We start from the raw sequence: 101,495 nt of genomic DNA, 5'->3' as shown, positions 1-101,495 counted from the left end.
AGAGTACTAGTATCTGTGATCCTCAAAAGTCACTGAGTCAGCCACCTGGAAAGCTTGTTGGGACAGACCGCTGGCCCAACACCCAGGGGCGCTGCCTTAGGTGGGGCTTGCTCCTTTTTCACTTTAATGCAGTGGCTTCTTTTGATTTCTACCATTGTGGTTCCTGGGAGGGGGTGGCGGGGCTTATGCTGCCATCTGCGAGAGGACCACTAGGTCACATCAAGGCATTCTACTGACCAACACAGGCAGTGTGCAAAGGATTATCCTAAAGCCCATCCTTGGTTTTTGCCCCCCTGGTGCTAACTCTTTGCCCTTGTAATTGAATCTTCCCCCTTGGGCTTTCTAACCCCACAGCAAATCCCCAATCAGCTGTCCTGGGCTCTAAAAATACCCTGCCTTCCCCCAGGACAGCTGAGGGGCTTGGGCTATTTTCCGTGGGTGAGCCATTGCTTTGGAGTCACCCTTCTGGAAAGGGTCAATAGGCAACCCCCACCCCCACCCCCGCAGGAACACTCCGCTTGGTTGCTGGAGCTCCCGTGCGTACAGCAATTTCAGCGTGGAATGTTTCAATTGTCTAATTCATGAAAAGCCAGTAGTTAGGTATGTGCCTGTCTGGGCTGGAAAGTAACTTACCTTTTTTGGTATTGTTGTAGAGTGTATACTGGTTAAAATTACCCTGGGAAGTTTTGGCCCGGTTCCAGACACATGGAAAATACACTCCATGTGCCAGCTCATGCTTTAGCAGCCACGTCTGCAGGGCTTGCTTGTCTCTAAGGGCCCCACAGATGCTCTCTGGGTCTGTGTGTGTCCCTAAATGCGGGATATCAAACCCAGGCTTTATTCACATCAAGTATGTGGGCTACCACTGAGCTGCCCATCCCCCAAGCCCTGGGTGACAGGCGTTCATAATGGGCACACCTCCCAAGGCTTTCCTGGAAGTCACCGTAGGAGAAGTTGAGCACACAGGGAAGACACAGGTGATCAATGGTGGGAGGGAAGCCCTCTTCGGCAAGAAGGGGCCATCCTTAGAGAGGGAGTGTTAGAAATCTAAAGATGCTTAGTGTACACTTGATATACCAGGATGAGTGGGGGCTTTCCCTATTGCTGGGTCCTCATCTATAAAACGAGTAGATGAAATCTACAAGCTCTTTCCCAGTCTTTACAATCCCGTAACTTAAAGGTACAGCCTCTTTTAAAAAACTGTTATTTATTTTTTGTTTTAATGTTTAGTGATGGGAGAGAGGATGTGTGCATGAATGCATACCAAATGCAGTTGTGAAATTCACAGGATACCTTTTCCTTCCACCCTGTGGGTCCTGGGATTGAACCGAGGTCTTCAGGCTTGGCTGCAAGTGTCGTAACCCACCATGTAGCCAAAGATGACTTTGAACTTCTGATCCTCCTGAATGCTGGGATTACAGGCAGGGATGACCTTGACTCAAGGCTCTGTGTGTCCTGGGCAAGGGCTCTATTGCCTAAGCTGCATTCTTAGCCTCTGTGGAGGGTTTTTTTAGTGCTCACTATACTGCACTAAGGACCATGGACAGTCAGGGTGGTGCCTTTTCTCATTTGCTGGCCAGTTTCACAGGCCTCTCTCAGCCTGGGGAGGGAATGTTGGCTCTGGCACAAGAAAGCTAAAGCAGGTCCTGGGACAAAGCATTTGCCTTGTGTTCTCTTTTCTGGAATCTGTCCTGCACGTCCTAATACCATGAGATGAACTTGAAGGCTTGGGCAAGCAGGCCTCAGGGCATTCATCAGGAGTAGCAGCTCTGGATTGGAGCTGTTTAGGCCTGCCTGCTCAGGCAAAGGAGGGTTCTGAAGCTGCCAGCTCAGCCTTATCCTGAAGGCCCAGCCCAGCGGAGGACCTGCTCTGGGGTCTAAGCCATACCCTGCCTAGGGACTCAAGGCAGGGGTGGCTAGGAGAGTATGCTTTGCATTGTCTTTGGTTCTCTGGCATTTGACAGCCTGTGCTGTTTGCACTTCGAAGTCCACTGAAAGACACCATCATGAGCTGGGTGTGGTGGCGCATGCCTTTAATCCTAGCACTTGGGAGGCAGAGGCAGGTGGATCACTGTGAGTTCGAGGCCAGCCTGGTCTACAAAGCGAGTCTACAAAGGACAGCTAACACAAAGAGATACTATCTCGAAAAAACAAAAAAGAAAACAAAAACAAAAAACAACAACAACAAAAACAAAAAACAAAAAAGACGTCAGGCTAGAGAGATGGTTCAGAGGTGAAGAACACTGACTGCCCTTCTGAAGGTCCTGAGTTCAATTCCCAGCAACCACATGGTGGCTCACAGCCATCTATAATGAGATCTGGTGCCCTCTTCTGGTGGGCAGGCCCACATGCAGGCAGGATGTTGTATACATAATAAATAAATAAATCTTAAAAAAAAAAAAGGGACCATCACACACTTTGATGTCACTGAACTTGGGGGTTAGGGAGGGACGCACAGGTCCCTCCATGGCCTTGACATTTGGATAAGACCTCTGTTCCAGGGATTATATTATCAGAAGGTGTCATTCTAAGAAAATCTGTGTCCCCATTGCTGTCTGGTGTCTAAAGCCAAACCAGTCAGCACTTGGCCCTTTCCTGGCCACAGGTGCTGGTGCAGGGCTGGTCTATGTGGCCTACGTTAAAAGGGGCCTGTTGGCTATGAAAGAAGGATCTAGGAATTGCCTTGTGCTCTGCACATGGCCCCACGTTGTCTTAGCCAGTGATGTCTCCATTGTTCAGAGAAGTTTGGTTGTTCTTCTTCTTCAACCAGAACTTGTCTTACTGGTGTGCCAGTCTTTTTTATTTTTTTGGCATTAGAAGTTTTATTTGGTAGCGTAAGATGTCCCGTTTGGACATTATGCATATATATTTTAGGAAGAATCCATAGTAGTAAGTTTCAATATGGCTGTTTAAATGTCTTTATTATTAGTTGTTTCTCCCCACTGCCCCTTGTTCATCCTGTCATCTCTTCTGTTTTCCCATCTAAGCCTTTCATCCAACTTTCCCCTCTGTCTCTTTATGATACTATATTCTTTTCTCTTTCACCAAAAATAGATTCTTTTCTTAAGTAACATATCTTTTTTTTATTAATTTATTCTTGTTACATCTCAATGGTTAGTTATCCCATCCCTTGTATCCTCCCATTCTTCCCTCCCTCCCATTTTCCCCTTATTCCCCTCCCCTATGACTGTGACTGAGGGGGATTACCTCCCCTTGTATATGCTCATAGGGTATCAAGTCTCTTCTCGGTAACCTGCTGTCCTTCTTCTGAGTGCCACCAGGTCTCTCCCTCCAGGGGACATGGTCAAATATGAGGCACCAGAGTACGTGTGAAAGTCAGACCCCACTCTCCACTCTACTGTGGAGTATGTTCTGACCATTGGCTAGATCTGGGTAGGGGTTTAAAGTTTACGGTCTGTATTGTCCTTGGCTGGTGCCTTAGTTTGAGCAGGACCCCTGGGCCCTGGTGTGCCAGTCTTATGGCTTCTGTAACACCCACCACATATAGATCACATGTGCCCTAAAGATCACCTTGTCACTGCCATTGCTGTCACCTGGTAGAGCATAAACCTGTGTTCCAGTGTGACTCACTGCATGGAAGGGGCTTTTGTCCTTATGCTGAGCTCAATTAAGGTGAAGCTCTAGATCTGGGTTATTCTATAAAACTTAGCCGGGACCTCAGACAAGTTACGTTCTCACTGTGGCCTCTTGTTTTCTGCACAGAGGAAAGCAGCCAGATCACTCTCGGGACTTGTCTGTTGGGCAAGCTTCTGTGCTAGGATCTTCTCGTGGCCATGTTTCCTGTGTGCATCCAAGCACCTCTCTCAAAGCCCAGCTTAACAAAATGAGTGTTGTCTGTCTGTCTGTCTGTGTGTCTGTGGGGTGGCCCATACTGGCTCCACTCCTCCAGGTGCCCCCCTCTGCAGAAAGGCACAGGTCCAAAGGAATGAAGACAAGTTTCAATCTATTGTTAAAAACTGATATTTTAGGAGGTGCTGAGACTTGAACCAGGGGCGTCACACATCCAAACATATGCTCTTCATCTGTAATCCTCGATATTTATTTTATCTATTTATTTAATGGTTGGGGGGGGGGAGTCAAAGCAGAGGCCTCACAAATGCTAGGCAAGCACTCTACTACAGAACAGAACTCCGTCTCCCACCCCAACCGTTGTCGTCGTAGGACACAGGGAAAGCAAAGCTTACTTCTTTCACATGGAAGCTAGTGCCCGAGAGAGCACAGGTTGAGCCCCAAAGAACTCCATCCCACATCTCCCTCTTCCCAGTTAGGGGAGGTGCCGGGGGTGTGAGGTAGGACCACCCTCTACCATCTGAGGACTTGCGCAAGACAGATCCATCACATGACTCCTGTGCCTTTACATAAAGAGAATGGCCAATCCCTCCACGGGGATGTCAAAAACGTTTCTTCCTATAGCCCAGTTTGCTTCCATTTTTCTACTGACAGGCAGCCCAGAGCTCTGCAGATGGCAACATCCCAGTAAACATCTCTCCCCCAGGTCGTATCAGTCACACACAGTGCTGCTGGGAGGCTCTAAGCCCACTCCCAACAGCCTATCCAAATGCGTACATTTTCCGATCTTGCCTTCTGCTTTTAGTAACTGGTTGTAACTGTTCTGCTGCAGGCTCTGCATTTTGGGGAGTTGTAATGGAAAACAGAAACGAAGGAAGACTGAGCTCTCTGCTTTGTATGCCTTCTCACGGGCATCTTGGCTTCCAGTGAGAAAACGAAGCCAGAAGTGGCTTAGAGGATGAATTTTTATTTCTTCTTGAAAAATAGTAACAACAAGAAAAAAAATGCCCCCTACACCAAGAACCCCAAATACTGACTTGAATTTCCATCCCTTTTCTTAATCTTTCCTTTAAACAAATAAGGAGCTGGGCGTGGTGACGGATGCCTGTGATCCTATCCCAGCACTCGGGAGGCAGAGGCAGGTCGATCTCTGTGAGTTCAGGGCTAACCTAGTCTACAAAGGCAGTCCAGGACAGTCAAGGCTACACAGAGAAACTCTGTCTCAAAAAAACATTAAAAAAAAAAAAAAAAAAAGAAGGCAGCCTCTAAGGTCCTTAGATAGGCGGACAGTAGGTCACCGGGACCCACATGGGGAACTTGCTCATTACCAAAACATGAGGGCAAAGAGAGCGTTGCCCTAGTGCGTCCTGTGCTGCTGGAGTGGGCTCCGTCTTCAGGGTGGGACAGAGTTCCTGGGCTCTCTCTCTCCCTGGAGCCCTCACAGTTCAGTCTTGACCTTATGGATTAAGTCCTTTTGGTCAATCTTGTCCAGATCCTGGTACCAGCGGTTATAAGCCAACAAGGCCACATTCTTAGCAGCTACGGCCATCACCTCCACCGAGCTGGCCGCCCACTCTAAGGCATTGAGGTAGAAGAGCTGGTCATGGAGTACGAATTTTGGGAGGCTGCGGCGGGAGCCGTAGAGGGGGTGGGCCTGCCACTCCGCTGTCTGGACTGAGTAATAGGAACGGAAGAGGGTCTTCAGCTCAGTCCGGAAGAGGGGTTTCGGGGACTGCACCCGCCACACAGCTGCCTCCTGGGGCTGTTTCCGCCGGAAGCTGGCTGAGATGTTGACGGGACAGATGTTGTCCAGAGTGCAGAAGAAACTGGGGAAATCTGTGGTGAGTATGTTGGCGAAGGGGAAAAGCTTAGGGTCGGGGAAACCAAAGAAGGAAGAGTTGAGGTAGCCATGGACCAGGGAGACCACAGTGGGCTGGAAAGAGCCCTGAATGTCATCGATGGGTGGAGTAAAGCCTTCAAAGGTGATGTTGTTGCTGCTGCTGTTGTCCAGGTGCAGGGGCGTGGCGATGACCACGATGTCGTAGAAGTCAGAGCTGTTGCCCTTGTCACTCTCATAGCCCACTTGGTACAGGGCTTTCCCTTCTAACAGGAGAGAGAACGTTAGCGTCTACTTATTTCCTGGCTTCTACCCACTGACCTTGCATTTGGTGTCAGGGGCAGCGGGGCGGTGCAGTGAGAGCCTGGTGTCAGGGGCAGCGGGGTGATCTCTTTTCATATTGATACGGCTTCTGGGAGTGTTAGAAGGTGCTGGTCTGGCTGATAGAAGGCCCAAGCCCTTACTCTTGTTCTGCTGCCTAGGTAAAGATGTCACTCAAATTCTCAATGGTCAGAGGAATACTTTATTTACTGAAGGAGGCATCCTAGTTCTAACATTTGAACCAAAACAGCGCCCTCTAGTGTTGGTGAGCCTTCCACTGATTTTTTTTGTTTGTTTTTTTTTGTTTTTTTTTTCCCTGCAGGCCCACTAGGATTGAGGTTCAGAAGAGAAAGGAAGGTTGTCTAGAAACGGGATGGGCATAACTACTTTGTTCACTTACCTGTAGTGTGCAGGGTCACAGAGGTCACTGTGGCACGGATCACTGTAGCCTTGGCGAGCTTCAGCAAACCAGAACAAACCAGCTTGTTGCCTCCTTCCACGGACCACAGGTTGCCCTGAGCCCCAGCTAGTGACATGGCTCCTGGGAAAGAGAGGAAAGATCTTGGGCCTTCCTGCCAGAACAAGACTCTTCTCAACTGTGAGCACGGACAACAAGGAAAATGCAATGTAATTTTAAAATAAATAAATAAATAAAAAGGGAAAATAAAGAATGGGGGCAAAAAGACAGCAGGCCTTTACTGGTCCAGCTTGTCCTGAGCGTATGAGCAGAGAGGACAGGCAGGGTGACAGCGGCACACTTACCAGCAAAGGCAGGCATTGATGCTGACTGGCCATAGCTGGCCCGTAGGACAGCAGAGACAACATCATCAATAAAGCGCTGTGTGACGCCCACCTGGAGCAGGGACTCGGCCACTGAACGCTGAGTCATGTTGACAAAGGTGGCCTCGCCCAGGGAGTGTAGCAGTTCTTCTACGCCCGAGAAGGCGTAACCGTGAGCCTGGTACTTGTAGATCCTAAGAGACACACGGGACTGGAGTTTGTTGCAGAAAGGCTTTTGAGCTGACCACCCATCATGAAGCCCTGAGGGCCTGCCACTCCATCCCTGTGGCCTGTTCTATGGCTATAGTGGGCTGGCTTGTCTGTACCTCACCACAGGTGGCCAGGGACAGTGCAGAGACAAACAGGCAATCCAGGATTCCACCTGGCTTCTCAGTGTGGCTCTGCTAGATGACAAGTATATCACATTTCTTGCCCCAGGTGCTGATATGTCCCTGGACATGAGTGGATTTTGCCGACCCCCCCCCCCCCCAGCCTCTGATCTGTCTAGGTGTCAAGGACCAAGCTGAGGCTGATGGCAACAGCCTAGCCTCATCCCACGCACGTCCTCCCCTCTTGCCTGATCTGGCAGGGTTCACACTTGCTCAGAGCTCCTGTCTTACTCCTATTCCATTCATCTGGGCCCCTGAACTAGCACAGATGGGAACCACCTCACCTGGCTACACAGTTCTGGACTAGCTTGTTTTTGAATGGCTGCCTTTTCTGGCCTTGGTTTTCAATCGGACCACTAGATGGCTAGGAAGGTGGGATTAGGTAGACTGTTTCCACAATAGGGACCAGTCAGCAAGGCAGGGAAAGCTGACAAAAGCAAAAAGTATATGGAAGAAAAGAAGGGGCTGAATAGGATTGTGTGTGTGACGGAAGTAATGCAATCCCAGGACTTAGGAGGGTGAGTCTGAGGCCAGTCTGGACTACATAGCGAGGACTCTAAGTCAAATAAAGGCAGAAAGAAGGTTAAAAAAAAAAAATGCTGAGTTCAAGGCCAGCCTGGTCTATAAAGTGAGTCCAGGACAACCAAGGCTACACAGAGAAACCCTGTCTCGAAAAACAAACAAAACAAAACAAAGCAAAAAGGTGGGTGGTGGGGAGGAGGGTTGTGAAATAGTCTTATGGGCGTGACACGGCTATGACACTCACAAACTCAGAGCAACTGTGGTTGCCTGCGTGGAGCCTGCACAAGACAGAGCCCTATACATATTCAGTCGTGGATGGGGAGGAGCTCGAGGGACCCTAGCCCACCTAAGGATGCTAAAGGCTGTCAGGGCTGCTAGGGAAGAGGATGTCAATGTCTTCAGTGGCGAGGTTCCCATGCTTGCCCATAGTAGCAGCCCTGGTTAAGCCCAGTGGATGGCAAAGGGAACGCAAAACCAAAAGACACAAAAGTGGGATGGGGTTGTCGGGGAGTGTAAGGCGTAATCGAGGGAGGAGGGGGTGGCCGTGACCAGAATGCATTATATACGGGCATACAATTATCAGAGAGTAAGCTAAAGAGAAGAAGGAGAAAGTACAGCAGCCCCGAGGGACATCTGGAAGGCGTAAGGAAGAAGTGTCATCTTGTATGGCCTGATCATAGAGTGTGAAGGGGGCGGAGACTAGCAGAAAGCGGGGAAGGGTGCCAGGGGACCACACCTGGGCGTCTGACACTAGGAGGCTCAGTGATGGGGTCAGAGGGGCAGCCCAGGGCTGCTCAGGGCTCTGGGAAACAGGGCCAACAGAAGAGGAGTGGCGGGCGGGCGGGCGGGCGGGCATGTGAGCACACAGCCGGTGATAGGGAGGGGCTGGCGCTCAAGAGGAAGGAAGAGTGTCGAGTGCTGTTTCTCAACCTGTGGGGCACGACCCCTTTGAGGGTCAACAGACCCTTTCACAAGTGTCACATATCAGACATCCTGCAAATCAGATACTGACAGCAACAAATCCTAACAGGAGCAAAACTGCAGTGGCAACAAAAATAATTTTATGGCTGGGGGTGGTCACCACAACAGGAGGAAAATTGTAGTAAAGGGTTGTGGCATTAGGAAGGTTGAGAACCACAGCTCTAGTGGGACAAAGTGGGGACAGCAAAGCTTGTACGTGGGTGACCCCGGGCTGCATACAGCCTACATGAGTGTCTCAACTGGCTCTCAAAATCAATTGGAGCTAAACACTGAAAAGCTGGGGAAAATCTCAGGACACGATTTCTTGCAGCTGGCTACAGTGTGCTGCAGCAGGCTGCCTCTCTCAGATGGCCTTACTCTTCAGGCTACCCCACCTCCCTGTTCCCTCCCACCCACGGGCCTCCCACCCACCACACTTCAGCAGCCTTTGTAAAGCGGGAGGAAAGAATGCAGATCAGTGTGACAAGGCCAGGGGCCCTGTCCCACACACTGCTCAGGCTGGGGCTTGCTGAGCCTGCACTGTATCAGGCAGGGTCCTTGTAGTCACCTTCAACTCCCCTTTCACACTTCCCGACCAATCAATTCCTTCCTAAGATCTTTCCCCGGTTCCCTGACCTCGCATTTTGCAGCTCCACCCGGCCCTACCTCATGAACTTTTCCATGACTTCCTCCACCCACATCTGCAGCCTCAGGAAGCTGATGCCGTAGTACCACCAGAGGCGGAAGAGGTTCAGCAGGTACCAGTCCGTTTCCTCCAGCACGAAATGCTCCCCGCCGAAGATGGCGCTCCTGCCCACCACCTCGCGCCGCTGTCTCAGCCCTGCGGAGACCAGCAGCCCCTCAGCTCCCCTTCATGGCCCCCCAGGAGGCCCAAGCAGTGCCTTGCGCTTTTGCACTGGGGCCTTCCTGATGCAAACGGCTGGAAGTGTCTATTTTGTTCCTTTGTGCTTCTCTGTCTATAAGCAGCATGCTAAAGAACACACTGAGAAAAATGTTTGCACTTCCTACTGAGTAAGAAAACGAGCCGGGCGTGGTGGCGCATGCCTTTAATCCCAGCACTTGGGAGGCAGAGGCAGGCGGATCGCTGTGAGTTCGAGGCCAGCCTGGTCTACAGTGAGTCCAGGACAGCCACGGCTAACCCAGAGAGACCCTGTCTCAAAAAAACAAAAAACAAAACAAACAAACAAACAAAAAAAAACAAAAAACAAAAAAAAAGAAAAGAAAAAAAAGAAAAAAGAAAATGAGAGTGAAAACAATGTACCATTTTGTATTTCTTTCAACAGTGATCTGCTCAGCCAAGAGTGAGGGAAATGCTACTGTTGCAGAAATGTCTAAAGGCTGACCGGCCAGGGCTAGCTTTGACAAGGAGCCCTGAACCCAATGGAGCTCCTTCTAGCTCCTGAGCATTCCACAACTCAAAAACCACTTCATTCATGAATATGTATGTATATGGCCATGATTTAACCCCGCCCCTCAAACATAACATATACATTATCCTGCTCTGTGGATAGTCTACTGGGTACTTACATGACATTGTGTTTCACCTCAAGTACAGAGAGGGTGAACCAAGAGGCCATTTCCACTTTTTTTCTTTCTTTCTTTCTGTTTTTTAAAGATTTATTTATTTATTATTATGTATACAGTGTTTTGCCTACATGTATACCTACATACCAGAAGAGGGCACCAGGTCTCATTGTAGATGGTTGTGAGCCACCATGTGGTTGCTGGGAATTGAACTCAGGACCTTTGAAAGAACAGCCAGTGCTCTTAACCTCTGAGCCATCTCTCCAGCCTGCCATTTCCACTTTCTGCTATGGCAGACCCTGCTGTAGTGAATGAGCTTGCATGTTTGTACTTTGCACATCTACAAGCTGTGATCTTGCAGGACTGTTTCCGATAACTGGGGCTTCTTCAGCAAACAGCATGTGTTGTCTCAGCTGATGTATGTTAATGATTCGAGCTCCAGCCTCTTTAGAGGGGAATCTGTCTCTCATCCTGAAGGCTGGTGGGGTCTGAGGTAATAATATCTACATACTCCCTAGTATGTACCAGGTTATCTGGTGGGCAAGAGGGTGTGGACATTGATATTTTAGCAATAATTAAGAGGCAGCAAGCTGAAAAGGAGAGACAGGTCTGGGAGTCAAATCTGAGTTCTAATCCCAGCTCTGCAACTAACTCACTGTGTACCTCAGGCAAGTTCTTTCCCCTCTCTGGTCTCAGCTGCTCCATCTGTAAAATGAGGAGATTGGGCTAAATGACTATCTGACCTTAAGGGTCTGGGGGATTCTGGGAAGGAAGGGCCTGAGGCCTGGGGCACTGGAGCCCCAGTGCCGGCCACTCACCCAGTAGCTTGACGAAGTCCTGCATGTGGAGGCTCAGAGAGTGGAAGGAGGCCGCCCCGCTCTCGTAGTTCTGCTTGTTGACGGAGATGGTGGCCAGGCGGCCGCCCACGGTCCCTTTCTCATAGACAACAATTTGCACTCGGGGTCCAAAGTGTTGTTGAAGGAAATGGGCCACAGCCGAGCCCCCGATCCCAGCTCCAATGACAGCTGTCAGCAAGTCCAAACAAGGCAGGGAAGAAGAAACGGCACAGAAGAGAGAGGCTGGTTACTTTTGCACTACCCTGTGCAGAGCTGACCTCCAGGCACTTGTACTAAGTATGTGTATGGAGTTTCTTTTTTTTAAAAATATATTTTATTTAATTTTAATTCATGTGCATTGGTGTAGGGATGTCAGATCTTGGAGTTACAGACAGTTGCAAGCTGCCATGTGGGTGCTGGGAATTGAACCCGGGTCCTTTGGAAGAGCAGGCAATGCTCTTAACCACTGAGCCATCTCTCCAGCCCCCACGTGTATGGAATTTCAAAGGGAGAAATTCACGGTCTGAGTTTTCAGATGCTCTGAGCCTAACAATCAAAAGCCCACCCCTCCCCCAACTGCACCTACTACCATCCTCAATAGGCAAAGGAAGACCCTAGCCGCAGGAGAGAAGGAAACAATCTCAAAATTCAGAATGCTTCTAAAAGAGAATAAATTGAGCCCTGGGAGGTGGTGGCGTACGCCTCTAACACTCGGGAGGCAGAAGCAGAGGCAGATGGATCTCTGAGTTCGAGGGCAGCCTGGTCTACAGGACAGTCAGGGCTATACAGAGATACCTTGTTTCAAATAAACTGAGAGAGAGAGGGGGCGGAGGAGGGGGGGCAGGGGGGAGGAGTGAATATAAACTGGGCTAATTAGATGGCTTCCTGCCGAGGCTCTCACTGCCCCTGAGTTTGATCCCTGGAATCTATGTAGTGGAATGAGAGAATTAACTTCTGTAAGTTGTTCCCCCCGAGTCTCACACGAGTGCTATGGCAGGCATGCACTCCCTCTCCATATATCAATTAACCAATGTTTTTTTAAAAAAAAAAGAATACAATTAGGTTTTTATAAAATTCCCCATCCCCTCCATTTTGCTTTTTTCAAGATTAATTGGTGAAAACAGTTACTGACCAAACACTTCCTTAGTTGGAAGGTTGGAAACCATTCCTTAATTTTAGGATCAATAAACTACAGGCTTATTTTAGAAGGCATAAGTTTTCCTTCCTGCACCCACCCCCATTTATTTTATTTATTTATTTTTGACAAGGTCTCCCTATGTAGATCAGGCTGGCCTTGAACTCATAGAGATAGACCAGCTTCTGCCTCCCATCTCTGGCATCAAAGGCATGAACCACTATGCCCAGTGGGTTTGTTTGTTTATTTGTTGTTGTTCTTTTCTGAGATAGGGTTTCTCCATGCTGCTTAGGCTAGCCTTGAACCCCTGGGCTGAGTGAGTGTCCCTCTCAGCCTCCTCACGATGTTAATATCTGCCAATAAAGTCACACCATTTTTTTTTTTAATTTCCTGTCAATAGGAAAATACAGTGGAACTGCCTGCAAAGCCAAAAATATTTACTTCCTGGCCCTTTACAGGCAAAGTTTGTCAACCTCTGGGCGAAGTCCAACCTACCACATGATGCTGCCGGGAACCACTGTCTAGACAGATGGTAGTCAACAAACAGCCCCGAGGGAGGACGGAGAACTAGTTATGAAACCCTTGGGTCAGGCTACTGCCTGCCCTGCAATCCTGTCTGCCCTATATCTGAAACACTGCTTTCCTCTCACTGACAGCCCAGTATTCCCATCCAGCCAGGCAAGAAGATAAAGACATCTCCACTCCCCAGCCATTGCCTTTCCCTCAGCTTGTCAGAGCCACCTTCGGAGGAGAGGCAGATGTCTCTCATGCCTCCCCCAGCAGCACACTTGCCCTGTCACACCTATTCCACTGGTTTATTTGAGGACAGAGAGGAAGCCGGGTTAATTCTATTCCCAGGCCCTGGCAGGTAGCAAAGCCCATGAAATATCTGTTGCATGTTGAAATAACCAACTCCTTTTTCAGTACTTAGTGACTCACTTCCAGCAATACCCTCAACTTTCTCTTAACCACTCTGCTCTCTTCCCTTCCTCTTCCTCTGGAGAGCCTCAGATTACCCATTTTCTCCAAAGAAATGGACATTTGAAGGTCTGGAGGTACCATTCAACTCCCCACTCCCCCAGGCGGGAGGTAAGATGTCGGGTCACTGTGAACAGGCTTAGGGAACATACATATTAGACACCGCTTTGTCCTACTGCTCTATCTTTGTGCCAAGGCTCAAAGATGAACCAAAGAGGGTTTTGGTTCCCAGGAGCCTAAGCAGGCAATGGGCAGAGATGATCCAAAACCAAGTAGGAGAACAGGCTTTCAGGGAGTCCTGAGAAGGAAGCAGCAGATGCTGGCATCACATAGAGAAAGCATCTGAGCAGGACCCAGAGGGGGTTTAAAAAAAAAAAAAAACAACAACAACAAACAAAACCCTGCACGCTGGCGAGAGCAGAAAGAACAGTGTTGAGCAGGGCATCGAGGGGACTCCGAAGGGTCCTAGGGCCACTCGGAAGCACTGAGATAGGGATCTTGCTAGAGCCCAAGGATTATGCCTTCAAACAGGAAGCACTTTGTGTTCTTTTTTCTAGGTCTAGTCCAAACCACCAAGGGGTTGAAGGCATTCAGGCGAACTAAAGGGCAGCTTGTCATGGATAGGGAAGCCTTGGGGAGGTGTGTCTGGGAACGAACAGGAAGGAAGCAGGCTGCAAGCTACGTAATCAGTGTTTGGTTCTGTTGGGAGGGTTCCCTGCTGCCCATCCCCAGGCATAAAAGCACTGCATAGCTCTGCATAGCCCTGGTCCCCGCCTGCCTAACTCTTCATTATCTTGCCATGTCTGCCCCAAAGTCAACCTCCATTAGGCCTTCTTTTAATACCCTAGCCTGTTTTTGGTTGAGTCACAGACCAATGTCCAGTATGCTTTGGTCAGCCTTAACCCTCCGTGGCCTGCTGGAGTTTTCTTACACCATTAAGCTTTAGTATTGTACTGGCCCAGGCAAGCCTATGCCGTCCCAGATGCCGCAAGGCACTCCTGTCAATTGGGGTTCCTGGGGGCAGCACACGGGAATTATTACTCTGTCCTCCCACAGCCAGGAGCTCAGCGTTTCTGGCCGGAGCAATTCATAAGCAAGGAGATCTGAGAATCTCTTAGTCATGCAGAGTGAAAACAAAAGAAAGAAAACCAGTGGTGAACACGGAACTAGTGACAAAACCTACCCAATGGTCTATTTAGTGAGGTGTCCTGGTGCCTGCGGTTTATTTTGAAATGTTAGCAGCAAATGGCAGAGTGGGTGGTGGGTACGTGGATGAGACTGTAAAATACTTTAAACTTTGCTGTATGCCTGAAGAACTTCGAAATGAAATGCTTGGGGAAAACCACATAAATAATAATAAAAAATAAATGACTGTCGTTAAAGAGTTCTTCATACTGGGCGAGGAGCTGTGCAGTAGAGCGCTTGTCTAGCTTGCCTGAAGGGAAAAAAAAATCCCCACTCTGTCACTCAGCAGATCCACCCCCAGCCATCGATTGTTCTGACCCGTGAAAGGAACTGCCTTCTACAGACCGGAAGTTCTGGTTAGATGTTCCTCCTAGGAAGCCTTCTTCAAGCCGGCAACCTGCCAAGCGTCTTCCAGACATGGAACTTTCTCGTACTAAGGAAAGGTCTCTTTTCCTACAGGAATCACAGGCTTAGCCGCTGCAACACACAGGGCTCTCAGCCGACCCCTGCGAGCGCCACCAACAGGCTCCTGCCTTGCTACCCGCGAGCTTTTCAAGAAGCACATGTTTAGTGACCATGCGCCCTGCGGACAGCTGGCTGTCAGTGGCTATTCCTGTCCAGGCCTCCTCCTTCCCAGTTGGCCCTCTCCTCGAGCCCACGCCACCCTTCCCATCACCGCCTCCCCAATGCACTCTTCTTCTGCGCCCACCAGCCCCTAGCCTCTCCTGTACCCAGCTCCTCTCCGGAGCAGCCCTCCCCTGCCCTGGGTCAGCTGCAAACCCTCTTCCCACCCGTCCTTCTCAGTGAGCACCCCACCGCATCCTTCCCGCACCGATTTTTCCGGGCGGGGCATCTCCGCCTGCAGCGGCGGCGGTGAGAAGTGTGGTCAGCACGGCGAGCAGAGGGGCAGCGCGGGCCATGGCGGGTGGTGACCGGGTAGCACGCTGCGGATCGGCCGCTAGCGGTTGGCGCTTGGCTGTGCGCCCCGCCCAGGCGCCCCACTGGCGGTCCGGCCTTGCATCCTGGTTAGTCCTAGCCTTTCATTGGTCGAGCAACCGTCCCTCTGCAGTAAGAGGTCTCCATTAGCTACATCTGTCTCAGGGAGAGCTCAGTCATTGGCAGCGTCCCTGTCCCTCCTCCTTGGATGCGGTTGCTTCATTGGCTGGCGCATTTTGCTCAGGCGCAGGTGTGAGCGTCTTTGGATCTCAACATCAGGACCAGGCCCCAGCAGCTGGGAGACACACAGAAGGGAGTCCAACCACAGTCCAACACAGACTAGCTTTGTAGTGGGCCATCTCCGTGTCTGTTTCCAGGGGGCAGAATAATCGACGCTCTATCTTTCTAGGTTGTGATGATCACATGAGAGAATGTAGGAGGAAACCCTTTGGGGGCTTGATAGTCTCTCAAGTGCTGTAAATTGCTGACCAAGCTGGCGACCTGCTTGACTGGACGCGCCAGCAAGTGCTAAAACAAGCTTGTCTACCTACATTGGATCTTGGATTTTTGATGGTTTTGATTTTTTTTTAATTTGCTTTCTTCCAGTTTCTACATTTTACACTTGCCTTCCTCATCCCCCTTTATTTTTATTTAGCTATTATTTAGATACAGGATCTTCTGTAGCTTTGGCTAGCCTGAACTTCACTCTGTAGTGAAGAATGAGCTTGACCTCCCGATCCTCCCGCCTCCGCCTCTCAAACGCTGGATTTGTGGGCATACTCTTCCCTACTTTTGGAGACAGGGTCTCACTTGGTAACCTAGGCTGGCTACTCTCCCTTGGGTTCTCAGCTGCTTGGGTTACAGGCCTGAACCACCATGCTTATTTTAAAATTTATTTTATGTGTGTGAGTGTTTGCCCGCACGTCTGCATGCACACTATGTGCGGCCTGCTGTTTCCAGGTCAGAAGAGGGCATCGGATCCCATGGAGCCATAGTTATTAAACATGGATGTGAACCACTATATTGATGCTGGGAACTGAACCTGGGTCCCAGCTGTGCAAGAGCAACACGTGCTCTTAACAACCGAACCATCTCTTCAGCCTCTAATCCATTATTATTATTATTATTATTATTATTATTATTATTATTATTATTATTTTGGTTTTTCTTTTTTTTTTAATATTTTATTTAATTTTAGTTTATGTGCACAGGTGTGGGAGTGTCAGATCTTGGAGTTACAGACAGTTGTGAGCCGCTTATGGGTGCTGGTAATTGAACCCGGGTCCTTTGGAAGAGCAGGCAGTGCTTTTAACCACTGAGCCATCTCTCCAGCCCTATTATTTTGGTTTTTCAAGACAGGGTTTCTTTGTTTAGCTGTGGCTGTCCTGGATTTGTTTTGTAGACAAGGCTGGCCTTGAACTCAGAGACCCACCTGCCTCTACCTCCCTTAGTGCTGGGATGAGAGGCATGCACCACTGTGCTGTTTTTGTTTTTTTAAATCGTATTGACTTTAAAATTCATATTTGGCTCATTACCTTGTTCTTTTTTATTGTTGTTTATTATTATGTATACATTGCACATCCGATCATATTATAGATGGTTGTGAGCCACAATGTGGTTGCTAAGAATTGAACTCTGGACCTCTGGAAGAGCTGTCTGTGTAACCACTGAGCCATCTCTCTAGCCTGGCTCTCTACCTTGTGACTAGGATCTTGTGACTACTGAATCTAGAGATGTGTTTTCTCCATGTGTGTGTGTGTTTTGACTCTTTACATACATTACATCCTGACTAAAGTTTCCCCACTTCCACTCCTCTAAGCTCTCCCTGCCCTTCCCCTCCCCCGTAGATCCACTCTTCCTGTTTCCCTTTAATTTAAAAAAAAAAAAAAAGAGTAGACCTCCCAAGGATATCAACCAAACATAGCATAACAAATTATGGTAAGACTAGGCACAAACCTTCATATCAAGGCTGGATGAGGTGACCCTGTAGAAGGGTCCCAATTGCAGGCAAGAGAGTCACAGATACCCTCAACTCCCACTGTTAGAAGTCCCATAAGAACACCAACTAGGAAACTGGAGAGATGGCTCAGAGATTAAGAGTGCAGTCTGCTCTTCCAGAGGTCCTGAGTTCAAATCCCAGCAATCACATGGTGGCTTACAACACAACTGGTAACACTTGATGCCCTCTTCTGTCATGCAGGTGTCACGTAAATAGAATGCTTGTATACATAAAATAAATAAATCTTAAAAAAAAAACAAAACACCAAGCTCAGCCCTATACTGGGTTGGTGATTGTTGCTTCGGTCTCAGTGAGGCCGGCTTAGTTGATTCTGTGGGTCATGTTCTCAATTCCTCTGGCTCCTACAGCCTTTCCTTCTCTTCTTTGGGGTTCCTCTGGCTTGGCTAGTGTTTGGCCATCTTCCCTAGTTCTTATAACTCTACCAGCTTATTGCTAATGCATGAGTCCATCAGATTCAAAATAGCTGGTAAGAGGGAAAGCAAGCAAACAAGCAAACAAAGCCACACAGTTGGGTGGTACAGAGGTGCAAAATAATTAGCTGAGACTGGGAATGAGGTGAGGAAACCATACCAGCTATTGCTGCTATGTAAAACAAAAACAAAAACAAAAACCACTCCAAACCAAAGCAACAATCTTTAAATTTGTCTACAAATGTACAGAGTAGTCCCACTTGCATGAGGAAGCCACTGGTGGACATGTGGGACTGGCTCAGCCAAGTTTTAAGGGTTGGTCCAGAAGCCCAACAAAGTGCCACTTTCATTATACACATGGGTCAAACAATTGCAAAGCAATGAGACCCAGGAAGGAACTAACCATCAATGTGTTGGGGGTGGGGGGGAAAGCCAGGTGTGCTGGTACACGCCTTTAATTTCAGCACTTGGGAGGCAGAGGCAGGTAGATCTCTGTGAGTCTGAGGCCAGTCTGGTCTACAAAGAGAGTTTGGTGTCCAGGACAGCCAGGGCTACAACACAGAGAAACCCCGTCTCAAACAAAACAAAACAAAAACAAAAAACGGGCTGGAGAGATGGCTCAGAAGTTAAGAGCACTGTCTGCTCTTCCAAAGGTCCTGAGTTTAATTCCCAGCAACCACATGGTGGCTCACAACCATCTATAATGTGATCTGATGCCCTCTTCTAGTATGCGGGTGTACATGTACGCAGAGCACTGTATACATAATAAACAAATCTTTAAAAAACAAACAAAACACCAAAAAACAAACAAACAAACAAAAAAACCAAAACAAAAAATCCCCACTAGGGTCATTTTAAAGATTTGTTCATGTGTATGTGTGTGCAGTGCCCTTGGAAGCCAGGGGCAGGCAACAGATGTACACTGGAGATACTGGCAGTTGTGATACCACAGTGAATCTGGTTTCAGGGACTTCCTGAAGTTATTTTGAATTTTTTACTTCCTGTACTAATATCAGGATGGAATGCAGCCATGTCCATAGGGCATTTTCTTAATGATTGATGGGGGAGGGTCCAGTTCATTCTGGGTGGAAATACCCCTGGCCTGATGGTCCTGGATTCTGTAAGAAAGCAGACTGAGCAAGCCAGCAAGCAGCACTCCTCTGTGGCTTCTGCCATAGCTCTTGCCTCCAGGTTCCTGCCCTGACTTCCTTCAATAATAGTGATATGGGAACATAAGAAAAATAAATCCTTTCCTCCCCAACTTACTTTAGGTTGTGGTGCTTCATCATAGCAATAGTAACCCCAAGTCAGTCAGTGAGGAGGTGGAGAAGCCTGAGTGAGTGAAGGTAGGTCTAAGTGAATGTGTGTGTTAACATGGGGACAGCCTGCTGAGGACCCCAAGACCAATTTAGTTGGCCCATGGAAAACTGGCAAAACTTATCTCCAGAGTCTGAGTCTCTATGGAAAACTGATCAGTATGTGTGTGTGTGTGTGTGTCTTCCTCCTCCTGGATGTTTACAGCCTGAGGTTGCTGGCCTCCAGAGATCTCCTTTGAGACTAGCTAGCCCCCCCCCCCCCATGCTGGACCTAATAAATATCCAGTGGGAGTGGCCTCACTAGAGAGCCCCACCTGATCCCAGTTTCACTGTATCTGTTTGTGTGCTCTTTCTTCATTCCCTCACCATCCCTAGCCAGGGTTTCAGGATTCAAGCCACACAGGTCATGGAAGGTTAGCTGACTATTATTTTTAATACAATCACCCAAACAGTCTTCCCTTTCCCCTAGGCTTTAGGCAACCATAAAAATGCAAGACAGACAATATGATAACTTAAGTAAAACAGGAGAGCTTACTGGAGTTTTATGTAATCCTCACAGGACCACAAATTAGAAGCATTTTATAAACATGGAATGACTGGCCCCAGAAGTCACAGGTGCCAGAGCTGTGCTCAAAGTCTATGCCTACCAAGCCTGAATTCTACTCCCCTGTTCTGGCTCCCTTGTCCCTCCTTTGAGCTTTTTGCTATTATGGCTTCATGTCATTCTGAATTCACGATTTAAGTATGCCAAAACCACAGAACAATAAAATAACCCAATGTTAATCTACTTGCAAAAACATATGGAAAGATCAGAACACTCTTGAGACGACAGACAGTTCGGCCTAGTTCTCTGTCAAGGACAGCTAGTAACTCCAATATGCATGGCTTATTTTCTCATTCTTTCCATCTGTCAATCTTTCTGTCAATCTTGTAGAAAGGTTGGCAGGGAGGGGAAGAGAGCAAAATATATTGTATTATTTCACAGCTCCTTAAATTTACAGTGTGCACCCAGTGGGATAGTAAAATAATGCCCTGCCAAGAGAATCTTTGGACCGCAGAGGGTGCTGGGGGATAAAACCTAGGTTTTCTGGAAGAGTGGCCAGAGTGCTCTTCCACTTGACCCCGCCCTCCCCCCCATACAGGGTTTCTCTGTGTTATCTTGGGCTTTGTAGACCAGGCTGGCCCGAACTTACAGCGATCCACCTGCTCTTAACCACTGAGGCACATCCCAGCTTCCAGTAAATAGTGCTTTTTAAATGGGCCCACATTGTGGGTTAAAACTTCTAACTCCAGTTCCAGGGGCTCTGGCGCTCTCTTGTGGCCTCCACAGGTACCAGGCATGCACATGGCAGAGAATTAGATGGAGACAAAGCATCCACATAAAGAGTCATAATTTTTAAGTGATTATTTACTATACACTTTATACCATCTCTAAGCTCTACTTTTGTCCAAGTGTTTACATCTGGTGGAGATGGTGGGGACCAAAGGATGGCTTCGTTGACACATGTCTGTGTGGTGTCCTGCTCTTGAGGGTCCCACCTGAAAATGACTAGAAGTCTGAGACTAAAATATGCCACCTCAAAACTCTCTGGCATATAGTGGGCTGGCTATTTTGGGAAACTGCAGTGATGAGTAGTCAAGAGGCTGACTTTTCCTTTTTTAATACACAAGTGAAAAGAAAGCTACACTGGCCAAGTTTTCTGTATCCAAGCACCCCAGACAATGTCTAGCAGACCCTTTACTCCTCAGTTTCCTCCACACTCCGTCTTCTAGACCGAAGCCCTGTTGTGTAGAACAGGCTGTGATCTAAGGACCAATTTTCTGACACCGAGACCCAGATTTTAAGGACTCTTGTGCTTATGTATACAACAGATTTTTTGTTTTTGTTTGTTTTTTTCCCCACCTGAGACAAGGTTTCTCTGTGTAATAGCCCTGGCTGTGCTGGATTTGTTTTGTAGACAAGGCTGGCCTTGAATGTGCAGAGAACGACTCATGAGTGCCTCCCGAGTGCTGGGATTAAAAGTATACCCCACCATGCCCAGCTTGTGCCAGTTTACTGTGTAGTCCAGACAATGATTCTGGAAGGGTTAGCTCTTGAGGTTAGTCTTAGAACAGACTTTATTTTTAAGCTTCAGAAGCAGCCGAAAGGGTGAGGGAAGGCTATAGAATTAACATGCCTTCTCAGGGAGAAGTCTCTCCTCCTTATAGAGATTACTAAAGGAGAAGCTCAGCCAGGTGCAGTGGAGCACACCTGCGATCCCAGCACTCGGGAGGCAGAGGCAGGTGGATCGCTGTGAGTTCAAGGCCAGCCTGGTCTACAAAGTGAGTCCAGGACAGCCAAGGCTACAGAGAAACACTGACTTGAAAAACAAAAGGAAAAGCTCTTCTAGTATTAAGACATGACTGCTCCTAGCTAATGCACAAGGGGGAATCAGCCCTGAACAGAAATCCCTGTCAGCCTAGTTTCCTGGCTCCAAGTTACACTTTTGAGTCATTAACCACATTTCAGAGGCAGAAATCAAGTTGTTTGGACAACTGGGGGAAATTAAAAGTGTAAACACAGTTATATCAAGACAGACCTGCACCGCTTTCCCCAGGCAGCTGTTAACCTAGGCCATCCTGTCTGCCTGGCAGAAGCATGCTAAGAGCCAGAGTGCTAAATTTTGCTTGTGCAACTTAGTATTTCCTAAGTAAGTTTATAACACCAACTTCTCATTCTCATCTTCTCTTTTGCTTTTGTTTTTAAAGTTTTTCAAGATAGGGTTTCTCTGTGTATCCCTGGCTTTCTTGGACTCTTTTTTGTAGACCAGGCTGGCCTCAAACTCAGAGATCCGCCTGCCTCTCCCTCCCAGAGTGTTGGGATTACAGGCGTGTGCCATTGTGCCCAGCAGTAAGCTTTCTTATAGTAAACCTTTATAAAGTTTACCTTGTGTATTATTCACTCATTAAATTATTTACTGGACAAGTAATTTATACACCATCAGTTATTAAGACAAAAATATACAGGCTCATAAAATTTACAAGGTTAATACATAGAAGAGTAGATGTTCATACAATATGGCTTTAGGTGGATACAAAAACTAGGAAGCAAAGCCTATCGGGGCTGGGAGTGTAGCTCAGTTGCAGTGCTTACCCAGTATTCATGACACCCTGCAGTCCATCCTCAGTGCTCTAAAAAGACAAATCTTAATGCTCTGGGAGGTAACTTGTCTGTCCCCACTATGGAGGTGGGGCCACATCTCAAGCATTATTAAACAGGAAAGTAATGGCAGCCTGGCATTTTTGTCATTCTTCGCCCATATAATCTAATATAGAACTTCAGGGCAAATCTGACAAAGGCCATGAGTCAAGGTTGGTGGAACTAGCCATTGTAGGTAATTACCTGTATTTGGGTCATTTGCTGTTGGTGTTGTCTGCCTGTCTAAAATTACCTCATACCCAAGAGGCTGAAAAATATCTCCTTGCTTACAAGGGTAGAAGCTCGGCAGTATCCATGTTCACCTGGTGAGCACAAGCCTCTTTCAGCTCCTTCACCACTGGGTCCCCACCTGCCACCATTTGCCATGGAAGCAGATATTGCTGCACTGGCCCCAACAAGGCTGACATCACAGGTGTGGATGCTTCCGAGGCCATCTCCTGCTTCCATGGTGGGTTGTCCAACACACTGGGGTGTAATGGTGGGCACTGGCCAGGTCTCCTACATGGGTGACAAGGTCTAGAGCAAGAGAAACATCCTGACCCATGGAGGATGGTATGACCACCAACTTGGATGATAGAGACAATACCACACCTTACACAAATGGCCAAGTGTGGCCCTCGAGGCGCACTTAGTGCAGCTTACTAAGGCTCCCTGAGCCCCAGGCCAATCATGACAAGATGACCCAGCTGGTGTTCCAGACCATCAGCACCCAGCCACCAAGGCTGCACTGCTTGTACAACTCTGATGGTATTACCTGCATCATGATGGACTCTGGAGATGGGGTTACCCACACTGTGCCCATGTTCAGGGACTATGTTCTCTCCTATACGCTCCTGACTCTGGACCCAACTGGACAAGACCTTACAGATGACTCGTGAACCTCCTGAGCAAGTGTAGCTACAGCTTCACCATAGCCAAGTGGGAAATCAATCATAACATCAAGGAGATGTGTTATGATGTCCTGGACTTCAAGTAAGATGTGCCTGCTGCTGCACGCTTCTCCCTGGAGAAGAGCTACCTGATGGTCAGGTCATCGCTACTGGCAAGGACCAATCCTGCTGCCCCAGGTGCTCTCCCAGCCTTCCTTTCTAGTTGTGGAATACTACGGCATTCATGAACTTACCTTCAATTCCACCAAGTGCAATAGACCTCTATGCTAACACAGGCTGTCTGGTGGTACTACCATGTACCCAGGCAACTAACAGGATGCAGATCACTGCTCCGGTTCCCAGTACCATGAAGATCAACCTGAGTTCAAGTACTCTGTGTGGATGGGAAGCTGCATCCTGGCCTTGCTGTCCACCTTCCAGCAGATGCAGCTCAGCAAGGAGGAACACAAAGAATAGAGCCCCTATGTCATGTATTGCAAGGTGGACAGTGAGAGAGCGGTGTTACACTCTTTCTTGACAAAACATGTACAGAAAAAGGGAAAAAAAAAGACAACTTTGTTCTTTATGTCAATTATAAATATAATTTCCTTTTGGGTGCTTTTGACTCAGGATGTAAAAAATATAATGGTGAAGCTGACAGCAGCTGCTTGGGGTAAGCCTCCCTGAATTTTTACGATGTGTCTGAGGACTTTGATTGTATTGGTGCTAAAGGAAGTTCCTTGTCTTCTCCAAAGCTGCTCCACATCCCGATCCAGAAAGGAGGCTGGCCCAGTTCATTCCGAGTCCACACAAGGGAGGCAACAGCATTACTTTTGTATAAATTATATGTTGCAAAAAAATCATCCACCTTAACACTCTGTTTCAGCCATCATGCCTGGCATTCTATGTCTGTCTCTCGAACTTGAGATGTATGGAGGCTCTGGTCTCCCTGGGAGTGGGTTGTGTTGTCGAGGAAGCCAGGGCTTGCCTGTTCATAGACTTGAGACCAGTTTAATAAACATATACCCCTTACCAACAACAAAAAAGGAAGACTGGCCTGACCCTTTAGTCCTTCCGAACCAGGACCAGAAAGGGGCAGCCATGAAACGATGCAAGTGTGATCCCTAGGAGGGAATACAAGCACAATAAAAAGACTAAATGAAAAGTAAAATAAAAAAAGAGCCTTGAAAACCCTCTCTGTATATATGTCAACCCAAATGCTCTAAATTTATACAAGGGTAAAGCATCGTTACCTAAGTACCTAATGTCAAACCAATCCTTACCATCTCTTTTCCCCATAAAATACAAGATATAAGATGCTGTATTAATTCTAGTAATTAGATGAAAACAGTTAAGAAAATTTTGGATTCAGTCATCAGAGTACCAATTTAAATGATTTTTGTAAACATTTTGATGAAGGCCATAGGACACTTGTCACATTGTTCAAATGCCTAGTGGCAGGCTCCTGATGGGACCAAAACAGGTCACTTAACCCCAATAAGACACTGTAGAGATAAAGCCAATATGACTAAATCCAAAGCAGAGCACATGAAGGACCTCATGTATAATACAAACCAGCGTAATAAATAAAGGAGACATAGGCGCCTGCACTCTGGGAGAGTAACTAGTTCCTGGCGGCCTGTTCATAGCCTTCTCTGAGACTCCACTGCCACTTCCACTTGTGCAAGTCTAATGGTGCGGCCATGAAGTTTGTAGCCATCCTGACGGACTAATGCCACGGTACCAGGCTGCACCCCAACACCTGCTGGCATGTGACAGATGAGTTCATGCTCATGAGGGTCGTATTTGTCACCAATGGGTGCCATCTTCTCTAGGCCATGCTTGGCAAACACGCTTTTTAGCTTCGCTTCTAAAAGGGACAGCCCTTGGAAGACTTTTTCCAGAGTAAGCTTGTGGTCCTCGGGTTCGGCTCCTTCTGAGAAGCACTCGGCAGTCTTCTCCAAAATGTCTGCCACCTCCACCAAGTCCTTACAGAAGCTCTGGATCCCTGCAGAGAAACCCGATGCATGTGTGAGAACAGTGCTGTCCCTAGGGGTAGGGTCTGAGTGGGCCCAGAGAGGCACACTTTACACTTGTTTTTCTGAAGAGGGAGGGTCGCCATGCAGGACCTGGGATCAGCAGAACTAACAAGTCAGTGGCTTTTTTTGCAAAGTGTGTCTGTTTGGACACAGCTATCTCTGGGAATCCTGTGAAACTGGTAAGAGTTACAACTTGGGCTAAGTAAGTCTACATAAAACAGACTAAACAGTTTTCTATCAGCTGTGCAGCGGGCATTCTCAAGAGGTAAGATAGGAATACTTTATTGGGAGGGTAGGGGTCGGGAGCACAAGGTAAGAAAACCCAACACTATGCCAAGGCTGCCAAGAGCCACCTGTCCCTGAGCCTGGCTAGATAGGAAGGTGCTGGAAAGTCCACAGGAACCTTTTAAAGCGATGTGAACTGCTACAAGATGAAAATAAAACTAAGCCGCTGAGAGAACCCATGTTCCCACTGTGACTGGGATACGGGCTGGTCACCGCTAGCCTTCTATGGCATGATGCCCAGCAAAGGCTGCTGAAGAGTAAAGACCCGTGGGCAGGGTTACAGCCAAATGGGCAGCCACAGGTAAGCACAAGAAACACCCACAGAGAGAGCCAAGTAAACTGACCAGTTGCAGCGGATGAGAGGAGGAAGGAATGCTCCCTTTAACTTCCAGGGTATGAGACCCAGATGAGCTTTTTGAGGAGAAGAGAGGGAACCTGACTCAAGTTAGTCCAACAGCAGCAAAACTAGCAGCTGCCCAGTCATTTCCAGGTGTGCAGATGGGGTCACAAGCAAAGAATAAACTCGAGTGTCCTGTGAAGTAATGTGGTATCCTGTAGTTTAGTAGGAGAGAGTGGTGAGCAGAGGCCCAAGCCTGTGGCTCTGCACATGCTCTGTGAGTGCTCTGCCACTGAGCTGTCTTCAGCCCTTAGGTAGACAATTCAGAGCACCAAGCTTTGGTGTTGACCTGTGAACTGCCAGGGGGGACCTTGCTTCTAAGTCAGTGAAATAAATAGTGGAAATTCGACTGAACAGAAGTCCAAGTTCTCGTTGGCACACGGAGACCCTGACTGCATTCTTGTTACTGTATTAGCGTTATTTTGTGTGTGACATGTGTGTGTGTTTATCTGTATCTGTATGTGCACACAGGGAGGACTCATCATAGGATGTTTTGCTCTAGGTGTTTTAGACAGAGTCCTTTATTGGACACAGAGTGAACATTTCCTCTAAACTGAGGGCCCGTGAGCTCCCAGGATCTGCCTGTTTCCTCCCCACCAGCACTGGGGTTAGTCACACCTGACTCTCCCCCACCGCCCCATGAGTTCTGGGTATCCCAAGTCAGGACTTCATGCTTGCCAAGTAATTACTTACCCACTGAACCATCTCCCCAGTCCCAATTTATTGTGTTATTTTAATAAGTAGTAATCTCTTGGAGAAAAAAATGCATCTTTGTAACCAAGAAGATACTACTATTTAGCTAAAACTATGTTTGCAAGGAGGCCATGTAGTTGTCATGACATATCTGTTAAAAATGTAGTATTTTCTGCTAGGTGTGGTAGCTCACACCTCTAATTTCAGCACCGGGAGGCAGAGACAGGAATCTCTGTGAGTTTGAGGCCAGCCCGGTCTACATAGCGACCCTGTCTCAAAAGACGAAAACAAAAATAAAAAACCTACTTCTCCCCCAAACTCTTCAGTTTCCTAAGTATCCCTGGCCACTAGGAGGAAATCTCTTGGTCAATGACTTCTATGACATCTTTGTCTAGATACATTTTGCTGTCAAGTAATAAACTGGGTAGCAGTTAGCTAACATGAGTTTGTTCCCATATATCTTACCATTTCTTGAGTAACTAATGATACACTAGTTCTAATCAAAGCATGACTTCTGGTGTCCATCCGTCTTGCTCATCAAGCAGGTGGGACATCAGAAGTTCCCCCATTGCTAAAACCGTGCTATCTGCACCAGACATTTCCATAGCGCAGCAGCCAACAACTGTCTTCTGTAAAAGGCCACACAGGAAGCATTTTAGGCTTTGTGGGACAAGAGGCAAAAGCCAAGGATTTTATGTTCTGTAGGTAAAGAGAAAATTGGATTTAAAAAAAAAATCATGGAATTAAAAACTGTATATACTAACTAGCAGCTGGCCTAGTTATAAACTTGGACACATACACACACACACACACACACGCACACACACGCACACACACACACACACACACACACACACGCACACACACGCAGAGTACTGACAGCAACCAAGAGTTCTTGTCCCTGCGGCTCCAGCCCAATACTTCTTACACTAAGCACACTTCAGCACTCCTGGGTAGGCACTGTTGTTGGATTCTCCTCTGGGTGTCTTAATGATTCATTGGCTCATTAATGACTGAAAAGATTATTTGTGCATGGACTAGGATATTGGAAATGTACTAGCTGTACATGCTTAGGAAAATAAAGGCCAGCATTATTACCGCAGTGGTTAGCACGCCACCCTTCCTATGTGCAGCAGACAAAGCCTGTGCAGACAGTGGGGGGAGGAAGAAGAGACCAGTCAGGGGCCTCACAGGTATTTCTACTACGCTCAGTTTACAAAGGTGCCTGCCATTCAGCTACGTTTATTCTTTTGTGAATCATCTCTCACCAAATATCTTGGCGTCTTCTACACATCTCTGGGTTCGTCTCCTTATGTTTTCACAATCAGCGACAGCTCTCTGGTATCTCAGCTAAACAGCAAAAGCAAAAGCAAAGGATGAGAATCAGCGGGAAAGAATGCTCTTACTTTATAAATTTCACCCTTGTAACAGAGTCGGGGATACATCTCAGTGACAAGGCTCTTTCTCAGCATGCACAAGGCCTGGGGTTCAGTCTCCACTAAAATTAGCAGTTGTTGGGGCTGGAGAGATGGCTCAGAGGTTAAGAGCACTGGCTGTTCTTCCAAAGGTCCAAGTACAATTCCCAGCAACCATATGGTGGCTCACAGCCATCTATAATGACATCTGCTTCCCTCTTCTGGATGGTTGCATAGATGCAGGCAGAATACTGTATGCATAATAAATAAATCATTAAAACAAAAACAAAACTATAGTTGTTCAAAAACAAACAAACAGTTCGAAGCTGGCTGCTCTCACATTCTGAAGTAACCTACTTCCCTTCAGTAGCTTCTACGTAATTCTGACCAGCTTTATCACATCAGGTCTCAAGTTCCTTACTCAGAGAGAACAGTTTCATACTTAGGTAACTAACACTGCCAAGCTTTCTTTCATTGACTCCAACTCAAATATGACAAAGAACACATCTTAAAAACCTATTCTCTTTCGAGGCAGTTAGCCTCTTTAGTCCTCTTCTCTCTTTTACTTTCTGGCCTCTTTACTTGCTCTCATACGACATGCTTCCCAGCACCCAGCAGCCCCGAATGGCTCTGCTCTACTCTGTAATAATGACTCTGCTTTATCTATCTCTTCTCCAAGTGCTCAAACACAACGATGTCCAGTAGGCCACGTGTTCTCTGACTAGCACAGTACAAAGACCTCACACACCCAACAAATATTTATTCTCCATCATCTGACAGGCACTGTATCACCTTTGCCCTGCCAAGCCATCAGCTAACTAATGCTATGACACAAGAGGAAATCAAAGGAAGCACTATCCTTAGCCAAGTGACATTTTAAAACACACAAACTTTCTTTTTTCATTCCTTCCTTCTGTCTTTTCTTTCTTTTTGCCTAATAGTACTAGCAAGAGAGCAGTAGATGAAAGAGCCATTTTAGAGGAAAATTTATTTTAAAAAAAGAAACAAACAAACAAAAAACTTTACTTCAACATTTAAACCAGAGAAGAGACATAAACAAGTAATATAAAATCTACTACTCACTGTTAAATCCTGGACTTCTTTTTCCAGTTTAACAGCTTTTAGCCTTAAGGCCTGTTCAGCAAGGGAGGGACCAAGTCCATCAGGAGGGTCCTCAGAACTGCAGTCTTCCCCAGCAGTTCTTTGGGTAGCAGTGCTGAATGGGTGTAGCCATCCCCTAAGAGGGTAGGGCAGTGGCACATAATGAAAAAATGCCACCAGACAAATGCAAAACCACAACAGTTACAGCCCCCAAACACCACACACAGAAACCCTCCAGTTTTCAGTCTTGGTGACAACGATGACCTCCTTCCTAAGCACCTCATGTTTTCACAAGTAAATTTTAAAGTGCTCTTAAAAGTATAGCTTTAGGGAGAGAGAAACGGCTCAGAGGTTAAGAGTACTGGCTGCTCTTCCAGAAGACATGGATTACATTCCGAGCATCCATATGGCAGTTCACAACCACCTGTAACTTGAGGTCTAGAGCATCTGATGCCTTCTGGCTTCTATGGGCAGCAGGCACACAGGTAGTGCACAGACATCACGCATGCAAAACTTCCCATACACCTTACATTTTATTGATATGTAGTTGTCATGCCATACAATTTACCATTTAAAGTATAAAAGTTAAACATTTTTACCATGTCTAGAGTCAATCAAATTCTGAAATCACAACTTCAGAACATCTTTGTCATCATAAAATGAAGGCTTTACTGATTACATCACTTACCATTTCCTCTTATATCATTTGCTCCAGATAAGCCTGACAATATTTCATTTTCTCCAGGCATGCCTTTTATGGATGCTTAACATCAACAAAACCATAATAAATGGCCACTCAGAAGCAGTTTTTCACTTAGAATGTGTTTCAGGCTCACTTAGGTAATTATGATAAGGGGGGGAAAACCACTAACAAGTTTTTTAATTAAAAAGAATAGGAATAGAACGAATTTACTGACAAGTAGGAGATACTAGGTTATAAAGGAATAAAAAAAATAGAAGAAGAAAGTTGCCACTGCTCTGAAACTAAACTGGGGGCTTCTGCTTCTCCACCCCACCCAGGGTCACCTGCTCTTCTCTGAGAACCGACCACACCCAGTATCTGATTAGACAACATGTTCTATTTGCTAAAGATGAACCTGTCTTAACTAGAAACCTGCAAATTTCAGCTTCGGTAACACCTGCTCAGCTCTGGGAAATCTCCTTTGGGGTAAGGATAAAAAGGCCCCCTAAGGTGGTCAGGAGATTATGACAATGTCTAACCTTACACAGAACATGAAACCGTTCAGATCAGGGCTGGACCTCTCTAAAACAATAGCATGCTAATTAAACAAGTTTTTCCTTTTCCCTGAGTGCTGAGAAATTCTCACTAGGGAAATTCTCACTAGGCGCCTCCTCAACTGCATCTACCAGTAATTGGTTACTTTTTATTGCTAAGTAATAGCTCACTGTGCACACATGCCACACTTGTTTATCCATTTATCAACTGATGAACACCGGGTTTCTTATTTTCTGCCAGAATGAATAATGCTGCTAATACAAAATAAATGCTATTATAATCTGTAATGTCCAGCCTCACTCCACCAATGGACCTGACTGGGGCAGTGAGGGAAAGAAGAAAAGGCAGACAGGAAGCTGGGGTCAGGTGGTCTGGGCTCACTATGGGAGAAACCACAGATCCCTGGAAGCTCAGCAAGCTTATTATACAGTTGTTTAACATCTGGGAAGGTGGGGTGGGTTATCAGATACAGATAAACCCAGAGGCAGGGCTTATGGCATACAGCTGGATCAAGGGGGCAGGTTTAGTTAACCTCAGTGGGAGGAGTCTCTGTAGGGGAGCAGTCTTGGGCTGTAAATCTCCAGAGGGGAGAAAGCTACAGGGACCCTTTCCTGAACACAGTGTTAACACTCCCACTCTGTCCTGAGGAAGGCTTTGTAATGTCTCCAAATGTCACTCCAGGAGGAAGGTTTTGCCATTCTTCCATGGGTCTGAGGCACTGGAGTTTTTGGTATGGCTGGCTCATGTCAACACACGCATTTATTCAGGACTTCACTCACTCAGGACTTTCTCCACTCGCCACAATAAACCCTACTTTACCAATGAAAAAACTCAAGATGAGAAGCCTGAGGTTTATGCCTTGTTCAAGACCACAAAGTTAAGCTGGGCATAGTGGCATGAGACTACCTGTAGTCTCAGGTACTGGGAGGCCGATATGAGCAGATCTTTCTGGTAGCATATTAGGAACCGCACCCCCCCCCCAAACAAAATCAAAACAAAAGAAACACACATACAGAGCTGGTGTTCTGTTGAGCCAGGACAGTTAGCACCATGAAGCCACGCAAAGTTACACAGCTCTCTCTGGTTTAACTCTATCATACAGAAGCGGAGAATGGGTAAAAGGAATTGAGTTAGGCTTGGCTAAGACTTCGTGACCATAAGCTGTAAGGCTTTCAGGGAGGGAAGATGATTTGTGCTGTGGAAAGAGAAATTCTGACTGGTACAGCTTATGGACTAAACAGGTCACTAAAACAGCACCTTGTTTTAGCCAACTAGGTTTTGTTCAACTAGTTATGTAGCCTACAATTTTGCACAGCTAATAAAATGGACATAAATCCCTAAACTAACAAAGCATTTGAAGTTGTTTTTCAGGAATTGCTTATTGGATCCATTGGGGGCAGTTTCAAACAGGCTTTTTAAGAATGGGCATTCCCAACCAAAACAAACAAACAAACAAACAACTGGAAAAGGCCGGCGTGGTGACGCATGCCTTGAATCCCAGCACTCGGGAGGTAGAGGCAGGCAGATTGCCGTGAGTTCGGCCAGCCTGGTCTACAGAGGGAGTCTAGGACAGCCATGACTACAGAGAAACCCTGTCTCAAAAAACCAAGAAACAAAATAAAACAAAACAAAACAAAGAATGGGCGTACACACAAGCCAGTGTGCCTTGTCAATGACATTTGATATCACAAGCCCCAAATCCTAAGCACAAAACATAATCACCCCCTAAAAAGAAACACATGACTTGTGAAAGGGCATGACGGCATTCACGATGGCACAAAAGAACCCTAGATCTTTCTCATTCTCACCACCCAAATGAAAACCAACCCCTGTCCCTATAAAGTCCCCTATCAATTGACCAGGGAAAGAGGCAACCTTTCTGCTCTTGACTTCCTTGCCAGTAGACCTTGCAATAAAACTGTGTGTGTGTGTGTGTGTGTGTGTGTGTGTACCTACCTGTCCATGGCTACTATGGACATAGGGTGTGAACCCTTGCTTTTAGTATCACTAAAATATCTGTTGTTTAGTTCAGCTTACATAGAAATGTAGGCTGGGATCTAGTTAGAGCAGATCTTGCACTGTGGCAGTTCTGACCTCTAATTTAAGGAAGTTTCATCACCTCCTAGATCCCAGTAATTATTCCAAGTGAAAAGCTACCAACTTGATTGATCTGTGGGTCCAAGAGCCCAAGAGCTCTTTAAAGCAAGCAGTTCATCATTTACATGAACAGGGATACATCGGACAATGGTCTCTGGGATGGAAGAAATCTAAAGGAAGGCTTAAGGAGGTGGGGGTAAAAGTTTGCTTTACAGAAAGACCACTCTAGGCAGAGTGATGAGCAAGCTTTAAGACACAGGTGAGAGAACTGTTCTCTTCCAGCCTTTTCAGGCTCGTCTTGAATTTTATTATGGCTTGATATTCAATTCTACATGTTTCCAAATATTTGGTTCAGAAAATAAAGTTATCATAGATACGCATGTCTGGGCAAATTACACATGGTCAAAGACCATCTCTCTTAGAAAACCACATTTATCCTAGTTAAGCAGAAAGCTGTCCCAGATAGGGCCAGTTTAAAGAGAAAGGGTCAGTGCTCATAATAGTTACTTCTTCGGAAGAAATTCTTCTTTACTATTTCCTTATCTTACCCAACAAACTGTCAAAGGTTTAAAAGCAAATCACCCCGCCCTAAGCATTAAATCCAACTGACTCATAGCTCTGGTAGTGCAGGTGTTAGGTCAGGCATTATGATTAAAAAAAAAAAAGAGTGACAAATGGACATGCAAATTTCCTGGGTTTCCCCGAAGCTAATTTACAAGTCAGAGATCTCTAACTCAAAGACAGCCTTTATATTCATTCGCAGGAATATCCCCTGAGAATAATCAACCGTGTCCACTAACACAAAACCACCAGTTCAAGAACCGCAACAGGGTTAACTGCACTAAGACTTAAGTTTGGAAATTTCAGCAAATTTTCTTAAACTCCAGTTTCCTCAGTTACTAAATATGAAGTAACAAAAATAACTAGGCATAGTTCTGTAGTCCGCTGACGGCGACTGTAAGTTGAAAGTATTCCTAAGACTGATGGGGAGGCCTTTAGGAGAAACCAGGTCAAACGCCCTCTTTTTATACACAGGTAAAGCGACGTTCCTGGTGGGAGAGACTGACTCCCCTAAGACCACATGGAGTCTGGCTAAGAAACTTAATACATCCATCCCTGGAAGAAACAGGTGAGCGGGGGCTGGGAAAGAGTTCTTCTCGGATTCAGTCATGTTTGGGGTTCTACCTCCCGGGACGTGGCCTCGGATCCACTTATCTCCTTTGACTGGGAAAAAGCGCGCCTCTGGGCCTCAGCCACCCTCGCAAGAGATGCGGCGTGAATGCCGGGTCATGGGACCTGAGGCCGGTCCTCGGCGGCACCGGGTTAGCCCTCGCCATCCTCCCCACAGTTGCCCAACGCTGCGTCCACGCTACTGCTTGCAGGCCCCGCCGGCCCTCTTACCTGCTCTCTGACACGGTCCCCGAGGCCAGGAGGCGCTGCAGCCGCTGCACCGCCCACAGCGACCGCGCCGCCATGTTCCAGACAGAGCGTCTACACTACGCACGCGCACTCGAGCCAAGTGGAGAGTCGCGCTCATCGGAAAACCACGCCCCCTCACCCCACCCCCCGGTGTAGGCGCGGGACTTCCGGTTTCCTGTGCGTGTCCCTCCCCCCCCCCCCCCCCCCGTTCTTCCCGGGCTGGAGCCACATTCCGGGCTCGCAGAATTGAACTTGTCCTGTGGATGTTTGTCCCAAGAGTCTCATAGTAGGTGCGAGGTTCATGGTGAATGCAGTGGGTCCTCACCTCATCCTCGAGAAGCGAACATGACATTTCAAGCGTAAAATGTGACCCAGTGCTTAAACGCGAGGGGCGCGGCGCTGTGAAAGCTTAGAATACAGGGCTGACGAGATGGCTCAGCGGAAGGAGGCGCTCGCTAGCCGCCAAGCCTCAATCATGTGAGTTCGATCCTGTGACCCACTTGGACAGAGCGGGTCCTCTGACTTCACAAGGGCATCAGTCATGTACGCGACTTAACAAGTACACGGCCACACAAAACTGCAAAGGAAAGACTAGAATACAAGCCGAACAACTAGATGAAAAGAGGTGAAAAGTAGCCACGGGAATGACCGCCGTTGTAAAGAGCGAGCCAGTGAAGAGGGAAAGGATTAAAATACGGGGAAGGGGTATGGTAACGTGAGGCTGGAGAATTAGTGTGTACGGGTCATGTGAATGGTTAAATACCGCACCTTGGTTGCACCCAGTCCCTCCCACAATTTTTTCTTCCATGACTTGTTCTCCTGCTTCACAATGGTTCATGTTGTTTCCTCAAAATCTAAACCCTACTGTACGTGGTGTCTAATTATGATTGCAGTACCTTGACAACAGGTATGGTGACTCAGGCTTGTAATCCCAGCTACTCCGCACTAAGGCAAGAAGATCACGAGATCGAGTCCAACCCGAATAATTTACTGAGACGGTCTCAAAGTTCGGGAGAGCTGGGGGCTACGGCTACCAGTGGTCGAGTGCTTGCCTAGCACATGCCAGACTTTTCCTCAGTACTAGAAAAAAGTCACTTTGCTGTTAAGAGGAAACTGATGGATGTGAAAAGAGTCAGGGAAGACAGGCTGTTGGAAGAGCCCAGGCAAGAGAGGATGGAATGCTTTTATTCTGGTTCTTGTCAAAGGGTCTTACTATGTAGCCCTGAACTCGGGTGCCACTCTCTTCAGCGCTGGGATTGCAGTGCAGACCATTTCACTCCCATCACTTTAGGTAGTATACAGAGAAACCCAACTACGTGATGCAAGTTGTTGTGCTTACATCCTTTTTTTTTTTTTTTTTCTTTTTTGGTTTTTCCAGACAGGGTCTCTCTGTGTTAGCCTTGGCTGTCCTGGTCTTGCTTTGTAGACCAGCCTGGCCTGGAACTCACAGCGATCCGCCTGCCTCTGCCTCCCAAATGCTGGGATTAAAGGCGTGTGCCACCATGCCTGGCCATCCTATTTTCTTAATATTGTGTCTTGCTTCTTTTCTGCAATTTACTGTACTTTTCGGACGATCAGTTTTTAGAGCAGTAAAACGAGAACAGAAACAGCAATCAGACCATAAGGTGCACTCTGATTTCCCACCTCCCTACTTTTTTGGGGGGGGGAGGTGCATCTTGTGGTCCAAAAAATAAAGTAGAATTTGAGTTTTGTGGTGTCTCTTGATCGCTGATTTTTTCCCTCGTGCCCAATAAATACTACTTAAATGAATTAATGAAGTTGGATGGTGCTAGTAAAGATATACATTTTAGTTTTTGTACATGTGTAAATGTATGTATATGGGCACATGCATGAATGCATGTAATCATGGGACCATTTGCAGTAGTCAGTTCTACACACAACTGTAAGTCCTGGGGATTGAATTTGGATCATCAGGCTTGGTGGCAAGCATCTTTTATCTACTGAGCCATCTTACCAGCCCAAGATGTAGATGCTAGGTGTAGTGTTGTATGACTTTAATCCCAACACTTGGGAGGAAGATCTCTGCCAGTTTGAGGCCAGCCAGGTCTACACATCAAATTCTAGACCAGCCAGAGCTACATGAGACACTCACACACTTTTCTTCTCCCTCTCTTGTTTTTTTTTTTTAAGACAAGGTTTCTCTTGTCTTTTTTGTTGTTGTTGTTGTTTTGTTTTGTTTTGTTTTTGTTTTTCGAGACAGGGTCTCTCTGTGTAGCCTTGGCTGTCCTGGACTCGCTCTGTAGACCAGGCTGGCCTCGAACTCACAGCGATCCGCCTGCCTCTGCCTCCCAAATGCTGGGATTAAAGGTGTGCCCCACCACGCCCAGCTCCTCTCTTGTTTTTTTGAGACAGGGTTTCCCCTCTGTAGTTCTGGCTTTCCTGGAACTTGCTTTGTAGACCAGGCTAGCCTTGAACTCAGAGATTTGCCTGTCTCTGCTTCCCAAGTATGGGGTTTAATATGACTCTTCTTTAAGAAAAAAAAATGAGGCGATTTGATGAAAGGATGTCAGAGGGTGAAAATGAACTAGTGTGAGGTTTCCATCTTAGTTACTAGGTATACCCTGAGGCCAAAATGAATAAGAATCATTAAAAAAAAAGGGTGTGTGGGGGGGGAAGGTCTCTGAATCCTCACCAAAATACAGCTTACTCCTGCTATCACAACTTAGTCACTTTGTCCTCTGCCTGTTCCTGAGTTTCACGAGGACAGAGGCAGTCTTCTGTATCTTTGATCTCATCTTAAGGTCCAGCTTTGATGTGACAGCCGACACACCATCATGCTCATGTGGTGCTCTATGAGATGCAGTTTAAGTGGGGGTTATTAACTCTTCCTGATAAGAAACCTGAGGCTCTGATCAGTGGTGTAAGGTTCCCTATCGAGGACAGGTGACACTAGGAATCTTAACATGTCAGTGTTGGGAAGGCTGGGACTTATGTCCCTCTCAGACCTGTGGCCTATCATTGAAAAAACAGAATCAAAGAAGGCATTTTAACAAGCGAGTACAGGAGCTGGTGCTTGCTTTGGTGATTGTGCTTACAGTTCTTTTAGCTACACAGCTTAGACCAAGTCCCTACATACATGCATCCATTCATAAAAATGCACATGCATATGTGGGCTTTGAGATAGTCTGTGTAGCCCTGGTTGGCCTAAACTTGCTATATAGACCAGGCTGACCTTGAATTTAGCTTTTACTTGTATGTTTATTAGGTGCAAGTGTGCTACTGCATGAAGATCCACAGAAATGGAAATTTGGAGTTAATAATGGTTCTAGAATCATACTGAACTGCAAGAAAATAAATGATTTAACTGATCTTACAGAATCTTAGTGTAAAATACAGGCATAATGCTTAGAAAGGCAATAAATATCACGGCTGGCTACTATTTAATTTTTTCTTTTATACATTTATTTAGAGTGTGTGCGAGTGCATGTTTAGGGTTAGGTGGGTATGAGTGCCACAGCGTGGAGATGAGAGGGCAACTTAAGGGAATTGGTTCTTTCCACCCTTTAACCATGTGGGTCCTCAGGCTTGGCAGCAAGCCCCCTTACAACCGCTGGGTCAGCTTGCTGGATTCGGGTGGCACTATTTAAGAGACAAGAGCAGAGACAGGTGGATCGCTGTGAGTTCGAGGCCAGCCTGGTCTACAAAGTGAGTCCAGGACAGCCAGGGCTACACAGAGAAACCCTGTCTCAAAAACCAAAACAACCAACCAAACCAAACCAAACCAAACCAAACCAAACAACAACAACAACAAAAACAAAACAAAACCAAAAATGATTAAGGAGAAATGTCTTCTAGAAGGTGAACTCTAGGTGTGCTCTGAAATGGGCCTTGGGTGACACAGGCTTAGTGACTGGCAGGTGGCATGTCCTTGTGTTAATGATTAATGATGCAGAGTACTTCCTCCTTTGAGCTCAGGATCTACTTGTGGAAAAGGCATTTAACCCTAAAATCACTGCCTAAGAAAGAACGTGACGGATACGTAAGACACAGTAGTGGGCACCACTGCAGAATATACATTTTTTAAAGAAAGTACTGGCAGCCCAAATGTTGGCTCTTTGACACTGAAGACACACAGGTGGAATCTGGAATGAAAACCCTCCCTTTGGACTGAATGCCTTTTGATAGCTGTTATTATTTAAATAACTTTTCCCCTTTACAAAACAAAGGTTTTTGATTCAGACCTTTCTCATCTGATACTAAAATCCACTTGTGACTTGAGCATTTCCAACTTTAAACAACATAGAGGATGTTTCCCATGAATGATCTCATTAAAAACCCACCAGGAGGGGAGGACAATCACTTTGCCTGTTCTCACAGTGAGAGCCAGAGGGGTTAAGTGACTTTGCTGAGATCATCCTGTCAGTTAGCAGCAGACAGCCCTATCTGGACCCAGGACCATGACCCGTAATGTGCCCTACCAGCGTCAGGTGACTTTCTGCTTTGGTGTCCAGCTACTTCAAAGGCTGGCAAGGTTTCAGAGAGGCTGAGGTATGACACGCCTTAGGTCAGTGACTATCAAGGCTAGCAAACCACTGGGTATTGGGACATACAACGCCCCCACCCCCACAAGTGCCAGCTACCCTTTGACCTCTCAGAGTTGAACAGTTTCATCTTTATTGGAGATGAATATGTTAAGAACAGACCTAAAAGCCCAGTGTTGAAACAGTCTTAAGTGGCATAGATAACAGATTGCCGCCAGGCATGGTGGTACACTCCTGTAATCCTAGCACTTGGGGAGGCAATGGCAGGCGGATCTCTCTGAGTTCGAGGCCAGCCTGGTCTACAAAGTGAGTCCAGGACAACCAAGGCTACACAGAGAAACCCTGTCTCGAAAAAACAAAACAAAAACAAACAAACAAACAAACAAAAAAAAGAAGAAGAAAGAAAAGAACTAGAAGTTCTATTAAAAAAAAAATCAAGTGTTTGGAAAAGGCTTAGCACCCTTGTGGCAGAAGTGAGCCACCATCCTGTTGGTTTTCCTTAATAGTCTCATTTTTGTAGCAGATAAGGAAATAGGCTTGTGTGCCTCCTAGTACAATATGAAGGCCTCCTTAGGCTAAAGACTTAAGTCTTCCAACCACAGTCCCAGGAGCCTCAGTGTCACATTAAATAGGTAAGGACTTGACTGACAGCAAATGACTCTCCTCCAATGCATGCGACAGTGTGTTGGCATTAGAACTCCACACTTCCGCCACCGTTCATTTAAAATGAGCCAGCTGGTCAACTCTCTTTACCCTTTGAATTACCAGATAATCTGATTTAAAAATACTGAAACCTGGAAGGTTCTAGTGGCTGTAGTCTGCCTGGCTTGAAAACAGATGAAGAACGACTGGGATTTTTACGTTTTCAATAGCTTTTGTTCACTGTTGTGCAGGCAGGAATACATTGAGTGTCCAGTCCATTACCCATGCCCAGAGGTGGTCTGTAATGCCCAATAGGAATGCAGCCTGCCTGCGTGTGACCAGGCGATGGAGTGGGTTCTTTCATCAGACGCTAGCAGCGCTTCAACACTGTCTTCCTTTGCTTTAAGGACTGGGACTGGGGTGCAGAGAAAGGATGGAATGACTTATGTGCTTCATTGCTTGGGAAGGAAAAAGATACCTAACAAAATCTTTACAACTGTGCACACTTCTATTTCCTGCCACTCCCACCTCCACCCTTTGTAAAGCTAGAAGGACGTCTCCTCTTCTCCTATCCCACAGCCCCTAACATCATGCAGACAATCGAGCTGGTCTTTTGGGTGCTCCAGTCTTTTCCTGATGTCTCTGTGAAGAAAATATTTCCTCCTTTGATGGACAAGCTGATGATACTCCTTTAGGATGGAATTCTCATACTTTTCTAGGTCTTCTTCATTTCCCATTCCTAAAGCATAGAAAGATGAGAAAAATCAGTTTGTTGAGGGTTCTAGTGGGACTGTAGGTTAGAACTCTAACGGCACTCTTGGGTGACTAGCTCCACTGGCCAGGCTAGCTCCTCAGTCTCTGTGACCTTAAGTCCCTTTCTCTATTCTCAGCAGAGTAGTCAGGATAGCTTTTTGCTGTGTGATGGTGAGAAGGTTTCACTATGTAGATCAGGTTGGCCTCCAACTCACGGTGATGCTCCTGCCTCAGCCTCAGTCTCCAAAGTGCTTGGAATACATATCTAACCAGGACTTTTGTTGTTGTTGTTTGTTTTATGTGTATGAGTGTTTTGCTTGCATGTCGGTCTGTGCACCATGTGTGTGCCTGGTAGGTACTGAGAACTGAATCCAGGTCCTCTGCAAAGATAACTGTTCTTAACCACGGAGCCATCTCTTCAAATAACAGAACAGCCTTTGAAAAATGTACTTGGTATTTAAAAAAATCTTCTCAAGCCTGGCAGTGGTGGCACACGCCTTTAATCCCAGAACTTGGGAGGCAGAGGTAGGTATATCTTGAGTTTGATGCTAGCCTGGTCTACAGAGCAAGTTCCAGAGGAGCCAGGACTACATAGAGAAGCCCTGTCTTGAAAAACAAACAAACAAATCCAAAAGTCTGTTCCAATCTGCCCAGTATGTTAAAACCAACAGTTTCTCCCCTGGTCTGAAGTCTATAGATGACGACCTGGCTGTAGCTTTTTGACTCAGTCTGGCTTACTTGCTTTCATACAACCTGCCAGCTAAGAATGTTTGTCACATTTCTAAGTGTTTGGAAAAAATACTGAAAGAATCACAGTATCTTGTGACAGGTAAAAGTGATACAGAATTGAAACTTCAGTGCCTGTAAGTAAAGTTTTATGGAGAGACAGTCATACTTTTCACATGTTAGCTAGTGTCTGTGGCTGCTTTCCAACCACAGTGGCAGATGGGAAACAGACCGTATAGCCTACAGTATGTAAAATATTTCTTGCCCTCTACAGGAGGAGTTCGCTGGCTCTTGGGCCTGGCTGCCCTGGCCTGGTCATTCCTTCTTCTGTCTCACTCTTAGTGCTCACCCTTGCCTCTCCATTGTCCACAAACATGTAACTCAGCACATGCTTTCAACCCTATTTTATTCCCTTACACTTTACTCAGGTCTCTGCTTATTAATGACCCACTGCAAAAAAAGGGGAGGGGGACATTTGCTATCAATGAGTAATACCCACCCCAATCACTAGTCACCTTTCCTCCTCTGCCTCTGCTTATTTTACTCCAAAGTACGTACTATGACCTGGCATCATAGTCTTCATTTCTGAATGCATGTGAGCTGTTATCTTCCCCAGCCCATCAGCGAAAGAAGGCCTTGTGTGGGTCCCTTGCTATGCAAGGTTTCTTTTTTGTTTTTTTGAGACAGGGTTTCTCTGTGTAGCCTTGGCTGTCCCAGACTAACTTTGTAGACCAGGCTGGCCTCAAACTCACAGAGATCTGCCTGTCTCGGCCTCTTGAGTGCTGCTGGGACTATAGGCATGAGCTACCACACCCAGCTGTAGCTTTCATCTTAAAGAAGAGAAAACCTATTGATCTCCACACCTCTTAGGCAGTAAGGTTGGTTACTTCTAGATCAAAGTACCCAAGAAAATGTCAGTGTTAGTTTCCCCTGAGGCTTACTGGGCACACTGGCTGAGCTTGCTTGCTTCTCCTTCTCATATTCTCTGTCTCTTTCTTTCTCTGTCTCTGTCTCTCTCTGTCTGTCTGTCTGTCTGTCTGTCTTTCTGTCTGTCTCGGGTCTTACTACATAGTCCAGGCTGGTCTAGAAATCATGCTCCCTCTGCCTCAGATTCAGGTGCTAGGATTGTAGGCATGTGCCACTGTGCTCCGTGTTGAACATTTGTTTTTCATTGTACCTATATCTTCTGAAATCCATAAAATCCTGAAACAGGCACAATTTCTATGTGTTTCAACAAACTCATTTCATCGCAAAACCTGATCTGGCCTGACATAAGGTGTTTTCTGTTCTATAGTGTATGTGTTCTTATAACCTACTATATTTGTATCTTGAGAAATGTGTTGGTGTGTTTGATAGATAATACATAGGCTTTTCTAAAGCCCCCAAATGGCCTAACAGCTGTCCCCAACAATCACACAGGGGAGGTTGAGGACCAGCTTCATAAAGTGATCCCTGAGTCTCTCTGCCCTTGTGTTGGCTCCTTGCCTAGCCTTGGGCCAGCTCCATTACCCCCGATCTTGTCTCCTTACTACCTTGAAATGCTGTTAGGCTCAGAAACTAGCTGACAGCTTGGTAGAACCATGTTAGTGAAGGGTGAAAATTCTGGCTTTACTGTATGGCTATCCAGCAGTCCCTCGCCTTTCTCCCTAGGTGGTGTTCTGGGTTTGGAGGATGTGTCCTGTATAAAAAGACCCAGATGTATGACTTGCCATTTAGCTGAGCTCCTGGCTTACCTTGGCCTTCTGTAGCACCCTTCCTTGGTTGGAGGTTATAATGGATGGACTCCTCTTTCTCAGCTCAGAGACACAGTTGACAGGGAGAGGCTGCTCTGGGACACTGCTTTGGGGTTTACTTGTAGTTTCCTGCTAATGGCAAACAAAACCATTAATTAAGTAGGTGAGATATATAACCTACACTTAGAAGCTACATTAGAAAGCACTGGGCAAACCTGCCAGTACCAAGCAGGGCACGGGATGGGCAGAAGATGCTGGGAGCTTTGGAGTAAAGACAGTGACAGGCCAAAAAAAAAAAAAAAATCACAGAGCCCTTTATGCACCAGGCAGGCATCATATGAGTGGGTTTTCACACAAGCCTGTGAAGTAGCTTCTCTTACTTAATCACCCCATTTTATGGATGAAATCAGGAAGGTCAAGTGTCTGAGTGAGACTACTTGGTTGCTTAGTATGAGAGCTGGCATTCAAATCCCATAGCCGCATGGTTTCTTTTGGGTGGTGCTGCTGGCTTCATTTAATAAACACAAGTTTCATGTATTAAATACAGAGCTTCATGTGTATGCACTTAACTTCTCCCTGTTGTCATGTCCTATTGTCTACACTAGCTTCGCTGTTAAATCTGCTTAGTATGCTGCTTAATATTCGGATTAATATTCAACTCCATAAGTGTGTGTGCTGTCTACTTTGATGTCAACTCAACACAAGCTTCTGAGAGGAGGATGCCTCAACCCAATAAGATCAGGCTGCAGCCAAGCAGGTAGGGCATTTTCTTAGTTAGTGATTGATGTGGGAGGGCCCAGCCCATTGTGGGTGGGGCCATCCCTGGGCTGGTGGTGCTGAGTTCTAAAAAAAAGCAAGCTAAGCAACCCATGGGGAGCAAACCAGTTAGCAGCACCCCTCCATGGTCTCTGCATCAGCTCCTGCCTCCTGGTTCCTGCCCTGTTTGAGTTCCTGTCCTAGCTTCCTTCAGTGATGGACTAGGATGTGGAAGTATAAGCTGAATAAACCCTTTCCTCCCCAATTTTCTTTTTGGTCATGGTGTTTCATCACAGCAATAGTGCCTTAACTAAGGCAGTGTGAAATCCTAACAGCTAACACTGCAAGGCATTTAGAAAAGACTATTATTTTTGTCTATCTTCAGAGGTGTGGGAGAGCACTGGGTGTGATGCTGAGAAGCAGCAGCTGGGATGGAGGAAAGTCTTCTTGATGCTCCCCGAGCCCTTTGTGAATCAGGCTTTCTGTCTGTAAAATGATGCTAATAATGGCCCCAAAGAGAGGAGTGTCAGGTGGCTTCAGATCATGGGGTGTGGTCTGCCCAGACAGAGTGGCTTGGAACAGAGCTCCCAAGGACAGCCCATACTTATCAGACAAGTCAGTGTCGTGTGAGAGCAGGGAAGGCGTCTCATCATTCAGCAAACACTTGCTATCCTCCGGTTATACAGACTCTATGAGGCTAGGGATAAGACAGACGCAGTCTAACTCCCATGGATTGTTTTTGGTGCTGATGATCTAATGCTTCATACATGCCAGGCATGTGCTTTATTATTACACTACACCCCTGTCCCTTAATTCTTAATAGAAATACAAAATTACTTGGGGCAGGAGACAGACATTGTACAAATAAGGACCCACACACATGCATGTTCTGTCTCTGTCTCGCTCTTATGTGTGCATGCGCGGTTCAGTGGTATGCAGATGAAGAATGGATATGACCCTTGGCAATTCACAGTAATGCATCCTTCTTTTTTTTTTAAACGTTTATTTATTTATTTATTTTTTATTATGTATACAGTGCTCTGTCTGCATGTACACCTGCAGGCCAGAAGAGGGCATCAGATCACATTATAGATGGTTGTGAGCCACCATGTGGTTGCTGTGAATTGAACTCAGCCCTCTCTCCATCTCTCCAGCCCCCACAGTGATGCATCCTAATGGGTAACCCTGCTCTCCTGGGACAGCTGTCGTTTTCTGGAGACACTTGTGACTGTCACAGCTGGGAGTGAGAACAAACATGGGTGTGCACACAGTGTCTGAGGGGCTCAGAAGTGGCTGCCCTGTGGGGGAGGCACCGCACTCACTCACCTGGCTCTTGCTCTTGCTGCTCACGGACAGCCCCAGGGCGGGCCCTCCTGCCAGGGACTGCTGCAAGCGTTCCTTTACAGCAACCAGCTTCAGCTCCAGGTCGATCCTCTGCTCTTCCTTGGCACGACACTGTGCTTCCACAGTGGCCACAGCCTCCTCCAAGGCCTTCAGCTTTGCTCCTGAGTCCAAAGACACTGATGAGAAAGTCTGTGGGGCCTCAGAGCCCGTCTGTCTCTCCTGCAGGGTCTTACCAGCACTATGGGTCCAAGTCAAAGACAGACTTTGAGGTGGCTTACCAGCCACGCTCTGTGGTGTGGTCTTTATTGGTTCAGCCTCTGTCTTCAGCAAATAGCACCCTAATATTCCAGCTGTAGAACCATCACTGCCCTCTCATTCCCTTTGCACTGAGTGGGTTGGTCCCATCGACTCCAGCCTGGCTTAATCCCCTCTATCATCCATGCACAGTGATCGGTTTAGAGTTGGTTTATAAGGAGCAAATCCTGAGGTTTTGGTCGTGGTCACTGGGAAGAGACACCCCTCGCCTCTTGCTGCAGTGTCCGGGAGGACTGGTTGAAGGCTTGTCATACACAGCCACTATGTCACCACAAAGGGGAAGAGAATTAAACTGTCTGTTTCCCTGTACTTCACCACACATACCTGACCTCTCTCAGTCTTCAGCTTGCACATGCCAGTGTGATTTTGGTTTCTGTGACTTGTTTACTAGAGTCATAGTACAGAGCTTTCCACAGACCAGATTTTCCAGGAGGACCTTGGTGCTTATTTAGTTTAAGCTGACAAATCTTCATTAATACTTTTGTCATGTTAAGGAGCTCCATTTGTGTGTTTGTCTGCAGGGAGGGGATATGGGGGGTGCAGTGGAGGTTGAACATAAGTGCTTGCACACTAGAAAAGGCTCTGCTACAGACCTACGCCCACAGCTCCACAGTTAAAAAAAAAAAAAACTTAAAAGAAACAGGGTCTCACGTAGCCTAGGCTTGCCTCAAACTATGCAGTGTAAAATGACCCTGAATTCTGATCTCCCTGCCTCCAAAGCACTGAGATTATGGCGTGTGCTGCCACACCTGGTTTATGTGGTTCTGGGGACTGAGCCCAGGGCTTTGTGACTGCCAGGCAAGCACTGCACCAATGAGCACAGCTCTAGCTCAGGGCACATCATCTCCATTTGTTAACTTCCATTAGGTGGTTTTTTGTTTTGTTTTTTTTTTTGGTTTTTTTTTGTTTGTTTGTTTTTGGTTTTTTGAGACAGGGTTTCTCTGTGTAGCCTTGCCCAGGTATGTTTTTTTTTTTTTAAAGATTTATTTATTTATTTATTATTCATACACTATTCTGCCTACATGTGTGCCAGCAGGCCAGAAAAGGGCACCAGATCTCAGTATAGAAGGTTGCGAGCCACCATGTGGTTGCTGGGAATTGAACTCAGGACCTTTGGAAGAGCAGGCAGTGCTCTCAACCGCTGATCTCCAGCCTCCCCCCACCCCCTTTTTGGTTTTTAAAGACAGGGTCTCTCTCTGTTAGCCTTGGCCGTCCTGAACTCGCTTTATAGACCAGGCTGGCCTCGAACTCACAGCGATCCACTTGCCTCTGCTTCCTGAGTGCTGGGATTAAAGGCGTGTGCCACTACCCCCGGCCTCCATTAGGTTTTACAGTCACGTTAATGTGTCCAATCCCTGCTTCAGCAGGTGTTTGTTGAATTCTTACTTCGTACCAAGCACTGTCCTCGAGACGGAGCAGGGAGGAAAACAGGCAAAGAGCTTTGCTTTTATGGATCTTATAACTGTATGTGTGTGACAAACATTAATTGAGAATAATGAATATAATAAACTTATCTATCCTGCAAAGTGATACGGACAAAAATGTTGGCTAGGATAGTCAGGCTGTTCCAAATTGTGGCCCTTACCTCTACATACTTCCTGTCATTCATTCATTCACTCATTCATTCATTCATGTATTGGTATGGGGGACAGGATAGTCTGTTCTAAATCACAGTTCTTACCTTTAGAAAGTTCCTGTTGTCGATCCATCCATCCATCCATCCATCCATCCATCCATCCATCCATCCATCTATTTGTATGGGGGGATTGAGTTCAGGGCATTGCACATACTGGACAAGTGTTCTACCACTGAGTTATATCTCTAGCCCCTCAAATTTTTTCTTAGACTGAAACCAAATGGCTTCCCCTTGTGGTTCTCCTGTGTGTTTATTTTTCCTTTCTCTGTCTCTCATTGTCTCTGTCTCTCTGTCTCTGCTTCTCTTCAAGACAGGGTTTCTCTGTGTAGCTCTCTTCCTGTCCTAGACTCATTCTGTAGACCAGTCTCACAGAGATCCACCTGCCTCTGCCTTGCAGGAATGTTGAGATTACAAGCATGTGCCACTGCACTTGAATTTTGTTTTTGTTTTTGTTTTAAACCTTGGTTGTCCCGGAATTTGCTATGTGGACCAAGCTGGCTTCCAACTCGTGGAAATTCACCTGCCTCTGCCACCTGAGTGCTGGAACTAAAGGCCTGCCCCACCATGTCCTGCTCTATGTGTTCATCGCTAAGCCAGAAGTCCCCATCTTAGGCCCACCATGGTCTATGGTGGGCTCTAAAGTTGGGCCACTGAACTTGTACCATTTTCTTGTGTTTTGTTCTTGGGGAAGGGCCACGTGTGTTCCATAAGGCAGAGCTTCCTGTTCCCAAGAACACGTGAGAGGAACCCAGGCAGGAGTGTTGGGGAATTGCAGCGAGGCAAGGAATTCAAAGAAACACAGTGGAAAATGGGGGTTAGGGAAGGCCGGAGCAGGCAGGGCGTGTTGAAGTCTCGACTGCAGAGAGGATCCTGGGACTGATCACTGCTCATCAAACCTAGCGCTGGGCTTCTGTTTTACGTCTGAGTGAATGGACGCAGTGCCCCAGATAGTCTTACTTCCGAGATGCTGAGCCTTTTGTCCGCTCTCCAGCCTGCTTTTGTCTCTTACTGGGGTGCTCCCCGCCCTCTGTCTGAAGCAGTCATTCAACTGTTGGTGCTTTCTTTAGTCAGAGTGAATGATAGCAAGGCGGGGGTGAGGGGATGGGGGCGAGGGGGTGCAGGGGAGATGGGCACCTCTCCTGGGTGGGAAAGCAGGAAATCTGTGTCGGAGACCTCCCCTGACTGTGCCAGGGCAGATGCTCTCAGGCTGAGCCCCACACCATGCACTCCTGGCCACACCTCCGCAGCTACCTGGGTTGTTCCGAATGGCTTCCTTCAGCTCCTTCTTCTCCTGCCGCAATGCCATCAGTTCTGTCCGAATCATCTCCTTCTCTTTCTCCAGCCTCTCTTTTTCTACCAGGTACCTGCGGGCATCCTCCTCCGCCCGGTTCTTGCCATACTTGTATTGATTGGCACCTACAGGGTACAGGGTACGGGAAAGCAAGAGGTCCTCAGGTCCGCCCTCTGGCGGGGTACATGTGTGATGTTAGCTTGCCTCTCACCTCAACTTCATCTATAAAATATAGATATAAAGGTCAACTCATTTAAGTGGTCTTTTGTTTTGTTTTGTTTTGGTTTTTCAAGACAGGGTTCTCTGTGTAGCCTTGGCTGTCCTGGACTCACTTTGTAGACCAGGCTGGCCTCGAACTCACAAAGATCCACCTGCCTCTGCCTCCCAAGTACTGGGATTAAAGGTGTGTGCCACCATGGCCCAGCTTCATTTAAGTGCATTTAGTGTGGATCTCCTGAGGAAACAAGGAGCCGCAGGGAAGCAGCACAGGGCAGGGACTCGCAGCCTGGTAGACCAGAGTTTGTATTCTTTCTTTACTGGTATGTGATGTCAGGCAGAAATGAATGGTGAGCTTTTCTGCCTTTCTCCAAATCTCAGTGTCCGTATGCATAAATAAAGACACTGAGAACATTTAGCTTCCAGGACGCAGTGAGGTTTAAATGAGATGATCAAGGAAAAGTACTTAGTATAGTACCTGGCAAATGATGGGTGCTTAGAAAATGTTAGAAAATGAGAATGGTATCATATAATAAAGCAAATCTTGTTATGTACAACCCGTTTTGCTCTGTAAGAAGTGTGCTTTGAATGAGTCAAGTATCTATGACAAAGGGAGATACCTACATATGATCAGATCAGACCTTGGCCAGTGCCAGTCACTGTTCATTGCATTGCTAGGAAGGGTATGAAGGGAGAAAGCCCCAGGAGTGTACTGGAGGTCCAACACATGGGCAGACACAAGCAAGGAGCCACACAGAAACACGCTGCCCACTCAGCATATGCTACATGCTCAGCCTCTTACTTGACTTTCCCATTTAGCCTTCCCCTACTTTACTATTCACTGTTTACCTTACTCTACTTATCATTAGCTGTGTCTGTTTATCACTCTCTCTCACTGTCGAGGAAGCCAGGCATGGAAAGGCTGGGACCCACTGTTGATGGCACTAGAGGCAAGTTGACCACATGCCTGTCTGACCTACATGTTGACTTCAACTTTCTACTTTGCTTATCCATTGACTTTTATTTTGTTATTTTATTTTTTCAAGACAGGGTCTCCCTGTGTAGATTAGGCTGGCCTCAAACTCCCAAGATCTGCCTGTCTTTGCATCCTGAGTGCCGGGATTTTTTTTAACCCCAGGGTCTCACTGTGCAGCACTAGCTGGCCCTTTTGGTTATGCAGACAAGGCCGGTGCTTGTGGTGACTCTCCTTCTCTACCCCCTGAGCACTAGGACTGCACATAACACAAAGCACAGCTTTCTATTTCAGAGCCTTGCATTTCCAGTGCCCTCACGTGACGCTTCTCAAGAATGCTTTGTATCCCTCATTCTGAGGGAGCCAGACAGGAGAAAGGAATTGTTCAAAGTTACACAGCAATGTGTCAGCCAAATGAGGAACAGAAGACAGATCTCCTGAGTCCCAGGAGCAATGATTTATACTAATGACTTATACTCTGCTTATGACTCTAGGTCAAAGACTAGAACTCTAGTCTTCTGGGAAAAAATAGGCTAGGAGATTAGCTCTCTCTCTCTCTTTCTCTATGCACACACACATTTATATATACCTGCATATGGATATATACATCTAAACACCCAGCTGTTACACAGATAATGCTCGTGAAATATAAAAATATTTAAATTAGAAGCTATTATTAGGAATTCACATGCTGGATAGTGGTGGTGTGAATTTAATCCCAGTGCTTGGGAGGCCGAGGCAGGCAGATCTCTGAGTTGGAGGTCAGCCTGGTCTACAAAGGGAGTCCCAGAATAGCCAAGGCTACACAGGGATAACTTATCTCAAGAGAGAGAGCGGTGTGTGGGGGATTCACATGAAGTTTAATTTCTGGCCTTTTGAATAATCAGTAAAGGCTGCATGAGTTCTCATGGAGGAGGCAAGTAGGGTCTGCCCTGGAGTTAGGACCTACGCGCTCTAGTCTCCCTGTGAGCCTCCCTTTCCCATCCACCTGCCCTTGACCATCCTGCTTGTGCCATTACTTTCTTTCTGTTTCCATCGCTGTGCTCAGGACTGGGACCTTAGGTCTTGGCACTCCTGCCAAGTGCTCCCACACTGGCCAGCCCCCAGGGCTTTCCTTAGAGTGTGTACTGACAGACATACTCAATGCTTTACGTGCTCGTTTGCTCCCTCCCTCCTGGGGAGACCTGTTCTTGAGACCTCCCCCCACCCCATAGTGGTCTATCTACTTCCTTCATCAGGAAAAGGCCACAGAACTCACTGGAGGCGTGGCGCTTGACTTTGACCTGTGGGTCCACACGATGGGACTTCTCACTGCAGGAGGAGGCATGGCGCTTCACTTGAGCCCCTGCGGGACGCTGGGGTTCCTCATCCTGGGCAAAGAGGACAGAGGAAGAAGGTTAAGTGCAGGTAGGGTTCAACCATCCAGGCAGGGAGCTTCTGGCCAGCACTTTTGAGAGCTTGGCCTTACACATATAGACTTGTGCAGCACTCCACAGTTTACAGACAGCGTTCACTAGCAGTATCATTTGAACCTCACACCATTCTGTGGGAGGTACAAGGCAACCTTCAGCTGGAGTCCTTACTGAGAGGACACATTAGAGGGCTCAGGAAACTTGGGTGACCATCTTTATTATGGGCATTTTGTCCTCATAACATTTGGACGCATTCTTCTGTTTTTCTGAACTGTTAATACTTAGTGTTCCCTCAAAAGAGGAGGAGGAAGAGAGGGAGGGAAGCCGTGCCGTGGATGAGAGGAGCCGATGACAAAAGTGATATAACTTACTGAACTGGTTACATATTTATGCTTTAAGAGTATTTCCCATGCTCCAAGTCCAGCCACAGTGGTGGAAGCCTGGTATGGTGTTACTGTCACGTGACATCACATTCTGAACAGCACTGTTACTTCTCTGTACAGAACGTTCCACTGTCTGGGCACTGTGCTAATTGCCTTCTTTTAAACACAGATCATTTCATTTTGTTCTCAAAACACTCCTACGAAGGACGCACCCACCCACGTGGACCTGGGAAGTGGGAAGCAGGGTCTGAGAAGCAAGGCCAAGGTCCCTCTGACTCTAGCCTTCGGATCTGAATGCCAAGCCATCCAGCTACTAGCTTCTCTGCAACTGAGCAAAACCTATGAGTTGCAATCAGGAAATCCTTGGGAAGAACAAAAGGGCAGGCTGGTGGATGTTTCTAGAAAAAGGGAGATCATGGAGGTGAGAACTCCAAGTGTTATCTAGCCCAGGGTCCTGGCTCACGGCTGTGCTTTTTCCTCCATAGCTTTTGTTCCTCCTCCTCTAGATGCCGCCCACCCACGCGTGTCTGCTTGCATTCTGCCTGTGTTCTAGCTAGTCACCAGAGGAGAGGAACAATTCCCCATGCTAAGAGCAGGCAGGTTCAGCGACGGCAGTTTCTCTGAAGCAAAGGGTAAAGTGGGTAGCGAAGGCGAAAGCAGAAACAGAAGGACGGCCTTTGCCACGTTACCAAGCTGTGGAGCATACCTGCACCTTTTCATAAGGAACCTCATCGTAGACGCGGGGCTCAGGCCACTGATCGTGGCAGGACTGTGCATACCTAGGACATGAGAGCTACAGTGTGATCTCGGTGACGCTTTGACTTATCTCGCAAGTTTGACAACAGGTGGCCCATTCCCACCGCCCTTTGTGAAGTCAGAAGACAGGCTCCAGGGTGGCAAGCAGCAGGCCATGCTTCCCCACGCTGGGTGAAGGTGCCGTCCTTCCCAGGGAAGCTGACTTCCTGAGCTTGCCCTTCCCTCCTGTCCCAGTGCTCAAGGCTGCGTGCCGAGCTCTGGAAATGGGGCAGAGGCAGGAATACGCTGGCAGGAGTGGGCCTCAGAGCCACCCTTACAGGAAGGAGTTGCGCCCGGCACTGACGATGCTGGTCAAGGTCTCCACGTCCACGTAGTCATAGTGCAGAGCTTCTGGAGTGACTTTGGAGCCCATCTCCACCAGCAGCAGCCCGAGCCAGCGGCCCATGTCCTCTGAGCAGCTTGCCTGGGGAGAGGAGGCACAGTGGAGTTCACTTTCACACCGCGAAGCCTTCTGGGGCTGTTTGTGAGTACTCAGTGCTTAGGGATGGAGGACGAATTAGACTAGACACACACGCAGAGATCTGAGGCTCCCAAATGCTCTCAACTATCTGCTCAAAAGTTCCTTCCTCTGAGCGGTCCTCCCTGATTACCTCTGTATGACAGAATACCTTTACCCTTCATTTTCTGGGTTTTCACATCTGACCATTTGGATGTGAAACATTTACATGTTCTCAAAACTCCTTCTTTCCCTTGCCTTCCATGCTGGGGATCAGACCCACGGCCTTGTGTATACAAGGCCTGGTTCTACCACTGAGCCACATGCCCAGCCTGAAAATGGTGGTGGTGCATGCCTCTAATCCCAGCACTTGGGAGGCAGAGGCAAGTGGATCTCCATGAGTTCGAGGCCAGCCTGGAGTACAGAGCTAGTTCTAGGACAGCCAGAGCTGTTACAGAGAGAAACCCTGTCTTGAAAAACCAATAAAATAAAAATAACTTTTGTGTTATGGGTATGGCTGATCGTTTTGCCTGCATGTACGTATGTGTACTGCATTCATGCCTGGTCTCTGCAGAAGCCAGAAGAGGGCATTGGATTCCATGGAACTGTTACAAATGGTTGTGAACCACTTTGTGGGTGCTGGGAATCACAACAGGGCTCTCTGCTGAAGCAGCAAATGCTGTTAACTGCTGAGCCATCTCTCCAGTCCATATATTTATAATTAGTTCTCTAAATAGGCAATTGCTCATATAACTCAATTTTTTTCCTAGACTATAAATAAGCAAAGTATTATAGTACCATTTCTAGGAAAATCCCCCAAAACAAACTATTGGCCAACCAAATATTAATTCTGATTTAAGGAGCATTATCACAAAATCAACTTAGCTAGTGTGGTAGTTTGAATAGGTATGGCCCCCACAGACTTATGTGTTTGAATGCTTAGTCATAGGGAGTGGCACTATTAGGAGGTACTGGAGGAAGTGTGTCGCTGTGTGGGCAGGCTTTGAGGTCGCCTATGCTCAAGCTATACCCAGTGTGGCACATAGTCTCCTTCTGCTGCCTGTAGATCAAGCTGTAGAGCTCTCAGCTCCTTCTCCAGCACCATGTTTACCTCCTTGGTGCCATGTTTCCCACCATGATGATAATGGACTAAACCTCTGAAACTGTAACCCAGCCCCCATTAAATGTTTTTCTTGGGCTGGAGAGATGGCTCAGAGGGTAAGAGCACTGGCTGCTCTTCCAAAGGTCCTGAGTTCAATTCCCAGAAACCACATGGTAGCTCATAACCATCTGTAATGATATCTGGTGCCCTCTGTACATGCAGACAGAACATTGTATACATAATAAATAAATAAATAAATCTTTAAATGTTTTTCTTTATAAAGGTTGTCATGGTCACGGCGTCTTTTCATAGCAATAAAGCCCTAACTAAGAGAGCTGGTAATGGCAAACTTGAATAAAGGAATAAATAAAGCACCCTTTTAAAGGGGGAAAAAAAAACACATAGAAAACCGTGTAAGGTAAGGGAAATGAGAGACTCAAAAGTAAGGTACAGATATAATAGTTCCTGAAATGAAAAACAGAGAGGCAGATGGGGAGGCTCCTGGCATTCTGGGAGCCTTGTAAAGCACGCGCCTACCCTCGCCTCTGTTTGTCCATAACACAGGGAGGCAGACATCTGAACTTTCCTCCTGTGTCAACATTCTGAGTTCTAAATAGCCAAAAGACTGTCACGTGGAGGGCTGTCTGTGTGCTCTGAACAATCTCAGAGAGGAGGGCGGAGCCAGCAGGTAGGGAGGGCAGGGAGCGAGCGCCACCCATCCATCGTTCAACATGTGCTTGCTGCCCTCACTATGTGCTGGACGTCCTGCGGGGGACTGGTGGCTTTTCTGAGGTTGGTGACTCCTGCTGCGAAGGTCTGAGGGAGAACTCCAGAATCAGATTCCAGCTAGACCACAGGAGATGCCTGTTAGGCCTGGGACTTCAAGGTCAGGGCAAATAAACAAACCAGGGCTGTAGAGTTAGGGTGGCCAGAATTAGGACTAGGGTATAAAAAAAAATTAGGATATAAAATTAGGATATTAAAAAAAAAGAGTGTTCTGTTGGGTTTGAACGTTAGATAAACAACATATAACCTTTCAATACTGGTGTGTCTCCAAATTGCCTGGACACATTCATATTCAAAAGCACGATCCCTTGTTTATCTGGAATTCCAGCATACCCGGTGCCCCCTATGTTACCTGCCTGACAAGCTACCTCACCTCCAGGATGGCCACCTCTTGCCGATTGCGCAGGATCCTGAAGGCAAATGGGTGCCTGGGTCCAAAGCCTGGGGCTACCTCACAGCCCCCGAGGGCAATGGCATTCACGTGGGTATGCAGGTCTGTGCGGTCTTTGTGGAAATAGAGCGTGTTGCACTTGAGGCGGCACCACCGTTCCTTCCAGCCTTGGTTTACCAGCACATTCAGGTAGCCTGCAACAGGAGACAGTGGGATGACCTCTTTATAGCTCCGTGGGCAAAGGCTCTGAGGGATATCTACACCACTTGGGATCTAGCTGGCAGGAAAGCCTGGCACCTTAGGTATCCTCTTCGAGTCTCAGCTGCCTAGCTGTGAGCACACACTGACGATGCAATTCATGATCCTTTCCTGGCCTCAGGACCACACCAAGTACGGTGGAAATGGCTGACGCTACTAGGTAAGATGTACAAAAGCTACAGCTGCCCCCTTCATTGCCTCAAATGGAATTTGTTACTGAAAGACGGAAAAAAATGATGGGTGATGCTGGCACCTAGTGGCAACATGTAGAAATGTGACCACTAGCCACAGTAAGGATTTGTAAACCTCAGCAGGCAGCTAGCTGCATAGCTGACCACAGGTGGAGTTAGGATCTCTGAGCACTTTAGGTTTTTTTGTTTTCTTTACCACAGCATGCTATGACTCAATGACCATGAAATACTTCTTTATAACCATAGATTTTAAACTAATAGAATATTTTTGCATATACAAAATAGATGATTTTATTTTATTTTTTTGCTATGCTGGGATGGAACCGGGAACCTCACACAGGTAGGCAAATGGTTCTGCCACTGAGACACCCTCCTGTCCCCTTTAAAACAGGTTATAGAACATGGACCACAGCACTGGTATGAGACAAACGCCTTCTCTGCCAAACATTTCTGGCTGCACAAAAGCAACAGCCGTGTTTCTGTGTATCTTTCATTTTTCCTAGCTCATAAAGGACAGGATATAAGCATCTATATGTAGCCTATATGCCTTTGTTGTTGTTTTTGAGATAGGGTCCCATGTACTCTAGGATGGACACTGGCCTCAAGCTCACTATGTAGACACAGATGACCCCGTGACCTTGAACTCCTGATCCTCCTGCTTCCAGATCCCTAGTTCCAGAATCACAGGTATGTTCTACCAAGTCCAGCATACCTGGCATGTTAGATCCTTTAAATCTACTCTTCTCTCATATTAGCAAGGGAAACTGAGTCCTAGCGGTAGACAATGGTTTGACTGGGTTCACAGGAAACGTAGATATGATGGTCAGTTGCTTTCCCTTTCCAACTACATAGACACAGATGACCTGTGAGCTTGCACTCCTTTTACCCACAGCAGTGAAGGGATGCACACCATTGGTGTTGATGGAGTGGAGTCTAGCCATTCAGAGGAAAAGGGGCAGGGACCAAGGCATGGAGAGTCCCCTGGAATCAGCCCCAGGAGCCTGGGTTCAAGGCTCTGAACTGCCTTCCTCTCTGAGTCCGTACTTACCACAGCATGGAACCGCATCCTCACTGGAAAACGTCTGCAGATCCTCAGACAGCGCCTTCTTCTTGGAGAAACTGATGATGCGCGTGATCTTGCGGCCTGCAGCCCTGCTCATAGAGCCCTTTAGCTCAGCCAGGCTAGTCTTCTTTCCTTTGCCTGGTGGCACAGGAGTGGCCATAGGGCATGGTGAAGGATGCCACGGTCCCACTTCTACCCATCTCTGGCCTTCCCAGAAGGCCTTGCAACCCGCCTATAATTACTAGATATAAAAGTCCCAGAGGCCTTACTCTGGTCCCCAGGACCTGCTCTGCCACTGTGTACCTATAGCAAAGTCTCTCCCATCTTTGACATTCTCCAGCATAAACTAGTGGTCGCTCCTACCGTGTTCACAGGCTTCTCGGCGGCCGAGGGTGGAACTACTGTCATTCATGCCCAGGCTGTCAGAGTCTGAGTTCTGTTTCTCTTGGGACAATCTCTGAGGGCAAGAACACAGACAGTGTCACATCAGGGGGACTCTCAGAAACACTCCTTTATTCACCCAGTCTTTCTTCAGTTCTCCAAGCAACGGCTATCATCTGTCTGAGACCACACCAATACTATCAGGAAGGCAGCAATGACTTAGACATGGCCATGTCTTCAGGTTACACTATACTGGGGTGTAGGGTCATCAATTATAATGCATGGGGGGGGGGCAATGTCCTGGAATAGGCACTGTGTCTGGCCAACAACAGGGAGCTGGGCAAGCAATTCAGTGGGACGTGAAAGTAGTCCAGTAGCATTGTAGGGGATGGACAAAAGGGATGCTGAAGAGCTGGCCAGGATTGCCAGAAAGGGATGGACTAAGGTGACAGATAAGAGGAAAAGGAATGAGCTACAAGATGTTTTAAAAGGCATCATTATAAGACCCAATGATCAGCAGAAGCCCATTATAATTCTACCTTGAATGAGAGGATGAAGGAACACACACACACACACACACACACACACACACACACACACACACACCTACCTTTGTTGCCAGTCTATTATTTTTACTCATTACACCAACAGTGAAACAGCCATACCTTCATTGAGTCATCATTAATACATTCATATGCTACAAAAGAGGTGGAACAGGAATGATGAAGAAGCTGGTGGCGCACGCCTTTAATCCCAGCACTCAGAGAGGCAGAGGCAGGTGGATCTCTGTGAGCTCGAGGCCAGCTTGGTCTACAAAGTGAGTCCAGGACAGCCAAGGCTACACAGAGAAACCCTGTCTCGAAAAACCAACAAAACGAAACAAAAAAAAAAAAAAATCAAGAAAGAAAGAAATTATGGAAGAAATCATAATGGTAGTATTACTTATTAGCTGTGGGAAAAAATCCATCTTCCCAAGGCTCAGTCTTCTCATGTCAATTACACTCACTTGAGAAAGTTGCAGTGACGGTCCAGAGAGCCGGCCTACATCGATCTATGAGGCCAACAAGGAGCCGGCTCTGACACCCATGTAATGCGCTGCTATCTTGCTTCAAGAAGCTAAACTTGGCCCATCCAGTCTTGAGACAGTATTAAAATGATACCCACTCCTTCAAGAATGTAGAAAATAGTTCTTCAGCCTGCCCCGGGAAGGACCTGCTAGAACAGGCCCAGGGATGGCTTTGATAGAGAGCAGTGAGATGTGTTTCCTTCAGTTTCTGAAGGGCTGAGGGGAGGAGGGAGGCATCTATCACAAACTGGATGAGCTGTCTAAACATTGGAAGGGTCTTGCCTCTAGGTTTCGGAACAGAAGTTACCGCCCCCTTGTGGTCTGTTGCAACAGTGTATATACGGCAACCTTTCTATCAAGAGGGGAAGGCCAGGAGCACTTTGTGAATGAACTCAGTGATATTTCAATCTCGTGATCCATGGAATGAGACCCCACCAACCCAACATCCCAGCTCGTCTTCCACCAAAGAGACCGTCAGAAGCATAACTGCCCTCTCCCTGTCAACTCACCATGGCAGAGAACTCCACCGCACAGCTAGCCCTACTGTTGCTCTACAGAGCCTTTTGAGCCACATCCGGGGGCATACTGTAGTGTGTATCCATTCACTCTCACGCCTCTTCCAGTGTTGCTGTCCTTTTCCTAATGGCCTCACTACTGGCAAAGGGTAAGCGTGGGCAGGGCTAGCCTTCTCCTTTACTAGGTACCTGAGACCAAAACCCCAAAGCTGTCTTTCTGACCTCACACCTTTGCTTCTGCTGTCCCGTCCCTTCACTCACCTTGACTCAATTACATCATGTTTAAGGCTCAGCATAGGCACCCATGTTCCCTAACAGTCCAGCCACCCTAAGCTCTCTGCTCCATTTTCCGCCCCTGTGCAGGCCAGCTCTACCAGTTCTCCATCTATAGACCGAGCCATACAGGCCACTTTCAGTCCCATGGGTTTCTCTGCTCTGCTGCCTGTTCCTGCTGCTTAGAGCACCTTTATTTATTTATTTATTTATTTATTTATTATTATTATTATTATTATTATTATTATTATTATTATTATTATTAGCCTTTTTGATCCTTGTCTGAAGCATCACTTCCTTAGGAATAATCCTGAACCTCTGAGACAGGGGCATGCCTGCCTGACACACACTCACCAGGAACCCGGCACTGCGTCTTTTAGCTTGTACCCAAAGTAGCAGTTACAACACAGTATGGTTGTTTTGGCTCATGCCTGCCTGACCACTGGGCTATAGGTGTAGTGGGGTCAGGGGTCATACTGGATTCTGCATTGGGCCTGGTATGGGTGGAGCCTCACTACAGAATTTGCCCAATGGTTGTTCAGGGAATTCTACTGCAATAGCAGAGTCCCCAGGAGCCAGCCTGTGTGGGCTTAACCTGTAGCTCTGTCCTTTAGTTACTATTAGACTTGGTGTTGCAGCTTTCTCTTCTGCAAATCTGTCTCCAACACAAGCGTTCCGGAAGTGGGGCTTCTGAGATGGACTGGCTCCTCAGAGGCTCTTCCTCCAGTGGATTTACTCAAGGCCAAATTAACTCTCGGAAACTGAGGGGAGGCAGTGGAACTCGTTAGGCCAGGCGTCACTGGAGGGCGCGTCCTGAGAGAAGATCCACCTGGTCCCTTCCTGCCTCCCTATCTGCTGCTTTCAGTCTTTTATGAGCCTGCCTACATGTTTCCCACCTATTCCTGCTGTTGCAACAGAGCACCTGGAGGATGCTCAGCGATGCTCACTGATGCGCAGCCAGCTGACTGTGGGCGGAACCAGAACAAGCCTCTCCTCCTTTAGTTGTTTATGGCAGGTTTGTTGTCAGAGACTAAAGTCTGAGTGACAAGCACCTGCCACTTTGTGTGTGTGTGTGTGTTCACCGCCAGCCTGTGAGTCGGTGCCCTATGCTTAGTACCCACTACCTTACACAGAGGAGACGACGGGAAACAAACCTTGTCCTGATCCAGCTTGCACAGGAAGACTGGAGATCTGGGGGCCTCCAAGCCCTCCGCTCCCACAATAGGCCGGCTGACCTCTCGGATAACCTGCAAAGAGGACATAGAGTTGGGAATGGGTGCACAGCTCTGGGGACAGGAGAGTGGCTAGCGTTTGTAGCATCAAGACTGTTGTGAAGAGGACTAGAGCCACCAGGAGGCAGAGTAGGACTGAAACAGCCGCCTGTAAGTGTGGAGTCAGTCTGTCTGAACAGACACTGCTCTCTGCTGCCTGTGGGGAGTGAGCCTGGAAAGAGGCACGAATCTTGAAGACTCCCACTGGTGAGGGGCCTGCTTACCTGATGGCTAGGACTTTTATCATAGCCTGCAGGTGCCTGGGGGCATCACCTTGTTGTCAGTGATGCGGAAATTGACTCAGCTGTGTCCTTTTCACTCACTCGAATGCAGGTGATAAAAATTTTAAAAGTCACTATCGAAATGGGGCGTGGCACGCCTTTAATGCCAGCACTCAGGAAGCAAAAGCAGGAGGCCAGCCTGGTCTACAGAGTAAGTTCTCGGACAGCCAGGGCGACACAGAGAAACCCTGTCTCAAAAAACCCGAAAACCAAAACCACCTGGAGGGCAACACTTATCCCCATAGCACTCTGTGGTCCTCAAGTTACAGGTAAGATGGTGAGACTCAGGGAGGTAAAGGCTCTTGTAGGAGGCAGCAGAGTCCCACAGTTGGCTGTGTGACTGCCTGCTGGTAAGCCTTGGGCTAGGCTACAGAGGACCAGAAATGGCTCTAGGCCTACGGCTCCAGCTTCCGACTCAAACAGAGGCCTAAGCCTGAGGCTCCTGAAGGCAAGTTCTCCCCGCTTCCTTCCCCTCTGGACACAAAGGTAGGGATGAGAATGCCAAACATTCCAGGGAGAGCTGGTTATCACCGGAAGGAAGGGAGAAGGGAGGAGGGGGTAAAAGGAGGAGCTTGGCTTCATTGTTCCCACAGGAAGGTGGGAGAGGAGAGCAGGGTGTCGGTAGAGTGGGAGGATGGAGGCTCTGCTGGAAAGGACTGGGAGCAGGGCAGGACCACCATCACCACCATCAGAAGCCAACCAAACACTACTGTTCATTTACTGCCCGACAGGCACTGGGCCAACTGCTTATGTCAAATCCTTAAAGAACAATTTAAGGAAACTGAGGCAGGGGAAAGCAATGCCATTTGCAGAAGATCTCACAGCCAGCGAATGACAATCACATTACATTCTCTGTGCCTCAGTTTACCCACTTTTTTTTCGAGACAGGGTTTCTCTGTGTAACCTTAGTCATTTGGACTCGCTTTGTAGACCAGGCTGGCCTCAAACTCACAGCGATCTGCCTGCCTCTGCCTCCCGAGTGCTGGGATTAAAGGTGTGCACCACCACGCCCGGCCCAGTTGACCCACTTTTGAATATAAGTAGCAACAGCCCTCAGTGGTCATATGCATGAGGCTTCTGGCACATTGCATGGTACAGACTGATTAATACACGGTGGCTTTGCCGATCTGTGACACTATAAGGACGTTGGACTCCAGCAGATATTACAACAATGTTTCCATCTAAAAACAAGAATGGAATCAGTGTCCTCCCCTTCCACCTCCCCACCTCCCACCCGGCTGTTAAATTAAAAGGGCTAGCTGGTGTAATGATAAAATCAGTTTTCAAAGGCATGAAGCTCACGGTTCCAGAAGTGTAGGTTGGGCACACAGTAGGTTGCTACATAGGAAAGTTAAATAGACGAAAGACTTCCTATATGAGGTCTGTTTCGAATATCCAAGGCCCATTTGATATGAGCCATCCACAGGGCCCCTGAGCCCCTTTTCCCCTAGATAAGGCTTCCAAGGTTAGGACCCCAGGCCTGGATAAAGAGAGGAAGGGAGGGAGGGTAGGACGGCAGCCTCCCATATGTCCTGCTCATGCATACCTTCAGCCACTCCTCAGCCTGCTCCCTGCTCTGCAGAGCCAGCACCAACACCTCTGTGGCCCCCTGGGAGAAGCGCAGCTCATGCCTCTTGTGTCGGCTGTCCTTGGGCACGTAGACGACGGTGCAGGTATCTAGTGCCAGCCTCAGATGTGGCTGTCGGTCCTTGGAGCTTTTGTAACACTGTACAGGGAGAGAGGGGGTCAGGACCTTCTGCAGAAGATGGTAGGAGAGCTGGGCGTGGTGGTGCACGCCTTTAATTCCAGCAGTTTGGAGGCAGAGGTAGGTGGATCGATGTGAGTTTGAGGCCAGCCTGGTCTACAAAGTGAGTCCAGGACAGCCAAGGCAACACAGGGAGACCCTGTCTCGAAAAACCAAAAAAAGAAAAAAAAAAAAAGAAAAAAAAAAAAAAAAGGAAAAAAAGAAAAAAAAAGGAGGGGGAAGAAAGCCTCACACAGAGAGACAAAGAGGTACCACACAGAGAAAAGCCTGAGGTGGGGAAAGGGGGGGGTCATTGGGAATCTTCCAGCACAGCTGCCCATGAGAAAAAGGCAGACTATAGCACAATACTAGGAAGACCATGTGGTTTGAAGAACCAGAGAACAAATAGGCTCGCCTGGGAGGATGCCAGCTGAAGGGGCTGCATGGCAGGACTTTAGGAGCGAATCCTGACCAGGTATGCAGAGTTGACCTTGAAAAGGCAGGCTTTCTTAGAGGGAGGCCAGCCTTCACCTCCACATCAGAACGTGACAACAGTGCTACAAAAAAAGGGTCAAGACATAGATAATGGTTGCCAGGAGAGGGAGAGACTTTTCCTTCAGCAATGGACACACTTGTAAGGTGCTTACACTCCTGCAAGCAATCTAAGTATGCTTATTGGTACACACACACACACACACACACACACACACACACACACACACACACACACACACACACAGAGCATGGGGAGAAGGGCTCCTTAGAATGGAAGAGGATTAGCTGGAGGTGACAGAAGGATGACTATGAAGGAAATTTATGGAAAGAGCTCTCATAGCGAAGCCTGTGATTATGATACCAAAACTTTAAAAGGGTTAGCAAGGCCCAGTGGGTGAGGGCATTTATCATCAAGCCTGATGACCCACGGTTGATCCTCGAAACCCACGTGGTGGAAGCAGAGAACCAACTCCAGCAGTACATATTTGACATGGCACGTGTCCCCCTCATCCAATAATTAAATAAATTTTAAACATTTCAAAATAGAAAAAAATCATAGTCTAATTTCTTTTATGATGTAGTTGAGAGCCCCAAATGAAACACTAGTAAACAGAATCCAGACACAGGACCACTACTGGTTTATTCTAGGAACACAGGGGTGGCTTAACATCCAGATAGCTGCATAATTCGCCATAGAGGGAGGGAGGGAGAGAAAAAAACACACCACTCAATAGAGGCAGACACAGGTTCTTGGTAAGATTTAAAACCATATATGCTATAAAGCAAGGACACAGAGTAGAGAGGAGAGGCTTGCCCTGCAAGTGATAAAAGGAGTATTTACAAACAACATAGCAAGAGCCTCCTGTACTGGAGAATTGTTAAAGTGTTCCCTTTGGAGTTGGGCTGAGACTGGCTGCCTTCTCGCTCCTCCTGTATCCTCTGGGCTGGAGGGCCTGGTGGCAGCAAGCAGTCAGAACAAAATAGAGAAAGTGGGGTGTAAGAGCTGGAAACAGGCCCATCATGACTCTTGGGCTGGTCCTGGCCTGTGGTCAGTCTTCACTGCCCAGGGTGAGAAAATGTTTCAAAGCCATGTGTGTTGATGATGGCTTGCAAACAGAGTAAAACATGAGAGAGAGAGAGAGAGAGAGAGAGAGAGAGAGAGAGAGAGAGAGAGACAGACAGAGAGACAGACAGAGAGAGAGCGCGCTATTATTTTTTTCCACAATTATGTTCCACAAATATGGCCTCGAAATCACAGAGATCTGCCTGTCTCAGCCTCCTGAATGCCGGGATTAAAGATGTGTGCCACCACCGCCTGACACTGCATCTTCTTTAGGGATGACGGTAATAAGAGAAGGTGCATTGAAAGAAAAGCTTCCATTAAAGAGAACAGGTTAGAGTTGTAACTCCTAGAAGGGGTTGCTTCATAACATATGTGTGGAAACAGGAGTGGAAACAGGGAGCGTGTCTTATTTTAATTTTGTGCTAATGGGTGTTTTGTCTGCATGTATATCTATGCCCCACATTAGTGCAGTGCCTGAGGAGGCCAGAAGAGGGTGCCATATCCCCCCGGAACTGGAGCTACAGATGGCTGTGAGCCACCAAGTGGGTGCCGGGAATCCATCCCAGGTCCTCTACAACAGCAGCCCATGCTGAGCCATCTCCACTGTCTCTTAGTCAATGAGTCGTTGCTTTGTTCTTTTGCTTTATCTCACACCATGGTCACGCTATGTAGCCCTGGCTGGCCTTGAACTCAGAAAACTCCCCTTGCCTCCACCTCCCAAGTGCTGGGGCTATAAGCAGAGATATTTCTTTTTAAATCGTTTATTTTTGAGGTGCTAGGGATTGGATTCCAGGTCACTTGCATGCTTACTAGGCAAGCACCTGGATACTGAGCTACATTCCTAGCCCTTCCCCTAGTCTATGAATAATTACACTGACTTGCATAATAAAGAACAGTGGATGTTTTAAAGTAATTGAAAAAATTCTAGAAGAAACTAGGTGAGCCTCCATCTGGTTTTCAAGGTGTGTGTGTGTGTGTGTGTGTGTGTGTGTGTGTGTGTGTGTGTGTGTGTGTGTGCTGGAGTGAGTGCTGGAACTCTGGTGTATCATACCCTGAGGTTCTGTACATGCCAGTCACACCCTCAGGCACATCAGGACACACCCACAGGCCTCCGGTGGGTGAGTCACTCACCAGTAGCTGCTCCTCCTTGATGACTGTCAGCTGCTTGGCCCACTGCCCGAAGCGCTTTTTCCGAAGCAGGAAGGCACATATCCTGCAGTCCCTAACCAGGTGCATGGAGGCCTCCTCTGAGGGCCACTGGTGCCTGGGCCGCCGCCCCTTCTCTTCCTCCTCCTCCTCATCGTAGGACTCGTAGGAGCTACTCATGACGTCAGAGTCATTGTCTGTGGGTGTCATGGAAGAGGACCTCAGTCTCTGTGCCACTTCCGGGAAAGCCCCTTCTTAGCCTGGCAGGCAGCCTGCTCTGGGCCCGAGCTCGGGAAGGCACAGGAAGGACAGGGACTGTAGGCCTTACTCAAAAGTTTTGCTTTGGACTGGCCTCTGGGATGGGGGTCTTAGTGATTTCACTTCTTGGAGTTCCTCACCAATATGCAGTCGCGATAAGTGTGAGATTCTACTTCACCTGCCACCTTGGGCCTCATGGCACAGACAGTATTTGGCCAAGTGTCTTATACCAGTGACTGCTCAGTAAACTTCTGTTATAGCCTTGACCTCATCAGCGCCCATGGCCATTGTCTTGGGCCCTCTTCACAACCCAGCAAAGCCCTGGGACAGACAAGGAAACTGTCATCAAGAATCAGGATAGAGGGGCTAGAGAGATGGCTCAGTAGTTAAGAGCACTGCTTACTCTTCCAAAGGTCCTAAGTTCAATTCCCGGCAACCACATGGTGGCTCACAACCATCTATAATGAGATCTGGTGCCCTCTTATGGCCTGCATTTGTACGTGCAGCCAAAATATTGTATACATACTAAATAAATATTTTAAAAAATATTCATGAAAAAAAAATCAGGTACACAGAGAAACCCTGTCTTGAAAAACCAAAAAACAAACAAACAAAAAAAGAATCAGGTAGAGCAAGATAAAAGTGACTCCCAGGCCAGTGGTCTTTCCCTTAGATCCACTGGACTCTACACTGGTGATCACAGCCTGGGAAGAGGTGGTACGTGTGCGCATGCCCAGGGCAGCTCTTCAGGAGGACAGCTGTGTGAGCAGCCGCCTAGTACATACAGGAGTTCTTCAGCTCTCCGTTCATCCTCGTGGTGGGGTAGTTCCTGTCCGCGTCCTCGTAGTAGCCGTCCACAATAGACTGGGCCGGGCTGCAGCCATCTGTGGGGTTGTCAGGAAGAGCTGAGCTTATGGAAATATGGGCAGAATCCAGGAGGGCAGGGTTGGGAAAGCCCCAGGGATAGAGACTGGGGAGTCAGGGAAGCGTCAGTCTGGGTGTGGGGCGTGACTTCTTCTGCTCTGGCTTCCCGCTTACCCCTACGTACCTGTCACTACAAAGTGCCTCTGTGTTCATGCTAGTCTCTGTGCCTTCTTACATTTTTTTCCAAATACATTTATTTTATTACACATGTATAAAACAAACTTTTTTTTTTTAAATCAGAGAATTACTCCCCACCCTTCAAGACCCAGCTCAAAGATGTTCCCTCTCATCCTCCAGTGGCACTGAGTGTGTGTGAATGTCCTTGTCATAGCTCTGGTCTCTGCACTACAGGGTGTCGGGTACCTGCTGCAGAAGGCAGGCCTTGGTTTCACTTTACACACAGGGCACCAGGCCCACAGAGATTGCTAGCAGCTGAGCCTGGATCAGAACTGAGCCGATGCCTACATTCACCCAGGCTGGCCCACTCTCTCCTCACACTGTTCTTCAGAGCCCTGCTCTGGGTCTTTGAGTCCCTCCTGTCCATCTGTTTCCTGAGGACAGCTGTACTGATGTCCCTAGTCACCGGGACTCTCATCTTGCTCCCAAGTGAGGCTTGGTGCCTGCCTTTGCCTCCCTGAGGCCTGTATGTTGGCAGCATGACCTGCAAGGTGGATTAGAGGGGTGGGCACTAGGGGGAGTGCGGTATGTGGGGGCAAACCTGTCACTCCAGGCACGGCTGGACACCGTGTGTGAGAGGAAGAACACCGTGACTGGGTGGTAGGCTCTTCCCTGGCTGAGTGCATGGTCTTTCCTGGTCCTCCCTTCCTGCCTTCCCAAGAGCGGACTTCTCTGCTCAGGACAGGGAAATAAGCTCTCTGGGAAAGTTCGGGAGCCTCTTCTCCCCAGGGCATCTGACATACGACTTGAGGGTCAGCAAGTACCTGGTCCCTCCCTTATTCTTTTGCCCTTAATGGACCAGATAGGAAAAGTTTCCTGCTTCACCTCTGTGACAAGCAACTGGAGACTCAAGGGCTGACTGAAGAGAGCCATAGACCACGTGGCCAGGGGGCCTAGAACTTACTGTGAGAGCTGATGTATTCAGGGGACTTGCCGGGCCCCAGGGGAAGGGCTTCTTCATAGTAGTCCTCAGGTGGAGGCTTGTTGGGCAGGGGTGGAGGCACATCAGCTGCCTGCAGTGGAACAAATAAGGTTTGTGACACAAGGTGACTGTAAACATAGCAGAGGGGGCACACAGGTGACACGAGGGAGGGAGGAGGCTGGTGGATGGAGCAGGAGGCCAAGGCTCCAAGGAGGCAGTCTGAATGCAAAGCTTTAAGCTCTTTCTGTAGGTTTTTTGTTTCTTTTGGTTTTTTTAGATAGGGTTTCTCTATGTAGGCTTGGCTGTAGACCAGGCTGGCCTCAAACTCAGAGCGATCGCTTGTCTCTGCCTCCCAAGTGCTGGGATTAAAGGCCAGCTTGTTTCTATGTTTTAATATTTCATTATGTAGCCCAGGCTGGCCCTGAACTGCAGTGCTCCCATCTCTCCCTCCAGCATGCTGGGATTACGGCATGTGCCGCTCTGCCCAGTGTAGACCCTAATGTTGAGTAGATTCAGAGCTGGGAACCTGAGAGCCTGCCGATCTGTGCTGTTCTGCTTCTGTAAATCCCGCAAGCGTCAGAGATCCTTTGTAATGTCTGAAAGGTTTGCAAATTGCCCAGAGTGGCTGTTGTGTTTTTGAGTGTACATACCCACAGTCCTCTACCACCCGTTTGAGCTCTGCCACCATTTATGAGGAGCAAAAGAGCAGGTAAACATGAGTTATAGATAATTGAGCGAGCAGTGAAATCTGGGGTCAGGAAACCCTCAGCTTTTCGGCTCAGCAAAGTCCTTTCCTAGCTGTGGGCCACTGGGGTGTATCACTTACCCTCTCTGAGTTTTGTCTGTTAAAAATAGTAAGTGTGCCACGTACATTTGCTTACTGTAGAGCAAGGGAGCAACTACAACCTGTGAGAGAAGCGATGATGGTAAGATTCTGTGGCCGACAAACAAAGCTTGTAGTCCTGGGGTTGAGATGGAATTCTTTGCTTTGAGGGTGTGAAAAACTCAGGCTCCAAGAAAAGTGGGGAACATCAGAACCCTTACTTTCTAGCCCAGAGATTTTCCTCTCACCTGTATTTATAACCACTGTAAAGCATGTCATGGGCCAATGACATGTCCATATGGTACTAACCAACCCTGACCAACGCCATGGAGAGAAGAGGGCCCCGCACATCTGCAGCAGCCCCTGGAGTTACATCCTTGCTAGACAGGGCTAGGACTCACGCTTCTCAGACAGGGGCTCTTGGTTGGCTCAGGGCTGGCTCCTTTGCTGGGTTCCCCATCATCCGACATATCCCGAAGGTCCCCCAGGTCACAGTCTACAGAGAAAACCAAGGACAAGCATGGGAGGGGACCAAGATGGCTGGGTTTGGGGTCCAAGAGGCCCGTCTGTGAAACCAGGCCCTACTTCTTCTTTGATCATCAGGAACCTGAGCAAGCAGCTGAATAGAATGTTCTGGGCGTCTTCTGCAGGCTGGCTACGCTAATCTTTCTTGCCTGGCTTCCAGACAGAGATCACAGTAGAATATTTTTGTGAGGCACAACATGGAGGCATGGGGGTTGGGGGTGGGTGGGGGTGGGGGTGAGGAGGGAGAAGGGCCCCTGTGTGTTCCTGCTGTACAAGGACTGTATTCTCAATCTCAAACTCTCCTAGACCATAGCTCTCTCCTTAGACGAACAGTGCTTTGTCTCTAGGATGGCCGGACACTACGTCTTCACCCAACCCTGCCCACGCCAGTGTGGTTGTTCTCAGAGTCAGGCAGCCACTCTCCCTTGTCATAGCGCCTATTTTCTGCTGAGTTGCCTGACCTCCCAGCCAGGCTCGGTGGCCACGACAGATGGGCAGCAATGACCGTAAGGCAGCCACCCGGTGCTGTGGCACTTGGCTTGCACGCTCACTCCTGCAAGCTTGGAGGGAGTGCTTAGCTATAGATTCAGGCAGCTTTCAGAGCTGCCAGGGCACAGGAGCCCAAGGAGACCCAATGGCTCAGTGTGAAGGCCAAGAGAAGCACAAGGCTGCGACCCTGCATGTGCATGTACATGTGCATGTACGTGTGCAAGTGTGTGTAGAGGGACAGTTCATGGCTACGGTTTAGAGAAGGAACCTTACCGAATTCTTCAAAGAGAGACTCCACAAAGCTGGGCCCCGAGTGCAGGTCTGCGGTATTCACGTACAGGAAGGAGACTTCCTTTGCTGAGGGAGGACAAACCACAGTGAGCCGGAACGGCTACCTCACCTCCTTCTGCTTGTTTGCATTGTCACTGTGATTGTGATCTCTGCCTTCACATGGGAGGGTACCCAGAAACCTAGTGCTGCTATAGGGCAGTGCAGGGATGTCAAGGAAAAAGAAGAGCTCCAGTGGGGAGGTACCTGTGTCCCATGCACCCCCCAGTGATCCTGTGAGGCAGCAGGTGACACTCTGTTTGGAGACAGTATGGCCCAGAGGCACCCAATGGTGGCTTTCAGTCTCAACCTTCAGACTTCAGGAGCCCCACAAGGTACAGCTTGTTAGTTATGAAGACACAGTATGCTGTCTGCTGACTTGGGGTGTCTCAGAGAGGCTGAGGCAAACTGCTAGGTAGACAGTGAGGCACACATGCTTGGTTTTAGAGGGGGGCATGAGCAAAGTGGCGGGAACTGATTTAACTTACGAGGCGGCATGTGTCAGAGAGTACACAGGAGTATATGTCTGTTTGCAACTGCATGTTGTACACACACATATAGGTTATAGTGTAGCCAAAGCATATGCTTATATGTGTATGTGTTGTATGTATGTATGCATGCATGTATGTATGGTATATGTGAGTGCTTACTGTGTGTCATATGTAGTATATGTGGTGCAGTGCGTGTAAGAATGCTATGTTATGAGTCATGTATGGTGAATATATGAATGTGCGTGTTCTGTGTGAGTCTGTGGGGAGCGGGGGATGGAGAAAGGCATACAACATAACCAAGACTACAGTGGAGGGGCAGGGCCTGGGTGGATGAGCATCCTGGGGTCACAGCATAGAACCTGCTGTGCTATGAGCCTTAGATGCCCCCGTATACAGGCCCTGGCGTGAATGGTACCATTGCTGTCTTTGAAAGTGGGATGCTTCAGAGCTGACCTGGGAGGGGCTGCAGGCTCTGCAGGATGGAGGCCACGGCCATCTTCTTCTCCAGGGTGCTGTCACTGAGGTACTCATGGTCCAGGAGGCTGAGAAGCCCCGTGAGCTCCGGGATTAGCTGCTCCAGCACTGGGGAGAGACAGGCAGGCTCTGAGTTAAGGTCCTGTCCACGCCCACTGGAGGCCAGGGCAGCAGGGGCCAGAGGGCAGGGCCCTGTTTACCAGGAAGACACAGGGCGCACCCCCTCCCCCTCCCCAGCTGCCCCATGGCTGGTCACCACCCTCTCTGGGGAGGGTCCTACTCAAAACTCTGTGGCGCTCCTCCAGCCTTCTTACTCTGTCTTAGACCGCAGAAAGCCTTGGCCTGAGGACTGGGCCTTCATGTTGGCGGCTTCTGAGCCCAGGCCACCCTGAGCAGGAGCAGAGTGGCCTTCTTTTGCCTCAGCCCGATTTGCAGGCTTAGGGCCTCTGAACATAACTCAGCACGAGTCCCCAGCTGCCCAGAACACAGGCAGGAAGGGAGCCTTCCTGTTCCATCCATTCATATGCTTCAATCTCTGGAACCTTCTGTTTCCTGCACCAGAAGCCAAATGAAACATTAACCCTTCCTGCTCCATGCCCATAGCTAGCTATCGCTGCCGTCCTTCCCACCCGCACACTGGTGCATCTTGAGCCTGAGTGGGCGCAGGAGTCACTTGGATTCTTGCCAAAATGCAAATTCTGGTTCAGGAGGTCTGAGACCCCGGTGAACTGCAAGATCTCAGAGCACAGAGTCCTTTAAAGACAGGAGCATGCCAAGACCATTATGTCACTGACAATTTCTCTGTCCCATACAGGACTTCTTTTTGCCTTAGGGCCAATGGCCAGCTTCATGGCAGAAGTAGCGTAGCCCTGCTTTACGACAGACCCTTGCACGCAGTAATTTGAACAGTTACTAATGAGTTGTGCTAGTAGGCATTTACCGTATATCTTTTGAACCTCAAACCGCACATTTTATTGCCATCGTTATATAAAAGAATAAAATGACAACTTGGAGATGTTAAGCAGCAATAGCTATGAGCGTCTCCACTGACTCCTCATCCTGTTCTTTTAGCCAGGGAGCTATATTGCCTTGCAGTGCCTTGTTTGATCCTACCAACAATCTTGAGGTAGGTGTTGGGATCACCTCACTTTTTAGATAAAGGAACTAAGACAGGGAGGCCACACAGAAGCAACTAGAAGGGCTGGGACATCTGCTTGGGACCCAACTCTCAGGTCCAGCAGGTTCTCTCCTCTCCAGGAGACAGGAGGTGCTGATGTGAATCTGCAAAAACTGGAACGCTAGGAGGCTCCTCACACTAGAGACTCTGGGACCAGAGTGCCAGGGTTTGGTTCAGGGTTGTGGGGCCTTCTATAAGCTATCTGACTTCCCACTGACCCGGGCTCTTCCCCTCTAAAGGAGCTAACCAGTGCACACTTCACAGAGGGGCTGTGAGGGCTTCTTAAGCCATGCTTCAGCTATTCTCACTGCCTCTGGAATTCACCCCACTTATGTTGGGCGTGCAAAAGGCTTCCCAGATGTGGGCAAAACTAGGTGCCTCACTTTCTTTGCAGCCTGGTCAGCAGAGTGCTTCATGCTAGACTTTATTTCAAACAGACATTTTTTGTATAGTGGCACTGTTGCGGACAGGTAGCAGTGCCATCTCTCTGTGGCATTAGGCATTAACTCAAAGACAGAGCAAATGAACCAAGGTGACAATCCAGACAGGACTACTGCCTCAGGAACATTCCAGCCACTGGGCTCTGTGGTAGCTACTTTCGGAGTTCTTTCTGTCTGTCTTTCTTTCCTTCTTTCTTTTTTAAACAATTTATTTATTTTATTTGCATTGGTGTTTTGCATGCATGTATGCCTGTAGGATGTAGGGTGTAGGATCCCCTGGAACTGGAGTTAAGACAGTTGTGAAGTGCCATATGGTTGCTGGGATTTGAACTCAGGACCTCTGGAAGGGCAACTAGCGCTCTTAACCACTGAGCCATCTCTCCAGCCCTCTGAGCACTATTGAATTCATTCCCACCAGGCTGCTCTGAGTGGTCTGGCAGGCGGACCCATTTTTCAGGATGCTCGCTGAGGTCAAACAGAGCTGAGGGGCCTGCACAGCTTCAGAGGAGTGGGTGGAGCCCACAGCTTTCCAGCTGTGATTTCCAAGGCTGCAGAGGAAGAGACCAGTTGTCCTTGGGCCTATGTCCCCCGTGCTACAGAGGTGAGGGTCTGAATGGATGGTGGTAGGCTACCTCTTTAGAGCAGGAACGAGTTAAGTTTCACTAGAGCCAAACATCCACTGCCTGGAAGGAAATCTTTTCCAAGGGAGTCACAAACCTTGTTGGACCCCAGGGGCACACAAATTTCAGTTAAGATGATCTCAAAGCATTTGCTGGCCATTATGTGTCAAGCTAGTTTCTCTGGGGGGCTAGAAAATACGAAGAGGGAATTGTCCCAGTATGCACTCTCTCTTCTCCGTCTCTCTAGCTCTCTGTCTCCCAGTCCCTGTCTCTCTGTCTGTCTCTCCATCCACACTGACACACACACACACACACACACACACACACACACACACACACACACACACATTCTGAAACTCACAAGGGAGACGGTTATGATGTAAACAGGGCAACCTTGCTGCCCTGCTGTTAGCACTCTGGATATTGGGCAGAACAGCCTTACACCAGACATTCTGATTATTTTTGGTCTCAAATTCTTTTATACTTTCAGAAATTCATGAGGGTCCCTAGGAGCTTTGGTATTCTGTGGGTTAGGCCCATCAATGCTGCATAACAATTAAACTAAGATTTGTGTATGTGTGTTGGGGTGGGGGGTGTTGAGACAGGGTTTCTATATGTAGCCCTGGAACTCACTCTGTAGATCAGGCTGGCCTTGAACTCTGAGATCCACTTGCCTCTACCTCCATACTCTCCACACTTTGCTGGGATTAAAGGCATGCACTGCCATGGCCAGCTAAACCAACAGATTCTTTTTGTTTGTTTGTTTTGTTTTTAAAGACAGGTTTCTCTGGGGTAGCATTCATGGCCCTAGGCTTGCTTTGTAGACCAGGCTGGTCTTGAACCACCTGCTGGTGCCTCCCCAAGTGCTGGGATTACAGGCGTGCACTACCACACCTGGCTAAACCAACAGATTTTTATTTTTTTGGTTTTTCGAGACAGGGTTTCTCTGTGTAGCCTTGGCAGTCCTGGACTCGCTTTGTAGACCAGGCTGGCCTCGAACTCACAGTGATCCACCTGCCTCTGCCTCCCAAGTGCTGGGATTAAAGGCATGCACCACCACTGCCCGGCTCAAATCAACAGATTTTTACACCACAAGGACACACACGCATCCCAGTAGCCTTCAGAGCTGCCATCTTCAGGTGCCCCTAGACACTGTCCCTATATGCTTGTGCAGAAGGGGCATGCAGAAGGCAAACAGTGCTGAGATAGTTTTGAGCCAGGCTTGGCAGTGCACACCTGACGTTCTAGCACTGAGAAGCCCAAGGTAAAGGGGTAGCTTGAGCCCAAGGAGCTAAAAACCTGCCTGAAATCACAGTGAGATCCTAAGAGGCAACAGAAATGTAGCTTTGATCTCATGGTTCCCTTGAGAATATTTTGGGGTCCCCAAAATCATCAGGCAATTGCCCAAGGGCAGCATCATTCTGGCTTCTGCAGAAGCTGTCCTTGTATGTATTGTTGTAAACACAGCTTCATTGCCCTTTCTAATTTGGAACAACTAAGTTGAGTGACTTCTCTGAGGTTACGATATGGGCTTCAGTGCCACATTCTGCAAGGCGAGTTCTGTTTCCCTCCTGGTCTTCGATGGGATCCTGCACGTGACACCTTGACTTCTAAGTCCTCCTTCCCCCTCCCCATCTTGCTAGGGATTACACTCAGGGCACCTGGACAGGCTAGGGAAGCGCTCTACCACGGAGCTTCCCTTCCCTGGAGGACTGACTACTGACCAGATGGATCACAAGAACACAGCTAGATAGAGGAGAAGGAAGGAGCTGAGGCAGACAGGAAGAAGATGATGGGAGTGTGGCCTGCTACCCAGGCTGTGGTGGTTTCTGCCTCCCACAGAGAAAGCTAAGCTTGCCATAAATGAACTAGGCCTTTCTTCGGGGCTGATCAGTGACCTTGCGCTGGGCGGTTACTGCTCATTATTTTGTTTAAACCTCTGTGGTGGTTTGAATGAGAACGACCCCTATAGGCTCATATATTTGAGTGCTTGTCCCAGTTAGTGGAACTGTTCAGCAAGGACTGGGAGGTGTGGCCTTGTTGGAGGAGGTGGGTCACTGGGGCTGGGCTTTGGGGTTTCTTGTTTTCTTTTTCTTTTCTTTTCTTTTCTTTTCTTTTTTTTTGGTTTTTCGAGACAGGGTTTTGCTGTGTAGCTTTATATGTCCTGGACACACTTTGTAGACCAGGCTGGCCTCAAACTCAGAGATCCACCTGCCTCTGCCTCCCGAGTGCTGTATGCCTGGCTTGGCTTTGGGGTTTCAAAAGCTCACTCCAGGCCCAGTCTCCCTTGCTCTCTTTCTGGCTGCAACTTTCAGACGAGGTGTGAGCTCTCAGCTACTGTTCCAGCACCATGCCTGCCTGCCTGCCTGCCACAGTGTTCCATGCCATGACGATAATGTACTAACTCTCTGAAACTGTAAGCAAGCTCCCAGTTAAATGCTTCCTTCTAAGCCAGCCCAGCGGCACGCCTATAATCCCAGCACCTGGGGAGGCAGAAGCAGGTGGATCTTTGTAAGTTCAAGGCCAGCCTGGTCTACAAAGCGAGTCCAGGACAGCCAAGGCTACTAGAAATATCCAGTGTGAAATCGACACTCATTTTACCTGAACCTGATGCTTACGATGAGTCAGGTCAGGGAGGCTAGAGGCTGTAGATAGCCAGATTCCTCCTCCAGTTCTGTCATTTCCCAGCTGTGGGATCCTGGGAAATTTCTAAACTTTCCTAAGCTTCCAATCTCCAAGCAAATAGATTAGTAGTCACTGCCCTACACGGCGATGATGAAGTAGTGACAGCATCGGGCAGTCAAGTCAGTCTTCATCCATGTCTGCTCCCAGAAAGATGCTCCAGGCGTGTGTATGTGTGTGGGCGGAGGAACAGGGACGCTGCCAGTGTTACGGCGTGGGCAGCTCGCAGGTTGGGTCCTGAGCTGAGCTGGTAATAGTGGTGGCAGAAAACGGTGGAGCCTCTTCTCTCACTCGGGGTGCTCAAAGCCAAGTGAGGGAACAAGATTCTTTAGTTAGAGGGGCTAGCAACGTCACTGTCACCCACGAGCCAGGCCTCTACTGTCTCCGGTCACGCACTTATAACCTGTCCTTTTCCTTTCTTCCTGGCCCAGATAACAGGAACTTCTGGTAGGACAGAGTCGGGTACCAGCACGGGAAGCCCTGAGTGAGTGTGTGCTGTTGACGTGGGCACAACCACGTCCAAGGCAATAGTCCAGACCCACGGGAAGATGGCAAAGTCTCCTCGCTCCCCAGGGGTGAGGCTCAGAGCGATGGCAAAGCCTTCCTCTGGTCCAAGTGTGAAACTGTGTGTACAGAAAACACCCGCCATAGCATTCTTCCCAGATGCCCACATTTCTGATCGGAAGACTGACCTGCTGCACAGGTTACACCTGTCTCCTTGATGCCTGTTCAGCTGTATAAAACAAACGCACCAATCTTCCAGGTGTTTTGCATCTTCTCAAGCAGAGGGTCCAGTCTACCTGATCCCAGCTTGTCAGTGTCCTTGTCTGTCTGTCTGCCTGCCTGCCTGCCTGTCACTTCTTCAGCCCCAGTCAAATCCACAGAGCCGTGCAAGGACTTGGCACACCCAAAACAGAGTGATCTTCTTTATTTTTATTTTTTGGTTTTTCGAGACTAGGTTTCTTTGTGTAGCTCTGGCTGTCCCAGACTCCCTTTGTTCAACAGGCTGGTTTTGAACTCACAAGAGATCCACCTGCCTCTGTCTTTTGAGTGCTGGGATTAAAGGGGTGTGCCACCATGCCTGGCAGAGAACAGGATAATCTTCATGTCTAAAGTTTATTTAGAATAAATTTTGCTTGTGTTATTTGGTTTAGTCTTAGAAAGGCTCAGGGAATTCTAAGGACTACAACCAACCAAACAGGAGAGAAACGTTCTGATTGTCCATTAGCCTTTCAAGTGAGAGTAGGCAAAGGTTTCAGACACAGAAACTCCAAGTGAGAAAAAGTTATTCTCTGGGCTGCAAGAAGGTTTCTCAAATAAAATTAGAGTTTACAGCTATACCTCAGATTAGACCTCTGAGTGTGTATTGTTCCTGGGGAGAACCCAGCCAGGACTAAGATTAACTACCTCTGGTTCCTTACACCTCCCCCCACCAATGAAACAATAAGAAGACAGATGCCACCTAGCAGAGGGTAAGCCCAGGCCCCGTCACTCCCCCACAGCCCTGATGCAGCCTCAATGAAAGCTTTAGTCAGAAGGATTCTTAGCAGGTAGGGAGACAGGACTCCAGCAAGCACAATGGGAACGTGGGATTAGAGAAAGGGCTCAAAGGTAACACAGCTAATTTCCATTATAAAAGAGGAGAGAGAGAGAGAGAGAGAGAGAGAGAGAGAGAGAGAGAGAGAGAGAGAGAGAAAGCACACAGACCTTAAAACCCTTCGGCAAGCTACCAGCAAAATAAAGCCCCAGGGGGACCCTCCAGGTTTGAGGTCAGTCTGGCCCACCTTTCTGCAGCCCTGCTACCTGATAACTCTCTTGACAGATCACAAAGATAATTCACCCTCATCTGCTGACAAAGAAGACAAAGCACAATTTTATACTGGAAAGTAAGAACAGCCGTCCATGAGGTTTTTACCAGGGCCTACAGTTTTGTTTTGTTTTTTTCCTTTACTAAATTTCTAAATTTCCAAGCATCAATAATGTCTCAATTTTCTTTTTCTTTCTTTCTTTCTTTCTTTTTTTCCCCCCCGTTTTTCAAGACAGGGTTTCTCTGTATAATAGGCCAGTCTGTCAGGGAACTCTTTTTGAGTTCCTCAAACTCACAGAGATCTGCCTGCCTCTGCCTCCCAAGTAATGGTATTAAAGACATGCACCATCATGACCAGCTTTATTATTATTTTTTTAAATTTTATGTGCATTGGTGTTTTTTGCCTGCATGTATGCCTGTGTGAGTGTTGGGTCCTGGAGTTACAGTTGTGAGCAACCATGTGGTTGCTGGGAACTGAACCCTGGCCCTCTGAAGAGCTCTTAACCACTGAGCCATCTCTCCTTTCTATAAATCCCACATTCCCATTGTTCTTGCTGGAGTCCTGTACCATTTCTCTAAAACTGTTTCATTAAGATGTCTGAGACCAGCCAGGCATGGTGGCGCACGCCTTTAATCCCAGCACTCAGGAGGCAGAGGCAGGCGGATCGCTGTGAGTTCGAGGCCAGCCTGGTATGCAAAAGTGAGTCCAGGACATCCAAGGCTAACACAGAGAAACCCTGTCTCCAAAAAAAAAAAAAATGTCTGAGACCATTATTGTGGGGAACACCTTTTTTTATTCCAGCACTTGGGAGACAGAGGCAGGCAGATCTCTGTGAGTTCAAGGTCAGCCTGGTCTATATAGTGAGTTTCAGGACAGCCAGGGCTACACAGAGAGACTCTGTCTCAAAAAGAATAAAAGCACACGGGAGGCAGAGGCAGGTGGATCGCTGTGAGTTCGAGGCCAGCCTGGTCTTCAAAGAGAGTCCAGGACAGCCAAGACCACAGAGAGAAACCCTGTCTTGAAAAACCAAGAGAGAGAGAGAGAGAGAGAGAGAGAGAGAGAGAGAGAGAGAAAGAAGGAAAGTGAGAGGGGGAGAGAAGGAAGGAGAGAGAGACAACTCTGTCTGCTGTGCTCTGACAAGCAGCAGGCCTACTAATAGGGCATGGCCTGTGAGAACCTTAGGCAGTAAGCTACCCTGGAAGGAAGCCAGAGTGCCTTACCAGATATGAGACTGAGTGCTGGATATAAAGGAAAGAGAAATCTGCCTATGAGGCAGGGAGATCTTGCCCAGGATACCCCATGCTGGTCCTCACTCTCAGCCCAGGGATTCTGCACAAGTGTTTCTGGCTTCTCCTGCCTGCTAAGTAGGCCTTCTGCTCTCTACTCCGCCATGTTTCCTTGGGGAAAGCTTTGTTCTTTTGGCCACACCGATATCTCCTAATTTACGCTATCATATCCTGATGGGTCTTTCCTTTCTTATTTTTAAGTGTATAAGGGTTGTGCCTGTGTGTATATGTGTGCGCATGTATATGCCTGTTGCTGGCAGAGGCCAGAGAGGGAGAGATTAGACCTCCTGGAACTGATGCCATGGAAGAGCAGCAAGTGCTCCTAACTGCTGAGCCATCTCTCTAGCCGGCACACAGTGAAATTGAAACCTCCTTACCATTTGTGTTTGTTTGTTTGTTTGTTTTGGGAACAGAGTCTTGTGTATCCTGTGTAGTCTCAGATGGGGGGATGGTTTTGAACTTCCGATCCCCGAGACAAGCACCGTGAGCATCACCATGCTGCTTGCTTTATGCTAGAATCGAATCTTCCTTGTCCTTGCGTATCTTTTTTTTTTTTTTTTTTTTTTTGGTCAGTTTCCCTCATTTGGACCCGAGCTCCATGTAGACAGAAGCATGCTCACTCCCAACATGAAATGTGCACTGAAGGACCAGTGAAGGGGATAAAATATGGGCACAAATGTTTTTATTGTGTGGATAAACCCTACACAGCTTGTTAATGTGGTTGACAACCACCCTGATAGCAGCTCGGCATAGTAAAAAGATGCTTGGAAAAAGAAAAGCACAGAACAAAGTGCTCTGGTTAAAAAAAGGGAACCGAGAGACCAACTGCTCCTTTGGCTCAGCTCCCTAAGACTTTGCTGTCTTTATCCCTCATGGGACTATAGCTGCAGTCGATTGTGGGGTGCGGTCTGTCGGTCGGTCAGTCGTACGCGGGGTCAGACTTACCACAAAGACAAACCTCTGGGCATGGTTGTGAGACAGTTTTGAGACTGGATTAGCTGAGGTGGGAACGCCTACCGTAGACGTGATTGGTACCCATACTGTAGGCTGCGGACCTGGGCTGGACAGAAAGGGAAGCGCCAGGATCCACCTCTTTCTGCTTCCTGTGCATGCTTCCTCACACTTCCACTGTCACGATGTCCACTTGATGACAGTCTATAACCTCAGACTGGGAGCCAAAATACACCTTTTCTTCCAGAAGTTGCTTTTGTCACAGAAACAAGACAAGTAACTAATATATGCCCCTGCCAAGTTCAAGTCCTGGTCCCCCATGTCCTAGCCATGCACGACTGAGACAAATATCCCCTTGCTGTACACATACCACTGTTAACCCACAAGTACGCCCCCCCCCCCAGGAGGAATGGGCCTGATGCAAGAGAGCATACTTAGGGCAGCATGGAGCACACTGTAGGCACTCATGGCCAACATGGGTTGTTTACCTACTTTACGAGACTTACACATTATTTGTATGCATTAATTTGTGCATGGGGGGCTAGCCAGGCTTTATAAGTGTGGACTTTAGAGGTCTGAGGATGGTAGAACAGGAAGGGGCTGGTTGTGCTGCCTTTTCTTCCAGACCGCTGCTCTCCTATGTGTCTAGCTTTAGGGGCTAGCTCAGCGGACGCCACTGGCACCACAGGGAAAGTTAGCAGAATTGTCCCTTCAATCTGTAGGTTCAAAACTCTCTCCTCTGCCAAAGGTCTCTTTCAGTTTGCTGCAAATCTGTCAGGCTGGGGCCACAGGGGACTCTGCTTCTTCCTGTGGCTTTTAAAATACTTCTTTCTAAGACCAAAGGACAGCCCAACAGTGGGCAGAAGGCTGGAAGTGACAGCACTGGTTGGACCAGCAGTTTTGTTTTCCAGCAAAGTAAACATTTCCTGTTGTCCTGATACACAGGAAGATGATGGTATAATTGGGATTTAAAAAAAAAAAAAAAAAGGAGCAGTAGAGACACACCACCTGCTCAGTCAGGGCCTGTCATTCAGTGTCTTGTTGTGTATGTTAATTAGAGCAATTGTTTTCCACTGGAGAGAAGTTAGACTTTGTAGGAAGGAGGTACAAGGACAGGAGAAAGGAAGGTGTGTGTATAGGCTGGGGACTTGGCCTCAGAAGACTTGGTTTGAATTTTGACTCCTCTCTCTTACTCAGGCTGATTTGGGGTAAGCTGACCTGTTTGAGCATCATTTTCCTCCTAGGTTTGAGGATGTCGAACTCACAGATGTGTCAAGAGTGAGGAGATGGGGAATGACTGCGATTTTAAAGCAGGACGGTAGACTAGCACATTTCTCTAACCTGCTGCAACTTCAGCAAGACAGAGAGGTAGGAAGCCGGGAAGGCCAGAGAGCAGTGGGAACTCAGTCAGCTGGGCGTATGTGGTGGCGCTATCTTGGGGCGAGGCTGGGGGGACAGGCTCAGGGAAGCCCACTGTCTTCACTGCCACTCCTAGCAGCAAACCTTTCCCTATTGAGGGCTCTTGCTTGGGGAACCTGTTTATAGCTGTGGGCCTCAGGGAAGCCCTAGCTTCCTGGCACCAGGCTATTTGCACACGGGAGGAGGTGGGGGCTCACCTATGATTTCCCACTTCTGAGGAAATATCTTCTGGTTGTAAGACTGGGCTCTCCCAGAATTGTTCCTTTGTCTGTGGATTCCTCCTCCCTGTTTAGCTCACAATGGATGCAGTTCCAGGAGGAAGTAGGAAACTGTGACACCAGCTCCTTCTCCCCCTCAAGATGGGAGCTGCTTCCGTTTGGACAATCTGCACTGTCTCCCTCACCAAAGGCAGGGGGAAACAGCAGCAGCACTGGTGGCACCCATAAAACAGCAGCTCATATTTGCAGCTCTTCCGTGATGTTCCAGATGCTGTCCTAAGCACTGCTCATGTACCCTCGTTTTTCCTCCTAACCCTGTGCAGTAGGTAGAATCTGCTATTCTATGAATGGACCAAATGAGGCCACAGTCATTTATCTAGAGATGCTGAGAGCACAGACTGCAACCCATACTCATATCCAATTCAGTTTAGGCTTCTGTTGTCCACACTGCCATCTTTTCTGGCCGTGTCACTACAAAGCACGTCCCGCAGGGAGGTTCTATATGTTGAACAGTTTTATTTCTTTTATTAAAAGGGACAGTGAACCTCAGGGGCATAAAAACTGGATTAATTCTAATTCTGGGCTCAGGAGTTACTCCCATCACTGGACCTTACAGACACACCCTATCCTTAATCCTTAATTTAGTTGTTATTTATGTAATCAGTTGTTGTTAATATTTTGGTAATTGGTTGTTTTTGATAGTATCCTAAGCATCCACCAGCCTATCACTCCAGACAAAAGCCGGGATCTTGAGAGCCCTGGTCTCTGTGACCTTTGACATTCATCTTCAGACCTGTTTTCCTTATGCATTTGCTTCCTTTCTTCAGAGTTTTATTGTAGCCAGATGAGATCCTGATGCTATAGATAACCCTTTGCTACTTTTTTATTATTATGCTGCAGAGAGATTTGCCCACATTGCTGCCTGCCTTTGTATTCCTCCCGAAAGACGGCTGCATACTATTCTATCACGGGACCATCTCTGTGCCTCACTCTGTGTTTGTTCCCTATTTGTAGCATTGTTGTGTGGTGGGGTCTCAGTTTGACTGAGGTCCAGTGAGGTTATGGAACTTGCTGGATGTCACAAGTGCCAAGGTGAAATCTTTCTGGCCACCTGTGATGTGCTGTGTTTTGGTAGGGTGGAAAAAACACAGGCACTGGAGCCAGAAGCCAGGGGCCCAAATCTTGGCTTACCTCCTTACTGACGACATGGCCTTGGCTAGGTTGCTCCATGCATCTGCACCTCAGTTTTCTCAACACCAGAGCGGGTGAGCATAACCGCCTGCCTACTGTGTGAGAATAAAGTCTCAACACATCGATCACTATAGCAAGCAAGCACTCTGTGAGCTGAGGCTTTGTAAACTGGTCAGTTTCGATGAACAGTAAAGATGCGATGGCCAATAAAGGTTCCTACCATGTGAAGGACTCCCATAAGGATTCAGGAGGCACAGCTAAGCAGTGGCCCACACACAAGCTCAGGCTGAGGCTGGCAGCACCCAGAAAAGGATCAACAGATACCTCAGGCTTCACCAATGGTGGCAGACAGGACCAATGGGAAGAAGCATGTGTACAGCTCAGGCAGGACTAATGGGAAGCTGCTGTGTGTACAGCTCAGGCAGGACCAATGGAAGCTGCTGTGAGCACAGCTCAGGCAGGACCAATGGGAAGCAGCCATGTGCACAGCTTTGTTGCACTGTGGCTCAGGTATTTGAACACTTGCTCCAACTGATGTTTTGGAAAGCTGTAGAACCTTAGGCTGTGAAGGCTTGCTGGAGGACGTATAACACTGGGAGTGGGGGGTTGGGTCTTAAGGTTTCATAGCCCGCCACCTGTTCCTCTGCTCCCCACTTGCAGACCAATGTCACCATTCACCTCATATTCATGCCTTCTCTGCCTAGCTTTTGTCTGACGTTCTTTTAGTATCTGACCTCTTCCCAGCTTATGCGTTGTCCTCTTACTGACCTGTGCGCCCAGAAGCTGTGTGGCCTCAAGGCAAGATATTTAACCCCTACATGTCTGTCTCCTCATGAGCAGAATGGAAATAACAAAACCACTGAAAGGATCCCGTAGAGTATGGCATAGCATCCCCATGCTAACCAAGTGAGCCTTACTATGGTCGAAAGCCACCTCAAATTGCAAGCCAAACAAACCATTCTCTCTTAGGCTGCTTCTTGTCCAAAATTACATTATCTGGTCACAAATAAGAAGCAAAGTAGTTCATAAAACTGGTATCAGGAGCGGGGGTCATTATGTAACAAACCCTGCTATGTGGTTTTCCAGATGAACATGGAAGAGCTGGGAGCTGGAGAACCCTTAGAATGCTGTTAATAGAGCTTAAAGGGCCATGCTAGTAGGTAGGAGTCTGTAAGAGAAAATGTGAAGAGAAATGCAGATAGCAGAAGCCACTCAAGAGACTCCAAAGAGAGGGAAACATGCACCTTTAACTCCTTGTGTCCTGAAGGAAAGATGATGTTCTGGGCCCTGGAGGGCTGGAAGAGGTTAGGGCTTATTGCAGTGTGGGTCAGTTGTTAGAGCCAGAAGGAACTCATGTAGGGGTGGAAGGAGACGGATTGGGCAGAAGTGGCTAATTAGGGCTGGGCAAACACTTCAGACGGGAGCAGATGCCTAAAATAAAGTCACGTTGCTGTGGAGCGTGGAGCTCATAAAGCCTCATTTCAGGTGGCACTAAAGGGGCAGAGTTCCATGTCTAGTGGGGAAGTGCAGCTGTAAGTGGCCGTGATCACCGCAGACTCAGTCATCTACTTCCAGGGTCTGTGATCAAGTTGCTGGTTTCTACTGGGAAGTCTTGGCGGCCTGGCCCATAGCCAATGTCACAGCAATTCAAGGCACATCAGAAAGTTTCTGCAGGCAAGGGGAAGGGAAGCAGGGGAACAGATTTCCAACCTAGTGGACAGTCCAGAGGGTCATTCTGAGCTCACCCTTAGCACTTGACCGGGACATCTACGGCACCTGTCGTGATCACTTCCACAGCACTATTGTCGATCATAGCAAGGGCTCCCAGCTGCTTGATCGGTCTGGCCACTGTTTACCCATTCCCTTCTCAGTGATCTTTGTCCCTCACGTGAGAAAAACAAAGGCTCACTGAAGGATGTCAGCTGCCTTGATGGTTGGGGAGAGGAACAAAAATCCACGTAGTTCTGGGTGTTTCTCACCCCAGGTTGCAGCGCTAACCACTACTCCCTAAGCCAACCCTAGCCTGTCTGCCATGGCATCTTGGGCATCTGTTTCTCATGTTAGTCTAGACAGCTAAAATTTCTTCTAAACAGTGAACCTAATGTAGTGGTCATGGCACTGCCCCACTACCCAGGGAGCAAGCACTCGGCTCAAGACCCCCCACCTTCCCAGGAGCCCTTCCATCCTTGGATCTGCTGGCCCCACTCCAGGCGCACTTGCTGTGACCCCCCCTGCTGTGCTGGAAACCGTGTTGATGGGACACACGCTAAGTGAAGCACTGTTCCTGTCCTCATGGGGCTCATAGCTTAATGGATCAACTCTGTTCTGCAACCGAAAGCAGGGTGACTTCATCTGCCCAGGCAGGTGGCACACGTGTTTAAAACAACACTCTCAGGATGGTGTGGTGGCACTGGCTTGTAATCCCAGAATCATAAGGGAGGCTAAGGCTATCCTTCGGTCTGTAGATCAAGGCCACTGTGTGTGTGTGTGTGTGTGTGTGTGTGTGTGTGTGTGTGTGTGTGTGTGTGTGTGTGATGGGTACATGTGAGTATGAACACACACATGCCAGGATATATGCGTTGAGGTCAGAGGACAACTTTCAGGTGTCAGTCCTCTCTTTCCACCACCGTTTCCAGAGAACAAAGTCGATTCAATGCTGGCTAAGTCAGAGGAAGAGCAGGAACTTTTAGAAAAGTGGGGGAGATTTGAAGCAGTGATGAGGAGTGATTGGGTTCGTGTGAAGACACTAACTATGCAGTGTTCTGGATCCTCAGAGCCCTACTGCTATTTCTTCCATTTCGTAGACAAGGAAGCAGACATAGAGACGCTAAATATCTTGCCTGAGGTGACATAGCTTTTAGGTAGCAATAACGGAGACACGGGTCAGTGGCAAACAACACTGGGAGGTGTCTTGGATATTAGAAAGGAGGTCAGGACAGAAGCTAGGTGTGTTGGCTGGGCCTTGTAACCTCAGCTCTGGGGAAACAGTGTCAGGCTGCCTCCTGGGATTCACTGGCCACCAGCCTAGCCTACTTGGCAAGTCTTGGGCCAATTAGATACCGTATCTCAAGAAGATTCCTTCTGTATAAGTGGGAACAAATATACAGGCCCATGCCTGGACATCGTGTAGAGAGCGAGAGCCCTCAGAACTAAATGAGATGTCTCCGTCAGATCTCTCCCCCTAGGGCGCAGGAAGCTCTGCAGAAGAGGAGATGGAAAGATTGTAAGAGCCAGTGGGGGTAGAAGACAGCAAAGAAGCAAGGCCTTCCAGACACAGCAGGATAGCCACACATATGAACTTGCAGAGACTGGAGCAGCATGCACAGGGGCAGCACGTGTCTACGCCTGATGGGGCCCAGTGCTGAGAGGTTAAGTAGACATAAGCTCTCATTCCTAGCCCAGAGTCTACCTCCAGTTAGTAACTGTTCTCAAAGGAAAAAAATCACTTTTTACTAATGGAGTCCCACTGGGTATGCAAACCACTTAGGGCAGGCCAAATGGCCAACACAAAACAAACTCAATGGTATTTTTGGAGCTTTTTTTTTTTGTCTCATAATGCTTTGCCTATGCATGCACGTGCACACACACGAGAGAGAGAGAGAGAGAGAGAGAGAGAGAGAGAGAGAGAGAGAGAGAGAGAGAGAGAGAGATTTTCTTGTATAGTCTTGTCTGTCCTGGAACTCCCTCTGTAGACCAGGCTGGCCTTGAACACAGAGATCCACTTGCCTCTGCCTCTGAGTGCTGGGATTAGACATGTACACCACCACTGCCCGCTCCAATTTTGTTTTATGGGATTTCTGTTTGTGAGAATGTATATGTCTCATATTTGTATGGGCTTCTTGTGCTTTTTCTTTTACTCTTTTTTCTGTTTCTGTTTCTTCTTTTTCTATCATCATCATCATCATCATCATCATCATCGCCTATTGTATTTTAATGAGAAAGAGAAGGGGTGGATTTGGGTGGGTGGGGAATTGGGAGGGTCTGGGACGATTTGAGGAAGGGACACTGCAACCAGACTATACTGTATGAAGAAAATAAATTTTCAATTAAAAAGAGAGAGAGATACCTGCTTTCAAAAAATGAGGCAGCTAAACTTGTACTCTGGCCTGCACACACAAGTGTGAGCCCCTCCACACATGCTCCTGCACGCTCACAAAAGTAGGATGGACATAATAAAAGCAATAATCACTTGCATTCTGCCAGAACAGAATGCATTAGTTACTTTTGTTACTATTGTAACCAAACACCTGACCACAAGCAACTTAAGGGAGGCTCACAGTTTCAGGGGATACAGTCCACTGCGGAGGCAGGAACATAAAGTCAACACCATAAGGGCAATAGTGTCACATTTTGCTGCCAGCTCTCGATGTTGCCTGGCCCCCTTTGGAACCAAACTGTGGTGGCCTCTCTATGGCTTGGTGGCTGACTCAGAGAAAACACTTTCCTATGCAGTTGCTCTCCAGCAGGGAACCTCTTGGTGGCATTCTGAGTTCAGGTTCTTTCCTTACAAATGAATTGGCAGTTGTGTAGGTTGGGGCCTTGGATGGGTGAAGTCTTACCCTGGGGCAGCTTGGCAATTGTCCTGGTGCAGAGACAAGACACTCTTTAAATAATACTGATCCCTAACAATTCAGTGCCTTTTTAACCTCTTTGGCCTTCTCAACTCAACTCCTTTTCTTGGGAAACTGCTTTTTTTTTTCATGTGTTTTGCTCTGATTTTTGTCTTCTCTCTTTATAAAATAAAGAATAAGAGCAGCGAAGAGCAACCATGATAACAGCTCAAATGTTCCTTCAGCAAATAAATTAACCATTACTTTTTTATTTTAGTTAAAAAAAATTTTTTTTTGGACTTTTCGAGACAGGGTTTCTCTGTATAGCCTTGGGTGTCCTGGACTTGCTTTATAGACCAAGCTGCCCTTGAACTCACAGAGATCCTCCTGCCTCTGCCTCCCTGAGAGCTGGGATGACAGGCGTGCACCACCACCCCTATCTTAACCATTACTTCTGAATTTAGCCTGACTCCAGTCCTCAGGAGAAGGGCGGGAATGTAGCCAGACTCTTTGCCAGACTGTATCAAGGACAGCTTCCCACCCAATTTCAGGGGCATCTCTGATCCTGCTGTCTTCCTCCAGAGTCAATAAAGGGTGTACAAGGCCAAGAAGAGCCTTGAAGGCGCCAAAGAGAACTGGCGGCTCCTCTCTTGCTTATTAAAAAAAGACAATCACTTACAAACTTGCATTCCAAGCTTCACTTTGAAGCAGTTAGCCAGAATGCTTTCTGTAGGCAGGGAGCCTCCTGGCCGTTTCAGCAGAAGAAACAGAATTACATGGAAGCAGGTACAGACAGGATCCGAAAGAGGTAACCAGACACCAGCAGGCAGTGGAGGCCCTTGACTCGGGTCTTATCTGTCTCTATAATTAGGCACATCACAAACAGCACAGCCTCCATGAACAGGGACACACCCTGCTAGAGACCCGGGTTGGGGATGGGGGGAGGGGGTTGGGGTGTCTCCTGTCTGGAGGCCCTCAAGGCTCTGCTGACTTCTCTGTGCTCCCACGGGCTGCAGGCTCACCACTCTGCTTGCTTCTCAGCACCTTCTGGGCCTTTCTTTCCTCTCTATCCCCTCCCCCACCTGGAATATCATCTGGGGTGTTTCTGAGGGTCTTGGCTACAAAGTGTCCCCTGAGCCCTCTGGTCCTTTACACATTCTCTTTGATGCACAGGGACCAGATATAATTTCGGGTCACCGGCACAGTCTCACTTTTGAGCTTGCGCTCCGCAGCCCTTCAGAGCCACACCTGGCTGCCAGCTAGAGGCGCGGAAAAGCCATTAGTCTCTAGTTTCCTGGCATGGTCCCAGGAGATCAGTTTCCTTGGTTCAAGTGGAGCTAAAAAAAAATCTCCCTCGGTTTGATATCAGCAGGATCTGCCCTCAGCACACCCTCCAACAAGAATGGGCAGGAAGGGTAAATATTTATTCTACAAATGAATGAATCTGATTCCATCTTCAAAAGAAAGCTTTTGTATAAATTATCATAATTTCTCCATCCTAAGATTTGAAGATGTTTTTATCTACTGAATAACAGCTTTTTTAGAAGAGGGGAGAAAATGAATAAATTAACATGTCAATTGTAACAGACACTCTGAGGTTTAAAAAAAAAGGCTTTGTACCAATGGGGGAGGGAAGAGTTTAATTTTTTTTTTTCTTTTGGTTCTGGGTCTCTCAGAACAGAGGTTCACAAACCTGACTCAGCTTTGGCGATGTAATGCAAGGCAGGTCTCCATAAAGTGTCCAGTAAAACCCTAGATCTGACCTCTGGGGACTCTGAATCAGCGGAGCTGGCTAAGGCTGCTGTGTGCTGACACCAGCGGCTGGTTCTGCATGGCTAAAGGACAGGCCAGTCCCTTGAAGAGATGGGTCTCTTCTTTGCTTGGGACATTAGTGGTTCTGTGCAGTGCCAGCTGTCGGCTCTGCCATGTGACCTTAGGGAAGCTACTGCCCTTGAGCCTCAGGGACCCACTTGCAAAACCTAGGGAGGACACACATGCTCTTTTGGGGTTTGTGTGGCCGCCACAGGGGCTGTGTTTGGAGTAAGAGGGAAGGAGTCCTGTGCTTAGCACTTCTGCTTCACCCAATGTAACTCTATTGCCTAAAATTTTGTTTGCAAAACAATTTTGAGGCTAAGGTAACCTGAAAACACAGATGGAACCGGCCACACAGGGCTTTATTTTTTCAGCCTTGAACTCACCCCACCACAGTACTCCCAGCAGGGTCTGCGCTCTCTCTACAGCCTTACCCAGAGTGAGCAAAACCTCTGGGAAGGCCTAGACCAGTGGTTCTCAACCTTCCTAATGCTGTGGCCCTTTAATACAGCTCCTTATATACCGTGGCCCCCTCAAACCGTAAAATTATTTTCACTGCTACTTAATAATTGGAGTTTTGCTATTGCTAAGATTTGTAATAGACATATCTGATGTGCAGGAAATCTGACACTCGGCCCCTGCGAAAGGGCCGTTCGACCTAGAGGTTGAGAATGGCTGGCCTAGACAGCTCATGGGTTTTAGGCTTTGCAGGATGCGCACAGTCTGTTCCAGCTACTCAACTGTGTCTTGTGCTGAGGAAGTCATCAACGGCATAAGGAATGGGTATGGTTTTTCACCATAACACTAATAGAGCTCCTGTTTGGCCCCATGGGCTGAGGTATGCTCACCCACTGCATTGCAACACAGTCACTGCAGGGTCCTCAGTCAGACAGAGAAACTGAAGTCCAAGAAGGTGGTTCCAAGAGCCCGGGGGCTGGGTCCCCATCTGCCCATGGTGCACGGGCTTCCTTAACCTACACTGCTCGCTCAGTCACCTCTCCTGCCCTAAGCAGAGCTGTGGGCCTCTGGGAACGACACGATTGAGAGGGTGGTGCCTGGACAAGACACGTGCTCTGCTTTTCTCTCTCAGATCAGTTTTCCTCCGCGTTCTTGGAGGGCTATAAAAAGCCCCCTGGCCTGCCTTCTGGGCAGCAGGCTGCTAGTAAATTCCCCCTGGGCTGCAATGACTGCAATGTGGTGCCACATTCTGTCCCCACCATGGCCTGACAGCTGTGCCAGGGAGAAGACTCATGCCTGGCCAGCTCTGTCCCTCCATCAACCCCCCCCCCCACCACTACAGGCATCGCTGGCATTTCTGCATGGAATTTTCTACGGAAGCCTAACCCAGCCTGGGACCCTCCTGGGCCAGCCTTCATACCTCATCTCACAGGCTGCCTGGCTGTACCCCTTCACTGGTGGAGCATGACCCCCGAATGGCTCAGGCCCCTTCCTCTTAGTGCTTGTCCCAGCCCTACCTTGCAGTCTTTACCTAGTTAGCAGTCCCCAGCATCCATGCAAACCGGCAGAGAGCAATGCTAAAGATACACGGGACAGCATGAGACAAAAATCCTTCTGGACTGTGAAGGAAATATTCAAAAGAGTCAAGAGACCACTGTGCCAGCTACATATCTGACAGGGGATTAATACATAACAGAGAAACTACACAGAACTCCAAAGTTAAACACCAAAAGAACAAATAATACAACCAACAAATGAACAAATGAATCATAGTTCTCAAAAGAAGTATAAATGGCTAATAACTATATGAAAAAAAAATGCCCAACACTTCTAGTCATGAGGGAAATGCAAAACCAATACCTTGAGATTCCATCTCACTGGAGTCAGAATGGCCAACAACTCAGAAACAAATACAACAAATTCTGGGGAGGAGGTGGGGAGAAAGGAACTCTTATACACTCCTGGGGGTGGGGGTGGGGGTGGGGGTGGGGCAGGGATGTAAACTGATGCAGCCACAATGGAAACCAGTGTAGGAGTTCTTCAAAAACCAAAAGCTAGAACTACCACATCATCTGGTTAGACCATTCCTGGGTGTATGTCCAAAGACTGGTAAGACATAGCACAGAGATGCCTGCACACCCACGTTAGTGTGGCACTTTCACAACAGCCAAACTAAGAAATCAGACTTGCTAAGCCTAAATATCTCCATCTGTAGATGGGGGTAATGATAGTATCTACACCGGAGTCATGGTGAGTGCACAGGGCAAGTAGGATGTGATCACAAACATTCAGCATTTGGTACATATTAGACCTAGGTATATAATGTACATAGAAGACACAAGTCAACAATACCTAGGATCTTCTAAAAGCCCAGACTCCTGAAGAGGGACTGATAACTGACAGCCTTAGGGGAACTAAAAGGAGGATGTGGTAGGAAGTCCCCACAGGAAGATGGTGCTACACTGGTCTCTTTCTGGAAGGGGCTGAACCTCAGACTTTTTTTTACCTGCACAGTAGGGAGAATGGCTGTGCTGTCCACTTCCCAGGACTACTGCCACGGCTGGGAAGTGCCACAGAGGAGCAACTCAAGGGTATCAGCGTACCTGAAAAGGGCTCCAGCATCTGTTCTCAACCCAATGATTCTCTCCATCATGTGGACACTTCTTGCCCATTGCATCCCCCACCACAGCCCATAAATGGTTGCTAAGTGACAGTATACTTGATGACCAAGAACACAGGGGGGACTAACCTTGGAAAAAGTTTCCCATAGATGCTCAGCATCCATGAGGCTAAGCTGGAGTGAATACCACTGGGGAGATATTAAACGTTCTTCAAAGTTAAAAAATAATGTAGGGCAGGCTTAGGAGGAATTAGATATATTATGGGCTATAATAAAAAAAATTCATGGCTATTTTAGTTTTGTTTTTGCTTTTTGGAGACAGAGTCTCACTATGTAGTTCTGATTGGTTTAGAACTCTCTATGTAGATCAGGCTGGCTCAAACTCACAGAAATTCACCTGCTTCCCGAATGCTGAGATTAAAGGTGTGCGCCACCACTCCCTGCTTGGTGATTTAAGAGTTAAAGCAAGAGAACTCTAGTTTGAAGGAGTCCACATTGAGTAATGGGTCTGGACCACAGAGCTCTACTTGGTTAAAAATGGGAAAGGCCTTTGGCTACCCTTCACTTGGAATAGGCAACAGAGAAACCGGGAAGATTGTGCGATCAGGGTCAAAGGTCATAGCCAAGCAATGTATAAGAACTGTGGTATTCACCAGTGAGAACGAGTTTACCCAGGGGCTTTAAAAAAAAAAAATGCAGATTCTCAGATCTCACCCCAGAACTCCTGATCAGAACTCTAGAGTGCCTTCTCTCTGGGCTCCACGTGGCATGATTTGGAGCCCGTGTAGATTAGGGAAGCACTGCTTGCCGGAGAAGCCAAGGGTAGAAACAGGAAGACTCTGTAGTAGAGAACAGGATATGGGAGAAAAAGCCACCCAAGATCCATTTCCCAGGAACAGTCAACAGGATTTGGGATCTGACTGTACAAAGGAGGAAGGCGAAGGAAACAGCGTAAAATGAGTGATAAAGCCCACACTACTGTCCCTCAGATCACGGTCACTGACATGGCAAGCCCTGGTGTCAAAAACGACCATATCCAGAATTCACTCAACCCTGGATCCTCTCACTTTCTTTTTTCTTTTCTTTCTTTTTCCCTTTGGTTTTGTTTTTCGAGACAGGGTTTCTGTTCACTCTTGGCTGTCCTGGACTCTCTTTGTAGACCAGGCTGGCCTTGAACTCACAGAGAATCCACTTGCCTCTGCCTCCCAAGTGCTGGGATTACAGGGGTGCGCCACCGCGCCCAACGGGTCCTCTCACTTTCATTTCTTCACCGTCTTGATCGATATTTTGTGGCAACTATTAAGTGCAGGGCACGGTGGGAGGAGCGGAGGAAGAGGCTATGAACACACGAGGAAAGCCCTGTCCTCAGAGAGCTCCTACGAGCAGTGCATTCCATGCCGCAGATAACTGCTACCGGGAAGATGACCGCCAGCCAGCAGTCAGCGAGCAGAGGCAGCTGGGAAGACTGGGAATTACCACCCTGAGGGAAGAGATGTTTGCACAGTGATTAGGGCAACAGGAGTGAGCCAGGGCAAGGCTCAGACTGTTCAAAGCTGGTAGGGGTAAAGCCAGCAAGAGGATGTGAGCTGTTGGAGGGATCCAAGGCAACAGAAGAAGCAGGCAAAGGCCTGGACGGCCACTAAGAGGACTGTGGCTTAGAGAGAGAAACCGGTGAAAAGTCTGCTCAGGTCAACAGATTCTCTCTCCCTTGCCCCCTCTTTTTCTCTCTTTACATTTCTTTTCTTGAGAAAGGGAGAGGAGTGAACACACGCGTACACAGAGGCACACACAGGCACACACCCCATACTATACATGCCAAGATCGAAGAACAACCAACCAGTGAGCCAATCCTCTACATCCACCATGTGAGTCCTGAGCGTCAAACTTGGGGAGTCGGGCTTGGAGGCAACCGTCTCTGCCCACTGAGCCACCTCACAGCTAAATAAAAGTAGAATGTTTTAGGTCAAAGTACACACACCTGGGAGCCCTGTTCTCTACGGTGTGCTGGAAGGTATTTACGGACTCCTCTGGAACATTAGGCGAAGGTGGCAGCAATCCTTTGCCTACAGGTTGGCTAAGGACCCTTTAACCCTGCTTTATTGTGTCCCCAGGCAGTGCTTGTTTTTCTCTTTTTCATTTCTTTACTTTTTTTTTGGTCTGTTTGTAGAACTCTTCCTGCCTCGGTTTCCTGAGTCTTGGCTTACAATCACTCTGCACCACACCCACACCCAGCTTCTAGCTTTGAACATTTTTTTTTTAAGTTTTTCGAGACAGGGTTTCTCTGTGTAGCCTTGGCTGTCCTGGTCTCGCTTTGTAGACCAGACTGGCCTCGAACTCACAGCGATCCAACTGCCTCTGCCTCCCGAGTGCTGGGATTAAAGGTGTGCGTCACCACGCCCAGCTGAACATTTCTTTTATTCACATCTAAGTGGAGCCTACGTCAGCCTTTGGTTAACCTTTAATAGAAACTTATTCCTACTACGTCTCCTGTAGGGATGCTAGTTTGAGAACCCATCTTATGTCACCCCTTCAAATTCTGTCTTGTTCATAAACACCCCCATCTCCTCGGACAGCTCTTCATATCAAAGTGAGCTCTCAATGGAAAAAGCCACGGGCAGGCTCATCTGACTTGGTGGGGAGCTTGGAGTTCAGAGCTTGAGCCCTTGGCGGTAAGCTAGCTGCGGAACAGCAAGCAGCTGCGTGTGCTCTGGGTACATGGACTTCACATCTACACCTCCGAGAAAAAGTACTGTCATTCTCCACGTTAGCTTCATCTAGGGACAGACAGGTCACTAGCTCAGCCTGCAGAAGACGGAGTCACGAGGTGTGCCTGTGTACTACCTCGCTAGCAGCCGGTGCTCTTTGTGTGACAGGCAGGCATATGCCAGGAAATCCGGTGGGAAGAGATCCTACTGTGAGTGGCTCCTATGTCTGTGACTGGCTCTGTGACTCTGCTCCTCTCATTGGAAGACCGTATGCTGCGACAAGAGAAGCCCTCCCTCCCAGGTTCGTTCGTTCCTACTATTCTGTATACGGAGGTCTGGTCCTATTCTGTATACGGAGGTCTGATGGTATAATCGTGACAGAGAACTTGCACAGGGCAACTGAAACAGAAGATTTGGACTCTAGTTCTATATACCACCACGGGGGCAGTTAGGGCTGGGTTCAAACCTTGCTCTGTATATCACACAGAAAGTGACTGTAATTAATGTCAGTGGCTGTTCTGGACTGACTTAGGTCTCCTGTCTACTCTTATATACTGAAGCCCCTAACCGCCGCCATGGGATTGCATTTGGAGCCAGGGCCTCTGGGAGGTCGCTGAGGTTAAATGAGGTCATGAGAATGGAGTTCGAATCTGATGGGGCTGGTGTCTGTGTAAGAAGTGGAAGACCATAGAGAAGAGGTGGGTGACAAGACAGACAGCAGAAGGAAAGCTGGGGAAGGGCCTCATCCCAAGTTAGCCTTGATCCTGGGCTACCGTCATGGAGAGCTATGAGGAAAGAGATTATTAGAGAGACTTGGTTTTTGAAACTGTGCCACACAGCCTGCTTTCTTGAGAAGAGATAGCCTCTGACCCATGAATTGTTCAGAGAGAAAACTATGTGAAAAACGGACCAGGGAGCCTTTGCCTGCTGAGTGCAAGCAGCAATTTCAATTGTGACTGCTGCAAATACTGACCGGTATTCTTGTCCAGGGTGACCTGTCCTGTTCAAGTCATCCTACCCTGAGGTGGTAGAAAGAGGTTAAAATGACACCTACATTTTAAAATCTTTCCTTGATATGGGGAGGTCCTATCTACCTGAGGATAGGGCCACAACAAGGAAGGCCATGTCTTATCTTTGTTTTCTGTTGCTGTGGCCAAACACCCTGACAAAAGCAATTTAGAGCAGTAAGGATTTATTTTAACTCACAATTGCAAGTTACGTAAGGCCCATGATTGCAGGGAGTCAAGGCAGCAGGAACTTAAAGCGTCGAGTCATATCCATAGCCAAGAGCAGAGAGAATGCATTTCCCATGGTCGGCTCACCAGCTCCTTTTTCATACATCCCACAGCACAGATCTAGGAAATGGTGCTGTCCACTGTCAGCCTAGTCTTCCCACATCAACTGACATAGTCACGAGAATCACCCAAAAGCACGCCTTTGAGACTCTCTTCTCAGGTAATTCTAGGATGTGTCAAGTTGATAAAACCAACCATTACAGCCTGCTAACGTCATTTCTGAAGCCTCATAGTTTATCTTAAAGACAGACAGATTTTTGCACCCTAAACCACAATACAGTGACATTTGCTTTCAGTAAGTTTGAGATGTAGGAAACCAAGATGTCTTGGCCTTGTGCACTCCAGCCACATATGACTTTACTCAAAGCTTGACATGACTTCTGTAGATTATAGAAAAGTTCAGTTGTGAGAATGTTGCAGGATTCTTTTAAAAATAGACCGTATGACCCAGTGGTGGTAGCACACACCTTTAATCCTAACACTTGACAGACAGGCAGAGGTAGATGGATCTCTGTAGGTTTGAGACCAGCCTGGTCTACAAAGAAGAGTTCCCAGACAGCCAGGGCTACACAGAGGAAAGACTGTCTCGGTAAACCCATAAATAAATGAATAACAAACTAACTATGATTAATTAACTTGAGGTACACAAGAAACATGTTTCATCTCACTCATTAAACCACACTGGTCAGCTCCCGTCTTGTGTCATATACTCGCAAGCTCTGGCTCCTGGTTTCTGGAAGCTCGCTTCTGTTCAAGGAAGCCAGATTCCAGAAGCTAACACTATGGCACTAACAGGACCCTGTGAGGAGAACTGGGAGGGAGAAAGAAGGTAGAAAAAGTCAGAGTCCTTGCATGCTCTCGGCACCAAGAGAATCCTGGGAGATTCCACCTCCTAGCCCGACTTCCGGAAGCTGCTCTTTGATGTGGCCTCGTAGGTTGTGGAACATTCAAACAAACGCTAGTTCTCCGTACAGATTTTGGTACAGGGAACCAGACAGGGTGGTATGTGACATCTGAGGTTGATCCTTGCTTTAGATGTGAGGCTGGGGCATTGCCAGACAGAAGAAGGAACGAAAGGCGCTGGTTCTGCTCTTCTGCCTGCCCGGTCGGAAGTGTACCCCTGCCCTAAGCCGGTTAATAGGTGAGAACGGGTCTTCAAATCACGTCTTAGTCTTGAACCATCTGTGAGCCCTTCCTCTAGTGTGGGCCTGCTCTCCAAGGTGCCTGAAGGAGAAGGTGGGTCCTGAATTCTGTGTTGGAGCGGAGTGGATGAGGAGGCTGGGCTTAAGGGTTTTCTAAGGACTTCTGGATTTACATGGGGTGCGGAAGGTAGCCCCACACACCTGCTCAAGCACTCACTCATCCTAGCCCAAACACTTCCTTTTACCCGTGGGGCCTCAGCAGAGCAAGCAGGGGGGCGGGCGGGAAGACTGTAGGAAGGGAGAGGAATTTTCCATTAACAGCAACAACAATAGAAACTGCTTCTCCTAAAGACACAACACGCAGTTTGCCAAGTGCCCGGCACACACACCTGTGATCTCTTGATCCCGGGCAGGACCCAGGCCTTTGACACCACTCCCATGCTCAAGTAGGTACACGCCCACAGCAATGTCCTAACCTTTCCTAAGAAGTGTGCTGTCCCCCACCCCAAGGACAGTCCTAACTGCAGTAGTCCCCAAACTCTAAAACAGCCACCAAACACAAGCAGATGCGTGGAAGCGTGCTCACGCAGCCCCGCCTTCTCCAAAGCCCTGGGCTGTTGCAAACTTCGGTCTCCTGGGGCTTCTCCCAGGACGCACGGTAGGGAGCCGCAGGAGTGGCTGTTTAGGAAGAGTAACCAGTACCCTGAATTCCACTCTTTTCCCTCTGTGTGTCGAGGAGGGTACCTCAAGTATCCTTGGGGAACCTTTCATAAACTTAGGAAGCTTAGTATTCAAACTTGCAATTTCCCACCCACGAGGGTACTCAGACCTAGGCCACGGGGTGGGGGCCTGACACGCATGGGATTGCTCTTGTTGCAGGAGGCACCTGTGCCCAAGTCTCAAGTGCGGCGCCCGCCAAGCCCCACTGCCACCTCTTCCATTCCTTTTCAGTCCTATCCCGGCTTCGGATTTCCCAGGTCTCTCTTTCCGGCCGCAGTGGTGCCACTTACCCCTGCCTCGATCCATGGCTCCAGCGAGGACCCCGGAGCACCCAGCCCCTCGCGCCGCGGCTGCCGCAGGGGCGGCTTGCGCTCTCGGGGCTGCCCCGGCGGGTAACTCGTCCCCTCCCCCGCCAGACAGGATGCTCGCAGGACGCCCCCGCCCCGCCCAGCGCGCTCCCGGAATAGCCCCGAGCACGCCTCGCCCCCTGTGTCGCTGGTGTCCGGGTCCAGCACTGGCCCAACGCCACGCCCTGCTTTCGGACGCCCTCCTGCTGGGCTAGCAGGGACAGCCTCACGGCCCACACAGCGCTTTGGTTCCCTCTGCCCGCTTGGTCGACCTGCCTGGACCACCGGGAAAACGAAGCACTTCATTCCCTAGGCTGTGTCTGTGGAGACTGCCTTGCCTTCCTCCCGGAGGACTCAAGCCTTGCCCAACTTTTTGGCTTTGAGTTTATCATCTCCACTCCCAGGAGTTCTTTGCTGAGTACCTCCCAGCCCAGATAGCCAGGCTAGTAAAAAGACAACAAAGGAGTGAGAAATAGTAAGCAAAGATCTTAAAAAAGAAAATATCCCAGGAAAAGAAGAAACAGAAAATTGCAAAAGAAAGAAAGAAAGGGCCCACTTTTAATTTCCAAATTCCTAATGTGAAGAGATACCAAAACACCGTGATAAACACGGTGAAAACGAATATTTTAGCACTGAAAATACAATGTAGTGCATGCCTCTGAAGATAATTATGGAATGCCGAAAAATGTATTACTGTAGCCCAGCCAAGAGATTTAGTTTTAAGTTGTATGAGTGTCAACTTTTTTTTTTTTTTAATTACTGGTGGGGCATGAGTGTGTAAGTGTCGTTCAAGCCCAGTGCTTGGACACACTTCCCCAGCTGTGGGCCTTGCCCACCAAAAGCGATTTCAGTTTTGACTGAGCAGCTACATCACAGCATATCTGATGTTTGGGACACTTCTGCAAAGCCATAGAGGCAAGAACGGCCATCTTATCTTTTCTTCGGCTTGAACTATCTCCTCCCCGTTGTTTTTACCTGCAGGTTGAAATCAACATTATCTTTGCAGAATGACCTCAGTGGTTTGTTTAGTGCATTTGTGTGTAGAGTGCCCAGAGACTACATGATGTGGTTAAAAAAAAAAACAAAACCCATTTTCTGATTTTTTTCTTTACTATTTAGTAGGTACTGCATGTAATGTCCCATCTTCGATGCCTGTCTGCTCATCTATGCTGAGGGAGACCTCATCCTGACCTCACAGAGCTGTTGGCAGGGCAAATAAAATGATGATACAGACCCATTTTACAAACCATAAATAGCTATGAAAATGTGAGCCATTGTTAGTTTCCAAGTTCCTCTTTGTTCCTGCCCACTTTTCCAATTTGAAAAGGTCATTTTCAATTCTAAAGCAGCTAACCAACAATTGCAAATGGAGTCAACTTCCTAAGATCACTGCTTGAACTCTGGAACTTGGAAGCTATCAGCACATTCTAAGTTCTCAGGCTAGCTTACTAATTCAATACTTTACCCAGAATGTTTTGCAGCACCGAGCATTGAACTTGGGCCTTCCTCATGTGAGGCAAACATTTTACCATGCAACATCACCCCAAAGTTTTGTCTTCCCTCCCTCCCTTCCTCCATTCTTTCCTTCCTTCCTTCCTTCCTTCCCTCCCTCCTTTTCTTTTTGAGACAGGTTTCTTCCTAAGTAGTTCAGGCTGGCCTCCAGCTCACTTGCCTCTCGCTTCCTGCTCTAGAGGCTGGGAGTACAGTGACAAGCTACCATGTCCTCTGATGATATAATTTTCATTTCTTATTATTATCTCCAGGACAGTATAAAATAATTCCATTGCCAAACATATGGAGGCTCTTGTAGACTTTTTTTTTAAAAAAAATAGAATTTTCAAAAAATCAAAAAGATCTTGAAATGTTAATTCAGAGAATTGGAACAAAGATCTAACAAGAATTTGTATTTTTCTATGAGGTGACTGGTGCCATACTAGTAACTGAACAGTGGCCTAAGAAATGTATAGAAATGAGAGTGGGGCTGGAGAGATGGCTCAGCTGTAAACAGAACCAAGAATTAATACAAAAGAATCATTATATGGTTTGCCTCGCTTTTCCTTTAAGAAGGAACCATAAAGTGATTCCCACTGTCCATCAGTTCCCTTAGGCAACATTGATTGGGATCTGTGTAAATTGGTGTTGAGAGAGCAGATGCTATGTAGGAAGATGAGCTCTGTCTCCAAGGGATGAAGGATGCTCACTCCTCTACTGTCTAGAAGAGGAGGTAATTTTAACACAGATTATTATGTAAAAAGTACACAAGAGACATCAAGGGCCTTGGAGTCCATGAGGACAAAGCAATGGTTTCTCACTGACAGTAGAGCCGGTACCGGAGGACGTTTGCTCAGGAGTCAATTGATCTGAACGTGTAATGAGGAGGAGATAGCATAACAGGCAAAAGAAACAGTTGAGTGCCAAGACACCCAGATAGAACACGGCAGGGCTGTCTGCAAGGCAGTTTGGATTGGCCAGATGATGGGGTATCAGGTGCTGGGTATGACGGCAAGGATGAGAAGGGGACTGCTGATGTCTAGGTTTTAATTCCCCTCTTTGTTTCTCCATGTGCAACTCTGGCAAAGATAAGGAAGACTTGCCCCTATCTTCTTGCTCACTGCTGAGTTTTCCGGGCTCGCCTGGTGCTTGTCTAGAGAACTCTGCACAGATGGGCCCAGCTCTGTAAAAAGATATCAAATTTGGTCCCAGGGAACAATACCAGGAAGAAAACTTTCAGCTCCGTCCTGCTCCTGGTCTTGTGAAAACAAATGATAGTCCCCAGACTCCATTTTAGCTTATCAGGTAGAACCCAGAAACTCTGGGAAAGACAAAGTTGGCGTCTGAGGGGCTCTTGTTTCTGGGAGAGAAACACTGTCACCTTCTAACTTGTCATCTTGCATGCAGGGTCAGCTTCTCCTACGGTTGCCAGAGTGACCTTTCATGACCCTATTCAGACTATGTAACTTCCACCTTAAACATATTCCACAGTCAGTGCTTAGGGAGCAGAGGCAGGTGGATTGTGAGTTCGAGGCCAGCCTGGTCTACAAAGCTAGTCCAGGCTAGCTAGAGCTACACAGAGAAACCATGTCTTAGGGGGAAAAAAAAAAGGTTCATGCTCCGTCAGTCAGTAAACTCATGGGACCTGCAAGGCTCACCATCTCTAGCTGTTGCTAATGCGAAGTCCAGGCCTGTTATTCCTCTGGGGATGTCTTACTGATGTTTATTTTCCGAAGGAGGCAAGGGGTTGTGTAGACATGCTCTGTGCTCTTCAGGTACATATGTGCATTAGGGCCATACAGCTTTTCCTTGGCCCAGGCTCCTTTCCCATGTTCTTTGTTCAGGGTGAGCCCCGAGCCCCTTTGCTCAAGTGTCTGCTTGATGCTGCCTGCTGGATGAAAACCTCTCTTGTCCCACAGAGCACAATGTTGGCATTATAGCCCTGGTCCGGGGAAGTGACACATGCTGCTGCTGGTCCGCCCTGGGCCCCAGCAAGCTTACAGCAATCTGGTGACAGCTGTGAGGAAGAGAGAGGGAGAGCGAGCTGAGCACTCCTCTTCCTGAGAGACTTGGCATTTTGGCTCCAGGGTTTGTGGTCTGTATGCAGCCTGCCTAGGTGACTCCTGCTGGACTGGAGCACAGGCTCACACAGGCAAATGTTACAAGGAGCCTTTGTCATCATGGCCAAGTGCCTCGTGTAGCCTGGCCTTGCGCTAGGTTCTGCCCCAAGGCCAGAAAAGAAAGGATCCTCAAGACCAATCATACACTAAAGTCTCTGGGGGTGCAGAAAAGGGTGTTTGGGGTTCTAAGGGCTGTGGCAAATCAGAGCTCTCCTGTTCCCTTTAAAAGGGAAAAATAGCTAGTCAGCTCAAACCTGGAGTGGCCAGATTGGCAATTTTAAAACTCTTTATCCTTTTCATATATTATTATACCCTGACCATAGGTTCCCATCCATCCCCTCCCCTCAGCCTTTCCTGCCCACTCCCCCCCACCCCCATTTCTCTCCTCTCAGAAAAGGGCAGCCTCCCAGGGACAACAGCCAAACACAGCATAACAAGCTACAGGAAGAGCAGGCATATGCCATCACATCAAGGCTGGATGACGCAACCCAGTAAGGACAAACAGGGTCCCACAAGTAGGCAAAAGAGTCAGGGACATGGGGCTGGAGAGATGGCTCTTCCAAAGGACCCGGGTTCAATTCCCAGCATCCACATGGCAGCTCACAGCTGTCTGTAACTCCAAGATCTGACACTTTCACACTGATGCACATAGATTAAAACTAAAAAAAAAAAAAAAAAAAAAAAAAAAAGGGTCAGGGACAGCCCCCATCTCCCACAAAGCTACTCAGCCAGAACATATATGCGGAAGGCCTAGGTCAGACCCCTGCAGGTTCTCTAATCTCTGGGAGTCCCTGTGGGTGGCAGTCAGTTGTTTCTGTGCACTGTGTTCTCCTGGTGTGCTCCTGATCCCTCTGGTTCCTCCTCCCTCCCCCCCTTCCTCCCCTTCTCCTTAGGACTCTGCCTAATGTTTGGCTGTGAGACTCTGCATCTGCTCCCATCAGTTGCTGGATGACGTCTCCTTGGTCTCTTTGATGACACTCTGCTAGGCTATAGTCCCGGAAGACTCCGCAGGCAGGACAAACTATGCGGAGGTCGAGGGGGTTTTGTGGCTGAGTTGGTGTCCCAGTCCCTCCACTTGGGACCTTGCCTGGATACAGAAGATCCACACTCCACTCTCCCCTTTACCAGGAGTCTTTGCTAGTGTTAACTCTTCTAGATTCCATGGAGTTCCCAATTGCACCAGGTTTCCACCTTGCCCTCCAAAAACACCCCTCCCCCCAATCCCAGGGGTTTCTTCAGATTTTCACCTAAACATAAAACCAAAGTGCATGCATGAGCTTATGTGCAGCACATGCATGTGTGGTGGTCAGGGGACAACTTAAGGAAATAGGTTTTCTTCTTCTACCATGTGTGTCTCATCAGATTCAGGTCATCTGGCTTGATGGCAAACACCTTTACCTACTGAACCAATTCAATAGCCCACAAGGTCTTTTTTTTTTTTTTTAACGTAAGAACACTGGTCACAGGCTGGGGATATTGCTCCATATGTACCTACCATGTTTAAAAGCCCTGGGATTGAGCTCCAGCACCACATAAACTGAGTGTGGAGGGCCATGCCTATAATTACAGCACTAGGGAGGGGGAGGTGGGAGGAGCAGTATTTCATGATCATTCTTGATTGTATAGCAAGTTTGAGATCAGCCTGGGATACATGTGGACCCTGTCTAAACACACACACACACACACACACACACACACACACACACACACACACACTTCTCTTGTTTTAGATAGCAATCCTCAACCTTCCTAATGCTGAGACCCTCTAATACAGTTCTCATGTTGTGATGATCCCCCAACCATAAAATTATTTCGTTGCAACTTCACAACAGTAATTTTTGC

The 101,495-nt window shown here is 47.9% G+C and overlaps 3 protein-coding genes across 6 annotated transcripts; all 3 read right to left on the bottom strand.

Annotated features, from left to right (window-relative positions):
- Window positions 1–4,757: 4,757 nt before the first annotated feature.
- Window positions 4,758–15,292, bottom strand: PCYOX1L (prenylcysteine oxidase 1 like). 2 transcript variants are annotated; one of them, XM_084780544.1, is made up of 6 exons: window positions 15,131–15,292; window positions 10,983–11,189; window positions 9,286–9,460; window positions 6,731–6,942; window positions 6,369–6,509; window positions 4,758–5,913 (listed from the first exon to the last, which is right to left on the bottom strand). In XM_084780544.1, exons 1-6 carry the CDS (start codon window positions 15,216–15,218, stop codon window positions 5,249–5,251), a joined length of 1,488 nt encoding a protein of 495 aa, XP_084636670.1. In that variant the 5' UTR covers window positions 15,219–15,292; the 3' UTR covers window positions 4,758–5,248. The 2 variants fall into 2 exon arrangements, with proteins under 2 accessions (XP_084636670.1, XP_084636669.1); XM_084780543.1 differs by lacking the exon at window positions 15,131–15,292 and adding an exon at window positions 10,828–10,869 and having other exon boundaries at window positions 10,983–11,119.
- Window positions 15,293–24,431: 9,139 nt separating this feature from the next.
- On the bottom strand, window positions 24,432–33,862 carry GRPEL2 (GrpE like 2, mitochondrial). The gene is made up of 4 exons (XM_084780851.1): window positions 33,714–33,862; window positions 28,961–29,114; window positions 27,731–27,812; window positions 24,432–25,056 (listed from the first exon to the last, which is right to left on the bottom strand). The coding sequence occupies exons 1-4, from the start codon at window positions 33,785–33,787 to the stop codon at window positions 24,692–24,694; spliced, it is 675 nt and encodes a 224-aa protein (XP_084636977.1). The 5' UTR covers window positions 33,788–33,862; the 3' UTR covers window positions 24,432–24,691.
- Window positions 33,863–38,343: 4,481 nt separating this feature from the next.
- AFAP1L1 (actin filament associated protein 1 like 1) lies at window positions 38,344–96,132 on the bottom strand. Of its 3 annotated transcripts, none has more exons than XM_084780847.1 (19): window positions 95,986–96,132; window positions 69,081–69,209; window positions 68,083–68,166; window positions 67,197–67,291; window positions 65,955–66,063; window positions 64,735–64,833; window positions 63,677–63,888; window positions 60,790–60,969; window positions 58,846–58,938; window positions 55,820–55,913; window positions 55,442–55,594; window positions 53,927–54,138; window positions 51,487–51,632; window positions 51,120–51,192; window positions 49,877–49,988; window positions 47,390–47,554; window positions 44,170–44,348; window positions 42,088–42,219; window positions 38,344–39,614 (listed from the first exon to the last, which is right to left on the bottom strand). In XM_084780847.1, the coding sequence occupies exons 1-19, from the start codon at window positions 95,999–96,001 to the stop codon at window positions 39,591–39,593; spliced, it is 2,307 nt and encodes a 768-aa protein (XP_084636973.1). In that variant the 5' UTR covers window positions 96,002–96,132; the 3' UTR covers window positions 38,344–39,590. The 3 variants fall into 3 exon arrangements, with proteins under 3 accessions (XP_084636973.1, XP_084636974.1, XP_084636975.1); XM_084780848.1 differs by having other exon boundaries at window positions 42,088–42,216; XM_084780849.1 differs by lacking the exons at window positions 38,344–39,614; window positions 42,088–42,219 and adding an exon at window positions 42,382–43,540.
- Window positions 96,133–101,495: the final 5,363 nt, after the last annotated feature.

This window comes from Acomys minous, assembly GCF_964271855.1.
Source record: "Acomys minous genome assembly, chromosome: 4".
NCBI classification, from domain to species: domain Eukaryota; kingdom Metazoa; phylum Chordata; class Mammalia; order Rodentia; family Muridae; genus Acomys; species Acomys minous.
The sequence above is the reverse complement of the archived record's forward strand: the minus strand, read 5'-3'. Positions and strand labels throughout refer to the sequence as shown.

Coding starts and splice junctions, on each gene's coding strand:
- PCYOX1L (XM_084780544.1), bottom strand. CDS start 15,218: ATGGCCCGCGCTGCCCCTCTGCTCGCCGTGCTGACCACACTTCTCACC. Junction 6,510..6,730: donor ATCAATGCCTGCCTTTGCTG/GTAAGTGTGCCG, acceptor TCTCTTTCCCAG/GAGCCATGTCACTAGCTGGG. Junction 5,914..6,368: donor TGTGACCCTGCACACTACAG/GTAAGTGAACAA, acceptor CTCTCCTGTTAG/AAGGGAAAGCCCTGTACCAA.
- GRPEL2 (XM_084780851.1), bottom strand. CDS start 33,787: ATGGCGGCGCGGTCGCTGTGGGCGGTGCAGCGGCTGCAGCGCCTCCTG. Junction 29,115..33,713: donor GGGACCGTGTCAGAGAGCAG/GTAAGAGGGCCG, acceptor CTACCCTCTTAG/GGGATGGCTACACCCATTCA. Junction 27,813..28,960: donor AAGAAGTCCAGGATTTAACA/GTGAGTAGTAGA, acceptor TTTGCTGTTTAG/CTGAGATACCAGAGAGCTGT.
- AFAP1L1 (XM_084780847.1), bottom strand. Junction 64,834..65,954: donor TGAATACATCAGCTCTCACA/GTAAGTTCTAGG, acceptor ACAACCCCACAG/ATGGCTGCAGCCCGGCCCAG. Junction 42,220..44,169: donor GCAGCAAGAGCAAGAGCCAG/GTGAGTGAGTGC, acceptor GTTTGCCATTAG/CAGGAAACTACAAGTAAACC.